This window comes from Aulostomus chinensis, chromosome 1, assembly GCF_037954235.1.
Source record: "Aulostomus chinensis isolate RoL2024-O1b breed Wild chromosome 1, RoL_Achi_v1.0, whole genome shotgun sequence".
Taxonomy (NCBI): domain Eukaryota; kingdom Metazoa; phylum Chordata; class Actinopteri; order Syngnathiformes; family Aulostomidae; genus Aulostomus; species Aulostomus chinensis.
The window spans coordinates 25942047-26086225 of record NC_141320.1 but is presented as its reverse complement, the minus strand read 5'-3'; the positions used below and the strand labels follow the sequence as shown (position 1 = coordinate 26086225).

The 144179-nt window shown below is 44.1% G+C and overlaps 4 protein-coding genes, 1 long non-coding RNA gene, 5 other non-coding genes and 1 pseudogene across 10 annotated transcripts; 6 read left to right on the top strand and 5 right to left on the bottom strand.

Moving 5' to 3' along the window:
• Window positions 1–10745: 10745 nt before the first annotated feature.
• On the top strand, window positions 10746–10817 carry trnah-gug (transfer RNA histidin (anticodon GUG)). The gene has a single exon. It is a non-coding gene; the product is annotated as a tRNA-His (tRNA).
• A 9253-nt stretch (window positions 10818–20070) lies between these two features.
• On the top strand, window positions 20071–20234 carry LOC147270946 (U1 spliceosomal RNA). Its single transcript, XR_015117013.1, has one exon. It is a non-coding gene; the product is annotated as a U1 spliceosomal RNA (small nuclear RNA).
• Window positions 20235–25868: 5634 nt separating this feature from the next.
• trnaa-cgc (transfer RNA alanine (anticodon CGC)) lies at window positions 25869–25940 on the bottom strand. The gene has a single exon. It is a non-coding gene; the product is annotated as a tRNA-Ala (tRNA).
• Window positions 25941–27535: 1595 nt separating this feature from the next.
• Window positions 27536–27607, top strand: trnae-cuc (transfer RNA glutamic acid (anticodon CUC)). The gene has a single exon. It is a non-coding gene; the product is annotated as a tRNA-Glu (tRNA).
• A 4564-nt stretch (window positions 27608–32171) lies between these two features.
• Window positions 32172–110325, bottom strand: LOC147270937 (uncharacterized; annotated as a pseudogene).
• On the bottom strand, window positions 44289–48094 carry LOC147270943 (uncharacterized). Its single transcript, XR_015115730.1, has 3 exons — window positions 47921–48094; window positions 44712–44874; window positions 44289–44458 (listed from the first exon to the last, which is right to left on the bottom strand). It is a non-coding gene; the product is annotated as an uncharacterized LOC147270943 (long non-coding RNA).
• Window positions 70255–78266, top strand: LOC147270942 (scavenger receptor cysteine-rich domain-containing group B protein-like). Its single transcript, XM_086203226.1, has 5 exons — window positions 70255–70344; window positions 70454–70531; window positions 71547–71852; window positions 76066–76404; window positions 77409–78266. The coding sequence occupies exons 1-5, from the start codon at window positions 70329–70331 to the stop codon at window positions 77414–77416; spliced, it is 747 nt and encodes a 248-aa protein (XP_086059352.1). The 5' UTR covers window positions 70255–70328; the 3' UTR covers window positions 77417–78266.
• On the bottom strand, window positions 81816–89599 carry LOC147270941 (carbonyl reductase [NADPH] 1-like). Its single transcript, XM_086202524.1, has 5 exons — window positions 89468–89599; window positions 88661–88782; window positions 88350–88519; window positions 87846–87953; window positions 81816–82185 (listed from the first exon to the last, which is right to left on the bottom strand). Exons 2-5 carry the CDS (start codon window positions 88771–88773, stop codon window positions 82037–82039), a joined length of 540 nt encoding a protein of 179 aa, XP_086058650.1. The 5' UTR covers window positions 88774–88782; window positions 89468–89599; the 3' UTR covers window positions 81816–82036.
• Window positions 90167–95118, top strand: LOC147270940 (SET domain-containing protein 4-like; the record flags this gene model as incomplete). The annotated part of the gene is made up of 8 exons (XM_086204792.1): window positions 90167–90435; window positions 90832–90891; window positions 91335–91464; window positions 91544–91718; window positions 91870–91948; window positions 92403–92483; window positions 92602–92725; window positions 92804–95118. Coding segments are annotated over 8 exons (1074 nt in total), but the record flags the coding sequence as incomplete, so codon positions are not given.
• On the bottom strand, window positions 93596–109685 carry LOC147270938 (ferry endosomal RAB5 effector complex subunit 4-like). Its single transcript, XM_086204791.1, has 7 exons — window positions 109664–109685; window positions 96007–96105; window positions 95607–95719; window positions 95336–95441; window positions 94848–94893; window positions 93809–93932; window positions 93596–93673 (listed from the first exon to the last, which is right to left on the bottom strand). The coding sequence occupies exons 1-7, from the start codon at window positions 109683–109685 to the stop codon at window positions 93596–93598; spliced, it is 588 nt and encodes a 195-aa protein (XP_086060917.1).
• Window positions 99950–100021, top strand: trnam-cau (transfer RNA methionine (anticodon CAU)). The gene has a single exon. It is a non-coding gene; the product is annotated as a tRNA-Met (tRNA).
• Window positions 110326–144179: the final 33854 nt, after the last annotated feature.

Sequence of the window (144179 nt, the reverse complement as noted above, 5' to 3'; positions counted from 1 at the left end):
TCAAACCATCACAGAAAAGAAAAAAAATTTACAAGAACCAGACCCTCCTCAAAATTGAAGGAACTCATAGGCAATATTTGAACCCATAATCACCTACACATGTGTACATTATATGGAACAATGCTAGCGACCAGCAAGAACTTTCTGGTGCATATTCTGAATAAGCCTAACGACTGGTCTAACAACTCTCCCATATCTTGTCCTCATTCTCTGCAAGTTATCACGGGAATGGTCCTGTCTGGCCTCTGTTGCAGGAGGCAGCAAGTCAGATGAGAGAGCAAGAGAAAGAGAAGGTTGAGAGTCAGGTAAGTCGACAGAGCAGTCAGCATTAACAGCAGAACCACAATGGTCAGACTGGTTCAGTTTGTCAGAACTGGTCTCATCTGAACTGTCAAGTCTCTTCTCAGTGCGACTGTCATGGTCAACTTGATCAGGTGTGTCGGATCCAGTCTGGTCGTGTCCATCCACATCGGTCATAGAGGTCGACTGATCTCTGGTGGAGCCTGGAAGCTGAGAGATCCAATAGACAGTCCTGTCCTCAGGTCCACATCCAGGAAGAACAGTTGAACAATCCTGTTCAGCACCCATCACAGACTCATCCACAGCCTCATCGGTCAGGTCACTGACAAATGAGCCACCATCTTCCGGATCAGCAGGGACAGGTAAGAAGTTCACTGGCATGATGAGGTTCCTGTGGACCACTTTCTCCTGGTTCGTCGCACAGTTCCTGAGTCTGAAGGTGTGAGTGTTATCCTGTTTCTCCACAACTGTGTACAGATGACCCTCCCAGCGATCAGCCAGCTTCCTCCGACCTCGCTCTCCTTTGTTAGCCAACAAGACTCTGTCTCCAACCTCCACTGGTGCACCCCTCACCTTGCGGTTGTACAGCTCAGTCTGCTTCTCTTGTTGTTTTGTGGTCGAAATCTGAGCAATCCTGATAGCTTCAGCCAAGTCACGCCGGAGACACTGCACATAGACATCGTAATCCACCACCTGCTCATCCATGAGTACAGACTGAAACATCATGTCCACAGGCAATCTGGGAACCCTGCCGAACATGAGCAGAAAGGGTGCGAACCCTGTGGTTTCATGGACTGTCGCATTGTAGGAGAAGGTGAGTGAACGCAGGAGCTGGGGCCATTTTTGCTTGGCTCTGGGTGGAAGAGCCCTGATCATGTTACCAAGGGTGCGATTGAACCTTTCGACCGCCCCATTGCCCATGGGGTGGTAAGGCGTCGTATGAGACTTTTCCACACCAGCGACTTGGAGCATCTCTGCAATCAGGCTGCTTTCGAAGTTCGCACCTTGGTCTGAATGCACTCGCTCTGGGAAGCCATACACACAGAAAAAGTTGTTCCAGAGTTGATGAGCGACAGCCTTGGCGGACTGGTTGGGACAGAGGTAGGCCTGAGCGAGCTTGGTAAAATGGTCAGTCACAACGAGCACATCTAGAGATTTGTTGGAAGAGTCCTCAGCTGACCAAAAATCAATGCAGACCAACTCGAGAGGTCTAGAGGTCTTAACACTCTCGAGTGGCGCCCTGGCCTCAGGTTCAGGAGACTTACTGACCAAACACCGCCGGCAGCACTGCACGTACTCCTTAACATCCTTCTCCATCCCGATCCAGTAAAACCGCTGTCTAGCCAAGTAGAACGTCCTCTTCTGCCCTTGATGCCCCGCCTCATCGTGGATACCTCTCAGGACCTTGTCTTTCAGGTAAGTGGGCACGACATATCTGAAAGTCTTTCTCCTTGTCACAACATCTTTTGATGTGCGATACAGAACACCTGCTTTGATGGTAAGTTGTTCCCAGTGCCGGAGAAGCCGCAAGGCTTCAGCTGGCTCATGTGGGCGTTCACGTCTCGACGGCCGTCTCTGACGTTCCACAAAGTGGAGCACCCGACCCAGGCATGGATCAGCACGTTGCAACGATGTCAGTTTGTCTATGGGCAGAGGGCGGAAATCAGACAGGTCGGCAGGCAGGAGTGACTGAGCGAGTTGCGGCAAGCAGAATGCATGAGGGGGCAAGCAGTCTTTCTCTAGGGAGTGTTCGAGGACAGCCGACACAGCTTTTGAGGAAATAGGCGGGTGTTGGGGCACCGCCACTGCACTGTTGGGGGCCACAGTCAAGGGACGACGCTGCAGGCGGCTGAGGGGATCACAAGACAGCCGGAAAGCATCCTGCACACAGTCAGGTTCCAAGGCAGCTGCTTCCTCCAGAAGAGCACCATAAGGGACTGTAGTGAGTCGATGGAGAACACTGGGGTGCACAAAGGGCTCACGGCTGAGGGCGTCTGCCACCACATTCTTAGGGCCAGGAATGTATCTGATGTCAAAGTTGTATGGGGCCAGTTTCGACACCCACCTCTGTTCACAGGCGTCTAGCTTTGGCTTACTGAGAATGTAAGTGAGCGGGTTATTGTCTGTCCATACAGTGAAGTGGTGGCCCCTCAGCCAGTGGCTGAACTTGTCGCACACAGCCCACTTAAGCGCGAGGAATTCCAGCCTGTGTGCTGGGTAGCGTGACTGGGCATAATTCAGTGACTTGCTGGCAAACGCGATGGGCCTCGCAACATCATCACCATCAGCCAGCTGGGAAAGCACAGCCCCGAGGCCATTGGAGGAGGCATCAACCGACAGGAGGAAAGGCTTACTGAAGTCGGGGTGAGCGAGAGTGACATTGCTCAACAAAGCCTGCTTCAGCTTCCTGAAAGCCTCACCGCATGCAGGAGTCCAATCAGCAGATGAGAGGGTCCGCGATGTAAGCCGGATCGGTTTACCCTTGGTACGCTGCAGCCTCTTCCCACCAGACGTCAGCGCAAACAAAGGCTTGCTGATACCAGAGTACCCCTCAAAAAACTGCTGATAAAAACCAACCATCCCAAGGAAGGACCTGATCTTCGTGGGAGATGGGATGTCGGTGCCCTCCACCATTAGGTCACTCTCCTGCAAGCCCACAATAGCCTTGACTTTCTCTGGATCAGTCGAAATGCCCTCCTTCGTCACAATATGCCCCAGAAACTTCACTGAAGGCCTCATGAAGTGACACTTTTTGGGAGAAAGTTTGAGGTTGTGCGCCTTTAACCTCTCAAAAACCATCTCCAACCTCTGCAATGCCAGCTGCTCATCAGGGGCAAAAACGAGGATGTCGTCAAGATAGCACAAGAGGCTCAGAAAGTTTTGATCACCGAAGATAGCCATCATCATCCTCATAAATGTTGCTGGGCTATTGCAAAGTCCCTGTGGGAGCCTGTTGTACTCATAGAGCCCAAATGGAGAAGTGAACGCGGTGAACTTCCTGTCCTCCTCATGTACCTCCACGTTGTAATAACCAGAGGTCAGGTCCATGGTTGAAAAGAACGCATTCCCCCCCAGGGCGGCCAAGGCGTCAGCCTGGTGAGGCAAGGGATGTGCGTCACGGACAGTGCGTGCGTTCAGCCACCGAAAATCAGTGCAGAGGCGCAGGTCGCCGTTCTTTTTCCAGACAAGAACAAGAGGTGATGCGTACTCACTTGTAGACTTCTGTATGATGTCACGCTCCTCCATCTCAGTTAAAGCCACTCTCAGCTTCTCATAGTGTGATGGGGACAGTCGGCGATAGGGAAGTCTGAAAGGCTTGCTGTCACTCAGTCGGATGCGGTGGACGAAGTCTTTGGCTTTACTACAGTCCAGCCTGTGGCGAGAGAAGATGGACTCATACTTAGCAAGCAGGTCAACAAGCTTCGTTTTCCAGAAGGGAGACAGGTGAGTAGCGTCAATGTCAATGTCCTGTAGACCAAGGTCAGAGAGCGTAGGGCTGAGGGTCGGTCGAGCAGTACAGTCAGAGTCGACCGTCAGGCTCTTCTCGCTGGCTGTGTCAGATTTGTCAGCTGTCTTTGTCACAGTACACTTCACTTCCTCAGGTGAGCCAGCTACATAAAGGTAGTCTGTGTCAAAGTCTTCCAGTGCCACACAGGGTGACACATCAGCTATCTTGCAGTTGCGTCTCAAAGTCACTGGTCTGGGGGAGGGGTTAATGACTCTCACTGGGACCCATCCGTCGCCCCACAGCGTTGTCACAACACGGCCCACCATCACTGAACGTGGCACTGTTCTTGACTCACTTGGCTCGACAACCACCGTGCTGCCAGCTGAGAGACATAGATGAGCAGGTAGGCGACCCCAAACTAAGTGTTCTGTCAAGGGCTCCAGGGTCACAGCATGCTTGAGTTTAACAGTACCAATCTTATCAGGACAGTCATCACCTCTCCATGTCTCCACAGTGGTCAACAGCTGCAGTAGGCTCCCTTCCTCCGCAGGAATCCGACCAGACGGAGGTGCACTCCCCCCAAGGTCTCCAGAATGCTTCAGCATCCGAATGAGGTGTTTTATGACATTGCTGCCAAGAATGAGATCATCACCTTGACCCTCCACGATGAGCGTTGGAACCGAGAAGCAACAGCCAAACACCTTCATCTGCAACTCACACACACCAACAGGGTTTGTTCTCGAACCCCCACATCCAATAAGGACAACTGAAGTGGGAGAAACAGAGTCAGGAGGAACAACATTGTTCTGCTTCAGGAGAGGGAGCACCTGAGAGCTCAAGGAACAGGCCATAGAGCCGCTGTCGAGCATAGCTCTAAGTTTTACAGTATCGTGGATCAGCACATCAGTGTGAAACAGGTTATCAGTTGCTGACAGTCTTTGTGTGTTTTGAATAACCACAGGGGGGTTATCACCTGCTAAGGAGCAGAACTGTGAGTATACTGACTCAAGATCAACATCATCAGAATCTTGTGGGGACATCTCACTTGGCCCTACACTACTCCCCTGCTCGTGTGGGCCAGCTAGTTTCCCTGCTGGTTGGAACCACCAGGCTGAGCAGCAGGTAAGTCGGAAGGAGGAGCTCTATTACAGGTCATGGCTTGATGTCCAGTAGCATAGCAGTGAAAACAAAGCCACTCTCTCCTGCAGTGAGACATGGTGTCATGGTCATCGCCCCCACAAACGGCACACGGACCCCGAGACCTGCTGCGGCCACCAGCACCTGACCTTGGCGATCTGGAAGGACGGGACGCCTCTCGCTGCAGTAGCCGCTCAAGGAGAGTGATAACATGTTCAAGCGACTGCCCCTCAGACTGTGATGTTCTGCCGGCTGTAACTGGTTGAGGGGCACGGTCAGGGGCAGGGGCCCCCCCAGCAGATTGGGCGTGGCACTGCAAAACATTTGCAACCTGGTTGGATTGCACGTTACCGGCTGGGTGTGAAGATTGACGTTGCTGGAGGCGCCTTTTCCGGTGGTGCTCGTCCAACCTCACCTGAACATCAGTAGCAGTCCACTCCTCCAATGGCTTGCAGGCGAAAACTAGAGACAGCTCAGTATCTGGACAGTGGGTGATAAACATGACTGTGACCTCACGGGGAGAATTGTCGAGAGTCTTCCCCTGTCTCTTCAGTCCATCTACAGCAGTGTCCATGGCTTTGTTAAGCCGAATCCAATAGTCAACAGCTGTCTCAGTGGGTTGAGGTTTTGTGTCATAAAAGTCAGCAAGGGGCATGAAGGAGGTCACACAGTCACCAAAGTGTTGCTTAAGTATGTCAAACACAGGCTGAGGGCCTGACTTTAAGTCTAAGGAGGGTCGACTACGAAGCCCAATGGTCACCACATCACGTGCCCTCCCCCTTAGCTTGCCCAAAACTTCATTCACCTGGTGACACAGTTCAATGCCCCTCCTACTCAGGTAAAGCCTCATAGCATCCTCCCACTCAGAGACTGAGACCCTATCAGTGTCATCCCCCCTGAAAGGCTGTGGTTCATAACTGTCATGTGTAACTGTCAAGTTAACTTTAGAAAGATCAGCTGTGGATGACTGAGTCATGTTGGCATCATTAGTTGGAATGGACTTAAGACATGAAACAATGTTCTCACCTATACTGGTGCCAATCTGTTTCACTAGGTCACTGAGAACATGGACATCCTGACTGGAAAGTGCAGATTCCCCATCCACCCCAACATCTGCAGTGGCACATGCACTATGTCTCCCCGGGCGACTGTGAGGAGTAGATGCAACATGTCTGCCTTCACTAAACCCATCCAGACTATGCAACTGACTGAACCACTGCTTAGAACCCCTACCAACACTTGATATGTTATGTTGATCCATTGTCATTGAAAAAGTGAAACAAAATCTCACAATCAAAAGCTAAGAGCCTGATACCCTTTTTTTTTTTTTTTAGCTTTAAGTAACTAATTTCCCCCTTTTTTCTCTTGACAGTTATCTCAAATGGAAAGAAAAAAACACCTTGGGGGATTTATATAGGCTATTCAATGAACCTCGCTTATGATGGCGAATGACAAAAAGAAAAATATATATCCCCACTAACACACATTAAAATACACCTTCATATCAAAAACAAGTTCATTACTGCAACCCACAAGGAAACTTTTTTTTTTTTTTTTTTTGGTTTGTTTGTTTGTTTTGGGGTTTTGTTTTTTTTTTTCCGTGGCACTAACAGGCCACCATACAACAAAAAAAACACAGTCCAAACCCTGGTTCAATGCAATAACCGGACTCAGGATACCGAGGGAATGAATGAAGAACAGGCGAAGCGGGCGCGTGGAGAGCCACCGGTCCCACGTCAAGCTCACGGCGTCACCATGGAGACGAACCGACCACTGCAGTCACGAACGGGTCACGGCACCATTGTAGCGGTTCTTGTACTTCACTTGCGTTGTGTATTTAAGGACGAGGTAGTCTGTTTCACCGTTGGCACACTCGCCGTTTATTTCTCGTCTGGACTGACCTGGCATGGAGATTTAACACACAGTCAACTTTTTATAAAAAAAGGACAGGCTCGACTGTACGGGAGCTTTATGATTCAAAATATAACTTAAACCACTCCTTCATATTAAAATAAAGTAATTAATATAAAACAAAGACAGAGCTCATAAGTCATACACCTGCCCCGGAGGCAGCGAGGTCCGACTGTTGCTACCCCCCCGGGGTGCACGACCCTAAACCACAGGGGGTGCTGCCTTTAATTGCAGTAGGAAACCCCAGTTCCCGTGTTTTGTGAATGTGTTTTAAATGGCAAGTGGGATCACAACTCTTAACTTCGTTACATCAGCATCACTTTGAGGTTGTTCGAAACTCTTACTACATTACTGTAAGCATCACTGAGTTTCTTAGCAACTATCACTACATTACTGTTAGCATCATCTTGAGTTCATTAGCAATTCTTCCGACATCACTGTCGCAATATTTTGAGGTTCGTAGCAACTTTTACTACATTACTGTCGCATTATTTTGAGGTTCGTATTAACTCTTACTACATGACTGTCAGCATCACTTTGAGGTTACTCGAAAGTTTCACTCCATTACTGTTAGCATCATTTTCAGTTCATTAGCAATTCTTCTGACATCACTGTCACATTATTTTGAGGTTCGTAGCAACTCTTACTACATCATTGTTGCATTATTTTAAGGTTCCTAGCAACTCTTACTACATTACTGTCAGCATCACTTTGAGTTTATTTGCAACTATCACTACATTACTGTTAGCATCATTTTGAGTTCATGAGCAATTCTCACGACATCACTGTAGCATTGAATTGAGTTCATTAGCAACTCTTACTAAATGACTCAGCATCACTTTGAGGTTGTTCGAAACTCTTACTACATTACTGTAAGCATCACTTTGAGGTTATTCGAAACGTTCACTCCATTGCTGTTAGCATCATTTTGAGTTCATTAGCAATTCTTACTAAATCACTGTCGCATCATTTTGAGATCTTTAGCAATTCTTTTGACATCACTGTCGCATTATTTTGAGGTTCGTAGCAACGCTTACTACATTATTGTTGCATTATTTTTAGGTTCCTAGCAACTCTTACTACATCACTGTCAGCATCACTGAGTTTATTAGCAACTTTCACTACATTACTTTTAGCATCATTTTGAGATCATTAGCAATTCTTCTGAAATCACTGTCGCATTATTTTGAGGTTCGTAGCAACTCTTAGTACATTACTGTCAGCATCACTTTGAGGTTGTTCGAAACATTCACTCCATTACTGTTAGCATCATTTTGAGTTTATTAGCAATTCTTGCTAAATCACTGTCGCATCATTTTGAGATCTTTAGCAATTCTTCTGACATCACTGTCGCATTATTTTGAGGTTCGTAGCAACTCTTACTACATTACTGTCAGCATCACTTTGAAGTTGTTCGAAACATTCACTCCATTACTGTTAGCATCATTTTGAGTTTATTAGCAATTCTTGCTAAATCACTGTCGCATCATTTTGAGATCATTAGCAATTCTTCTGACATCACTGTCGCATTATTTTGAGGTTCGTAGCAACTCTTACTACATTACTGTTGCATTATTTTAAGTATCGTACAAACTCTTCCTACATTTCTGTCAGCATCACTTTGAGTTTATTAGCAACTATCTCTACATTACTGTTAGCATCATTTTGAGTTCATTAGCAATTCTTACTAAATCACTGTCGCATCATTTTGAGATCATTAGCAATTCTTCTGACATCACTGTCACATTATTTTGAGGTTCGTAGCAACTCTTACCACATTACTGTGTCATTATTTTAAGGTTTGTAGCAACTCTTACTACATGACTGTCAGCATCACTTTGAGGTGATTCAAAACTTTCACTCCATTACTGTTAGCATCATTTTGAGTTTATTAGCAATTCTTCTGACATCACTGTCGCATCATTTTGAGGTTATTAGCAACTCTTACTACATGACTGTCAGCATCACTTTGAGGTTGTTCGAAACACTTACTACATTACTGTAAGCATCACTGAGTTTATTAGCAACTATCACTACATTACTTTTAGCATGATTTTGAGTTCATTACAATTATTACTACGTCACTGTCGCATCATTTTGAGATCATTAGCAATTCTTCCGACATCACTGTCGCATCATTTTGAGATCTTTAGCAATTCTTCTGACATCACTGTCGCATTATTTTGAGGTTCGTAGCAACTCTTACTACATGACTGTCAGCATCACTTTGAGGTGATTCGAAACTTTCACTCCATTACTGTTAGCATTATTTTGAGTTCATTAGCAATTTTACTACATTACTGTTGCATCATTTTGAGATCATTAGCAATTGTTACGACATCACTGTCGCATTATTTTGAGGTTATTAGCAACTCTTACTACATTACTGTAAGCATCATGTAGTTTATTAGCAACTCTCACTACATCACTGTGAGCATCATTTTGAGTTCATTAGCAATTCTTACTACATCACTGTAACAAAGTTGTTTCTATGGCAGTTCCCAAAGAGGTAGAAAATGATCCAACACTGTATTTAGTTCATCAATGTACTTCTTGAATGTTAGTGATTGATCCGGGATCTCCCTCTCATGCATCCCAGGCAGAATCAATGACTTAGCTGCAAGTCACCTTTTTTGAACTCTTGAACATCTGGAAGTTGTTAAAGGGGTTTTACAAGGGGGTCCCACAAATCTCCTGAGCACCAGGACTAGTTGGTACCGTTCCGACACCAGGAAGGAACTCATAAATAGTGGAGATAACACAGATAGACATTCCAAGAACAATTGTCTTTTAGATCTACATAAGCTTTTATCATGTATATGCTTGACTTGTAAGTATGCGTGAGTACAAAGTATTATGAAAAGATAATATATAAGACAACAGAAAAACACTTAATATCAGTCAATGAAGAGAGCTCTGAACCCAGGTGCTTCCATCTCGGACGAATGAACAGCTCCCTGCCCTCCAGATACCTGCTGCCATACAAGAGACACAGTGAGGGGAACGTCAACCCCCCCCCCCCCCCAGAAGAACAGGGTCCTGAAGGGCTTGAGATCCTTGAGATCCAGTAGAATTTGTTTGAAACAGTTTACAACACTGAGTGACAGGATTGAAGAGGGAAGATTTTTGTATTTTCAGTTTAATTCTAACTTAAAACTGGGCATGAACATTTTTAGTCGTTCATATTCTAACATACAGAGGAAGTCATGACATTCCCTTTTTTTTAACCTGTCCTGTTCAGGAAATGGAAATGGAAATTTAGCTGCTATGTTGAATCAGAAAAACCTTTTGAAGTCTACTTTTGCTTCAGTCAGAAAGTGGACTGTTGTTAACGCTCACAATGGTTGGTGATTCTGGTGGAAGAAAATATCCTTATGAACCTCTTTTTAACAGACACATATTTCTAAAGATGCAGGTTTATTTTATTTTTCTTCTTCTAGCATGGTTTCGATCCATCGACCTCTGGGTTATGGGCCAAGCACGCTTCCTCTGCGCCACTCTGCTCTACTGTTGACGGAACAGTCCTTGTTTTAGGAGAGCATTCTCTCTCTTTGTCTCTGCCCTGCTCTCCTGCTCTCTTTCCCCTCATTTAGTCCTTGACATGATCCATGCTCTACAGCTCTGCGGGTGGAATGAAGACCTGCGTCTGCTCTGCCCGTGCCGTCCTTCGTCTCTACCTAAATTGTTTGACCCACCTTTATAATGATAACTCGATCCCGCTGAGCGCGCCAGGTGCTGCAGACAACACAACCAAACTGGCCCCGATCAGGATTTGACAGGCCGAAACATGCCCTAAAATCACCAAGAATAATATCCACCACCTTCTGAACGGGGCCTGGCCCGTCTCCTGCATCAGGGGCCGCCGCAGTCGCCCATCAGCTGTTCAACAGCTGTTCGCCGCAACACTCAATGAGACAAAGACATCGAAGCTCAAACTGCTGTTGCGGAAGCCGTGATCGTATAGTGGTTAGTACTCTGTGTTGTGGCTGCAGCAACCCCGGTTCGAATCCGGGTCACGGCAGCATGAGATAAATTTCTTTGTGTGTATTGATGGACACAAGCCAAGCAGAAATTTCCCAGAATGCAATAGGGCAGTGTTTGGTCAGTGCTGAGCAGGCGTCAGTCTGAAAATGATGTCACATTATTGTGTCATCACTTGACCAGACCCAAAAGTAGGCTCAGGTATCAGTTTCTTCTCAATGCTAACGTCTGCTAGCTTAGTCTGCTACTTTGATGGCTCTGCCTGCTCAAAGGTCCAGACCCGTGGATGTGGTGGTTCCTACCTGAACGTAGATTCTGTCAGCTCATGTTGTTAAATCAACTCACCAGGAACACCAGTAGATTTCAATGGACTGACAATGAGTCTCATTGAATGGTAATCATGTCAAATATGAAGTCATCACCTGAGGAGGTCTGCTGCTGGAATGAAGCTAAAGATATTCACAAGATATTCTAGATCTTAAAATAAAGCATTTTTATATTTGATTTCTTATTCATTCAGGTCATCCAGTCATGTGACTGAAGTCATCCAGTCACGTGACTGAAGTCATCCAGTCATGTCAGTGATGTCACTTGGCAGGACTGTCATTGCCGTCTCATTCTAGAAAAGAATCCAGACTCCACATACAAGATGGTTGATGTTTTCTTGACTTGATGCTCTGACTGTCAGGGTGGATGACAGCTTCTTCTGCTGCTGCATCTGAGTGGCTATGATTGGAGGTTTTACCTCCCAAGGTTGTTTGGTTCCAGGGGAGACTTCAAAATTCCAGTCCCCAACCTGGGCTGTTCTGAAACTCTTCTCCTGAATCACTCCTGAGTTCTTGTTAAGAGCTGGAAATGAGCTGCAGCAAGAAAAAATACCAGTGCCAACCAGATCAACTTAATGGCTGTTTTTGTAGTGATTTGGTTCGAAACAAATAAAACTGACTTGACTTGATTTGGTGCCTCATGAGGAGAAAATTTGGGCACAAATGTTGGACAAGAGTGTTTGTGGAGGGTGTTTTTTGTTGTTGTTGCAGTGTTGTAAGTCGCTGTAACTGCAGCTAAAAGATTGAACTTTCTCCAAATGTCCTCAAGATGGTTTCCAATGACATCAGTTGTCACAAGAGGAAGTCTGCATGTAAACACACTCAGGTGTGCCCAGCTATTCTTATGAGAACATTGGATCAACTTCATTCTATGTGCAGCCTAACCTTAATCTTAATCTTAATCTTAACCAACTGAATCTTAATCTTTATTTGAAACTAAACTCAATCCAGACCTTCACTCTGAAAGAACTCACAAACTGCATTGCGCTGCATCAGGGCCGGTCTTTGGTCCCCATGAGGACGAGGACTCCTGATCAGTGTTGATGATGGAAATGGTCTCCAACACCATAAAACAAGAAATACACACACGTGTAAACACACACAGTGACCCCGCATGTCGTTTTTGCCCAACTTAAATTTTCATTCATTACCCAGAACCTCTCAAAAGCCCTGAAGAAAAATTGAATATTTGGAGTTTGAAAGCCATAAATCACATCCATATCATCTCGTCCATCTCAGTCTGACCTCATCTTTGTTTGTTGTTTTTTTAAAGAGGGACAAATTGGTACTTGGTCAAAAAAGCACTCTGGGAAAATGATCCTGCTTTCAGGGAGGTCTTTGGTGAGTTTGCTAACAATGCAGAGAACCATGACGGTACCAAGCACAAGGCTGCTGCCCTCTGCATCACAGCTACACTTTGGAGTCTGTTTGAACTGAATGGGAAGGGTCTGACATCATCACACCAGTACGACAACAAGTGACCATGAACCAAAAGAAAACCTTCACTGATGAGTCCATGGATCTCATTGATCTGTGCCATTTCCTGATCTTCAGGGTCTGTCTTTGATTTCTTTCTTTGATCTCTAAATTCTGAGCTTTGGTTTCCTTGGTCAGTCTTTGAATTCTGGTTCATAATAAAAAAGAACTCCCAGCATATTTCTGCAGACCATTGATAGGGATTTTACCAACTGCACCATAGCAACCCTCTTGCTGTCTGCTGTTGTGCCATTGAAAAGTAAGACAGCCTGGCAGTCAACAAACTGGGCTCAACAGAAAAATGTCAACTAAAGATGGATTAAAGACCAGGAGGAAATGTAACCAACCTACAAAGATGGAGGGGAATTGAGACCCACATGTTTGCCATCCTTGATGAACTGTCCACTGGTGCAGGGGATGAGGTCATGGCCATGATCTGGGAGCCAGTCCTGGATGTTAAATGCCCTGATGATGGACAGTGCAGTGGCAAAATGTCTGGTCCACTGACTGAACTCTGCCACAAGTGAGGAACAACAGTCAGCAAGGAGTAGAAACGAAGAGGAGAAATGGAGAGAACAGAAAGAATGAGAGATCATGGAGGAAAGAGGCTGATATTTGCAAGTGTCCTGACTACAACACAGCAATCTAGAGAAACCATGACCTGGATTACTGAGGACATCCACTGGCAGTTCATTTCTGTTGATCATAGGGCCATGCTGGGTGAAGCAGGAATGAATCCTGGGACTGAGGTTGTGGAGCAATGGTCACCTTTCCTGCTGAAACTGTCAATTCTTCTGCTTGGTTCTCTCCACAAAACCAGTCCCTTAACGGAGCTCAAACCCCAGTTACAGCTGTGAGAGCCCAGAATCGGACACACTGGACCATCAGGAACAGCTTTGTGCTTTCAAACAACAGAGACGACACTCAAGGACTCAGGGAACGCAGGAATCTCTGGCCTCAGCTGACATGTTGAATTTCAGCAACACTTCATGATGCTGGGTTTCGCCAACCAATGAGAAGATGAAGGAGGCCGTCAACTCCTTCAAGCTCAACATCTCCACTGCTTTACCCAGGAGGTCAGGAGGTCAAAGCAGAACCTGCACCCCCCACCTCTGATGTTTACTCCACACAGAGATGAGGGGTCTGTTCAGAAGAGTGAGCTGGAGTCTGGGCAAGTCTTTTCATTCAGTCCCCGGTTGAAACAATTGTCTCCACCAACTTCAGTATGGGTCTGGACCTGCACAGGTTACAATTCGTGTCTTTGTCCCAAGGGTTTGTTGAACCAGAGAAGCTTCAAGTGGTGACGCTCATTAAACCATGCATGAAGGTCAACCTGCATTATCTGCTGTGCTCATTAGCAGGGACTTAGCTCCAATGGTAGAGTGCTAGCTTAGCATGTGAGAGGTAGAGGGATCCATGCCTTCCTTCTCAGAATACTTCAGCTTGTTCTGTTGATCAGAGGAGCTGCTGGGTGATGAATGCTGATGTTTGTCCACTGCTGTGATAAAGTGTCCCCTGTTACTGAGATGTGGATGAACACCTGCTCAGGTCAAAGCTGCAATAAAACCAGGGACTCTGAACCACACAGTGAAGGAGTTTGTCATCAAGATTTATGGCAGCTTTGAAACTTCCCACCATCTCCTGAATGTGGAGCAACTTGTCCTGCCAAAACTGTCCCCTCTTCCATTCTTAATAACACCTGTCCTGACTGGCAATCATGCTGGGCTGCAGCGGTGAAAGCACTGAATGCAGCCAGGATACACAATGACTCAGGATACACAGGAATCTGTTGACTCAGCTGGAGAAGCAGAGGGTCCACCAAGACCAGCAGACACCTTCATTCTTGATTCTTGATTCAAGGGCAGCCCCTTGAGATGCACCATCTCATTTTGGAGGGGGTCCTGACAAATAATGACCAACAATACAACAATAATAAAAGTAGATTCTATTTTCAACACAAGGACACACACATCATACACCCAGGTACAGGCCAACAATGTTCCCCAAAGCCCCCCCCCCCCCCCCCACCACCACCACCATCCAGTATTATACAAAGTATGATCAGAGATCCCACTGCAGAATAAGAGTGGGCCTGTGTTCACATACTCATACATTTAAACACCCATCTAAATAAATACTGCTTCCATGCACCATTAAAGTACACAATGCATATTCATACACAAATATCCACATATTTACAGAGAAAAGGGGAGGTGCATCAGAAACGAGAGCAGATGTTTGAAAATGCTTGATGATTTGAAGATGAGAAAGGAAGAGAGAGACCAAAGTGAGGAGGAAAGGTTGTTCCAATCTGATGGAGCTTTAAATACAACCGGTCAAAGCAGGAGGCCGTCCCCACTGATCCTGGATCTGCTCGACCTTCCTGCCTGTTAAAAGGAAGGTTTTCCTCACCACTGTTGCAGGATGTGCTGCTGATGGAGAATTGTTGGGTGTAGATTCATTGAAGCAGTTTGGTGCTGGACCTGCTCTACTAGTAAAGAGTCATGAGAGAACTTTTGTTGTGATTTGGTTCTAACAAATAAAAATGACTTGACTTGATTTGGTGCCTCAGGAGGAGAAAATTTGGGCACAAAAGTTGGACAAGAGTGTTTGTGGAGGTTGTGGATCAAAGTTCTATTGATATACAACACAGAAAATAAAACAATGTGAAGCAGGCTAATGAACAATAAATCAAATATAAAAATGCTATATTTTAAGATCTAGAATATCTTGTGAATATCTGGAGCTTCATTCCAGCAGCAGACCTCCTCAGGTGATGACTTCATATTTGACATGTTTACCATTCAATGAGACTCATTGTCAGTCCATTGAAATCTACTGGTGTTCCTGGTGAGTTGATTTAACAACATGAGCTGACAGAATCTACGTTCAGGTAGGAACCACCACATCCAGGGTTCTGGACCTTTGAGCAGGCAGAGCCATCAAATTAGCAGACTAAGCTAGCAGACGTTAGCATTGAGAAGAAACTGATACCTGAGCGTACTTTTGGGTCTGGTCAAGTGATGACACAATAATATGACATCATTGTCAGACTGACGCCTGCTCAACAGTGACCAAACACTGCCCTATTGCATCGTGGGAAATTTCTGCTTGGCTTGTGTCCATCAACACACACAAAGAAATTTATCTCATGCTGCCGTGACGTGGATTAGAACCGGGGTTGCTGCGGCCACAACGCAGAGTACTAACCACTATACGATCAGGGCCTCAACAGCAGCTTGAGCTTCTATGTCTTTGTCTCATTGAGTGTTGCGGCGAACAGCTGTTGAACAGCTGATGGGCGACTGCGGCGGCCCCTGATGCAGGAGACGGGCCAGGACCCGTTCAGAAGGTGGTGAATATTATTCTTGGTGTTTTTAGGGCATGTTCCCACCCATCTTCACGTGGGTGACAAAAATGGATTTTTTGTAAAAATTTCGGTGCGAGTTCGGCCTGTCAAATCCTGATTGGGGCCAGTTTGGTTGTGTTGTCTGCAGCGAGAGCGCGCCTGGCACGCTCAGTGGGAGCGAGTCCGATCATTATAAAGGTGGGTCAAACAATTTAGGTAGAGACGAAGGACGGCACGGGCAGAGCAGACGCAGGTCTTCATTCCACCTGCAGAGCTGTAGAGCATGGATCATGTCAAGGACTAAATGAGGGGAAAGAGAGCAGGAGAGCAGGGCAGAGACAAACACAGAGAATGCTCTCCTAATACAAGGACTGTTCAGTCAACAGTAGAGCAGAGTGGCACAGAGGAAGCGTGCTGGGCCCATAACCCAGAGGTCGATGGATCGAAACCATTCTCTGCTAGAAGAAGAAAAATAAGATGAACCTGCATCTTTAGAAATGTGTGTCTGTTAAAAAGAGGTTCATAAGGATTTTTTCTTCCTCCACAATCACCAACCATTGTGAGAGTTAACAACAGTCCACTTTCTGACTGAAGCAAAAGTAGACTTCAAAAGGTTCTTCTGATTCAACATAGCAGCTAAATTTCCATTTCCTGAACAGGACAGGTTAAAAAAAAGGGAATGTCATGACTTCCTCTGTATGTTAGAATATGAACGACTAAAAATGTTCATGCCCAGTTTAAAGTTAGAATTAAACTGAAAATACAAAAACCTTCCCTCTTCAATCCTGTCACTCAGTGTTGTAAACTGTTTCAAACAAATTCTACTGTTCAACAGTTCAAGAGTTTCTAATGAAGCTGAATGTTCTCCTCTACTTTCCTCAGTTGTGCTTCTTTCATGTCCTCCTGAGATCAAAGACAGAATTCCAGGTACAAATAAAGACACTATCAAAGCCCCCCTGATGAAATCATCATCAATTCTGTCTTTGATCTGGAGGCTCTTGCTTTAATCTTGGCTTTGATCTGACGAATGTTTCCTGACAGGTTTCTGTTTCCACTCCAGAGCAACCAGTAGTTGATCCTATCAGACCAGTCTGATGAACGAAGCTTTTCACTGTCAGTGGAATCACTGGGAAAAGAAACTCCTCCTGTCAGATGAAGGCTTCACTGTGTTGAGGAGGGTTTGTTCAGATGATTCTGGAAGAATAAATCAAAACCTCATCATTGAACATGAACATTAATCACTGATGACTGTTTTAACTGAACCTACTGGATACTGTGGTGCCTGATGAGGAGACAACTTGGGTACAAAGTTGCAGAAGAGGGTTTTTGGAGAGGAGATTTAGATGAGATGGTTTCCAAATCAAATCGGTTGTCACAAGGGAAAGTCTGCATGGAAACACACACACACACACACAAACACACACACACACACACACACACACACACACACACACACACACACACACAGAGTCCTACTGACTAACCCATGTTTTTCTTCACTTAAACCACCACTGGAGTATTGAAAGAGATTGCATGAGACACCATCAACTTAGATTAAAAACCCCTGACTGCCTTTAATTCCCTCCTGGCTGCAGGAAATTAGACAGACTAGCCCATAGCGGGCCTGCACGGTGGTGCAGTGGTCAGCACTGTGCCCTCACAGCAAGAAGGTTCCGGGTTCGGATCCTGGCTCGGGCGTGGGATCTTTCTGTGTGGAGTTTGCATGTTCTCCCCGGGCCTGCGTGGGTTCTCTCCAGGTACTCCGGCTTCCTCCCACGGTCCAAAGACATGGACATTAGGGGACGAGGCTGATTGATACTCTAAATTGACCGTAGGCGTGAGCGTGAATGGTTGTTCGTCTGTGTGTTGGACCTGCGATGGACTGGCGACCTGTCCAGGGTGAACACCGCCTCTCGCCTGTAGATGCTGGGATAGGCTCCAGCCCCCCCCCCCCCCGTGACCCTTACTAGTAAGGAATAAGCAGAAGATGACGATGGATGGCCCATAGAGTGGAGGTGAGACCACAACCATGCTCTACAATCAATATTTACATCAAAACAGCAACAACTTAACCTGACTAAATATATACATGATTCCAGACTACTACACCAACTCAGTCATACATCCACATAATCAATCAATGAACCTTGTCTGTGATTGTACCCCCTCCCCCATCTGGGAGCAAAGGTTTGCACCTACAGCTCTTAAGGAGCTTCCTTGGGCCACTCTCCCCTTTTGGCTCCACCCCCTTTAAAGAAACCACCAGGAAGAGGTGAGGACTGACGTGACGACTGAAACTGCCACATTTACATGAGACAAACTTGATCAACACTAAATACCAGGCCTTGCACAGTGATTCCCACTGACTGACACTGGGGTCTTCATTTTCCACAGGCAGGATGGCCGGTTCCCCTGTGCTTCCCAGGTCCCTCCCTGGAACACATGGCATAGCAAATGTTTCACATATTTGCTGATTCAATAAACCTGACCATTAACATGTGTGTGTGCCTCTAATTTACATAAACTGTTAATACCAAGACAAATGCTACCTTCAATTCATCATTTATGTCATGGAACCCTTGGTCTCCATTACATTGGTCAACCAGAGAAGCTTCAACTGGTGACGCTCATTCAACCATGAAGGTCAAGGTGCATTATCTGCTGTGCTCCTTAACAGGGGAATTAGCTCAAATGGTAGAGTGCTCGCTTAGCATGTGAGAGGTAGAGGGATCGATGCCCTCATTCTCCAGAATACTTTAACTTGTTCTGTTGATCAGAGGAGCTGCTGGGTGTTGAATGCTGATGTTTGTCCACTGCTGTGATAAAGTGTCCCCTGTTACTGAGATGAGGATGAACACCTGCTCAGGTCAAAGCTGCAATGAAGTCAAGTCATCTCCCTGTAAAGTACCAAATAACAACAAAAGTTACACTTTACAAGTAGAACAGGTCCAGTTCCACACTCCTTAAATGAATTTACACCCAACAATTCTTCATGAGCAAGCACATCCTAGCTTAGGCCCAACTTTTCTTGGCGCTCTCCCAGATGCTTGGGAGCTTCTGGGGGAGCGCTAGTTGGGCCTAAGCTAGGAGCTAAGCTAAGGTGGTCTGCACCAGCTAATGAGGGCTGGCTAGCTCTTGCAGCTTTTGGTGCAGAGCCGCTGCAGGTCCAATTCAACATCGCTAAGCCTCACCTCCAACACAGCAAGAAAACTACATTTAACACACTTATCAGTATCACTAAAGGAGGCAGAGGAGGAACAAAACATGTGGCACTCTGAGCAGGAGAGAGGAGGACAAGAGGGAGAAGCCATCGTTAGCTTGGAGTGGAGAATTTACAAGGCAGAAAGACTTTTGCTACCAGAATGATGGTCTTTTAAACTTCAGCCAAATAAAGCAAGAAGGTATTAATTTTTGGTGGGTAATTAGTCAACGAAATAAGGAATTAGCAGGGAGGATCACACTTTAGCGAGCACAATGAAGCAAGGCTCTACGTTCAGCAACACAGAAAAAGGACTTGAGGTCACACGCTTCCTGCAACCAAGGTCAAAAATCCAGGACGGATGAAGGGGAGGACAACAAAGACAAAGACACAAGAAACAGAGATAATAACCATAAACTCCATAACAACCATAACAAATATAACCATACAGAACATATATAACAAATATAACAAGAAAAGCATTAAAAAATATGTCACCTCTGGTCAGATACCCTGATTTGCATTTGTGTCTCTCAGCATTTTCATTTTCATGTTAAAGCCTCCAGAATGAGGGGAGGGGTCAGGGGCAGTTTTCTGTGTTGTCTGCAAACTGAATTACAGGAAACCTGAACTTCCACTGTCAATGTATCCAACTGATTCATAATTTTTTGATCTATACATAGATAACTTGTAGTTATTGCCCACACACACACACACACACACACACACACACACACACACACATTTTGTGAAACAACTCAGGAGTCGAGCTTCCCGGGCTTGGGATATCCGACATCCGGCATCGTTGTGAGAAACAAAGGGGGCTGCGCACATGGCAGATTGGCACAAGGTAGGAAAGATCAGGCGCTGTGTCGGCCTCCCTGCCTGTCAGTCAGAAGGCTGTGTCCCTGGAGCTCATGTCTGTTCCTAAGCTCAGCGAGTCATACTTACCTGGCAGGGGAGATACCATGATCAGCAAGGTGGTTCTCCCCGGGTGAGGCTCAGCCATTGCACTGGGGCTTTGGATACCCTGGTGAATTCCCCAAATGTGGGAATCTCAACTGCATAATTTCTGACAGTGGGGGACTGCGTCCGCGCTCTCCCCTGTGATCGTGTGAAAAAAGGAAAGAAAGAAAGAAAGGCCGACCACGGCGGCAACAACAACAACGGTGACCGCCTGTCCCGGCCAGTTGGCGGTCTCCTCTTGTGCTGGCCAGCCTGAGGAGACCGCGGAGGACGTAGCCTCGATGAGCTCCCAGTATCTCTCACACCTTCCAGCCCTAAATGAAGAGGGCAGGGTTTCTGCCACATTTAGTTGAGGGTCATGGTATCTGACAAGCCCTGGGCTCAGGACAATACATCCACGGCTCGTCTTCGCAGTAAGTGGAAGGATACCAGAGAATTAATGCGTGGGAGGAGATCAACTTGGAAAACCCCGACTCTCAATTCTGACGACATCACTGTCGCATCATTTTGAGATCATTAGCAATTCTTCTTACATCACTGTCGCATTATTTTTAGTTTCATAGCAACTCTTACTACATTACTGTGTCATTATTTTAAGGTTTTTAGCAACTCTTAATAAATTACTGTCAGCATCACTTTGAGTTTATTAGCAACTATCACTACATTACTGTCAGCATCATTCTTGAATTAATTAACAATTCTTCCGGCATCACTGTCGCATCATTTTGAGATCATTAGCAATTCTTACTACATCACCGTAGCATTATTTTGAGGTTAGTAGCAACTCTTACTACATGACTGTCAGCTTCACTTTGAGGTTGTTCGAAACACTTACTACATTACTGTAAGCATCACTGAGTTTATTAGCAACTATCACTACATTACTGTTTGCATCGTTTTGAGTTTTTTTAGCAATTCTTACGACATCACTGTCGCATCATTTTGAGATCATTAGCAATTCTTCTGAAATCACTGTCGCATTATTTTGAGGTTCGTAGCAACTCTTACTACATGACTGTCAGCATCACTTTGAGTTTTTTAGCAACTATCACTACATTACTGTCGCATTATTTTGAGGTTCGAAGCAACTCTTACTACATGACTGTCAGCATCATTTTGAGTTCATTAGCAATTCTTCCGACATCACTGTCGCAATATTTTGAGGTTTGTAGCAACTCTTACTACATTACTGTCAGCATCACTTTGAGGTTAATCGAAACAAACACAGACTGTGTCTGAAATTCCACACCTGCACCCGACTCAGAATGAAAAACCAGTGTGGAATCAATTGTATCCACTGTCAATCCTGATTCTGGAGAAATTTCTTTGTGTGTTTTGATGGACGCGAGCCAAGCAGAAATTTCCCACAATGCAATAGGGCGGCGTTTGGTCAGTGTCGAGCAGGCGTCAGTCTGACAATGATGTCATATTATTGTGTCATCACCTGACCAGACCCAAAAGTAGGCTCAGGTATCAGTTTCTTCTAACCGGACGTCTGCTTTGACTGGTTGGTTGTTGAAAGAGAGCAGGACAGGACAGACAGCAGAAGACAAATATAGAGAAGGAAAGACAAAAGACAGAGAGAAAGGAGGGAGAGAATGACAAAAAGATGGGAACAAGATGAGGGTGAAAGACAAGCAGAGAGAAAGACAGAGGGACAGGGGGATGGAAGACAGACACACAACCAACAACAGCAGCAGCAATAATAGTAAACTAGCTGCCAATGATAACATCTCCTGGTCGCTGAAGCAATCAACTTCAGAATAGGAGGATTGAAGAGCCAGGAAATAAAATATTAGCACAATACTGATGTGAATGTTCGTGCAATACTGAGAACACTGATATGAAGACGACTAGTAGGGGCGGCACGGTGGTGCAAGAAGACAAACAAAAAAGGCTGGTGTGATCCAGACCTTCATCAAAAATGGTCCTGGAGAACTGTTCAATGTGTCAGGACTTCAGAAGCTCCAATCCTCTCTCAGGTCCAGTGAGAGTGGAAGAGATTATAAATGAGAGAAGCAGGGCCCTCCCTCAGAACTGAACCAGCTCAGTTGGGAGAGCCTTAGACTGAAGATCTAAAGGTCCCTGGTCCGATCCCAGGTTTCAGCAGAGGAGCAGCATTGACTTTACTTTCCAGTGGAGGAACTGCAGACATGAAGGAAACTAACATCTTGTCCTGTGCATTCTTGTGACATTCAGGACATTTTTGGAGCCTCTTGTTGGATTTTGCCACAGAGAATCAGAGCCAATCAAAAGCATGGAGGACTTTAACATGGAGGACTGAACAAGTCAAGAAAGCATCAGTTTGACCTTCACAGGTGTTTCTGTTCCTGTCTCAATGCTGTAGAAAGAGCCTGAGGAGCTCAGACGGTAGAGCATCAGACTTTTAATGTGAGGGTCCAGGGTTCAAGTCCCTGTTCAGGTGCTGTGGAGGTTCCAGTGTTTGACAACATGGTACTGGATGAAGTTTAGTGTTGAACAAACTGTCATCATCAAAAGTAGAAGTGTTCTTGTCTCGCCACTGTGAGACTGTTGCTAGAAAAGTGACCAATAATAATTTCATGTGGCATGCAATTAACAAAAGACCTACATTGATGGTCGAGGGGAGGTGGAGCCTTTCCCAGCATCTACAGGCCAGAGGCGGGGTTCACCCTGGACAGGTCACCAGTCCATCGCAGGGCCAACATACAGAGACGAACAACCATTCACACTCACATTCATACCTACGATCAATTTAGAGTATCAATCAGCCTCGTCCCAAATTACACATCTTTGGACGGTGGGAAGGAGCCGGAGTCCCCGGAGAGAACCCATGCATGAACGGGGAGAAGATGCAGATTCTGCACCTGAGCCTGGACTCAAACCCAGAACCTTCTTGCTGTGAGGCCACAGTGCTGACCACTGCACCATCATGCTGCCGTGGTCTCATATACTTTTCTCAATTGTGTTTCTTTCATGTCCTCCTGAGATCAAAGACAGAATTCTAGCTACTGTCAAAGCCCTGATGACATCATCAGGAATTCTGACTTTGATCTGGAGACTCTTGCTTTAATCTGAATTTGACCTGACTAATGTTTTAGTTTAGGTTGCATGATACCGTCCACCTTATTTCTCCTGATGGACTGGTGACCTGTCCAGGGTGAACCCTGCCTCTTGAACAATGTCACCTGGGATCGCCCCCCCCCCCCCATGACCCTTAAAGGATAAGAACAGAAAGTGGATGAAGGGATGGACTCAACACTGAAATCAGCTGATCTGATCCACATTCTAATGTTTCCTGTCCCTCTTTCGGAGTCAATGAGAATAGTAGTGTATATAATAATGTATATCCAACCTTGTAGTATCTTTCCAAAGCTTTTAGTATTTCTTCTTGTTTCTACTTGTAGTTTTAGTGTCTGGATCTTTTCTTTTGATGTCCTGCTGTCTGCTCTTTGCTTTTGGAGCTTCCTTCAACAACTACCAGGCCTCCTGGGTACTGTAGGAAACATGGTCAAGTTCTTCTGACTTCTCCAGGAACGTCCTGCTCTCATTGGTCTGTCTTCATTTTGACTCCTCCCACTGCCACAATGACCAGCCTTTATACTCTTGGTGACTGGGGTCCTGGTTGCTGCAGGCCTCAACACCAGCCTGTGGTTGTGAGCAGGGCAGAACAGAACTGACAGTATCTCCCTTGCAGGACCTGGGTCAGCGCCTGGTGCCAGCTGGGGCACTGCTTTAACCTGGACCCCTAGAAGATCTTCTCCAGGAACTGGCTTTTTTGGTTCCATCAAGGCCTGAGAGGATGGTGAAGAGTGATCCTCCACCAGGCAGCACAGTCAGCAGCAGCCATTTTGTTCCACTAGAATCAAGTATGATAGTGACAGACTGGTGAGTACTTGCTGACTAACACTTCCTGTTTTTACTGCTGTTCTTCCATGAATGTGCTCATGTTGGCTGGTCCCCAACCACAGTTTCAAAGCCATGATGACATCTTTCATCAACAATCAGACTTATTTTTTCTCTATTTGGACAAATAAGGTTTCAACTGACACGGCTGGCCAACGTCCTGGAGTTCATTCAGCCTGGAGAACCAGGTGCTGGTTCCTTCTTTTACCAGGCAGGAACGGTCAGCAGATCCAAGATCAGTAGGTGAAGATGTCTGCTTTGACTGGTAGGAGGAAAGAGAGCAGGAGAGCTGGTCAGAGACAAAGACAGATCATGAAGAAGGAGTGCTGTATTCTGCTAGCACATGCTAGTGACAGTCAGAGATCAGGAGTCTCAGCAGGGAAAGATTCATCTCTTATTTCAGAGGACAATTGGACGTTCACTGGAAGACTGTGACGTGCGGTGAGGTTCATGGCTGGTGAGGCACCGACAGACATCTGGTGAGGCACCGACTCCATCACAATCAGATCTGTCAACATATGAAAAAAACCCCTGCATTTAATAATAAATCAGTCAAAAAATGTTCTCCATGTTTTGGCTTCTGTCTGCCACAGCTTCTTCAGCGCTCTGGATACTTTAGCGTGAACCTCCTGCTTCCATTGAAAATCCAATTTAGAAAATTGTTTTAGCTTAGAAATGGAATCCTCCATTGTGACATTACGGCCACTCAGGAGAAAAACAATAACTGAATGACTGCACTTGACTTTCCTAACAGTAAATTGTAGCTCGCTGTCACTTCTTCTTCTGCAGCGGACCGGAGGAGGCGGAAGCAGAATCCCTGGGCTCACTAGTGCCTCCTCCATGAGGCAGGAGAACTGTGTGCCTCACCCGGCACCTTTTCGCAGCCGTTTTTATGATCGCTCAGCACAAGAAACACGTACACTCAGTGTATACAAAAACACTCTACATGATATTCACCAGCTAAACTATAGAAATGTAGTTTGTTTAGCAGAAGTATTTGGACATTTTAATAGCGCCATAGAAAGAGACAGCAATACGGGCTCCCTGCATAGCATGCAGCACAGTTAGCCGAGTCATTGAGCAATGCCTGGTGAGGCTCAGCTGCCTGGTGCCTCACCGCACGTCTCTTCTCAGTATTTCAACGATAAATATGAAAAATCTGTGATTTTGAATAAAAAAATAACTTAAAACTGGTTGAGTTAAAAGCAAAATAACTTTATCGTACAAATCAAAGGATAAATACAATAATTGCTTTTATTTTTTCCAATTTACATTTTTTTCTTTCCATGATGACGGGCGAGACACGGCCTCACTTGCCGCCCCTGACCGCACGTCACTGACACACACACACACACACACACACACACACTGAGACATGCAGCAGCTCACAGTAACTGCCTCAGTCACACAGCAGATAGACTCCTTTCTGTAACAAGATAAGCAGCAGAAAATGGATGGAAGTGATGATGAACTGATGAACAGGTGATTTGTCCAAAAGTCAACATCAGATTCATTTCCAATCTGTGGAAGCAGTTTCATCTTGAGGTTCCAGGTAAGAACAGCCAGCTGTGGGCTGACACACATCTCTTCAGGAGCACTTCTATGCTCCAAACTTGCCAGGTTGAATTGTGTCTGTATTCTGAGGGCAGCAGGAGGACGGAGGAGTGAGGACACACACATTTGGAACTGAGAGCAGCTGTGTGTGGGATTTCCCCTCCAAAGATAAAACCAGCTCCTTCATGCTGGCTATGAAGGCTCACAGTCACACTGACGCAGCTACAACTACTTTGATATGCAACAGACAGGTTTCTCTTCTGGGAGTTTGTTATCGACTGTTGTCACATTTAAGGATCAATTTAGCTGTTAAGATGAAGGCTCCAAAGGACCAGCTGGAGATGCCGGGGATTGAACCCGGGGCCTCATACATGCGAAGCATGCGCTCTACCACTGAGCTACATCCCCTCTGGTAGAGTCACTGTTTAACTGATCAAACACAAATTTTAGGGATAAAAAGGAAGTCAGCCTCTGATCTCAAAGGCTCTGTGATCTCAGGAGTTTCACTGTGATGTCAGCCCTCACAACCTTAGACCACAGAGGCAAGTCAGGCTCCAGGAAGCTGAGGCTGCTCCGTTCTCAGTCCAGTCCAGAGTGAAGGTTTCCCTCTCAGAAGCTTTCCAATCCAGCCCAGATCCTCTCTGACTAGCAGGAGTCTTTGACGAATAAAAAATCATTATATTGAACGTCTGCACATCCTCAGAATGAAGTAAAAGTATTTGTGTTCCTAAAATAATCTCCAGATGCTAAGATCAATTATTAACATTGATTGACAGCTCTAAACTGACCCACCATCACGATACAGTTGCAACTGAAATATTTAGAAATATTTCAAGGAAGCAGCAGGCCCTCATCCGCCCCGGTCCACTCGACTGTGTCCCCTGAGACAGATGACAGCTCACTTCCGGCAGAGGCAGTTAGGTTGAGGACCGTTGCTGATGTCATCAACTGATGTCTCCATCACCAAAGGTGACAGACAGGATGGTCATGGACATAAAACAGAGGTCGAAGAATGAGAAAGAATGGTTGTCCTGACTGAAGTTTAGCTTGAGCTTTTTAATTTGTTACTAAAGGAAGTACTGGTACAAGTAAAGGCAGGCGAACTTTCCACAAATATTCAGAATTAACTTTGACAACCAAAACATGAACCAAGACGACAAAATAGTGAACATGAAAAAGGAACCAGTCCCACCTTCTTGTGTGTTCCTGCTGAAGTAAATGTTTATGAAGATTTGTTGTGTTCTTTTTCCAAAGGTCCAGCCAGCATTGCAGGTGTCAGGAGGAGGAGCCACTTCAGCAGGATCTGTGGGACAAATCCCCCCATGGTGAGACCTGTCCAGCTCCCTGCAGCTCTGCAAGTGTTACCAACTCTTCATTCCAGCTGTTTGGTTGAATCCCATTTTTTCACCTTTGAACCTTTTGAACACTGATGAGGAGGTGAGGCTGGAGGCAAAACCACAACCTCACGTCATCTCACAGGATGAACCAAAATGCCAGACACTTCCTGTCACTGCTCCAGCACCACCTGTCTCCCCTCCATGTCTTTACCATCTGTGCAGCTTCCTGCTGTCCCTGGACCCTCACAGGTGATCGCTCCACCTGGAGCCTCACAGATGGGTTCTAACCTCCCAATACCTGCAGCCCAGCCTCGACCCACTCAGACACAGTCACCCGTTCAAGCTGGGCCTGGTACCACACTCCAGTACAGACAGAGAGAAAGAAGACACACGGGATCCTTTGAAGAAAATGCAGTAAAGACAGGAAGCCCCATCACATTGTCAGTGTTTCAGTGACTGGCATTGTGAAGAGACTGAGACAAAGTCAGTTATGAATGGAGGGCTGAGTTGGAGCAGAGGGGGGCAGGATCCTGGGGGTGGACTGTCTTTAGGGGGCTGAGGTGTCTGGTGGTCTTGGTGGACCCTCTGCATCTCAAGCTGAGACCACAGAGTCCTGTGTTCTTGAGTCATTGTCTATAGTCTCTGTTGTTGGAGAGCTCAGTGTGGTCCCTGATGGTCTAGTGGCTAGGATTCGGCGCTCTCACCGCCGCGGCCCGGGTTCGATTCCCGGTCAGGGAATGAGTTATTTAGAGGTTGAGGGAGAGGTGATCAGGTGGTCCACATGATGGTGGAGGTGATGAACTGTGAATCCATCATGGCTCCACTCTCACCCTCATTGTAGTGTTCTTGGTTCACTCTGCCATGGCCCCATGTTGAAGGGTGACTGTCTCATTCAGGTTCAACCCTTTGTTAGACTCTATTAAGTCACTGACTCCCAAACTCTGTAATCCTCCTTAGTAGCTTTGGATCCTTGCAGCACAGAAAGTCTGTTCACTGATGTAGGAACTGCAAAACTTAGAGCTCCGGTCCTTCGTTCCTTCCTCCACTGAGCAGAACAAACACAGAACAGAGAGCAGTTCCTCCTACAGTTCTCAGAAAGACTGAGGGCAACAAAGAAAGGAGGGAAATGCAATCAATGTTGAATTATTTTACATTTCTTATATTTGATCAAAGATAGAACTTAATAAGCGTCCATCAACCTGCAGGACAAACTCCTTCACTGTGTGGGAGGTTCAGAGTCCCTGGTTTGATTGCAGCTTTGACCTGAGCAGGTGTTCATCCTCATCTCAGTAACAGGGGACACTTTATCACAGCAGTGGACATCTCAGTAACAGGGGACACTTTATCACAGCAGTGGACAAACATCAGCATTCATCACCCAGCAGCTCCTCTGATCAACAGAACAAGTTAAAGTATTCTGGAGAAGGAGGGCATCCATCCCTCTACCTCTCACATGCTAAGCTAGCACTCTACCATTGGAGCTAAGTCCCTGCTAATGAGCAGCAGATGATGGAGGTTGACCTTCATGCAGGGTTGGATGACCTTCACCAGTTGGAGCTTCTCTGGTTGACCAACATGCGGAATCTCTTTCAATACTCCAGTGGTGTTTAAGTGATGAAAATATGGGTTAGTGACTGGGAGGGTGTGTGTGTGTGTGTGTGTGTGTGTTTGTGTGTGTGTATGTGTGCGCGTGTGTGTTTGTGTGTGTGTATGTGTGTGTGTTTGTTTTTGTGTTTGTATGCAGATTTTTGCCTGGAACAACGGATTTTATTTGAAGCAAGAGACTCCAGATCAAAGTCAGAATTGATGATGATGTCATCAGGGGGCTTTGATAGTGTATTTATTTGTACCTAGAATTCTCTCTTTGATCTCAGGAGGACATGAAAGAAACCCAACTGAGGAAAGTAGAGGAGAACGTTCAGCTTCATTAGAAACACTTGAACTGTGTTGAATTATATATATATATATATATATATATATATATATATATATATATATATATATGTATATATATATGTATATATATGTGTGTATATATATATGTATATATATATGTGTGTATATATATATATGTATATATATATATGTGTATATATATATGTGTGTATATATATATATATGTATATATATATGTATATATATGTGTGTATATATATATGTATATATATATATATATATATATATATATATATATATATATATATATATATATATATATATATATATATATATATATATATATATATATATATAAGGGCTGCACGGTGGTGCAGTGGTTAGCACTGTGGCCTCACAGCAAGAAGATGCCGGGTTCGAGTCCCGGCTCGGGCACAGGATCTTTCTGTGTGAGTCTCCATGTTCTCTCTGTTCCTGTGTGGGTTCTCTCTGGTACTCCAGCTTCCTCCCACAGTCCAAAAACATGCAATTGGGGACGAGGCTGGTTGGATTCTCTAAATTGACCGTAGGTATGAATGTGAGTGTGAATGGTTGTCTGTCTCTGTGTGTTGGCCCTGTGATGGACTGGTGACCTGTCCAGGGTGAACCCTGCCTCTCGCCCGTTGATGCTGGGATAGGCTCCACCCCCCCACGACCCTTAATGTGTAGGAATAAGTGGAAGATGACGATGGATGGATATATATATATATATATATATAAAAATCCTTCTGTAAATATCTTTTCTGTCTGTAAATCCTTATTTCTGTCCTCCACTCTTTATTATGCTATCTCTTGCTACCCCGGGACCAGAGTTCAATTTTCGTACCACCAACATGGAAATGTGAGTGGTTTGACAATCAAGATCCTTGAATCCTTGAATCCAAACGTCTATAGAAACATAAAAACTGCAGCATCAAAAACGATAAGGAGAGTGATTTTCATTTCAATGTTTTATTCAAACGTCCCACAAAAGAAAGGAGTTTACTGTTCAGTCCACAAACAAACTCCAACTCTGCTTTCAAGAACTCATCACCCTGTTGAAGCTCTGGTCTCCATGGCAACAAAGCACACGCCTTCATAAAAGCTGTGAACCACTCAGGAGCCAGCCTGCATTTGTGTGTGGAAAGAGATAGAAACCCCAAAAGATGGTGCACATTAGTCTCTCTCCTCAGCTTCAGTGTTCAGACACAGCAGTGTGTGTGTGTGTGTGTGTGTGTGTGTGTGTGTGTGTGTTTGTGTGTGTGTGAGCAACAACTTAACACAGGAGAGGAAACCATAACACTGATCATTGAATGTACAGCCACACTTCAACTCAATGAATGCTCTGCACAGAAGAATCCAGCTTCATTCCTGGATCAACAAGTCTTCTTCCAGCGAGTCAAACTCAATAAAAAAGCAAACAAATCCAAGCAAAGGACAAGGAACTCCAGCATTTTCCCTCCCTGATGACATCCACTCAGTTTTTAAAGGTGAATGTGGAGCAGACGGTGCAGTTTGGCTGCAGGTCTTGGACAAGGCTCTGAGATGCTGGCTGCTCAACAAGAGAGAAGGGCTGGAGACCAGGAACTAGAAAGCTGAGGACTGCACTGTCCACACTCCTGTGAGACCTGCTTCCTTTCTTCAAGCGTCATCAAGACGTCCCAGCCTCAGATTTTCTGATTGGAGACAATGATGACCACAAGTACAAGGAATAAAAGACAAGACAAAACAAACGCAAAATCCATCCAAATCCATTGATTGATTGATTGCTGCAGTTCTAATGTGGAGTTTCAAACTCAGAGAACAGCTGCCGTAAAACACAGAAGAGGAAGAAGAAGGATTTTTATCCATAACTGAGATAAAAATTGAAAAGTTCAAAATAACATGAAAAATGGCAAATAATGTGTTGTTGTTTGTTGCCTTCAATCATTGCAGGAACAACATGAGATGGAAAAACAAGTCTTTCATCTATTTAAAGTAGAAAGATGTCTGTAGACAACATCCACTCCAAATAGTCAAACACAAGGGTGGTGATCAAGTAGAGCCTCTACATGGAAACAAAAGCACTGACAACTTTAAAAGAGAACAGAAAGTTTATTAAAAGACAAGTTTATAAGGACATTTAAAGGTGTGTAGACGGCTGTTTACACTTTAATTCAGCTGTAGAAGAAGAAGACCTTCACTGTGAAAACTCATCCTGTGTTACAGCCGCCCCTCCAGGACGGTCAGGGACCAACTTCAGTCCTGGTCCTGATACACCGGAAATCCAACCAATCCCTCACATAGGAACCATGTATTTGTTAAAGCAGCACTCGCTGTGTCTGTGTAGGAGCCAGTACTGAGCGTATACTGCATGTGTACTACTACTAAAGGTACTTCACCAGAGGCTCCAGCTTATGTCACATATTTCTCCATCAGCTGGATGACATCAATGATATCAGAGACTCCGCCCACTCATTTATTTTCACACATCTCAAAGACAATTCAGTGTTTGATCAGGATCAATACATCAATATAAAGATCAGTACTTGGTGCCAAGTGGATCTTTGATGGTGACCTAAGAGAAATCAGATCAGCCCTCACACCCTCCTGTCCAATGGTGGCTCCATGATTTCAGCTTCATCCTGTCTCTTTCCTGCTGTGTTTTCTCCTCTCTTTGTCTCTGTTCCTGCAGTCACACTGGATAGTTCCTGTGTGAAGGGGACCAACAAAGTGGTGGTGGACGCGTTGTCTAGAGTTCCTTCAGTGTGGAAATTGATAGTGAACTGTTTTCCTCTCTCTGGTTCTCCTCTTGTCTTTTCCTAGCCTCCTACATCATTGCTTTCTGGGTGCACCGGTCAATGCGGTAGCTTGGGACAAGAAATGCTGGACCACCGGAGCAGCCACTGGTTCACCTCCTGATAGGTTTACCTCATCTGTACAGAACAATGGGTGATGTACATGGTTTGAGGGGGTTTGGTTCATTATCATTTTGGCTTTTAAAAAAAATGCATTTCAGGTACTTTGGTGTCGTGACTTGCTTCCGGACCCCTTTCTTGAGGGTGTGTGTGTGTGTGTGGGGGGGGGGTATAAAGGTCCCGTGGTTGGTGCCTTTCATGCTGTTCCTTGTGTTGCAGCAGGTATCTGGAGGGTGGGGAGCTGTTCGTTCCTCCTAGTTGAAGCTCCTGGGCCCGGTGCTCTCTACATACAGAACCCGCCTTGCTGGCCGGGAGCCTCTCTTCCTCCTCATCCATTGTCTCTTTTATTTTCAGCAGACAACATCTCTTCTTTCCACCTCCCTTACACACATGCACACATGAACCCACACCACCAACTGGACTGATGTTCACATCACATTGTTGTCTGAGTTCAATTTTGGTTCATCGTTGTGTTTTTTCATGAAATAAATTCATTTTTTGGCCGTCAACCTGCGTCTCCCACTCTTGTCATGCTTCAAAGCCACGTCTTGCAAAGGTGGTTTCTTCCCAGTGTGCATTCTCATGTGTCTTTTCAGATGTCCCTTTTCTGAGAATCTTTTACCACAAACTGAGCAGGGAAATGGTTTCTCCCCAGTATGAGTTCTCATGTCTTTTCAGATCTCCCTGAACTGAGAATCTTTTGCCACAAAGGATGCAGGGATATGGTTTCTCCCCAGTGTGAGTTCTCATGTGTCTTTTCAGATGCCCCTTTTCTGAAAATCTTGTGCCACAAACAGAGCAGGGAAATGGTTTCTCCCCAGTGTGTGTTCTCATGTGTCTATTCAGATATCCCTTTTCTGAAAACCTTCCGCCACAAACTGAGCAGGGAAATGGTTTCTCCCCAGTGTGTGTTCTCATGTGTACATCCAAACTCCTTCTGTTTCGAAAACCTTTACTGCATGTTGAGCACCTAAAGGGACGCTCATCCTCACTGACTTCAGGCTCAGCTTCAGAAGAGTCTGACATCTGGTCTTCAGTCTGGGGTTGTACAAGTGGATCTGGATCTACCTTGCTGGCTGGTTCTGGTTCTCCACTCTCTTCTCCATCAGCTTCTGTTTTCAGAGGATGAACTGGGCTGCTGCTCAGAGACTCTTCTTTCAAGTTCTCCTCAGTTAGACTCTGATGAAGCTGTGGGAACTGAGGTTTCTCTTCGTTCTCTTCACTCTTCACAGGGACCAGAGTGAAGGGGAACGTGGTGATATCAGCTTCCTCCTGCCCTTGAAGCTGCCCTCCCTCCTCACTGGTGCAGAGCTCCTCCCACGCCTCTTTAATGTGGGGGGGCTCTGGGTCCTGCAGCTCAGGGGGAACCTCTTCTTTAATCACCAGCAGCTGCTCCACATCTGCAGGACACAAACAGCAACATCAGAAATCTCTTCATTTGACTCTGAAACAGCGGAGCAACAGACAGAAACAGAAATCAACTCAATGAAAAGAGACGTCCTGCTACTGAGGACCAGTCAGCAAACTGGGAACAGAAACGCTGGCTTCAGATGCTTGGATCAACGTTGGGTCACCCAGGTCAAAGGTCATAGGTCCCCTCTGCTGAATGGTTTTGTCCATTCATGATCACATCTGCTAGTCAGAATGTTCATTTCTAGAATGAGACCCTGTAGGAGAATGAGAGTTCAGTCCCTAGAACCAGAGGGAACCTGTACCGATGCTAAACATGTCAGCCCACCTACACTCACAGCCAGGGAGGTGCTGGCCACTGGGAGAAGTGGAATGATTCCCTAATGGCCGGTCCAGCCCAGGCCAACCGGGCAGTGGAGAAAAAAAGGTTGTTTTTAATGGGCTGATATAATTTCCAGTCTACAGGATCATCTTTTAACAAGGTAGCACCGTAGCAGCCTACAGAAGAACGACACAAGGACACCAACATGCACAGCATGCTGGGCCAGCCTGTCACACACGACTCAGTTAGCAGGAGTTAGCAACACAGTGTGAATGTCCCCTCAGCTTGGTCTTGTCTTGGTTCAGTTCAATGGTAACATGCTTCTGATGCCTGTTAATGGGAGTGTTCTTAACATTGACCACTGACAGTGACTCACACCTCAAGTCTCCTAAAATGCTCTCGCTGGCGCGCGGCTGAGGGCCTCAGTAGTTGAACTTCCTGGACTGAATTAGGGGCCCAGCAGGTCCCTGCACACCCACGTACAGTCAGCCAAGGTCCAAGATAAGAACAATCTGGGAATGACCATCCCTTCCTGGTAGATCATCAAGCCAAACACACACACACACACACACACACACACACACACACACACACACACACACACACACACAGCCTGTCTTCAGTATAAAGCTGTGTTCTGTCTCGTTGGAAGACATCTCTGACTGTGTTGTTAGCAGGGCTGCTGTGAATCAAGAGGTTCTCCATCCATACCTGAGTCTCCATCACTGATTCCTCTCCTCCACCTCTTTCTGACACAACAATCCTGACAGTGACAGTCTGGGTTGGAGCTGAGCAAAGTTGGATCTGGTCTCTGGATCTGGACTGAAACTGCATTAAAATGATCAACAGAGCTTCACTGGTGTCTGCAGGAGTTCTACCTTTGTAGTTTGTCCCCTAAAGCTGCTGCAACTTTAGTGAATTCTGACGGGACTCATTTGCATATCATGTGACTTGCTGCAGGAGACAGAGAGACTGCTGACACGTGTGTGTGTGTGTGTGTGTGTGTGTGTGTGTGTGTGTGTGTGTGTGTGTGTGTGTGTGTGTGTTGCCTGAGTCCCACCAACATTGTGCTGCCTGCTCTTTGACTTTGTCTCAGGGGTTTTTCCAGCTGGTCTGGACCACTTGGTCTGATGAAGCTCCAGCTAGAATTCCTGGACTTTGTTTCCTGAGCTACTAAAACCTCCCTTTATGTTGGGAACAATGCAGCAGGTCCCTGCGGGGACTCACCTGCTCTGTCCAGCCTGACTCGGGGCTTCAGCACGGCATCGAGCAGCAACCTCTGCCGGCGGTTCTCCCGCTCGTACTCCGCCACGGTTTCCTCCAGCAGAGCCACGATCTGCTCCGCGGCCGCCGCCAGCCGCTCGGTGAGCAGCGCTCTCAGCACCGGGACTCCAGCCGCTGAGTCTCCTTCTCCCAGCTGCAGCAGGAAGTCTTCAGCGGCGGCGAGGATCCGCTCCTGGACCGACACCCGCAGCAGCTGCGCGGCGCACATGTTGAGGTTCTACCGGCGCCACTCAGCCTTCAGGAGACAAAGACCGAGGCCGGGGGTTCACGGACTTCTCCTTCTTTCCTTGTTGTGTTCAAAGCTTCCCGCGTCTTCTTCTCGTTTTGTGAAGCGCGTATTGATGACGTATGTGGTGACGTCCGAAGCCTCTTCAGCCGGCAGTGACCACGTGACTGATTCAGGACCTGCTTCTCCGGCTTGGCGTGAGATTCTAAATGTCAAGCAGTGAAACGCCGTGGTTTCCTCCCTCCTCGTCCAAAAGCGTTCGCTATTTGATCAAAGGAAGGAGAAACAAGTGACTCGATGTTGTGGAGGCTGAACTCCGAGTTGAGAGAACTTTCATTCTGATCTGAGAGCAGCAACAAAGCCACTGAGAAAAACTGAACCACTGTCAGAGTCGGCACAGCATCAGCAGTCAGGCTGTGTTCACACTGGGAGAAACCATCGGACAGAAACCTCCCTCAGTCACACTGAAGGAACCTGAACTGACTGCTGCAGCTGGGACACACACACACACACACACACACACACACGCACACACACACACACACACACACACACACACACACACAGCAGGAAACATGAACAGAGAGATAAAAGCACAGGATGCCTCCTCCTCCTCCTTCCAGAGATCAACTGATCTCCAGATTGACTTCAGTTCTTTGATCAGAATTCTTCTTCCTCCTTGATAGATTTATTGATACTTTGTCATAGACGGTCCATTCCTATTGGAGGATGTTAAAGAGCAGGAGAACCAGGTTCCCATGTATGGAACTAGAATATTTATATACTGTATTGCAGTCGTTTCCAACATCCATCCATCCATTGTCTTCCTCTTATTCCTGATAAGGGTCATGGGGGGTGGAGCCTATCCCAGTGTCTACAGGCGAGAGGCGGGGTTCACCCTGGACAGGTCACCAGTCCATCACAGGACCAACACATAGAGACAGACAACCATTCACTCTCACAGTCACACCTACGGTCAATTTAGAGTATCAATCAGCCTCGTCCCCTCTTGATGTCTTTGGACTGTGGAGGAAGCTGGAGTACCAGAGAGAACCCACACAGGAACAGGGAGAACATGCAGACTCACACAGAAAGACCCTGTGCTCCAGCCGGGACTGGAACCCTGAACCTTCTTGCTGTGAGGTATTTTTATCTCACAAGTGGAAAAATGTAGAATCTTCATGTCATTACATGTCGTTCTCCATTGGGTCACTAGGGGGCAGCACCTACCTGCATCACCAATATGAGCCTTCAGTCTGTCAGGGGGTAGAATTCAGTCACCACCAATGACATCAGAGTCAGAGTTCAGACATCAAAGACAGACATTAAAGCCTCTCTGATAAAACAAAAATATCCTTCAATATTTTTTCCAAAGTGAGACCCTCTTTATTCTCTAGTTTAATCTGCTGCAATAATAATGAGCATCTTTGTCAGTCTACTGATGAATGTCAGATATCTTTGATGACCAAACCTGGACGTTTGTCTCAGTTTGACTGGAAGTCTCATTCATTCATTTCTCCTCCATGATTTCCTGCAATGATTTCCTGGTTCTGCTCCATTCAGGTTCAGAGAGCTGAGATTAAAATCACTCAGGAATAAAAGAGGAGACACCAACAAGTCAGCATGGAAGAGGAGCAGCTTTTCAAACTGGTCACCCTGGCTGCTGGTCTGGGCCTCCCTTTGCCTCGGTGCTCCTTGAACCAGTGAAGGTCCTGGTCCAGTCTTCTCCACTGAGTCCTGGTCAACAGGGAGCACCTCCCCACCAGAGAGGTGCAGGGCAAAGGAAAGGAAAACTCCAACCAGAATGAACGCTGCACTAAAAACTGCCCTCCATTTCTTGAGGGGAACGTTGGGTCTTCCTCAGGCAAACGGCAGTCAGCAGTGGCTCAACATCTGAACTGAGCCCAGACCAGGTCAGCTGATCATTCACCAGCTCAGCCCCTCCCACTCATGACGAAGACAATGACAATGACAATGTTAAGGGTAATGGGGGGTGGAGCCTATCCCAGCATCTACAGGTGAGAGGCAGGGTTCACCCTGGACAGGTCCCCAGTCCATCACAGGACCAACACATAGAGACAGACAACCATTCACACTCACAGTCACACCTACAGTCAATTTAGAGTATCAATCAGCCTCGTCCTCTCTTGATGTCTTTGGACTGTGGAGGAAGCTGGAGTACCAGAGAGAAACCACACAGGAACAGGGAGAACATGCAGACTCCACACAAGAAGATACTGCACCCGAGCCGGGACTTGAGCCCAGAACCTTCTTGCTGTGAGGCCACAGTGCTGACCACTGCACCACTGCACCACCGTGCAGCCCCCTTGAAACATAATGATGTTATTATTTATGTCTTTAATGCACCCAAACCTTTATTTTTCTAGGGTTTTGAGAGGTTCTGGGTCATGAATCCAAATTTAAATTGGACAAAAATGTCCTGCAGGGTCACTGGGGCCGCACGTTTCATGTTCTCAACAGATTAGAACTGTAGAGTGTGTGTGGTGTGTTTGTCAGGAGCTTTCAAGACCAAAGTTGTTGACACACAAAAGAAAGAAACATGTCAAAGTTTGTTCATTCTTATGAGTTAAACTGAAAATTAGTTGCAGAGTGACGACAAAAATGGAGAAATCCTCCTCTTCACTACTCAGTCAAAACCACTGACACACACACACACACACACACACACACACACACACACACACAAATAGTTTGTGTTTGTGAGAAGATTAAAAAAATCTACTGTGCTTTGATAAAGGTAAATTGTTGAGTATCAATCCTCTACTAATGTGTGGGAGTGTAGTTGTTAAGGCCGAGAGGTGAAGGCGATGGACTAGAAATCCATTGGGGTCTCCCTGCTCAGGTTGGAGTCCTGCCAACAACGTTAAACTGCTGCTCCGGAGGAGACAACACCTGCTCCTACTTTAGGTCCATGTGTCAAAGGTTTTCTTTCAAGGGCTGCAGCAGCTGATGATGAGGGAGAGAGAGAGGATTGGTAGCATGTTGTCTGTCTCCACCATTCTGGTGTTGACCAGATACTCCAGTGGAGGTGAAGCTGATGGAAAGGTTCCAAGTGGGACGGTTCCATGTTCTACCAGTTTCATCTAGAACTGAGGTGGAGCTTCGGGTTAAGTAGGAATTGGTTTGGTTTAGACCCTGGGAGTGTCAGTTGGTGTGTGTGTGTGTGTGTGTGTGTGTGTGTGTGTGTGTGTGTGTGTGTTTACATGCAGACTTTCCCTTGTGACAGCTGATTTGGTTTGGAATCCATCTTAGTCAGGACATTTGGAGAAAATTCTATCATGTCGTTATTTTGATTTACAAGACTGCAAAAATAAGTAAAATCCCCTCCCCTCCAAAAACCCTCTTCTCCAACTTTGTACTCAAGTTGTCTCCTCATCAGGCACCACAGGATCCAGCAGGTTCAGTTAAAACAGTCATTAGAGATTGAAAAAATGGCCATCAAACACAAAATTATAGGTTTCTAATTTTATTTGATGTTGACCCATTTTGTCCATTTAACATCAGGACTGCTCCCAGATCAGCTCCATGACCTCATCCCTGCACCAGAGTACCGCCCAAGTTCATCAAGGATGGCCAACATGAGCAGGTCTGGATTCACCTCCATCTTTGGAGGCTGTTGAATTTCCTCCTGAGGACCGTCAGGCTGTTTCCTGACTTTGCTGTGACCCAACAGCAGACAGCAACAAGGACTGAGGTGCACTTGGTAATTGGATGCACTGAAGTCATGTGACTGAAGTCATCCATTCCTCCACCTGTGGCTCCATGATAACTGAGGGACCTCTGGTTGGAGGCTGGACGATGATATTTGGTCTGGGGGGGTTAAGATGGTGGGGCTGTTTCAGTTCTAGTGCTGAAGGCTTTCACCATGACAGTCAGACTCTCCTCTGTCCTTCATGGTCCCTCAAATGTGCAGTGTGGACCTCACACACTGAATTTAGCCTGAAAACTCTTCATGAACAGCAGGAGACTCAGAGTCTCTGTGGCGCTCGGCTGTTAACAGAGAGGCTGGTGGTTGGAGCCCCCCAGGGACCAGGACCAGGCTCTACTGGTGCTGAGGACTCTGTTGATCAGCGGCTGAGTTGCTACTTGATGTCCACATTGGTCTGTTTCATCCTGAGTAGTTTGATCCCAGCAGAGTCGCTGCATCAATGATCTGAATGTGGACGGACAGACTGACCCTCCACAGCAGACGCCTGTCACAGATCTCTGGATGAGACACTTTGAGGTAAAGCCAGGTTCTGCCAGTCCCACTCACATGTTTCAATCACATGTTCAGAGATGGGTTTGTTGTTCCTGAATCCATTTCTTATTTTCTGATCACCTTGTGGATTGTTCATCATTCTCCTCATCACCATACTTTAGGTTGCAGTACGAACACCTGAGTTAGTCTGGGGTTGCAGGAATCATACAGCATCCAAATAATAGCAGGTTGAAACATTTATTTAAAAGAGTTTAACATGGTTACACACACACACACACACACACACACACACACACACACACACACGTTTCCAGTCATGTCATTGTGGGTTCATTTCATCAAGGCTCACAAACGGGGGAGGGTAACTTCACACACTCGTACGTTTCAGGTCTGACCTGAGTGGGGTCCTTCCACGTGGTTCTGACTCAAGGTGTTTTTCTGACACTGTGGCAACACCTGGCATCAGCTCAACTTTGACTTTTACACTTCTAACTGTACGCTGTGTGAGCTGTTCCATGTTTTAAAGCCATATTTCCAGTGTGGCCCACTGCACATCTTTGGAATGGCTCATGCCAGTTGCTGACGCCTCAGAACGACTGTGCTGTGATCTCAGTTTGAAGTTCTGTGCCATTGGAGAACCTGTCTTACCACGAGGTCACCTTGTTAGCCTGTGAATGTCTCCACCTACAGCGATGACTTCTGTCAGCTCCAAGTGTCTTCTTGTCTGGCATCTGAATTTCAGGTGAGAGACCCTCTGACTCCTGCAGCAGCAGTAGAGACAGAGGAGCCCTGAAGCTCAGAGGTTCCATGAGGGATCAAAGCCAGACGAGACGGCCACAAAGGTAACAGGACATTGTGGACTCAGTCGTCACCACTAATCTGTGTTGACAGTATTTAATGACATTCTGCTGCCAAAAACAGATCATGATTCCATACATTTGAGAGGCCTCACAGTTCAGGTTTCAGGTCTGTATCCACTGTAGAGGCCAATGAGAGCAAAAGAGCAACAGGGTCAAAGGTCAACAGGCCTCGTGTCTCAGCCAGGCCTCAAAGGGTTAAGTGAGCCTTTTGGAGCTCCTTTGAAAAAAGGCCTGACACCAATCTTGTTCAGGACCAACATGAAGAAGGATCTTTGGAACATTTTCACATCTTTAAGACGGCCTTGACTCCTTTTTATAGCAGGAGTCACTGAACAGCACAAAGCTGCTATTGCAGCCATCAGGCCTCATTTCTGATCAGTTATTATTGTTGAAACAAAGCTGAATATCAATTATTGATTTTTATTGTCATCATTTTGAACACCTGATGAGAGAAACACAATAAAAACATTTGAAAAGGAAGGATCAGAGTGTTGTTGTACTGCAATACTACAGTACAGCATCAGAGACACTCAGTTATTGATTGCCTGAATGATTGATTTACCCAGAAGAGGAACAGCTTTGTTGGAGCAGTAAAAATACACACATCAGAACGACAAAGTTACATTGGAAAAGAAACTACATGACATTACCAGCACAACATCTGAAGAACAGTTAGGATCAATTTAACTGGCCAGATAGTTAGGATTTCTTTAATGATATCCTTGATGAACCCAGACATCAGAGTGGTTTGTTCCCCTCAATCATAAATCTGTAAATACAGCGTGAAGTGATGGAACTAAAAGGCCACCTCTGAGTGCAGGAGTGAGCCTCTGTGACGGATGTGACGTCAGCAGACCGCCATTAGTTTGAGTCATTGTTTATATTCTTAATGCTGATTGGTCGATCTATAATGGTGACAAATGGACTTCGTAGGTAGAATAAACATCCAGAAATTAAATGAATTTGTAGATTGTCTTATTAATCAAAAGATGAAGTATTAAAAATATTTGTTTTTTTTCCTCGAAGTGAGCGACAACTACCGGATTTTCTCACAGAAGACAAACCAAACAAACAAACAAACCAAAGATTATACACAAGAACTGAGCTAAGATTCTGAAAACAAAATGCACCCCGCCTCTCACCCGTAGATGCTGGTATAGCAGTTGAAGAGGCCAGAGACCACGAGGAAAGACAACCTGAGGCTGATGCAGCGCAGAAAAGACATCAGGCAGAACCCCTGAGAGCAGAGCTTGCTAGCATTGGTGAAGGCATGAGACTCAAGCAGGAACTCCAGAACCACTGAGAACAATTAAAGACCAACTTAAAAGAACCATGAGGTAAGAAGTTCCCCCTCAGATGTGATATTGAACACAAAGTCCCAGAAAGTAATAAAGAACTAGAGGAGCAACAATGATTTCCTGGATACAAGTCAACACAACTGCTAGAGAACAAACTGATGACATCAATGAGTCCCTAAATAAGAGGCCACTTTGATTCTTAAGCCATGATTCAGCGCTCAGACCCTGATAAACCCTCCTGATGAAGGTTGTTCCTGATTCTCTCATGTTTGTATTCCTGCTGACCCCTGACCCTGGTAACCCTCCTGATGAAGGTTGTTCCTGATTGTCTCATGTTTGTGTTCCTGCTGGCCCCTGACCCTGGTAACCCTCCTGATGAAGGTTGTTCCTGATTGTCTCATGTTTGTATTCCTGCTGACCCCTGACCCTGGTAACCCTCCTAATGAAGGTTGTTCCTGATTGTCTCATGTTTGTATTCCTGCTGACCCCTGACCCTGGTAACCCTCCTGATGAAGGTTGTTCCTGATTGTCTCTTGTTTGTATTCCTGCTGACCCCTGACCCTGGTAACCCTCCTGATGAAGGTTGTTCCTGATTGTCTCTTGTTTGTATTCCTGCTGATCCCTGACCCTGGTAACCCTCCTGATGAAGGTTGTTCCTGATTGTCTCATGTTTGTATTCCTGCTGACCCCTGACCCTGGTAACCCTCCTGATGAAGGTTGTTCCTGATTGTCTCTTGTTTGTATTCCTGCTGACCCCTGACCCTGGTAACCCTCCTGATGAAGGTTGTTCCTGATTCTCTCATGTTTGTATTCCTGCTGACCCCTGACCCTGGTAACCCTCCTGATGCAGGTTGTTCCTGATTGTCTCTTGTTTGTATTCCTGCTGACCCCTGACCCTGGTAACCCTCCTAATGAAGGTTGTTCCTGATTGTCTCATGTTTGTATTCCTGCTGACCCCTGACCCTGGTAACCCTCCTGATGAAGGTTGTTCCTGATTGTCTCTTGTTTGTATTCCTGCTGACCCCTGACCCTGGTAACCCTCCTGATGAAGGTTGTTCCTGATTCTCTCATGTTTTTATTCCTTCTGACCCCAGACCCTGGTAACCCTCCTGATGAAGGTTGTTCCTGATTGTCTCTTGTTTGTATTCCTGCTGACCCCTGACCCTGGTAACCCTCCTGATGAAGGTTGTTCCTGATTCTCTCATGTTTTTATTCCTGCTGGCCCCTGACCCTGGTAACCCTCCTGATGAAGGTTGTTCCTGATTGTCTCTTGTTTGTATTCCTGCTGACCCCTGACCCTGGTAACCCTCCTGATGAAGGTTGTTCCTGATTGTCTCATGTTTGTATTCCTTCTGACCCCAGACCCTGGTAACCCTCCTGATGAAGGTTGTTCCTGATTCTCTCATGTTTTTATTCCTGCTGGCCCCTGACCCTGGTAACCCTCCTGATGAAGGTTGTTCCTGATTGTCTCTTGTTTGTATTCCTGCTGACCCCTGACCCTGGTAACCCTCCTGATGAAGGTTGTTCCTGATTGTCTCATGTTTGTATTCCTTCTGACCCCAGACCCTGGTAACCCTCCTGATGAAGGTTGTTCCTGATTCTCTCATGTTTTTATTCCTGCTGGCCCCTGACCCTGGTAACCCTCCTGATGAAGGTTGTTCCTGATTGTCTCATGTTTGTATTCCTTCTGACCCCAGACCCTGATAAACCCTCCTGATGAAGGTTTCTGTTTGCTTTTGTAACCCAATCCTGGAATATCCATGTCTCTCTGGGTTCATATGGAGCAGGGGTTCGAGTGCCATCTCCACCTTAACACCAGATGTTACAGTTGATTGCAACTTTAGTTTTGGTTTGTAATTCTAAGATTGTCCCACATAAAACACAAAAATACATTCATTTGAACAATAATGAACTGGGCCCTTTAAGAAAATAAAGTGTCCTCATGTGAGTTTTCTCACTTTTGTTAACCTTTAAAGTTCGTGGGCTCCAGGTCAGAGTTCCTTCAGATCAAGTAGGGTTTGATCTGTGAGTTCCAAAGCTAATAATCCCTGAGATTGAAAGTAGCTATGAGTGCATTCTTTCTACCGTAAACTGGAGCTGGTGCCGATCCAGATGCCTGGCGTGATCCTACCACAGAGCAGATGGTTCACCTGCTATTCCAGAGCATGTAGACACTGGTGTCTGGAATCAAGCTGGGTGGCTCACCATCTCTGGAATCTACTGGAATCTTGTGGACCGTCCCCACTGATCTAAAGACACAGGCTTCCAGTCTCTGTTGTGATTCATTCAGGACTGATCTCTCTTCTGTTTCTCTGTTGTTGAACAACTTTAGACCTGATTAGCAAAGCACTCAGTCCTGCTGAACGCAAGTACTTGTATGAAGATTCTCTCTAGTGGTTCAATTTCTTGAATTCAATTCTTGAATGAATTCACAGTAAAATTATTTTACTCTCACACAAAAAAAAAATACGCTCAGCATATTTTGACACAATAAGAATACCATTACATATTAAACTGCTCCTGTTTAACCAACGTGTCAATAAAAATATCAACTATTTCACATGTTTAACATGCTTTAAATCAATAACCTCACCAGTTTTTGGTGAAATCAACTTTGTTAGTGTTTTAACTCAGAATAAAATAAATCACTATATGTGAATAAATACCCATTTTTCTCTCTTTGCATAAAATACACCACTTTGCATGAAGACTTGTTCTCTAAACAATAAAAACAAACATTTCACACATCAGCACAAAACAGCTGTGTGCTAAGACCAGTAGAAGAAATGTGCATTTTAGGGTGCTCCTACAAACTGAGGTGCTCTTATGGCTCCAATAAACCCTGACAGAAGAATGGAGATTCAACATAGCACCGCCCCCACAGCGTGAGTGAGCAGCAGCAGCAGCAGCAGCAGCAGCAGCAGCAGCAGCAGCAGCAGCAGCAGCAGCAGCAGCTCATCTACCAACAGTCAAAGGATATCTCTCTGATTTGCATGTGCTCCACTCCTGAAGACGTCAGGGTTCAGACTCCCAGCAGGGTGGAAAGAGTTGGCCGACGTGATGACCGATTATTCTGGTGTCAAACTGGCGTCAGGAGTCCTCCTGGCTCTGATTAATGTGGTCACTACCTGCGGCGCCACAGAATGGACAGCACATCTGAAATTAAAACAAGAGGACAGGCTTGGACGCCTGGGATAGAGGGTTGAATGTAGTATTTGAACGATAATCAGTCTCTAATCTCAGTTTATCTCATCGCTACCAGCAAGCAGGCTCACAATAGACAAGCAAAGGGGCAGCGTGAACATGTTAATAACATGAACGTCCCGTAATGTGAGGCGTTGTACCGTGATGTCTTTGAATTAGCATTTTAAGTTAATTTTATGTAAACAGTCAAATAAAATCACATTACCACGCTACGCCGTAACTTGATTTTCTTCCCGCTCTTCTTGGAAACCAAACGTCTGTCAGCCGTCTCGTCTCTTCTTGCTACTGCTCTGCGTTGTGTTGAGTGTTGAGTGGGAGAAGGAGACTCAGTGTTTGGTATTCGCTCAAACAGGTGGTGTAATTTATTTCTGCACAGAAATAAATTTGAAAAATGCAGCAGCATTCATCCACCGGACCAGGGGCGCCACCAGAAATTTTCAAATTTCATGAAAGGTTCAAATTTTGCCCCCCCCCATCATCACAACTGCGCTTTAGTCAGACTTTTCGTTGCCCGTTCATGGACCATGAGTTTGTGTGACTTTAAATAAACGTATAAACTTAATTACAAACTTATTTCATTCAATGACGTAATGCACAGCAATAAATCCACTATTGTGCTCTCTGTATTTACGCTTTCTTCTAGGCAGCAGTCACGTACAGGTTTTTCTGAGCTGCTTACACACAATTTTAAAACAATGTCCTACTCATGCTGTAACTTCTGTCTTGGCACAGTTTGGTTCGAACATATTCACTCTCTGCAAATGCGTACACACAGCTTTCTGTGCAACATACAAATACCTATAAATACCGATGGAAATCCTGTGGATTTGAGTGTTTAGGTAGAAAACTGTGCTGTGCAAAGCTCTGGCAAGACAGAAATGTGAGTGTGAGAGTAGAATATTGTGTGTCGTGTTAAAATGGTGTGTGTAAAAACCTGTCAGAGTTTGACTCTCGGTTGCCCGTTCATGGACCGTGAGTTTGTGACCTTGTATTGTCATCGATGCTGCTGTTACATTATTTGACCAGTAGATGTCAGTATGGGCCCAGACATCAGTCAACCTCCATAAAAATAAACATGAGCAACCTTGTCCAGCACACTGTTTTGGACTGTTCGTCATTCAAATGTGCAAAAGAGGGTTTGTATGGAGTTTATGTGTTCCAACCTCCATGCATCACTGCATGATAGTCTTTTATCTGCATGGATTGAAACAGATTTACATTTTGTACACTTCAGAGCCAGAGAGCCCCAGGAAACATGAGTCAGCACAATTTTCTGCCTTGAACAACGAGGCAACAGTTATTTCATCAGACATAACGCGCCGCAAGAGATCCACTGAGTTTCTGCTTACTTTTAGGCAACACAAATTTATGATGAAACAAATGTTTGAATGTTCATAAACAGATATGCCAAGTGCACTGGCACAAAAAGGGGTCAAGTCAGAAGAGCTACATTGTTACACTTCACATTTTGAAACCACACCCAGTGAGCTTTGAGATGGCTTTTTTACATCAGAGGCAAGAAGAACACATGGGATGCAGAACATTGCATGTTCACGTTCACTGCCAACGAGCGACTCTCTTTTTGTCTGTTCTCTTGACGGCTGTTTTAGCGGTCAAATTTCGATCTGCTTTTTCATGGCTGAATTACTTTTCTTGTCCATCATCTTTTTTTTTCTTGTGGTGAGCAGCGTACACATTTGAATTATTTGTTCCTTTTAACAAAGCCTGGAAAACTTTCTGAAGAGCTGAATGTTGTGTTGATTTGAACTAAGAATCTGACCAAAACTTGATCATAGACCTGCGACCTAGGGTGTCCTGGTGCCACGTGCACCGGTGGGCATCCTTATGTTCAAACATGGTGTTCGTTATGGACAAACTGCAACTTGCACAGACGTCCAATAACTGAACACCACTCTGGTTCAGGTCGGGCCTGCCGTCCCTCCCAATCACACCCCTCCAGGTCACGCTGTCGTTGCCCACGTGAGCGTTGAAGTCTCCCAGTAGGACAATGGAGTCCCCAGCCGGGGCACCATCCAGTACCCTTCCCAAGGACTCCAAAAAGGGTGGGTACTCTGAACTGGTGTTCGGTGCATACGCGCAGACCACCGTCAGGACACGTTCCCCGACCCGAAGGCGCAGGGAAGCAACCCTTTCGTCCACCGGGGTAAACCCCAACGTACAGGAAGAGGGTCGAGGGGCAAAAACATGTGAGACAAGCCCCCAGCACCAGCACCACCCCACCTCTCCCACCAGCTCGTTGAGGTTTCACCACGTTTCAAAATAATGCGTCTCAATGGGGTTCCAGCTTTCACTGAGCGGCTGCCTTTTTTTCTGCCCCAGTCTGTGCAGAGATAAAAGCAATTCCAATCCTTTTTTGTCTTTTCCCTGCCATTTGCTGCCTTTTTGTACTTCAAGTTCATCACCAAAATATTTCCACTACATACAAACAACATGAAGACATCTTCACTTACACTGCTCACACAGTAAAGACTTCAATGCCCAGGTCGAGGCGCCGAGTCTTCTTTGTAGCAAAGTCACAAATTCAATATTTGAAGTCCAGTGAGCGAGCCAATTCCCTTTCAGCTGAAAGTGTTGCAGGACCCTTCAGGCTCTCTTGCCCCATGGTCGACCTGAGGTGACTCAGGATCAGTCTGAGTTCACTGAATGCCCTTCCTCCACCAGCACCTGTAACGGGCAGAGGGCAAAAAAATCCAAAGTGCACACAAACCTCTCCAAAAATGCTCTGGAGTTGCATTTGATAGACTGCATAGAGCAGATCAGGACGAGTGCAGTCAGAAGGGAGAGTGGCAGAATGGACTGCACTGTTTCAGGGATGCAGGCCAGTGAGATGCATTGTAGTGAACTCACACTCAGCCTTCCATGAGTTCCCCTAACAGTCAATAATTTAACTGAACTGTGATAAAGGCTGGAAGTAACACAATAAAGAAATCAACTATAAAGAATGTGTGACAGATTAGACCCACATAGGGATACCCACACGCCCCCAACCCACAAGTTGGGTTTGTGGCAGAGCACTGATGGACCGGGGCCTTAAAAACTAGAATCCTACAGCCTTTATGTACTGCTTAGCTCCTTCTCCAAACCTGGTTCCAGTAGTTTGGGTGGGCGTGTCCTCCTGAAGCTGAATCTGTGCATATTTAGGGGACCCATTAGTCATGAGTTCAGCACCAGCAGAACGTAGTATTTTATCTTGTACTGAGTCCAGTTTATCTCGCAAGTTCACCCACTTCAGCTGTTTGTTCACCGTGACGACAAAGGCAGCGTTTTTAAATGAGAACTGGCACTGCACCGCTCGCTGTAAACTTGTTCTCCTGGTTGGCTCATCGGGCCGCGTTCATCAGAACCCTGTTCTCATTCACGAGCGTTTAGAACTCTCAAGGCCAGTGAGCCTACCTTCTTGGAGAAGAACTGAGGGACCAGTTGTCTGCCTCTTTTCTTCCTCTCTTCTTTCTCCCGTCTTCCTCTTCGTTTGAGCCAACCAGACTTCATTATTACCGCTCGTTTCTCACACCGTCCATCAGCGACTCAGCGGCTGTGAGCGCACACCTGCAGCAGCGGCAGAGTGACGGAGCTCAGAGCGGCATTCGCGGGTTTGAATTGGACTGCACCATTGTGCAAGAGGGGGGGGGCTTAAATGACAATGTGATGAAGAACTCAAGAAAAAAGTAATGGAAATAGACAACCATGTTTAATTAGCTCATTTTAAAGTATCTTTTTTTTTTTTTTTACTTTACAGCCCCACTGAGGGCCCCTGTCAGTGCTCGGGCCCTTAGAATCGTTCCCATGTACCCCCCCCCAGCAGCGCCCATGGTCATGCCATCCATTGGATCACCAGCCCTGTGAAAACCTCTTCATGTTCATGTGTACTTCATTTTACAGAGAATCCAAACGATCTGGTGGCATTTTCAGGGGACACAATGGTGCAGTGGTGAGCACTGCTGCCTCCCAGCAGGAAGGTTCCAGATTGGAGCCCCAGCTGTGTGAGTCTCCATGTTCTCTCTGTTCCTGTGTGGAGTCTCCATGTTCTCCCTGTTCCTGTGTGGGTTCTCTCTGGTACTCCAGCTTCCTCCCACAGTCCAAAGACATCAAGAGGGGACGAGGCTGATTGATACTCTAAATTGACCGTAGGTGTGACTGTGAGAGTGAATGGTTGTCTGTCTCTATGTGTTGGTCCTGTGATGGACTGGTGACCTGTCCAGGGTGAACCACCCTCATGTCCAATGTCAGCTGTGATAGGCTCCACCCCCCCACACAAACCTTGACATATAATCAGTGTAGAAAAGGAAATTTATTGACACTAATGACTGAATCTGTCAGAACTGAACTGGATGTAAACCCTGAGAATTCAGAGGAAAGACCAGGAGGGTGGAACACAATAATAGATAAGAGGAAATGTGGAGTCTGGATTCTTTTCTCGAAGGAGACGGCAATGACAGTCCTGCTGAGTGACATCACTGACATGACTGGATGACATCAGTCACATGACTGGATGACTTCAGTCACGTGACAGGATGACTTCAGTCACATGACTGGATGACTTCAGTCACGTGACTGGATGACAGTGCAGATTCCAATGTAGAGGTTGGGGAAATCGTCTCTGAGAATCCAGCTTGAAGCCACACCCTCCTTTTTCTTCAGAAACCCAAACAGCGACGATCAGTCTCCCTCCAATCCTGTACTTGGTTCAATGTTGCTGTTCCATTTTGCAGCAGTAGGTGTCGCTGTGATACCAGGTTCAGTTCAAGAGTCCCAACTCCAGCTCATGTTGGTGACCTCAGTGGCAGGTAAAATGGCGCTTCAGTGGATCATGTGATCAACTCGTGTGTCCTCACTGCTCCACAGGTCTGTCAAATGTTCTGTAAAATAGTTGGACCCAGCAGAGCTGCTAGATTAGGAGCTGATGGAGTCGTTGCAGATACCAGGGTCCAAAGTCCAGCTTGAACCTGGTTTGTGCAGTTCTTTGTCAAGCTAGCAGCCATTCTTGTCACTGCCAAGCTAAAGTGACTTCTGTCAACAAAGGTCAACATACAAAAGGATATTTCTACTGGCAGTTCAAGATTTTGATCAAACTCCTTTTTCAGAGCTGGAACCTTCCTCTTGTGTCAGCTTTCTGTTCCCATCTCTATGGTAACGGTCAGTTTTGACCCACGTCTTCAATCAGCTGTCAAATAAACTATGACAATTTTCTATCCTCCAAGTTGTTTCCATCTCTTGTTTCCTTGTCAGGCTTCCTTATCCATGGAAATATTGGTTTGAATATTTAGTTGTGGGCCTCTGGACCTTTTTTTAGTCACTAAATCTTCAATTTCAGTTAAAAAAATGACAAAATGAACCTCAAGAAAATCCTAGAAATAAACCAAAGGTTGTTGTGTTTCCTGACCGTTACTGAGGGTGTTAGAACACATCTCTGACATGGACTGGTTTGATTTATTATTCATTTTAATGTCATTAACTATTGGAACATCCATGGTGTTATGGGTCAGTTTAGACCCTCATATATTTACTTCAAGAAAAAGAGAAAAAAAGTCTCTTTTTAAGTAACAGAACTTTGATATAAACACAAAATGAAAAGCAGAACAAGCCAGAACCCAAAATATGGATTTGCAAGGTCAACAAACAACAACCAGTCAAGCAAATCAAACCAACAGAAACCAGTTACTGGTTCAAAACCAGTAAAAAACAAAAACAGAGTAAGAGTCGTTTAAATTTCAGATGCTTGTGTGTCACTTCTGTGTGTTCTTTCCAGAGATGTTCCTGCAGTTGAAGCACCATCCGTCCGTCCTGCTGTCCCGACTGCTTGGGCAGTCCTGACCCTCTTTCGTCTTGAACCAGGTCCTGAGGGGGTTGTGGCTGTGGCTGTTCTGGTTGGTGTTGAGGCAGGGCTGCTGAGGAGGACGCTGGTGTGGATGCTCTCTGTGTTGCTGATGGCATGGATGGAGTGCTGCTGAGCTCTGCAGGTGTCTGAGCAAGGCTGCAGCGTCTGGGTCTCGGGGCGTCCGTTCCCTTCCCTCAGTGTGTGGCTTGACCAGGGAACTTCCCAGCTCCTCCACAAACATTCTCCTCTTGCTCTTCTTGGTTGAGCTCCACTCCTGGTGGATGTTGGTCCACAACACCAATGTTTCTATGCAGACTCATCAAGGATGCTGCAAAACACAAGAATCCACCACAAGACTTTCTCTTCAACCATGTTGAGGTCTTCATGGCTGGGATGATGCAGGTTCTCTTTCTTATTTTCTTCTTTAAAAAGTCAGTCGTTTCATGTTAAATAATTAATGTAATATTAAAAAAGTTGATCACCTTTTATTAATTACTGTATTCTGATTTGTTCCAGTGTTGATGATCTAAACCTGATATTTAGAAAAGCAGACAGCACAAAAACAGAAAATGCCACCATATCATTGAAATTTTCTTTCATACAAATGTTGACTTTTTTGTTGAAGCCCCTCCCCTCTGTAGGGCTGGTGGGTCAATGGACAACGTGTCTCACTTCGGATCAGAGGATTCTAGGTTCAACTCCTGGCCAGCTCACTTTGAACTTTATACTGAGAAGATGAAGTGAGAACCACTGATCAAAGTCACTGAAGTCCTCCCAGGTTCCCTCCTTGTCTGCTGGAAACATGAACACATGAATGATCCTGCTGCCTCTCATGTTAAGCTGCACTTGACAGTGACAGCAGGAGAACAAAAATCCCAGTGTGTCATCAACATTTCCTGTCAATCAATGATAGAAGCTGTTGAGTTTCTGGATCAGAACAAGGAGAAAGGAGCCCCAATGAAAGAGAGATGGTTCTTGACTTTGATTTTGTTCTTCACTCCTACACCAGAGAGTGAAAGTGAGGGCTGGCTGGGAGCAACTGCCTGCTTCAGAGTGGGAGGAGCCTCAGGACTTTCCAGTGAGAGCTGCAAACTTCCACCAGCGCCCAGTGCCAGCAGGTCTTCATGATGGAGCTGAGAAGAACACAACAACACCAGAGCACTGGAGAGGAGCACAACACTTCTTTGCTTCCTGGCCTCTCTCATGTCTGTCTGTCCATCTGGAGTTGGGGGGAGGAGCTTCACATGTTTTTCTTTTTTAAAAAGGGAATGACATGACTTCCTCTGTATGTTAGAATATGAACGACTAAAAATGTTCATCTCCAGTTTAAAGTTAGAATTAAATTTAAAGTAGAAAAACCTTCCCTCTTCAATCCTGTCCCTCAGTGTTGTAAACTGTTTCAAACAAATTCTACTGTTCAACAGTTCAAGTGTTTCTAATGAAGCTGAATGTTCTCCTCTACTTTCCTCAATTGGGTTTCTTTCATGTCCTCCTGAGATCAAAGACAAAATTCTAGCTACTGTCAAAGCCCTGATGACATCATCAGGAATTCTGACCTGTCCAGGGTGAACTCTGAACCCACGCCTCCTCAAAGACTGGGGATCTGCTGACCCTGCCTCTTGCCCAATGTCACCTGCGATCGCCCCCCCCCCCCCCCCGTGACCCTTAAAGGATAAGAACAGAAAGTGGATGGAGGGATGGACTCAACACTGAAATCAGCTGATCTGATCCACATTCTAATGCTTCCTGTCCCTCTTTAGGAGTCAATGAGAATAGTAGTGTATATAATAATGTATATCCAACCTTGTAGTATCTTTCCAAAGCTTTTAGTATTTCTTCTTGTTTCTACTTGTAGTTTTAGTGTCTGGATCTTTTCTTTTGATGTCCTGCTGTCTGCTCTTTGCTTTTGGAGCTTCCTTCCCAACAACTACCAGGCCTCCTGGGTACTGTAGGAAACATGGTCAAGTTCTTCTGACTTCTCCAGGAACGTCCTGCTCTCATTGGTCTGTCTTCTTTTTGACTCCTCCCACTGCCACAATGACCAGCCTTTATACTCTTGGTGACTGGGGCCCTGGTTGCTGCAGGCCTCAACACCAGCCTGTGGTTGTGAGCAGGGCAGAACAGAACTGACAGTATCTCCCTTGCAGGACCTGGGTCAGCGCCTGGTGCCAGCTGGGGCACTGCTTTAACCTGGACCCCTAGAAGATCTTCTCCAGGAACTGGCCTTTTTCAGTCGAAACAGCGTGAAACTTCAAGTAAAGAATTAAAATTATTTAATTCACAATGAGGCCTCTGTCATAAAACAAAGGAACAACTGGCTACCTCCCCATTGACTTCACCTTGATAACCAGGAGGTAACCTGGTAGTCAGAGCAGCGATGCTCAGGTCTGTGGACTCAAAGGAGGGTTCTTCTTTTGGTCACAGGTTTGAAGTGGAAGTGAAAGGAGAGGCTTTGAGAGAACTGCCACACCTCTCCAGTGACATGATGGCAGTGGTGGGATTTGAACCCACGCCTCCTCAGAGACTGGAACCTTAAGCCAGCGCCTTAGACCACTCGGCCACACTACCTCACTGTGCTGCTCTCTGAGTTGGTCTGCTAAAGGCATGTTGAAGAGGAAGTAACATCATGATATCAAACTTATTCTGAAGGGGGACCCCTTTCCTCCCACGGTCACAGGAAGTGACAACAGCGCTGCTAGAAGCAGGAAAGAAATGGTAAAAGGACTCAGTTTGTACAGAGCCTTTCTACCTCAGCAGCACTCAAGGAGCTGAACAATGTCCTCTCATTCACACACACTCACACACTGATGCTGAAGGCTGCCATGCAAGGAGCCAACCTACTCATCAGAAGTATTTAGGGGTTCAGTATCTTACTCAAGGACACTTTGACATGGTCACTGGAGAAAGTGAGGATCAAACCAGCCACCCTTTGGTTGCCAGACGGCCACGCCACTCCTGAGTCATGTGACCTGGATAAGATGGTGAACTACAGCTGATCGCCATGCTAGCAAACCCTCTTTTGTTTGGTTTGGTTGTTGTTTAGTGACTGTGGATGAATACACAGGAGAAGTTGAGCATAAATTTGTGTTCCCTGTTCACTTGAATATATGCAGGAGTGTGAGGTGGAAATAATACTTGGAGGAGAATGAGAGTTCAGTCTCAGCGCTATGACCTGTGCTGACACTAAAACATGTCAGCCACAGAACAAAGATGGCAGTCCTCTGGGAGAGCAGGTACACCACACATACATGAAGAAACCCTACAGGAAACAAATATGTTGCCAGAGACTTTTACTCTGTTTTTGTTGTTTACCCAAGTACAGGATTGGAGGGAGACTGATGGTCGCTGTTTGGGTTTTTGGAAAACAAGGAGGCTGTGGGTTCAAGTTGGATTCTCAGAGACGATTTCCCCAACCTCTACATTGGCATCTACGCTGTCATCCAGTCACGTGACTGAAGTCATCCAGTCAGGTGACTGAAGTCATCCAGTCATGTGATTGAAGTCATCCAGTCACGTGACTGAAGTCATCCAGTCACGTGACTGAAGTCATCCAGTCACGTGACTGAAGTCATCCATTCATGTCAGTGATGTCACTTGGTAGGACTGTCATTGCCGTCTCATTCTAGAAAAGAATCCAGACTCCACCTGTGGCTCCATGATAACTGATGGACCTCTGGTTGGAGGCTGGACGATGATGTTTGGACTGGAAGGAAAACTCCTTGTCCAAATTCCATTGTGTTCAAGTTTAAAGTCCCACAATAAGAAGTAGCTGAATCTGACAGGTGGAGGTTTGGAACTACAAGATGGTGATGTTTCCTTGACTTGATGCTCTGACTGTCAGGGTGGATGACAGCTTCTTCTGCTGCTGCATCTGAGTGGCTATGATTGGAGCTTTTACCTCCCAAGGTTGTCTGGTTCCAGGGGAAATTTTAAAATTCCAGTCCCCAACCTTGGCTGTTCTGTCCTGGGTTTGAAGACATCAGCAGCCTTGTTGGAGTCAACTGGGATGTTCCTCTCAATAGACAGCAGCACTACATCAGAGAGCCTGTCTGCTCCATGGCTCCTCCTGAGCTGGTCCTGGATCAGCTTCAGTTTGGAGAGTCACCGTTACACTGAAGCAGAGGTCACTGGTAGTGCTGAATATTCTGGGAGGAGCCTGTGGCTCTGGGTACACTGTGCCCTTGTTGTTGGCTTGAAGGCAGCTCAGCGTGACTGCACATTGTTGTTTTGGAGTGCTCAAGATGAGGAGAACACCTCAAGTTCAGGACATTGTCTTCCCAGAGTGATAAAAGCAGCCAACACCTCCAGCACAGAGAGGCTGGGAGAGACCTGCCACACCTCTCCAGTGACCTGGGACATGATGGCAGTGGTGGGATTTGAACCTACACCTCCTCAGAGACTGGAGCCTTAATCCAGCACCTTAGACCACTCAGCCACACTACCTCACTGAGCTAGTCAGTGAGTTGGTCTGCTAAAGGCATGTTGAAGAGGAAGTAACAATGATATCAAACTTATTCTGAAGGGGGACCCCTTCCCTCCCGTGGTCACAGGAAGTGACGACAGCACCGCCAGAAGCAGCCAGGAAAGAAATGGTAAAAGGACTCAATTTGTACAGAGCCCTTCTAGCTCAGCAGCCACGCTAGCAAACCCCCTTTGTTTGGTTGTTGTTGTTTAGTGACTGTGGATGAACACACAGGAGAAGTTGAGCATGAATCTGTGTTCCTGTTCACTTGAATACATGCAGGAGTAGCAGGTGGAAATACTACTGTTTATTTTTGTTCTGATTTCAGAACTGTTGACACAACGGTGTCAGATTAAAGCATCTCCACCTTCCAGATGCTGGTCTCCTTCACTGACCTCCATCTTGTGTTCTGGATCCACCTGAACCCAGCAGCTCCAGATCCCTTCACTCCCTTACAGGGATAGAAAATGGCTGCTGGATGGAAGTCCCCCAACTGTGGCTGTTCTGAAACTTTTCTCCTCAGTCACTCCTGAGTTGACACTGAGATGGAAACTCTGAGTATCAGGTTCAGAACAGCTGATCTGAGTTGGTCCAATCAGCTGTGAGTACGTTCACCTTGAGTGTCACACGTGCACAACCAGGACAAAATGCCCTCATCAATGGAGCCCAGATACGACGAGTCACCATGACAACCATGAACAAAATAACAAGTTATTTCACTTCAATTCACTGAAACAAGACCTCCATATATTTATGATGACATCACCAATATGAACCTTCCCAGTCTGTCAGGTGGTAGAATTTAGTCACCACCAATGACATCAGAGTCAGAGTTCACAGATCAAAGACAGACATTAAAGCCTCTCTGATAAAACAAAAATATAGTGTAGTACACTGGAAAAGAATATTGCAGTATATTAAATATGATGTTTCCATGGAGGGGCAGTTTGACATTTTATTCTTGGATGCGTTTATATTTTAGAATCAGAAAGACAGTTACAATGACATCATCAAGACAAAATCTTGTCCTTACAAAGGTGATGGTCACATGATTTACCTTCCTCCTGTGTGACCTGTTGGAGGTTTTAAATGCAGCAAAGAAGCACATCAACTTGTTGACTGCATCAAGGCTTTCTGACTCTGGCAGGAACCTCTAGTTCAACCAAATCAAACCAACAAATGTTGTTCACTGAATTATAAAATAGTGAGGGTCTGTCTGGACCAGTGATCAAAATAAGATGATAAAGCAACAATCAGAGCCAAACCTGAAGTCAGAAGTGCACTGTCAGGAACACTGCCAGCAGCTCCTCTCCCAGTCATGGGAGCTTCAGGGACTCTCATCAGCCTCGTTCTCCCATCGACCTGCACAACAACACAACAAACAAAGACGGCAGGTCCAGTGTGGTCCTGATAAGACCACTGGACTGCAGGGTCCCAGTATCACTGGTGACAATGGTTTTACCAGCTGGGACCTTGGACAAGAACTTCTCAGAGGAAACTCATCATGGTGGCTCAGTGAAGAAAACTAGACCTGAGCTGCCTGTTGGAACCTAGCAGGTGAAGGACAGAGCTCCACCTCTTTAGAGACACCACCACTGTGGGCTCATGTTGGCAAAAGAAGTGGGTCAGTTTTTGACACACACATCTAAACACACACACACACACACACACACATGCATGTTCCTACACACAGAGACTTCTCCTCTGTTTTTGTTTTTTACTGGTTTTGAACCAGTAGCTGGTTTCTGTTGGTTTGATTTGCTCGACTGGTTGTTGTTTGTTTGACCATGCAAATCCATATTTGAAGGCTTCAAACTCCAGCCACTGTATAGAGACGTGTGAGAAAGCCTTGTGCTCGGTTTGGCAATTGTTTGGACAGAGTTTTGCAATGGTTTGGGGTTTTAGGAAACTGCTTTGGAAAACTGCGAGCATTGCTGATGCAAGTGTCGCGCTATCAAACAGGTCACAGCCAGTTGTCTTTATAAATTTATCGCAGAAGTTGATTGTGCCCTCAGCTAAGATTTGGACATCATTTTCACAATAAGCTACTAATTCCTGGTCATAGTTGAACTCCTGATCTTTTACTGAGTGATACCAGTTCAAAAAATCCTGTCTCTGTCTCGGTGCCACCTCATCTGCTCCATACATTCCAGGCAAGGGATGGGGACCTTTATACCCATTTCTTGAGACGGCTGTGAACTTGTGTGGAGAGGAACCTTTAAGCTCCGTTTTACACCCTGACGCTTTCAGGAATTCCTGGAGTGGGATGGGGATGAAGGAGAATGAGTGGATAAATTGAAGCTGATCGTCATGATCAGTGATCAGAAGTATTTTGCTCCCCTGGGCGATGACGAAAGGTGACACTCGTCGGGTCACATAAGCATTCAAAATGCTATCAAAGCCTTTCCCATCGCGGGAAATGAAAGTCGCGCGTTTGTGCCGTTTTTGCCAGCAATGGAGAAGGAAACTTACAGCACAGTGAGGACCTTCCCAGATCTCTCCCTCCCCATTCAGTGACTGAGCGTGATATGCCTTGAGGAGGGATTTGGTCAAAAATAATAATCAATAAAATTACGAATGAACATTAAATATCAATCGGGGCACCACCCTGATTAGTGCAGGGAAACTAAAGTGTTGAACAAATTTGGGAAATTGTCAGTCTCAAACAGAGTTTATCCACTAAACAGTCAATATTCAGTCTTAAACTTCTAGGAATAACTGATCTTGGAAGGGTGAGGTCAGAGCGCTGGCTATCACTTGGACACGTGACCACAGTTTTGTACACAAAAGGACACTGCGACCTCTCTTATAATAAAAAAACTTCATGAAACACACTGCATCAATCAGCAACACGTTGATGGAACGGTTCGGATCTACAATGGTGGTGCAGTGGTCTGCAGTGTTGCCTCACAGCAAGAAGGTTCTGGGTTTGAGCCCCGGCTCCAGCTTTGCTAGACACGACTGAGTCACTGACTCCTGCAAGGACAAAGTCTGTAATCCTCCTTGGTGAACCTCCAAGCCTCCACCCTTCATTGCAAACTGTGTATATATGGTGGTTTGTACACATGCAACTCTGTATACAATGGTCTTCTCCTGTCTTTTGAAATATTTAATTTTCTTTCTGTCTTGTAATTGAGCTGTGGTAACATCCAAATTTCCCTGTTGTGGGATCAATAAAGTTCCATCTATCTATCATCTATCTAGTAGCTTTGGTTCCATCTCAGCACAGAAAAATCTGTTCCCTTCACTGTGTGGGAGGTTCAGAGTCCCTGGTTTGATTGCAGCTTTGACCTGAGCAGGTGTTCATCCTCATCTCAGTAACAGGGGACACTTTATCACACCAGTGGACAAACATCAGCATTCATCACCCAGCAGCTCCTCTGATCAACAGAACAAGCTGAAGTATTCTGAGAAGGAGGGCATGGATCCCTCTACCTCTCACATGCTAAGCTAGCGCTAGCACAAAACCTTTATTTTTTCTGGGGTTTTGAGAGGTTCTGGGTCATGAATCCAAATTTAAATTGGACAGAAATGTCCTGCAGGGTCACTGGGGCCGCACGTTTCATGTTCTCAACAGATTAGAACTGTAGAGTGTGTGTGGTGTGTTTGTCAGGAGCTTTCAAGACCAAAGTTGTTGACACACAAAAGAAAGAAACATGTCAAAGTTTGTTCATTCTTATGAGTTAAACTGAAAATTAGTTGCAGAGTGACGACAAAAATGGAGAAATCCTCCTCTTCACTACTCAGTCAAAACCACTGACACACACACACACACACACACACACACACACACACACAAATAGTTTGTGTTTGTGAGAAGATTAAAAAAATCTACTGTGCTTTGATAAAGGTAAATTGTTGAGTATCAATCCTCTACTAATGTGTGGGAGTGTAGTTGTTAAGGCCGAGAGGTGAAGGCGATGGACTAGAAATCCATTGGGGTCTCCCTGCTCAGGTTGGAGTCCTGCCAACAACGTTAAACTGCTGCTCCGGAGGAGACAACACCTGCTCCTACTTTAGGTCCATGTGTCAAAGGTTTTCTTTCAAGGGCTGCAGCAGCTGATGATGAGGGAGAGAGAGAGGATTGGTAGCATGTTGTCTGTCTCCACCATTCTGGTGTTGACCAGATACTCCAGTGGAGGTGAAGCTGATGGAAAGGTTCCAAGTGGGACGGTTCCATGTTCCACCAGTTTCATCTAGAACTGAGGTGGAGCTTCGGGTTAAGTAGGAATTGGTTTGGTTTAGACCCTGGGAGTGTCAGTTGGTGTGTGTGTGTGTGTGTGTGTGTGTGTTTGTGTGTGTGTGTGTGTGTGTGTGTGTGTTTACATGCAGACTTTCCCTTGTGACAGCTGATTTGGTTTGGAATCCATCTTAGTCAGGACATTTGGAGAAAATTCTATCATGTAGTTGGAGTTATTTTGATTTACAAGACTGCAAAAAAAATCCCCTCCCCTCCAAAAAGCCTCCTCTCCAACTTTGTACTCAAGTTGTCTCCTCATCAGGCACCACAGGATCCAGCAGGTTCAGTTAAAACAGTCATTAGAGATTGAAAAAATGGCCATCAAACACAAAATAAGGCTTCAAATAGGTTTCCAAATTTATTTCATGTTGACACATTTAGTCCATTTAACATCAGGACTGCTCCCAGATCAGCTCCATGACCTCATCCCTGCACCAGAGTACCGCCCAAGTTCATCAAGGATGGCCAACATGAGCAGGTCTGGATTCACCTCCATCTTTGGAGGCTGTTGAATTTCCTCCTGAGGACCGTCAGGCTGTTTCCTGACTTTGCTGTGACCCAACAGCAGACAGCAACAAGGACTGAGGTGCACTTGGTAATTGGATGCACTGAAGTCATGTGACTGAAGTCACCCGGTCAGGTGACTGAAGTCATCCGGTCAGGTGACTGAAGTCATCCGGTCAGGTGACTGAAGTCATCCGGTCAGGTGACTGAAGTCATGTCAGTCATGTCACTCGGCAGGCCTCATTCCAGAAAAGAACCCAGACTCCACCTGTGGCTCCATGATCACTGATGGACCTCTGGTTGGAGGCTGGACGATGATGTTTGGTCTGGGGGGTTAAGATGGTGGGGCTGTTTCAGTTCTAGTGCTGAGGGCTTTCTCCATGACAACCAGACTCTCATCTGTCCTTCATGTTCCCTCAGTGTGGACCTCACACACTGAGTTCAGCCTGAAAACTCTTCATGAACCGCAGGAGACTCAGAGTCTCTGTGGTCCATCGGTCAGCGCGCTGGCCGTTAACAGAGAGGCTGGTGGTTGGAGCCCCCCAGGGGACCAGGACCAGGCTCTACTGGTGCTGAGGACTCTGTTGATCAGCGGCTGAGTTGCTACCTGATCTCCACATTGGTCTGTTTCATCCTGAGTAGTTTGATCCCAGCAGAGTTGCTGCATCGATGATCTGAATGTGGACGGACAGATTGATCCTCCACAGCAGACGCATGTGACAGATCTCTTGGTGGGACACTTTGTGGTAAAGCCAGGTTCTGCCAGTCCCACTCACATATTTCAGTCACAAATATTCAGAGATGGATTTGTTTTTCCTGGATCCATTTATTATTTTCTGATCACCTTGTGGATTTTTCATCATTGTCCTCATCACCATACTTTAGGTTGCAGTACGAACACCTGAGTTAGTCTGGGGTTTAGAAATCATGCAGCATCCAAATAATAGCAGGCTGAAACATCCATCCATCCATCGTCTTCTACCTCTTATTCCTACACATTAAGGGTCGCGGGGGGGCTGGAGCCTATCCCAGCATCTACAGGCGAGAGGCGGGGTTCACCCTGGACAGGTCGCCAGTCCATCGCAGGGCCAACATAGAGAGACGAACAACCATTCACACTCACATTCATACCTACGGTCAATTTAGAGAATTCAATCAGCCTCGTCCCCAATTGCATGTTTTTTGGATGGTGGGAGGAAGCCTGGAGTACCCGGAGAGAACCCACACAGTCACTTAAAATAGAGTGTAGGAAACACAAGGCAGATGGAATAAAGATGTTTCTGTGGCAGTTCCCAAAGAGGTAGGAAAGGTTCCAACACTGTATTTAGTTCATCAATGTACTTCTTTAATGTTAGTAGCGGTACCGGGATCTCCTGCTCATGCATCCCAGGCAGAATCAATGACTTAGCTGCAAGTCACCTTATTTGACCTCATGAACATCTGGAAGTAGTAAAAGGTGTTTTACAGAGGGGTCCCACAAATCTCCAAAGCACCAGGACTAGTTGGTGCCATTGCGACTCCAGGAAGGAACTTATAAATACTGGAGCCAACACAGATAGACGTTCCAAGATATAAGACAACAGAAGAACACTTACTATCAGCAGTGAAGCACAGACCAGACTGTTTAGAGTGGACAGGTGAAAAGGTCACAACAGGGAATAGCGGGAGTGTAGCTCATGCTAGCATCACTCCCTCAAGCCAATTAAGTCAGAACAGAGTCCACAAGAATTTCTATGGTGGGATGAGGCCGTGAAAGATAAGAGCATGGCCGTAAATCGGAAAGAGGTTTTAATCTTCACAGCTGCAACAACAAGGCCACGATGGACCAGAAGGGACTGGCATGGGGTCAGACAGAAGATCCTGCAACAGACACGAAGATCAAAAATACACACTTGCACGCAGAAGCGATCACATCAGCACCTCCCCTGTAACACATAAAACTGGAGAAGATAGTGAGATCGTGGGACTTCTTGCCCCAACGCCAGGGACGACGCATCTGCGTATGCTGACTCCAGCATAGGGGAAGACCATCTCCAGAGCTCTGGATTCTTTCCTGTTAATCTGAATAAATTCTTTTGAACCAACTGGAAGGTGTCCTCTCCGGATTTTGAACAGCGGAATACATAGACTCTGTGGGTCCTTCTGATTGATGATGACTTGTTGAAAAATTCCTACAGTTGTCACGCCCCTTTCCTTACTAATAAAGTGTTCTTGTGTAAAGTGTTCTCTGGACAATCTTGATATTTGCACTCCTGTTCTTTAAAGTACTTCAGTATATTGTTATACCTGTATACCTATTGCTAAAAAAATAATAATAATGGCCCAGTGTTGGCCAGTGCCAAAACAAAAGCCTGTTTCCAATAGACGCCTGGTCTCTTTTAAACGCCCGGGGTCCACATCGATGTTGCAAAACAAACGCCCGGGCTACTAATTGGTCATTTACAGTACATATGCATGCACACACACACACACACACACACACACACACACACACACACACACACACACACACACACACACACACACACAAATAGTTTGTCTTTGAGAGAGGACAAAAAATATTTGACTGTGCTGACATGAAGATGAATTGTTGAATTTCAGTCTCCTACAAATGTGTGTGAATGTGGTCGTTGTGGCCGAGTGGTGAAGGCGATGGACTAGAAATCCATTTCGGTCTCCCTGCTCAGGTTAGAGTCCTGCCAACAACGTTAAACTGTTGACAATTTAAATTTGACCCACTTTGCCACCACACTGTCCTTTATCACAGCATTTAACATCAGGACTGCTCCCAGATCAGCTCCATGACCTCATCCTGGCACCAGAGTACAGGGGATGAGCAAGAGCTCAATGCTTAGAACCCAGAGATCAAAGACAGAATTCAGAGATCAAAGACAAAGAAGCAGGAAGCCAATATCTCAGAGACAATGGGAAGAGCTTTGCTGTGCCATGACTGGAAGCATCTGAAGCCACTGAATAGAGTGGAGTGTGGGCTTTCCTTACTTGGGAGCTGAAGCACTGGTGTTTTGAACTCCCTCAGACAACAACATTCAACACTGGCACATCTTTGTTTGAGATCCTAGGACCCTCCTCTAACTTCTTTGACGACGATCATCTCAGCTAACCCAAAGCATCATGGGGGGGGGGGGGGGGGGTTCAGGTCACTCATGGAGTTGCCTTCCAGGCCAAGTAGTTCAAACTTTAATAATCCAGAGGGAGTCTGACTGATCAAACAGGGGGGCGTTCTGGAGCTCAGCGTGGCAATGAAGAATTGGCAGATCCTCCTGTGAGTCCCCAGCTGTGTTGAAATTCTCACCAAAAATTGGAGTTTCCAAACAAAGTTTACGACACACTAAAGGCTTTGTGTGACTTGGTAATATTGTTTGTAAAAATGACAGTCCTTTACTCTGCTTTTAACAAAAGACTTCCTCTTTGCTTGCAGTTCCTAACAAGCAAGCAGTGAATGAGGCTGTGGTCGACATGCAGCCACCGGCCACTGTTGAAAATGAGGCATTGAGGAGTTCCTGAAGCTCATTGCACCCTTGAATGTTCTAGCAAGCAGGAAGGGTGTTGAAGAAATGTGAGGTTTGGATGAATTCATGAGTCCTGTCATGATATATTATATTATATTATATTATATTATATTATATTATATTATTCATTGTCTTCTGCTTATTATTATCTATATTATCTTTCTATGAAAGGGTCACCACCTGGCTGAAAGCAACACCCCAGAACACAGGACCCATTACAATACTGGAAAAATAACCAGAGAACACATCCCCACCTTTATCAGCTCACTCTGATATCTTCCATTGTCATGCTCACATCTTCATCTGTACCCTGTGAAAGAGTTTTTCTAAGGCAGGGGAACCGGTGTCAGAAGAAATCGCCTTGCAGCAAAGACACTTCCAAAAATCGAGCGTTAGCGTTTGTTCTGTCAGGCCGTGGTAGTCGAGCGCAATTGGCTTTCCCGTCCATCAATCAAACTGATCAATCAGCTTATCTACAGCTGCTCCGCATCAGCTGATCAAATCCCTCGCTTCTGATTGGCCCCTCTCAACTTAAATGTCACCCGGCCTCAACTACCGCTCTGCTAGCTTCTGGCTATGCTGCTCTGCCTATTACTATCTGCTGCTGCTGCTGCTATTTGCTGTACAGTTGCTCCTGCTTGCAACTTGCTACCCTCCACCTCCCCAGCTCCACCTTGTCGTGTATACATGTCATAGTTCGTTCCATGTCATGTTGCTGCTCTGTTCATAGGGGTATGTTTGCTCTTCCAGTCTTAAACTGGGAGAACCTTCCCTCACGCTGCTGGTCCCCTGTTTCATGGTGCTCATGGAAAATTCTCAGGGGACTCCTCTGAACAGAGCCATACCGCCAGTTTGTGCTAGAACAAACAAATCAAGCTCATTATCATCTCTGTATTTCTTGACGTGAATGGACCTGACAGAACTTGTGTTCCTCAATAAAAATGCAGAAATGAATCCATTTTTAGTCTTTTATTTTATATGATTCAACACTTAAGTTCACAAAATTCCATAGAGAAGTTGAAAATTTCAGTTCTGAATTTTTTTATAGACGAATTTGCTCCATTTTACACAGCGACTCATTTCAGCATTTACACAAACAAATTGAACAAATGAAATTCTGCAATGATGAGATGATATTTGAAGGAAAGGATGAGCGATTAAATGTTATTTCACAGGCTGATGTTGGGTTAGCAGTATGGAAGCTTTTCCATCTTTTTTTCAGTTTGTTTACCTGCAATGATTTACAACTCCTGCAGGGGTCGCTATTGAGTGGCCAACACAGTGTCATCCAGTGCTGACACAGTTAGTGTAGTGTGTCAGTTCACTCCTTGAGGGATCATCATCCCATCACTACCTTGCAGTCCTCATCCATGCTGAGGAGGACAGACCTGAATCCTGTCTCCCTTTAACGTCACATGGAGTTTGGTGCTCTTTCAAGATGAACCTCACTTCTGACTTCCTTTGCTCAACGGTTCAAGGAGTTGGGAGTCCTCATCTATTTAATTCTAACATGGATAGAAAAGAGAACGTCTGCTGGCCCCAGGGATTCATTTCAGCTCAGCTTCAACAACCTTTGACAACCTGAGCTCTTGGGAATCAAACATCTGTTTCATTTTAACGTCGTTGTAAAGTCTATAAAAAAGTTCATGTCAAGAAGTTCTCTTTGAATGCACCAGAAACCTTCATCAGGAGGGTTACCAGGGTCAGGGGTCAGCAGGAATACAAACATGAGACAATCAGGAACAACCTTCATCAGGAGGGTTACCAGGGTCAGGGGTCAGCAGGAATACAAACATGAGACAATCAGGAACAACCTTCATCAGGAGGGTTACCAGGGTCAGGGGTCAGCAGGAATACAAACATGAGACAATCAGGAACAACCTTCATCAGGAGGGTTACCAGGGTCAGGGGTCAGCAGGAATACAAACAAGAGACAATCAGGAACAACCTTCATCAGGAGGGTTACCAGGGTCAGGGGTCAGCAGGAATAATAACATGAGACAATCAGGAACAACCTTCATCAGGAGGGTTACCAGGGTCAGGGGTCAGCAGGAACACAAACAAGAGACAATCAGGAACAACCTTCATCTGGAAAAGTTGAGAAAGCCTGAATCTTGAAGCTGTCTAGGGAACTGAGCCTCAGGGAATCAACCTCCACTGGTTGGGCTCAGGAGCTGCACAGGGAAACTCAACACTCCTTTTCTTGGCAGGGAGAGACCAGCAAGGACGCACTCAAGTCTATCACACATTCATACTTCAGGATGAACCACAGGAACAAGCTCCTCCTCCACTGTGTTACCATGGTGACGAGTCCCCACCCACATCAAAGAGAGACGGTGTTCAACCAGAAGCACTTGGAGCCGCTGCACGAAACAGGCAGACACCTCTGGGTGGCTGGAGCCTTTTTATGGAGGCGGCAGCAAACGCTGCTGCTGCCTGGAAACAACTGGAAATCCAGGCTGGAGGTCAGGAAAACAAGACATTGGACTCAGTTGAAGTTGACCATCACTTCTTGAGTGACGTCCCACTGCTACATGGTGACCACTGAGGGAGGTTTGGAAGGTGACCATTTATAAAGAACAGATTCACAGCAGTAGTTGACAGGCATTCCTGCTGTTGCCATAGCAACCAACCTGCCTCCGTGATGTGGCTCATCACTGTATAAGTGTCAGGTGACCTGAGGTTGGAGAAACGGCTGGTAGCTCTGCTTCCACTGTAGGAGATCACGACGACGCTGACCGACACTTCTGAGCGTTTGAAATTCCTCCAAATGTCAGACGGCCGGTTGCTCACTGATCAGGCTACGATCGACCCTCCAGAATAAAACTGACCTTCATGTGGCTTGAACATCGGCTCAAATCTCTTCACTTAAGAACATGTTTTGTTGTCACATGACCTTTGAACCCCAAAATCTAACCAGTTCATCATGAACGTTTGAGTCAAAGTAAAGAAATTGTGGGTGGAGTGGAGGCCTGCTAAGATGAGAGCTGGACTCTGACCTGAGAGTTTCCAGGTGACAGTGTGGATCCTCCAGTCCAGCACACAGCAGCTCCACTCCTGAATCCTGCAGCAGGTTCAGGCTCAGGTCCAGTTCTCTCAGACTGGAGGACTGAGAGCTGAGAACTGAAGACAGAACTGAACAACTTCTCTCTGAGAGCTCACACTCCTCCAGCCTGAAGAAGAAATGGAAACATGAGCAAACATGGCGTCAACACCAACTCATCAATGATGAAATCTGTTCTCATCTCTGGTTCAGGATCAGCTTTGATATGTGGACGTTTGGAGTTGATGCCTCATTTGCATATTTAAACAGGTTGATAGGAAACCTTCAAGAACTTTGATAGAACATTGAAATGTCATGGTGGGAAAATGAAGTCATCATTGATCCTGAAGATGTCACTAAGAGGCCTTCAGTGATGGATGATGATGTCACAGTCAAGTTGACCTTTGACCTTTAGGATCCGTGTCATCAGTCAGAACTGGGCAGTCCCAGTCCTGAGCAGAACCAGAAGCAGAGCCACATTTCATGGTTCTAAGTCTCTCCACTGGTTGTCTTCCAGTGTGCACATTGATGGTCCTGTTGTGGGCTTGTTGTTCAAGCACTTCCTGGTCTCCACCAGCATGTCTACTGGTCTTCGTTTAAGTCCAGGCTTAAGACCTTCCTCTATGACAGAGCCTTCAGTTAGGACTGGTTCAGGTAGCTCTGAACCATTGATAGCTATGCTGCTATAGGCTTAGACTGCTGGGGGACACATCAGGTTACATTGAGCCCTTCCCTCCTCTCCTCTCCTCTCCCCCTCTCTCCTCCTCTCCTCCCTGCACATTTTACTTGTTGCACTTTGTAGTTTGGCCTTGGTGTCTCGCAGTCTCTCTGTGTTTCCACAGATCCACCGGAGCCCCAACCGCCGCCTGCATCGCCCCCCCCCCCCCCCTTATTCCCTACTGTTACACCGGCCTGCGCTCCCCTTCCATGAACAAGTCTGCCATCCAGTCCCCCATCAAGCTGGCTTGCTCTCCCTGCCTCCCCTACCAGAAGCTTCCTTCTTCAGCTGTTATTAACATTTCCGTGTTTCCCACATTTTGTATTGTAAACTGTTTTCTTGTCTGTAACGACATCTACTGCACGTCTGTCCGTCCTGGGTGAGGGATCCCTCCTCTGTTGCTCACCCTGAGGTTTCTCAGATTTTTCCCTGTTAAAAGGGTTTTCTATGGAGTTTTTCCTCAGTCGATGTGAGGGTCTAAGGGCAGAGGATGTTGTTATGATGCCATGTGAAGCCCTTTGAGACAAACTGTTTGTGAAAACGGGCTATACAAATAAAATTGCCTTGCCTTGCCTTGCCTTGCCTTCAGTGGATGAACCAGTGCAGCCCCTCAGCTCCTCCTAGGAGTTGAGTCACTGCTCTAAAGTGCCGACTAAAACCTCTGGCAAGGCCCCTTGAGCTTTAGACTCCCAGCTGCTGGACCAGTCTGAGCCTGTCCATGTAAAGAGACACCAGTAAAGACACCAGTCACCACTGACAGGCTTTACTGGTTGGAAGTTGCTCCTTGAAGCATTTGACTCCAAATGGTTTCTACATTGTATAAATAAATAAATGAATATACATATATATATACTGTACATGTGAATACACACACACACACACTGATAATGTCATAATTATATAAGTATGTGGGCGGAGTCTCTGCTAACAGTTCTCCCCTGATGGAAAAATACGTGACATCAGCAGACAGTGGGAACCAGAAAAGTGTCTTCCTGACAATGTCCCATCATTAGTGAAGCATGTAGACAGAGGCGAAACCCATCTGACTTGGCAGGTTAATGATCTCTTACGCTGTCATCATGGAGACAAGACAAAGTAACATTCATTCTCCACAGCAGCAACATTAAAGAAGACACAAAAATGCAGCTCTTCTGGAACATTTTCATATCCGTCTACCTCAGTTGCCAGAGGCAGAGAAACTGTTCATAGCCCTGCCAGAAGCTGCCTTCCCTTGATGTTACGTGTTCTATTTGCTTCTGTCCAATGTTGTTCTTCAAGTTGAACTTTGTGTCTGAGCTTCGGCTTCTTCTGTCTCCTTATTCCATTGAATGTTATGGATCTTAAGCAGTGTCTGTTTGATTGTATTTACTGTATATCACACTGGAAATTCTTGTTTCCAAATGTAATCATATGTGTATAAATAACTGCATTTCATTTCCTGTGTGTTTGATGATGAAGAACATGTGCGCTCTGACAAAAGTCTGACGGACAAAAATGAAGTGAAACCTGCTAAGAAATGCAGAAGTCTTTTTCACTTCAGAGTTTTCCAGCACCTTGCAAAGACATGATTGGGCAGAGGTCATCCTGCACAGTCTGATTTTTGTAAAGAGGATTAATGCGCTGACAAACGCCTCCGCAAGATGCTGTTAACCTGAAGCATCCATCCATCCATCCACTGTTTTCTGCTTATTCCTATTAAGGGTCAGGGGGGTGGAGCCTATCCCAGTGGCCATGGCCAAGAGGCGGGGTTCACCCCGGACAGGTCGCCAGTCCATCGCAGGGCCAACATAGAGAGACAAACAACCATTCACACTCACATTCATACCTACGGTCAATTTAGAGAATCAATCAGCCTCATCCCCAATTGCATGTCTTTGGACGATGGGAAGAAGCCAGAGTTCCGGAGAGAACCCACGCAGGCACAGAGAGAACGTGCAGACTCACACAGAAAGACCCCGTGCCCTAACCGTGACTCGAACCTGAATCTTCTTGCTGTGAGGCCACAGTGCTGACCACTGCACCACCGTGCTGCTCCCTGAAGCATCCAGCTTGAATGAAAATGGTGTGCTTGACTCATTTCTTGAAATGTGCCAGGAATTTTGAGACTTCCAACAAAGACAATAAAAGACAACAGGAGAAATTCTTTTGGAATGTTCTGGTAACATTTCCACCTGCCTCAGCAGAACCAGCCACAACACACTTTTACTTGAATTTATCTTCTGTCCCACTTTTTTGATTTGTACATCATCCATCCATCCATCGGCTCTCCCAGCCACGCCTTTGGTCACCGTGGGCTCCACCCACAACCTTCTTGCTGGGGGGCCACGGTGAGGACCACTGCTCCATAGATGCAATATAGCAACTGCAGGACCAAATCAGATATTTGGGATTCTGTTCCCCTTCCATGTCACCCCAGTGAGCACATTACTCCTCTCCTTTTTTATGGATACAACCAAAGTGAAAAAGTAAGCAGCCGTCACCTGCATATAAACAGGAGTGCCAATGTCTACATTGTCCTGAGGAGAACCTGACCAAGCTCTCTGGGTGAACTGAAGCTTGAGCTGCACAGTTCCCTGAAACTGTTTCCCTGCACCTGAAGCAACACCAAGGAAGACACTCCAACATCCAAACATCTCAGTAGCACTGCAGCACCTGGGCAGTTTTAGAGGCGTTCTCATGCTGTCATTGTCGACCACAGTAAGTCTCTGCATGTTGCCTTTGTCTATGCAGCCGAGCGTAAGCAGGGAGCAGAATGCTCTCCCCACAGTTACCTTCACGTTAACAGCGTACATGCCAAATTGACAAGCTTGAATATTAGCTTGAGCATATATTTTATTGCAATAAGAGTTTTGCAGTGGGGAATGTACCCATCTTGTTTTTCTGCTCTGAGAGGCAGAAAGGATGTTGACTACCTGACAAAGCTGCTGATATCCATGAACAGAGAGGTGACTACAAACGCTGGCCCCCAACACCATGATTGATGATCAGAGAGAGTTGAAGACAGAAGCCTCAGGGTTTCCAGTGGTACTCAAAGTAAGTCTGGGCGTGACAGCTTCTTTCAAAGTGTTTTGATTTGATACACATTTTATTCTGACACTCCCACATGAGTTTGTGATGAGTCATCTAACAAGCTCATCAACATTTTTTAAAAATGTGGCAGTATATATTTGTGTTGCTGAGACATTTGCAGAAGCTAAGCTTGGCTATGCGAGTGATCTGATGCTGACAGCTCCAAAAAGCCTCCAAGAAACTCACCATCTCTCACCTGGTAAAGGTCAGTGACCAATGATGTCAAGGATGATGTGACAGGGTTTGCCATTAACATTAAGGTGTTTGATCATTTAAACCTGGTTGTTTTGGTATTACTTCCATAAGTAACTTGTAAATTCACATCATATGTTTGGTCACCAACAGGCTTCTGCGCTGCCGGTCTCATCGATTCTGTTCCTCAGAAAGCCACTGCAAGCCAAGTAGACAGACAGGAAAATAATGGTCTCATCTACCTGTAAGTAGTAGTACTTGACATTTATTGAATTTGTATTTCAACCTTAATCAACCCCAAAGAAAGTCTGAATGGATGAAGTTTGATGTAAAATCTCCTGTGTCGTTTCCAGCAACTTTGCATCCCATGATGAAGGTGCTTCAGGGGACGCTGGTGCTCCTGCTGATGCAGTCTGTCACAGGAAGCACAGGTAAAGTGTCGATCATATTTTCTCTCTTTGCAGCCAAAAGAGTCCCAGCCGTGTAGGGACGCCACGCCTGGGGTGGACACATGTGGTCGGTTGAAATGGTTGAATTGTGTGGTTCATTCATCCTTCAAACTGTCATCTGACCAAAACTGACAGCCTGCAATTATCTTTCTTTAAATGGTTTGAGTTATGTCCTGGTTCCCAATGAACAACTTCATGAAGTCAGGTTGGTTGGTGCTGGGACCCAGGGGGACTCAACAATGAAGGGAATGGCCTGAGCTGGTGTACTGAATGGTTTTCATGTTAGTGATTTCCGTAATTTCCGGACTATAAGGCGCACCTGACTGGAAGCCGCACCAGCAACATTTAGGTAAAAAACACAAGCCGCACTGGACTATAAGCCGCAGGTGTTTTAATGTTTCATCACCATATGTAAGGGTTCATGCACAAAGGGGATTGTCAGGAAAGAGACGGCTGTTTGGGGAAGCTTCCGATTTGTTAACATTTCCTACAAACAACAAGTTGCATATATGCATAACTTATAACAACAGTATGGAACATGTACCTACTGTGTAAACTGTACTGTATCACATCACACCACGTTTAAGACACACAAACTTTCACAGCATTCGAAACGTATTTACTGAGGAGAAATAAACGGTGCGCTCTCAGCGCACGTACCATAAACAAAGCTTACAGCGCTCGTCGAGGCAATGCTTAAATTAAGTGTTTTTTAAAAGTGCTAAATTAAAAGTGCCTGTAACAGAGCAGTAGGCCTAAAGGTGCAGTAACATCTGTTTGAAATATAACCAGCCTACCAGAAACCGCCAGCTGCACCGTTGTATAAGCCGCAGGGTTCAAAGCAGGGGGAAAAAGTAGCGGCTTATAGTCCGGAAATTACGGTTATTATATCCACCATCTGTACATTTTCTATGCCGCTTCACGGAAAAGCGGCATGGGGGCCACCCCTTTATTTATCAAATGACAATTATTATGATCCTTTTTTCATTTTCTCCAGTGAGGCTGGTCAACTCTGACAACAGCAAATGTATTGGACGAGTGGAGGTCTTGCACAACAACCAGTGGGGGACGGTGTGTGACGACCTCTGGGGACTGAAGGATGCCGAAGTGGTTTGTCAACAGCTGGGTTGTGGCCAAGCTGTGTCCGCACTACGTGAAGCAGTCTTTGGGGGCGGCAGTGGACCAATCTGGTTAGATAATGTGAAGTGTGCCGGAGACGAGTCATCACTATTTGACTGTCAACATAAAGGCTTGGGGAGGACCAACTGTGATCACGATGAAGATGCCAGCGTCGTCTGTGAAGGTACTTGTCTACATACACGTGAGCTTGATCTGATGATATCGGAGATCCTGTTTGACAACTAAATTCAAATGAACCAACAGGTGGTTCTTGGTCCCAGTGGGCTCCAAGTGGTTCGCTTTGTGTTTGTGCTGTGTTCAGCTTCATTTTTTTATATTCAGAGGGCATGTAATCAGTGCACAAACCATGGTGCAAAGAGGCAGGGCGGGACCTAATTATTCTTAGGTGTGGATCAGGCATGACATCACTCAAACCAACCAGAGTGCCTCGTATCGTTGCCTTTAGGGTATGCCAGGATTTTACATGTTGCCATATGAGAGACGCACCCATTTCAGCTCAGGAGGAGTAAGCGCTTCTTATCTGGAGAAAGTGACCTCCTTGTGTGCCGGATGAAGGCGGGCATTCAGGTCATGTTTAGAAACAGGAGCAGCAGGAATCCACTGAAGCCATCTGAGGTGCAGCAGGCCTGGGAGGAAGTGGCGGCCGCTATTCCAACTTTGTCCGGCATCAATAGAACTGCATTGCTATGTTGCACATCTGCTCATCTGATTGATGCGCCCTTTAAATAGCGCTTGAACCATAACAGGATTGACCAAAGACCAACCTCTTCTTGTTCTACGGTGCGAATTTATTCTGGTATTCTAAAATGTCAGTGCAGCATGGTTGCACCACACTACACCTCATTAACATACTTAAGCACCTGTTGGCACAGTCGGAGTGCAAGTTCGTTTGTTAGTTCAAGGGCGAGGGCTCTTGACACTAAGACATCATTTTAGCTGGCTCGAAACTATGATGATGCTGACACTTCACCGGGCGCCAGCTTTTAGATCACTTAAATAGGGCCCATAGACTGAAGAACCCTCAGGTACCGTTCTTTCTTTTTTGTAAAACAGCTTCTGCCACTGGATGCCAATATTTAGCCTCTGGTATGCCACAGCTGGCAGGATGAAGGAGTCCGGCGGGTTGGAGGGAGCTGCTGTTGTAAGCTACTCAGTACTCAGTTGATAGCCAGTGGATGTAGCTGATGTAAAAACAATGGATGAATCTCATGGAACTGGCCTTAATCAGGCTGCACTCATTGTTCCTGGTCTACTTGTGATGCTGCAGCAGCAGCTGCTCTCCTACTCCTTCTTGCTCCCCCTCCTCCCAGAACTGATCTCATGCCACCAGCGACTGTTCCCTGTCTCTGCAGATCTGGTCTAATTTCATTGTTCTCCTCGGTCTAAAAACAAATGAAAAATGTCACTGGGTAAGACCTCTAGTTTGCAAACTGACTTACTGCGGTCTGCCATCATTACTTCAATACAGACAAGTGTCTGGTCCTTTTCCTGACCACCATTCATAGGAAACTCAATATTCATTCAAACTTACCTTGTTGTATTCATAGTCCATTTCACTTGTGTCTCCCCCTCACCACCCAATGACAGCAGCCGTCTGTGTGCTGTGTTGTGTGGTGTAACACCCTCCTCCAAAGGCGTTCAGTGCAGGCCTTTGGTACATCACATAGCTTGTGCCTTGCATTTTTTGCCTCCAGTATTTTGCATCCTGAGGTAAAAACCCCCATGCTGCATATTGTTGTGTGCTGAAGAGCCAATTGGTCAAAAATAATGATAACTGATAATTATAAATATAATTAATAATATATATTAATAATTCGGGGCACCACCCTGGAAACTATAAGACAACCAAACTTGTAACAGTTACCAGTCTCTAACAGAGTTGATCCACCAACAGTCAATATCCTGTACCATTAACTACCTGGGGACAGCTCTGATGTTGGAGGAGGAGGTCCGAGCACTGCTGTTGCTGAGACACGTGACCACAAGTTGGTACACAAAAGATACTACGACTTCTCTCATGTAATAAAAATATATTTATTAACACAGTGCATCAATCAATCAGCAACACGTTGGTGTAACGGTTATCGAACCAAAAGATACAAGTGATAATATGTGTGTGTGTGTGTGTGTGTGTGTGTGTGTGTGTGTGTGTGTGTGTGTGTGTGTGCAGCTAGGCTAGTTAGCTGAGGCTAGCTAGGCTCAGCTAACTAGCCGCTTGTTAGCACCGTGGAGGTAGAACTTACGGAATGTTCATAACTAAGCAGAGCATTTCGTGATTCAACGAGACTGAGAGAGAGAGAGAGACAGACAGAGAGAGAGAGAGACAGACAGACAGAGAGAGAGAGACAGACAGACAGAGAGAGAGGACAAAGGTAAACCCAAAAATGTGTGTTAACACATAACCGGTAACGCCTTCTTGAGAGGTCACGGTTATTAATAACTAAAATCAATAAATAACGTATAATTCTATGTAATTTCTGCTAATTACAGGACTTCGTCACATCAACAGAGCATTCATAGACATTATAGAACACACTAAGCTATTTCTCTGCCCAGAAAATGCCTAGTTAAGGGAATCCTTACTTGACCCGGTGGAGCGGTAAGGGATTCAGTTTCCGTGTTCCGGAGCGCGGTTCGGCTCGACTCGGAAGGCAGCAGAGCGGCGGCGGGGCAGCCTGCAGGGTCTGCTGGAGTTACTGGTGGAAAGGATGAAGAAGCTGGGATGGGCTTTCTTTCTCCTGGGACCAGTTCACGCGGGTTGCGTGGCTCGACGGTGGCTTCTCTGGACGAGTGAACAGGAGGGAGAGAGTTGTCCTTGTGGGGGCTCTGTCGTTGCTGCACTGTACTCGAGGTCCGAGGTGGAGAACCGGAGGGTGGGATCTTCTGAAGACGTTGCAAACCACCCAAGGGAAGACAACCACTGAGAGAAGAAACACCGAGAGGCGAAAATCACAGAGAGAGAGAGAGAGTCTTCTTCACGCTGAAGTTTCTATGTGGAGGCCGATGATGTCACTTCCTGTGGGATGATACTGGCTCTCAGCCAATAGCATTTTGACAGGTTCTTGGATGTGGTCAGTGGCCAGGTTCTCAGAGGGGGGCCAGTGGCCAGAGTCATCACACCTCCTTTGTGACCCTTTGTCCAAGAACATGTGGTCACTTGAATTCAGGCTTTGAAAAGAGGTGTTAGGCCTCACAGGCCGAAAGCCTCTTCAGCTGGACTGATTGTCACATCTCTGAATTAATCTCTTGGTCTGGTTGAGTTGGCACAACAATATTCATCAAGGCAAATGTGCTGAGTCAGTGTTTGCTATCGTGCTCATTTGAGAGACAATCCTCAGTGTGCACCCTTAGCCCACCTGTTTGCAGGCGTTTGTGAGTGATGTCAATTCGTAGGTTTTACAAGTGAATGTTTTGCGAATCGGGTGCTTGTTGGTGGACCAAAACAGAGACTGCTGCTGACAGGTCAACGAAGACGGCTGCTAATGGTGAGAATGTAGCAGTGGGTTCAGTAATGACAAACCCCTTTAGAGATATCAGAGGATCAGGAAAAACAGAGAGATAGAAACCAAATTACAAGAGAGTCCAACACTCAAATGTTAAAGGTCAGACAATGTGTCACCACCAGGCTTGGACACAGGCGCAGGGTTCAGGTGTGTCAATGAAGTCTTTATTGAAGGTTTCCAGGTGACTCCAAGTTCTAGGAACAGAAAACAGGCTCCGAACCTGTCTTACAAGATCACCCCTCTCCTGTCGGGGAAGAGGCGTGGCTATGAGAAATATATGAAAGAACACTCCTCTGAAATGGAGGAATAAACGCAATAGGCTACGAAAAGTCAGCAAACAAAGGCTATAAAAATGTTAATTAAAAACTAGACTAAGGTTGACAAATTAACAAAATCTCTTCCTTGGTGGTAGGAAAACACAGAACACTGATTGAGGCTGTGGTCAAAGGACTGGGGTGAACCCACGGAGACGGAACACTGGCACAAGACAGAGGGAGACACTGACAACATAGAAACACAGGGTAACAGGGATCAGATGCCATAAGACCAAGCCACAAGAGGAAGGGCAAGTCAGCTGAAACAAGAGGACAGTTTCTTTTCAAAATAAAACAGAAAACGACAAGACAAAACATGGAGACGGGAGAAAAACCAGACTTGACCTCACAGGTGACACAAGGAGCTGTGACGAGATCATTTTAGTTATTCTACTCACCTGTAAGTTCTCAAGTCATGAAAAACACTGACTTCTTTTAATCCTAGATTTACTGTCTGGCTCACTGGAACCTTGAAGATTCATACGGTGCCTTTTTCCATAATTTCCAAAAATGTGGCAGTAAAACTGGTATTTACGGACTTTATTTTCCATTTTATCAGGCGCTGACAGCACTTCGGCACCAAATCCTCCAGTGAGGCTGGTCAGCCCTGACAACAGCAGATGTTCTGGACGAGTGGAGGTCTTTGTAGGCGACCGGTGGGGAACGGTGTGTGACGATCGCTGGTCAAAGAGGAATGCCAAAGTGGTTTGTCGACAGCTGGGTTGTGGCAAAGCTGTGTCCGCACCACGTGAGGCATACTTTGGGCAGGGCAGTGGACCAATCTGGATGGATAATGTGAAGTGTCAAGGAGACGAGTCGTCACTATTTGACTGTCAACATAAAGGCTTTGGGAGGGCCAACTGTGGTCACAATGAAGATGCCAGCGTCGTCTGTGAAGGTACTGGTTTAAATACACATTTCAGATTTCACCAACCGTACAATGAGAGTAGAAGTACATTTTCTCACCATAACATTGACAGTTGTAAATAAACCCAGCCTGCAGCACCAGTCAGTAAAATGTGATACTTGGGTCTGCTTAGGAGGGGAAGATATACAGGTTTGATTGACCAAGGATGGGACACCTTCCACAGTCGGTCCACCTCACCTGCAGCCCCCTTGACAAGCTTGATCCGATGATATTGGAGATCCTGTTTGACAACTAAATTCAAATGAACCAACAGATGGTTCTTGGTCCCAGTATTCCAGTCACTACCACTCAGCAACACAAATGGTGTAATTTGTGAGGGCTAGAAGAAATTTGGATTTTAAAAGTAGAAAAAGAACTCCCCCAACCAACAGTTGTCCTGAGGTAACAGCTTCAGTAGCGTTCCAAAGTCACTCATGTACTGCTGACTTTTACTCCTGAAATTGACTTTGCAGATCAGGAAATATCTGCTTTGTGCCTCTGGAAGTGAACGTCAACCATCTCAAAGCTGCACCCAAGCTTTTAGGTCTCCTAACATAATTTAACCAACAGGGACAGAAAGAGCTGAAGTGGAGCATCAAAGCCTTGAGACCAACCAAAGGAATCCTAGTTTTGTTCTCATTCAGCTGCACGTGACTGTTGGTAGCATATGGGTAATATAAGAGGGTGTGTTTAAAACGCCCTTGTTGACGTGGAGGTGCCTGACACCTGCAAGTCCTCAGAATGGTGACTCAGGAGCAGTGATTAAATCTGGTCAGTGGAACAACAAGGTGTCTGTGGGGTTGAATGTCACTGTGATGAGCGTCACTGGTGATGCAGAGTAGGAGCACCTTTATGATGGTAATTCAGTCCCTTCACAGATTTGGAACGGATTCATCAGCACTGTGTATTTTCACATCTACAGAAATGCTAGGTGGTATTTCAGGACCAGGAACAGCATTTATAACCATGCTTTCTTTTCATTCTTCTATTTTTAGGGCCTTAGTGACTTGGTGTTGGACCGGCCTGATAAACTCCCTGCAGCGACCCTCCTGATCCAGTCTAGTGTTTCCAATATCAAATGTGGTTGGTTTTTGGTGTCAAGGTACTTTGTGGGGTATCCTCAAGCTGGCTCTGTTAGGCTCACTTGTAATGGAACTCCTTCATCCTTTCCTGTTTTCACTGGGACAAATTTCTCTGTTCTGTTTTGGTGAAAGTTAAACAAATGGTGTAACTTGATCTCAAGGGTCGTGCTGTTGACATTAGTAGTTAATCAGAGGAGCCAACTAGGCAACATCTAATTTGGGTTCTTCAAATTGGGGGAAGTGTGACAGTCCTGTTCTGACTGCTGATTGTCAGTGAGTTCATTTTAAGAAATTCATCTGTAGTCATGTGGTTTGTTTCAAATTGTCAGCTTTCTTATGTTGTTCTCTGTCCTGGTTAATTCCTGTTTTATTTTGAAATCACAGGTGTCTGTTTTCCCTCCTTTTTTCTGGGGACTGTACCATGAAACAGAGTCAGCATATCCAGGTCATTTTCTCACTGTGGTTTGGCAAATAACATCAGTCAGGGATCAGCGGTAAAACTCAGTACATCAAGCCAGCATCTCGTCTCCTGTTTTTGTGTGTGTGTGTTCACAAGAAAGGGGCGGAGCCAGCACTAGGTGACCGTCCTTCAACATGGAAAGGTGGAGAGCGGTGTGTTTCACTCCAGAGGAACATATTATAATCCTTCAGGCAACATTTCTCCATGTACACATTTTCTGCAGCCAAAACAGGAAGGAGCTGATTAAAATGACCAACTGTGAGAATGATGAACCTGTAACTCTTAATTTCTCTCATTTAATAAATCACGTGGATGGCATTTTCATTTCAGCGTCAGTGTCATTCTTTCAGCTGCAGCTGGGTTTGGATTCGTCAATGCGCCAGTCATGCAGAAACATGGCGGGAGACCCGGTCGGACTTGGATCCATCCCACTGGCTGTAGAGACATGTTCCACAAGCTGCCAAATAAAAATAGGGGAAAATTCAGTTTGTTCAGAGAGACGTCTGTGACTGAGCTCAGCTGTTCAGGACACGGAAACTCTGAAGATGTGGGTTGAAGGCAACTGGATTGTTTCAGCTTGCTTGAAGAGGTTGGGCCTCTCACCCAGCAGGCTTCTCCAGGTCTAAGTCACAGGTGAGAAGTTGAAGCTTTAACGACTGTGAGGGCGTGACCCTCAGCATGTTACTACACTTTAGGAAGCAACCTGGGTGTAACGAAGAGCCCTTCGTTAAGATAGTAATGTATGAAGGTTGCACGGGGGTTGTTTTAACAGTACTTCACAATTAGCACAGCACTTTAATAATGGCACACGCACTTTAAGATCGGCACTTTATTGAGTGTTGCACAGTAAATTACAGAGCGGATTTGCACACGGCTCCCTATCCAGCTTGCGGCATCTTTATTTATTGATTATGTATATTTATTTATCTATATAACCGTGCCTTGGTGGCGGTGGTCCTCAGGCGGGGGTGTCTGCGCCGGTATCGCTCCACCTGTCGGCAGAGAGATGTAACGATGAGGACTGGAGGCGTCGAGCAGTGGAAGGAGGTTTCGGGGTGTCAAAGCTCCACAGGGTAGAGTGCAATAGGGTGCCAGTGTTGGATTGTGCCACTCACCTTTCTGTTGTGTCCGCGTTCAAAAGAGTCCGGGCGGGTACCGTCACCGGATAAATGTTCCGGGAGAGACCACGGTCGGAATGGAGAGGGGGGGGTGTTGCTGCTGGAACTATCTGGGCAAATCTAGTATATTGGGGAGTTTGGCCAATTTTTAAGGACCTATAACCATAAATCATGGGTGAATTTTAGACTGGTAATTTCTGTTTTTTTTGATGTGGTGTTGGGAGCTAAGAGATTCTGGGGATAGAGGGAGATCCCTGCTCTTGGTCGGGGCCAGGGGGGGAAATTCTTCAAGCGGGTATATAAGGCGCCAGTTTCCATCTGCCCGGGGAATGGTTGAACCTCTGTCACATCTGGTCGTACACCTGTTTGCCTGGGAATAAAAAGGTCTTCTTGGAAGGAATTGCTGTACCGGACTCTTTCTGTTCATTCCATGCCACCTCCACCGCAAGGAGGGTCAACTGTTCACACTGGGACTTTTCTGGCCTTTTCTTTTTTTAAAGCTTTGTTTTGATTTGTATTCTTATAGAAGACACATCAACAATATGCAACAGAAGGGAGACACCCATTTTAAAGAAGGAAAAACACTCAGTCACTTCTCCACCCATTCAGATGTTATACTGATGGATTTACACTTCCCATGATGGCTCAGTGAGCATCTCTTCTAGCCATCTATTAATCTATCCATCTATTTGTCCCAGTGCTGCTGATATTTATCAGTCCTTAGATTTAACCAGAAGGTCATCCTTTCCATAGTTTGGATACTGGTCACGATATCAATCCAGTCCCACTCTGTTGGAGGTGTGGCTTGCAACCATCTTGGAGTTCCAGTCTTCTTGCTGCTTGCTAATAATATTTAGAGAAGATCATATTTGTCTCGCCCCAGCATTTGAGGTGCAATGTTTCCCAGGTAAATTGTGGAAACAGAACTGTGAATTTCATGGTTAAATTTTGTTGTATTCCATGCATCATCTAAGCCAGTAGGGCTGAATAACTGAGCAGCTCCAGAATAAATGAAAATGGTCTGCTGGCTGCTCACCACAGCTCCTCCAACACAGCCCCTTGGCCTTCTCCCCTGTCTGCAAATGCTCCCATAGGTGGTCTTTCCTCACTAGGATCAGGGCCCTGCCGTGTTTGTACTGACAGTCAGTGTGTGGTTGTGTGTGTGTGTGTGTGTGTGTGTGTGTGTGGTCATGTGGGTTGGGAAGGCTGGGTTCTTAACATTTATTGTATTGCTTCATTGCTTTATATCGTATTTAATGTTGCCTGTTTTTCTTTCATTTCTGTGAAGCACTTTGTGTTGCAATTTCTGTATGAAAAGTGCTGTATAAATATAAATATAAGTAAAGTAAACATTTCAACTTAGGAGTTATGAAATATCTCACCAGAGTCCACCAACAAAAACCTCTCCAGAGACCAGAACTCCTGGAAGTTGACCGCACAGAGCAAATATTCCACCACCCTTCTTCTGTGACGACCATTCCAGATTCTTTCTCCCATTTGAATGGAACCTTATCTGTTGACCGTTTGTCATTCGATCCAATCCTGGAGTGCAGTTTAGTTTCTTACTGTCCTTATTTTTGCCCATGTCAAGAAATATGTCAGTCAGGCTGGCCTCACTTTCCATGAGTAGTTTGATCTGAAAATAAGACCCGGTTTGAAGATTTCTAAAACAAAAATCCTCTTGTTCCTAACACATATATGACAGACATTTTTGAAAATGATCAAATTCTCCGTTTGATGTAACTGACCAGTATGAGGTGATTCCCCTTCCTTAGCAATGATTGGACCTCCCGTCGGGCCGTGCAGGCTTGAAATCAGGCTCAAAGGCGATCCATCTCAGTAATTTGGACTGACTTTTGAGCAATGGAGACGACCGTTCCTTAAACCATACAAAGGCACAATGTAGACCATTGGTTCAGGCTTAGGGTTAGACAGATGCAAGAAAGATCAAATTGGCCCCAAAAAGTGTAGAAACATTTCTGTCCATTTAAAATGAGATTATTGTCAAAGAATCTGAAAATATGAAAACCTGACATTTTAAGCTTATGAGGACGGGGCGGGAGGAGGTGTTTCCTAGCACCACAGTGGATTCTGAGGACCCCCATTATTTATTGGGACATTTTCCATACACACACACAATCAGGCCAAAACCCTTAATTATGAGGACCACACTGGTTTAAGTGGTCAATACTAACACACACACACACACACACACACACACACACACACACACACACACACACACACACACACACACACACACAATCAGGCCAAAACTCTTACCTATGAGGACAGCACACTGCTCAAACTGTACACTACACACATACATTAGTGTTGTTTGGCAATGCATCAGTGAAAAAGTACCCCACTGGCCCATTACCTGGTATTATCAGAGAGTAATATTACTAAACTGTAAGACTAGTACTCTCTCCACAATACTCTGCTATCTAAATGCAATAAACACTGAAAATTTATTTTATACATCAAATTTGCACTGAATGCTATTTTTAACTAAATTTTGTTCCTTTTATGTACCCTCATGTCCTGAAATGACAATAAATGGTGTTTGAATCAGTTAATAAGTCATGAATAATGTATTAATGTGTTTTCACATCTTTCAATTCAAATCAACTGTTGATTTACGATTTAAATCGACATCAAAAATCTGAAGTGCAGAGTAATGTATCCCACCATAAAGTGCACAGCAACACTTGAGTAAGGAAATGACTTCATCACAAGTACTGCCCTGAGAGAACTGCAAAATATTGATTTCAAATTTAAACAACAGAAATTGAGCGGAACAGGAAGTCCACTGCACAAGAATCAAGGGGTAAAAACAACCCTCAACCACAGACCCAACACATTCACTGTAACAGCAAAGAGGTCTCTATCAGACCATATTTCTTCAAACATCAGGCCCCTGGTCCTCACAAAATCTCTGATGTTTTGAATGGTCCTGCTCATCAGAACAGGGTGCTCAGGAAGCCTGCACTGCCACACTCCAACTTTGTGTCAAGGTGTCCCTTTGAAATGGGAGTTTTGAAGTGTTTCATGACAGCACTCATTTCATCCTTGGTCCAGGGCCTTTCCACACATCTTCTTGATTTGAACTCTGTCAATCAAAAAAAAAATCTCAATTAAGATAGTGAGGACAGTAGCTGTTATAAATTCAGTTTAATATTTTTTAAATGACCTTTGAGCTGCTGAAATTAAGGTTCATTATGTTCAACACCAGGCTTGTCCAAAGTCCCGGCCAGGGGCCAATCATGGCATGAGGTCAGCTTCTATACGGCTATATAGTTTTGGCCCACCACCACTGTCAAACAGAACTAAGAACGCATGCAGACCCAGAACACAGTTTCTCTTTCCACTTCATGGTGACAGCAGCACTCTGGAACTTCCCCTGACTGTGTGCCCCATACAGGCCACTTTGTTCCATGGCAACTCTTGATGAAAAGAGGACGACTGATTTTGAGGGCTGATGCTTCCAGGGAAGGTGGAAATTACAATATCTGTTCACGTCAATTGCTTAACACAGCAAATATTTTGCCTTTCATGGTTACAGTACAAGTACATCAGCTCTTGGACATTTGCACATTTTAAAATCTGGCCCTCTTTGAAAAAAGCTTGGACACCCTTATGATATACAAAGGTCACACACAGTAGTATTTCTCTTAGTGATGTACACATGAGATGATGACACCATGTACTACATTGAACTGTGCTTGTAGTATTCTGTCAAGATTTATCTATTCACTTCCATGTGCTGATGTACTGATACCACACTCTGGGTCACACACAGTAGTATTTCTCTTAGTGATGTACACATGAGATGATGACACCATGTACTACATTGAACTGTGCTTGTAGTATTCTGTCAAGATTTATCTATTCACTTCCATGTGCTGATGTACTGATACCACACTCTGGGTCACACACAGTAGTATTTCTCTTAGTGATGTACACATGAGATGATGACACCATGTACTACATTGAACTGTGCTTGTAGTATTCTGTCAAGATTTATCTATTCACTTCCATGTGCTGATGTACTGATACCACACTCTGGGTCACACACAGTAGTATTTCTCTTAGTGATGTACACATGAGATGATGACACCATGTACTACATTGAACTGTGCTTGTAGTATTCTGTCAATATTTATCTATTCACTTCCATGTGCTGATGTACTGATACCACACTCTGGGTCACACACAGTTGTATTTCTCTTAGTGATGTACACATGAGATGATGACACCATGTACTACATTGAACTGTGCTTGTAGTATTCTGTCAATATTTATCTATTCACTTTCATGTGCTGATGTACTGATACCACACTCTGGGTCACACACAGTAGTATTTCTCTTAGTGATGTACACATGAGATGATGACACCATGTACTACATTGAACTGTGCTTGTAGTATTCTGTCAATATTTATCTATTCACTTCCATGTGCTGATGTACTGATACCACACTCTGGGTCACACACAGTAGTATTTCTCTTAGTGATGTACACATGAGATGATGACACCATGTACTACATTGAACTGTGCTTGTAGTATTCTGTCAAGATTTATCTATTCACTTCCATGTGCTGATGTACTGATACCACACTCTGGGTCACACACAGTAGTATTTCTCTTAGTGATGTACACATGAGATGATGACACCATGTACTACATTGAACTGTGCTTGTAGTATTCTGTCAAGATTTATCTATTCACTTCCATGTGCTGATGTACTGATACCACACTCTGGGTCACACACAGTAGTATTTCTCTTAGTGATGTACACATGAGATGATGACACCATGTACTACATTGAACTGTGCTTGTAGTATTCTGTCAAGATTTATCTATTCACTTCCATGTGCTGATGTACTGATACCACACTCTGGGTCACACACAGTAGTATTTCTCTTAGTGATGTACACATGAGATGATGACACCATGTACTACATTGAACTGTGCTTGTAGTATTCTGTCAAGATTTATCTATTCACTTCCATGTGCTGATGTACTGATACCACACTCTGGGTCACACACAGTAGTATTTCTCTTAGTGATGTACACATGAGATGATGACACCATGTACTACATTGAACTGTGCTTGTAGTATTCTGTCAATATTTATCTATTCACTTCCATGTGCTGATGTACTGATACCACACTCTGGGTCACACACAGTTTTGTTTGCCCTGGAGAAGCAAGAAATTATTTTGTTGAATAGCTAGTACAATATCCTATCCATCTATGGAGAAGTTCACTTTCTACACCAAACAATACTACTTACTGAATAGCAGCTTGAACTTCTGGGTTGAACCTTCATTTTTTTTCTCAGTGGGGTAAGTTGGTCAGAGATCTTACTGGCTTAAGTTATTTTTCACTTTCCCTTACCAGGGGTCTGCAGCCTTTTTAGGCAAGGCAAGGCAAGGCAAGGCAATTTTATTTGTAGAGCCCGTTTTCACAAACAGTTTGTCTCAAAGGGCTTCACATGGCATCATAACAACATCCTCTGCCCTCAGAGCCTCACATCGACTGAGGAAAAACTACATAGAAAACCTTTAACAGGGAAAAATCTGAGAAACCTCAGGGTGAGCAACAGAGGAGGATCCCTCACCCAGGACGGACAGACGTGCAGTAGATGTTGGTACAGAGAAGAAAACAGTTTACAATACAAAATGTGGGAAACACGGAAATGTTAATAACAGCTGAAGAAGGAAGCTTCTGGTAGGGGAGGCAGGGAGAGCAAGCCAGCTTGATGGGGGACTGGATGGCAGACTGGTTCATGGAAGGGGAGGCAGGGAGAGCAAGCCAGCTTGATGGGGGACTGGATGGTAGACTGGTTCATGGAAGGGGAGGCAGGGAGAGCAAGCCAGCTTGATGGGGGACTGGATGGCAGACTGGTTCATGGAAGGGGAGGCAGGGAGAGCAAGCCAGCTTGATGGGGGACTGGATGGTGGACTGGTTCATGGGAGGGGAGGCAGGGAGAGCAAGCCAGCTTGATGGGGGACTGGATGGTAGACTGGTTCATGGAAGGGGAGGCAGGGAGAGCAAGCCAGCTTGATGGGGGACTGGATGGTAGACTGGTTCATGGAAGGGGAGGCAGGGAGAGCAAGCCAGCTTGATGGGGGACTGGATGGTAGACTGGTTCATGGAAGGGGAGGCAGGGAGAGCAAGCCAGCTTGATGGGGGACTGGATGGTAGACTGGTTCATGGGAGGGGAGGCAGGGAGAGCAAGCCAGCTTGATGGGGGACTGGATGGCAGACTGGTTCATGGAAGGGGAGCGCAGGCCAGTATAACAGTGGGGAATAAGAGGGGAGGGGGGCGATGCAGGCGGCGGTTGGGGCTCTGGTGGATCTGTGGAAACACAGAGAGACTGCAAGACACCAAGGCCAAACTACAAAGTGCAACAAGTAATGGTAATGACAGTTCCAAAAATGTCCAGGGAGGAGAGGAGGAGAGAGGGGGAGAGGAGAGGAGAGGAGAGGAGGGCTCCATGTAACCTGATGTGTCCCCCAGCAGTCTAAGCCTGTAGCAGCATAGCTATCAATGGTTCAGAGCTACCTGAACCTGTCCTAACTGAAGGCTCTGTCATAGAGGAAGGTCTTAAGCCTGGACTTAAACGTAGTTAAAGTGTCTGCCTCTCTGACCCATGGAGAGATGCTGGTTCCACAGTAGAGGAACCGGTACCTGAAGGCTCTACCTCCCAGTCTGTTTTTATTGATACTGGGAATCACTAAAAGACCTGCATTCTGGGAGCGGAGTGCTCTGGTGGGACAGTAGGGACTAATGAGCTCTTTCAAATAGGATGGAGCTTTATCATTGAGAGCCTTATAAGTCAGCAGAAGGATTTTGAAGTGGATTCTAGATCCTACAGGAAGGAGAGAAGCTAAAGTGGGAGAGATGTGTTCTCTCTTCTAAACTCCCGTCAAAACCCTCGCTGCAGCGTTCTGGACCAGCTGGAGACTCTTTAGGGAGTATTTAGGACATCCTGACAAGAGAGAGTTGCAGTAGTCCAGCCAAGAAGTGATAAATGCATGCACCAGTTTTTCAGCACCACTCTGGGAAAGGATGTTCCTAATCTTAGCGATACTTCGCAGATGGAAGAAGGCGGTCCTGGTCACATGCTTTATGTGGGAGCTGAAGGAAAGGTCCTGGTCAAAAATGACCCCAAGGTTCCTTGCAGTTGTACTCGAAGTTAGGGTGATGCCATCTAGAGGAGTGATCCGATTCAAGAGTGTGTCCCTGTGGTGTTTAGGTCCAAACATGATGACCTCAGTTTTATCTGAATTGAGCAGTAAGAAGTTAGAAGACATCCAGGATTTAAAGTCTTTCAGGCAGTCTTGCAGATTAGTAAACTGGCTTGTGTCGTTTGGCTCCATCGACAAGTAAAGTTGTGTGTCGTCCTCATAACAGTGGAAGTTGATCGAGTGCTTCCGGATTATGTCACCTAATGGGAGCATGTAAAGAGTGAAGAGAATCGGTCCTAAAACTGAACCCTGTGGTACACCATATGTAACTCTGCTATACTCTGAATGGTCATTATTAACATTAACAAACTGAAACCTGTCAGATAAGTAGGACTTAAACCATTTTAGGGCAGTTCCTTTAATCCCAATGTCATGGTCTAGTCTCTGTAGCAGGATGCTGTGGTCGATGGTGTCAAATGCAGCACTGAGGTCCAAAAGGACAGAGACGAGACCTCTGTCTGAAGCTGTAAGAAGATCATTAGAGACTCTGACCAGTGCTGGTTCAGTGCTATGGTGTTCCCTGAATCCAGACTGGAAGGCTTCAAAGAGCTCGTTGCTGTGCAGATGTTCATGTAACTGCTCCAGGGCAACCTTCTCAAGGATCTTGGAGATGTAGGGGAGGTTGGATATTGGCCTATAGTTGGCTAACACATCTGGGTCAAGAGAAGGTTTTTAAGTAAAGGGTTGATGACAGCCACCTTAAAGGCCTGTGGCTCATAACCTGTGACTAAGGAAAGATTAATTTGGTTCAATATAGAAGTGTTGACTAGAGGGAAGGCATCCTTAAGGAGGCTTGTCGGGATGGGATCCAGCAGACAAGTGGCTGACTTGGAGGAACTGACTGCAGAAGTTAATTCTGACAGGTCGATGGGGGAGAAACTGTCCAAGTGAGCACCAAGTCTGGGAGGTGCTTCTATGGGGACTGTAGTCTGTCCTCCATTACTGGCAATCTTCGTTCTAATATTCACAATCTTTTCAGTAAAGAAAGATAGGAAGTCGTTACTGCTGAGAGTTGGGGGATGCATGGCTCAACAGCACTATGGTTCTTGGTGAGCCTGCCCACGGTGCTGAAGAGGAACCTGGGGTGGTTCTTATTCTTTTCTATCAGGGACAAGTAGTAAGCGCTTCTAGCATCACGGAGTTCTTTTTATATATTAATAAACTCTTCTTCCAGGCTTGGTGGACTTCCTCGTGCTGGCTGGAATGTGTCTTCCTTTCCAGTTGTCTGGTCTTCTGTTTCAAGGCACGCAACAGCTTTTGTCTCTTCAGACGTTTGATTTTCTCTGTCAAACTGGTTTTGGCACCTGAACAGACATGTGAGGACGGCTGTTACAACACGCTTGGTACAAGTCAAGAAGAAACAGCAGGACACCGAACACCAGAGCAAGAGGATCAAGCAGAACCGGGCAGAACAGAACTGCTCTCAAGAAGTCGCTTTCAACGCCGGCGTGCGGGAGCGATGCACGGAACATCCCAGCCGTGCTTTCATCACACCCGTGTCCAGTATCTTTACCTCCAGCTTTAACCAGCGGCAGGAAGTGAGTCAACATGTCTCTGGTGGCGAAGAAGTTCGTCTTGAGCGTGACCTCGGCCTGGACGGCGAATGGAGCCGTGTCCGCCACTGTGGGGGGAGGGGGGATTATTATAACATGTATATTCTATAATATATTATCAACTGATATTTACTGATGTTATTAGCATTAGTTATGATATTCAGACGTCCTACACACTGAAAGAACACAACATTGTGAATTTGAAAAAATATTCAAGAATCTGACTGAATGGAAGTAAATCGATTCAGATCTCAGTATTTAGCCTGAAGGAGCCACTCGTCAGTTCAGGACGTTAAACGCTGCGACTGATCCTCAATCCAGCATTCAAATATGAGATTAACAACAAAATCAGAACAAAACAAACACATTTATTGTAACTAGGAATCATTATGCTGGTTAATCATTCGTCATCTGTCTGAGGTAAAGTGTGAGTCATGCAGGTGAATCTATCCGCCTCCTTCCACCTTTGAAGGCGATCCCGGCGTTGTTGACCAGGACGTCCATGCCGCCATACTTCTCCTTGAAGAAGGCAGCGGCGGTGGCGATGCTGCTTAGGTCGTTGATGTCCAGCTGGTGGAACAGGGGTTTCAGTCCCTCCGAGGCCAGGGACTCCATCGCCTCCTGGCCGCGGCCGCTGCAACACAACCAGACGACACGTTCCTCTCCATTCACAGAACTCGAGCCAAGCACCAGAATCCCTCGTCGGGACAATAAATGATCCCTAACAGCGGCGAGCGTCCCCGTGCTCCCGCAGAGGCACCTGACTGTTACCTACACGTCTCTGGCTGTCAGGTAAACGTCTCCTTGGAACTGTTTGCAGAGCGCCCGGACGATGGCCAGGCCAATGCCCTTGTTACTGCCCGTTACCACGGCAACCTTGGAAGACATGGCTGTCCCCTGACGGACAAACAGAGATGTTTGAATACTGAGTGAACAGAAGAGGCTGTGACGTCACAAGTTACAAGACACAAACGGCTCCCCAGGCTGTTCTGTTCCTGAAATTTGCTGAGTCATGATGACAGGTTCTGAAGTAACAGCCTCAAACCCAAATCTAACTGTGCAGTTACTAACATGTATCAAGTGGAATCATGTCCAGGACCCGGTGTAAGGTGCTCTGAACACTGTTACACAAAGAAGCAGGACAAACGTTACTGCAGGTGTCACCTGGAAGCTGTTGTTCTTTCATTTTGTGCTCAACCTGACGCCCAAAATACATCAAAGGGCTCAATTTAGCTGTTTTGGCAGAACCATTTGCTCCCAACTGTAGGAAAAGTGCCAAGTCATAGCAGCAGCACTGGGATGACCTTTGACCTCCATGCAGCTTTTCATTTGTAATTTGATAGAGCACGGACACAGTTGCTGGCTGCTGCGAACAGCCGTGAAATTAGAGACAGAATCAGCAGTTAGTTCCCGTGTCATGAGGCATTTTGACATTTTAGCTCAAACGGCCACGAGGCCATGCGGGAATCGTCATCATACGGGAACTGAATCAGCTTTGACAAACGTGCCGGCTCGTTAACTTGCTAGCTAGCTAGCGCTCTTTAGCGGTGCTAACTATCAGCTGTGGGTGAGTCGATCTTACTGATGTGGTCTGGCGTCCCGGTGAGGAGCGACGGTCCCGAGCTGGTGACGCTACAGAGGAAAATTGGAGAAAACGAGCGAGTCGAATTGCGAGCTGTGCGCAGCTTGAGTGCGCGGAACCGGAAAAACAAGCTAACCACGTGGTGTTGGAGGCACCGCAGCGGCCGTGCAGCATGAAGACGCGGTATAACTGACGATTATTGAGGTGAAGTGTTGACTTGTTAACTTCATATGAACAATTAAACTCCCTCATTAGACATCTAATAATTTGCTTTTTACCTGCGTTTGTTCTGACGTTTTGGAGAAAATGTCGGTGACGATCTCGCTGAAGTTTATTAGATTCACTGGTACGCAGAAATGTTGGAGGATTCCACTTCATTCGAGCTTAAAACGTCGGTCACTGTGTTTGTAAGAGTTGTAAAGTTAATATACGTTTTTCTTGAGGTTGAAGTGTTTGATTTTATTGTAGTACATTATAAAAAAGCTGTTCTTAATATTTCACCCTTAATTTTTGTGAATGTGAAACGCTTCTGCTGTGGACTATGATTTTGTCAGGGCAAAATTTACGTCTAGATCAAACTAGTGGCGAGTGTTTGGTTTGAGTGGTCCAGTGACGATGGACAAAGTCATGAAAGTGCATGAACCCTGGTTCTGTTTGTCTGTGTGATGAGGTAGAAGTACTAGTAATAGTACATAACATTGTAAAACATTACTGCGTATTTGTCTGTGCAGCTGGAAGCCCCGCCTCTCTCCTTTGTTGGTGCTCTGCATCTTCCTGGTGTGTGAGCGTCACAGAGGAGAGGCTTCTGATTGGTCCGCCTACATAGACGTCCTGCCCACCACCTACACCTGCCCGGCTTACTTCACTGATGATGTCATAGCTCTCCTGCCTGCCAGTGTGCAGAGGCGGGCTCTCGAGCAGAGGGAGGCGTTGCGAGAGATTCACTCGTCCAATCGGGACTTTTTTAAGTGAGCTTACCAGAGACTGTTGCCTGGAAATAGCACAAGCTAACATGGCTAGCACGCTAACACCAATATTCTGTACGACCAGAAAAGAAAGTGGCGGTTTATATCAACAACTAGTTTATCATCGTGTGTCGTCATATTTATACTACTATTTATACGTTATATTTATACTTCATATTTCAGCAAAGACACATAAACCTGCTGTCTCAACCTAACTTTTCCTAAATCAAAAATATAACAGGAACTAAAAATACCTGACACAAAAGAGCCATTTCTGCAACTTTTTGCAGTACTTTTCAAAATCGAGGTTGCACAGTTGTGCGGTTGACAGCAGTTTATATTCATACTTAGGACATTCAAATGTACTGTTGATTATACAGTGACTCGCTGATCCTGTAGGTCCCTGCAGCCGATCCTGGATCAGCCGGTGGAGGACGTGTTGAGCTACGAGGCTCTGAGGTACGTTCAGGCGCTGACTCGGGACACAGAAGGGGTTTCATCCTGGTGTCATTCCCAGGACAGCAGGACCTTTCTCGTGTTTCTCTTTTTACCCCCAACAAGAACCTTGTGTTGGTTCTGGGCGGTTCCGGTCCGTCTCTGTGTCAGTGTGCTGACATCTGCCGCTGACGTCACCGTCTCCTGACGTGGCGCTCTGTGCAGCTGTTGTAAACGCTGGTAAAGTTCCTCCCTGGCTTTGTGTTTGTCTTGACTTCTACTTCCCGGGGCCTTCGCTGGGTCGGTGGTCGTGGTGCTGGTGTCTCTGAGCTTCTGTGTTCAGCCAAACATGAAACTGTTTTATTTTGTTGAATCACTGCAGTGACAGAGCACTTTCATTGTTTTACCCGTGAAAAAGCAGCCGACTCTGAGGGGTGATGACGCTGTTCCCCCTGTCCCTCCCCTAGGTGGGCGTGGTGTAGCGTCAACACTCGCTCGGTCTTCATGTCTCACCTGTCCAACAACTTCCTGTGTGGACAGGATGTTTATGCTTTAGCTCCCTTCCTGGATTTGCTCAACCACCGTCCTGATGTGCAGGTAAACGTCGCCCTCTTATCAACACAGAAACTGGCGTTGCCGAGGTCACAGCAAACTTTCTTACATCATTTCCTTTCAGGTGAAAGCAAGTTTCAATGACGCCACCAAATGTTACGAAATCAGGAGCGTCTCCGGGACTCGGCGCTTCCAGCAGACGTTCATCAACTACGGTTCCCATGACAACCAGCGCTTGCTTTTGGAGTATGGCTTTGTTGCCCCCGGCAACCCTCACAGCGTGGTCTATGTGGACACAGGTGAGCTGAAGCTGAGCACTGGTGTAGTTCTGAATGTTTCAACTCAACATTTATGTGAAAACATCACATCTTTATGACGGCTGGGATGAACTCGTGCTGGTAAGAAACGAAACGACCATCAAGCTTCGCCGTCTCCGTCTCTCTGCCGCAGATTTGCTGTGTGAGGTTCTGAGAGGCGATGAGAGTTTGGAGCAGAAGAGAAAGTTTCTCAGAGAGAACAACTTCCACCAGTAGGATTCACCAGCTTGTCATGTCTGAAGACAAAATATAGAAGTACTATTACTCTTTTTGCTCCTGTTGGTAACATGAACGACTGGCACGTCACTGCTGTGGCTTGAGTGTGGTTACGGTGCGATAAAGTCGACGCTCCAATAAAACATCACAGGATTTCGTAGGTCAGAATGGAACCCTGAACACTCCTCAACAGTTTTTACGGCACAAATTGCCACTCACCTTCACCAGTTAGCGACCTGTGTAACTTCAAGCTTGTTAGCATTTGGGTTTTTTGCAAATCCTTTGGCTGACGAGGGAAAACGCATCACAGCACATTCAGTCTGATAAAAACATCTCATCCGTCTTCCCACACTTTTATTTCACATTGTCATGTAACCCTAAATCAACCTCAGGCTTTAAACAGATGAAAGTACAATGAAAACAGCGCCGCCTGTCTCTCCCTGGCGGTAGTAATCTGACGGTGAGCAGCGACGGTCCTGGCTGGAGGCTGATGACGGCGCTCCGACTGTTGTCTCTGCCACAGACGCTGTAGTAAGACGTAGTAACACACACACTCACACGCAGTCGCACGCTATCTTAAAAGAACCCATCAATCAGTTTGTGTGTCTCGTTAAGTTACAGTCTGGGATGTGTGTGTCTGTTCTTTTAGTCCCCAGTGGAGGGCAGTGTTGCTCGGCCAGATGGGGAGTGAGGAGAGAGAGCGCTGGAGTGTTCAGACAGCAGAGTGTGTGTGTCAACGACTGCTACAAGATACACACCAAGCTCTGGACGAGGTTCGAAAATATACACACACACACACACAACAGCAACTACCAGACCATTTTCAAATGAGTGTGTGTGTGTGTGTGTAGATTTCTCGAAGTCTCCTGGGGTGTGACCTGTCAATCAAGGAGCAGCTAGATGTGGTGATGTCACTGCGACAGGAGGAGAGGTGCATCCTGGGAAGTAGTCTGGAGACATTGCAGGACTCCCTGAGACAATCAAATGTCGCCATGGCAACCCGATGATGCTGCAAACAGACATGTGATAGGTGCTCTGGCCATTAGGCTCTAGAGTGAACCAGTTCATCGGCTGGCCTCATCTCTGTCCCGCCTGCTGATGAGGACGTGTGGACATCAGGTACCCAGGAGATCAGGGGTTTGATTCCAGGTGTGCAGTTGGAGCACGTTTGGAAAAGCACCGGCCATGTTAACAGCTGCAGCGTCCTTCAGGCAACACTGAGCTGCTGTAGCGGCTCAAATCAATCTCGTTGGGCCTCGTCGTCAACATGGCGTGCTGGGTGGGAAACATCCGGCTGTGTGTTTAAGAGGGAAACTCATTCATCAGAAAGGAGTGATGATTCTGGAAGAGAGGAGTTCTGATCCATCCGTCATGGCGTGTGATTCATGCTACTCTGAAACGCATAATACTGTTTTGTAGCTTTCACTCTGACGTGTGCATGTCACAGTGGCGTCTGAGCACCAGACTCCTCGGTTCCTCCCCTCCAATTACATCACAAGCCAGCTGAGTAAGACTTCGCCAGAAGAAGAAGAAAGAAAGAATCTTCCTTTTAATTACATGAGTTTTACAGTCGTGCAAAGAAAGATGTGTGGATTCACAAAGGGGGGAAAAAAGAAACAAACTAAACCTGAAGGCTGCAGACCTCAGAGGACTTTGTTGGAGCCGACGCCCCAGAAGGAGCTCAAATCAAATGCGTGACCCGCATCAAACCTGTTTAGGAGCTAAATGTGACATTTGAGAAAACAACACAGTCAAAAAAATGTCCGCATTTGAGCAAGAGACAGTTGAAGAGGTTCCTTAGTAATGAAAGTGCTCTTTAAAGTTTTGAGTTTTAAAGGATCAGGTCCAGGTCTCACCGCCTCAGACATCCAGCAGCAGCAGCATCTCAGCTGAACTACGGCCTTTTTCTTTTTGCGACGCTGCACGCTCTCCATGGCGACCATAGCTTCATAGAGAGGGACCGCCTCCTCAGGCTGGGGTCTGGAGACGGAGGATCACTTTTGATTATGACAGAACAGGACTTCCTGTAAAAGCCACAATCATGTTTTTGAAGTCAACCTCTTTTCTGGTCAAGTGAAACAGAGCTGGGATAGGATGGGTGGACTTGTGGTTGAGTTTGGGTGACGGGGTTGATCTGTGGCGTGCGGACGCTCCTCGTTCTGTGGATCAGGAGCTACGGGCTGGTTACAAACCACACTCAGATACCAGCTGGAACCACATGGAGCCCGAGGTGGATGTTGCTGGCCTCCTTGTGTGTTCCTCTGGATAGAAGCCACACAGATTTTTGACCCTCAAAACAACGCTGAACAGATCCCCTTTGTACTCCTGAGTTAACCTTGAGCCACACCCCGGTCAGATCAAACCAGTTACCCAAGTAGTGTTTTCTTGTTTGAAAATTCAAAGAAGACAATAATATGGAGTGAAATGGAAAAGAAATTTGGCAAAAAGTCTAAAGACACCAACTCCAGTGCTGCTTTTCCCGCATCGACCAGGCACATTCCAGGGAACCAAGAAGGGGAATGCGCGTTTAGAACGCTCTTCTCCTTTCTGTCCCTGCTTGTCTCGGGATGTGTCGATGACAGGAATCTAAATCCTGAGGTATTCCTTTGTCTCCCTGATCTTCCTGCTTTATTGAATTCAACAGCATCTTAAAACGTAGACCTTCTAAACCTTTTGGCAAAATATGAGGTGAATATGAGTTGTTCTCAATGATAAATTCTCAAATAAGTGTTTCCCTTAAGAAAAATCTGGAAGTGACTTCAACTTGAAGCTTAAATGTGTTGCGTTAGCATGAATGTTCATTAAATCTGCCATCAAAACGAAGTCAAAACCGGGGAATTCTTTTGATTTGTGGATTTGAGGACAGAGAAGCGAGTCTGCCGAGGTTGGACGTACTTGAGTATCCCAGCTGACATCTTCTCCACGATGTCCTTCAGAATGTCTGACACACGACTGTTAAAGACGTCATACAACAGATGCAATGATGTCACACCTTCCTCGTTTGATCTGATCGAACCACACTTTGGTGTCTTTTCCTCCATCCGGCTCTTTGTTTATTTGCAGGGGTGAAACCTCAGAGGAGGTGGTCTTCTGAGTCCTTTACAAACTGACTCTGGTACAGTTTGTGGCTCAAAGGTGATCTGAGGTGGCTGTGCACCAGCTGACTGGGTCCTGTGAGAGAAACAAACTGGAGCAACTCGCGCAGTTGATTGCTGCGAGTAGAAACATTAACTTGTCCAACACAGCAGACGCGGCACTACCTGATCTCACCGCACCTGCAGTGGCTGATAGAAAGTGAACCAAGGTTGAACTGATAGGGACCAGAAGCCACGAGCCGTTGCTAAGGAGACGGCCTCAGGTTGCAGTCTGCTGGTGAAGGATACGGAGGTACCGCCCCTGCTGGGCCAACGAAGCTGTCCAGACGTCAGCGTTGAGGAACGAGACCGTGGCTGCTTTTAAATACATTGAACTGCAATCTGGAGGATCCAGCTGGGGAAGCCAGTTGAGGAGCGTCAGTGACAAACTCAGGTAGGACACCAGAGGACACGTTACTGTTTAGTTCATGTGTTTAGTTCATGTTGGGATAAAAATGCTGGAACAGTTGGACAGGACCCTGCTATGAAGCTGCTATCAGGCTGGACATGCACAACTCACCTGCAGGTCCTGGTGGGATGTGACCCAGTGCCCCCCCACTCCCAAAACACTGATGATGTCATGCTTGTGTGGGAGGAGCTTCATGTCCTCTGGCTCTTGTTCTTGAAGACGCACTTAACATGACAAGAAACACAGAGTAAACATTGTAAATAAGAATTCCTGTTGCTGGGAAAGGAACGGCACTCGTGCGCAGCTAAAAGAGCAAACATGATGTGTGGAGGCAGCAAGGCTTCACGTCATTCCTCCATTCGATCATTTCATGGCCACAGTGTACAACTCTCGCGAAAAATATTCACTAACTGAAGTAAGGGAGCAGGCTAATCTGGATGGTCCCTCCAGGGCTCTGAACACGGTCCCGCTTGCACCAGCATTAACGAGGTCGTAGAGGAGGTGTGTTTACCTCCAGAGTCGATGACGATGTCCACTCCCAGTCCTCCGGTCTCCTCCGGGACCGCCGACAGCAGGTCTGACGAGTCTTCGTAGACCGCAATGACTCGGGCTTCGTAACAAAGACACTGTCAGTCATTCTGCTGCGTCATGTCAGTGCTTTGTTCAAAATTCTAGTCTGAAGCTGGCAGCAGTTGCACTTCAGATTGCATCCACAAGGTGTCGCGTGTGTCAGGTCAAAACTTGATTATTTGAAGGAGTCAGACTGGGTGTTCGGAGGTTACATGAGCAAACTTCTGCTTCTCACTCAGAAGAAGCTTCTCACTGACATAGCAGGTCCGATTTTTGTGTACTGGTACGGCTTCAGTGAGATGCTGACCCCAGTCCAGCTGGGTTGTGTAGGACGGAGAAGGAAGGAATATGAGAGAAAGATAGAACAGGTCTCACCAACAAGAGGATCCTGAACACCTGAGGAAAACATGGCAGGAAGAAAGAGAAAAGAAAGGGAAGTGCACATGAAAAGGTTGAAGCGACGCAAAGCTACCAGCAAAAGTCTGTTCTTAAAATAAACCCTGTGATTCAGCAGATTCAGGTTTCAGCTGCTTATTCTTGGCCTGCCACAAATTAAATCAAATATACCAGCAAGAAAACCGCAGTCATGCGTCAGACTGACAGCAGATGATTGAAATGTTCAAAGTCGCGAGTGGCGTGGGCGCGTCTGTACTAGTAAATGTATGGCGTGACTGTTGGAGCTTTACTGTGTCCACAGAAAAGGTTCACAGTCCAAAAATGATGACAGAAAACTATCAAGACGGCAGTCACAGATGTTTTATTGAAAGTAAAATAAATGTGTCGTATTGAGTTTGTGATCCTTGATTTGTGAAAATCCTATTTTGCCTTTCAAATACTCACGAATAACAGACATTTAGTGACTCCAGAACGCAGGAAGAGCCAACCACGTACACTTAGCTCAAAGCCGTCTGAACCCACGCAGGCACAGGGAGAACAACAAACTCCACACAGAAAGATCCCGCGCCTGAGCCAGGACTCGAAACCTGAACCTTTTTGTTGTGAGGCCACAGTGCTGACCACTGCACCACCGTGGAGCCCACGCATGGATTGATAGTAAGTTAAAAAAAATTGCAAAATCTTACATGAAACCAAGTTAAGATCAAATTGATCTCAAATAACGGCCCCCAGGCGTTTAAATGAACCTGGCGGCACTTTGACACCAGGCTGTTAATTGGTGATTTACAGTATTTATTTTACTGACTACTTCATTGACAGGTGGTAAAAATGTCTGGTGTTTCCTGAACTTAACTGAGTGCTGCTCAGTAAAGTTGCCATGACTTGAGATTCTCTTCCTGCTGGGTCCATTTCAACATTCTTATCCTTCCTATCACTGGAGATAAAGTATCAGTCAGGGCTGTACTTGATTAGTACTGCATATAGTACACATCAGTCACTGCCATTACACAGTGGAATGGTAGTTGAAGTACTGTTTAGCAGCAAGCTGAAAACTGTTGTGGTCGTGTTGACGTTGACGTGTTATCACCTTGTAGATCTGCTATTTTGGCCTCATGAGACTGTCGTGGAAGTGGAAGGATACGGGCCTCAAGTTGTCACGCCCCTTTCCTTACTAATAAAGTGTTCTTGTGTAAAGTGTTCTCTGGACAATCTTGATATTTGCACTACTGTTCTTTAAAGTACTTCAGTATATTGTTATACCTTGTATAATAATAAAAATGGCCCAGTGCTGGCCAGTGCCAAAATAAAAGCCTGTTACCAAGAGACACCTGGTCTCTTTTCAACACCCGGGGTCCACATCGACTTTGGAAAAATAAACGCCTACCAACTACGAACTGGTCATTTACGGTACGACACTAAACAGTGGTTGAGGGAGAGCAAAGCTGGAAATAAGACATTACTGCAAGGGCAATAAATCTAAAACAAAAAAAAGTTTTTTTTGTTTTTAAAGTTTTCTGTCATTTTCTGTCTCAAATACTTGACAAGTTCCAACTTTGTCCAAAACCTGCTCACCTCTCTGGGGTCAAGTGTGTCTGCACCGTCTGACCAAACTGCATCAGTGGCGCTCCCTCCATGACAGTCGAATGTGTGAGTCTGATTTCCTCAAATCAACTCCGGGCAGTGTTGATTGGAAGAAGTAAAAAAAGTCAATAAAAAAGTTGACCAAAGTCTGGTGCTTTTCAAGTTTCAGTCAGTGAGTAATGTTCTCTTCATTTATGTCACTCTATCTCACATTGATACAGGGATTGACATTTGGAGAAAGTTCAATCATTCAGCTGCAGGTACAGTGACTTACAACACTGCAACAACAACAAAAAACACCCTCCACAAACACTCTTGTCCAACATTTGTGCCCAAATTTTCTCCTCATGAGGCATCAAATCACTACAAAAACTGCCATTAAGTTGATCTGGTTGGCACTGGTATTTGTTCTTGCTGCAGCTCAGGAGTGATTCAGGAGAAGAGTTTCAGAACAGCCCAGGTTGGGGACTGGAATTCTAAAATGTCCCCTGGAACCAGACAACCTTGGAGGGTAAAACCTCCAATCCTAGCCACTCAGATGCAGCAGCAGAGGAAGCTGTCATCCACCCTGACAGTCAGAGCATCAAGTCAAGGAAACATCACCATCTTGTAGTTCCAAACCTCCACCTGTCAGATTCAGGTACTCCTTATTGTGGGACTTTAAACTTGAACACAATGGAATTTGGACAAGGAGTTTTCCTTCCAGTCCAAACATCATCGTCCAGCCTCCAACCAGAGGTCCATCAGTTATCATGGAGCCACAGGTGGAGTCTGGATTCTTTTCTAGAATGAGACGGCAATGACAGTCCTGCCAAGTGACATCACTGACATGACAGGATGACTTCAGTCATGTGACTGGATGACTTCAGTCACGTGACAGGATGACTTCAGTCACGTGACTGGATGACCTGAATGAATAAGAAATCAAATCTAAAAATGCTTTATTTCAAGATCTAGAATATCTTGTGAATATCTGGAGCTTCATTCCAGCAGCAGACCTCCTCAGGTGATGACTTCATATTTGACATGTTTACCATTCAATGAGACTCATTGTCAGTCCATTGAAATCTACTGGTGTTCCTGGTGAGTTGATTTAACAACATGAGCTGACAGAATCTACGTTCAGGTAGGAACCACCACATCCAGGGGTCTGGACCGTTGAGCAGGCAGAGCCATCAAAGTAGCAGACTAAGCTAGCAGACATTAGCATTGAGAAGAAACTGATACCTGAGCCTACTTTTGGGTCTGGTCAGGTGATGACATTATATTATGACATCATTGTCAGACTGACGCCTGCTCAACACTGACCAAACACTGCCCTATTGCATTGTGGGAAATTTCTGCTTGGCTTGTGTCCATCAACACACACAAAGAAATTTGTCTCATGCTGCCGTGACCCGGATTCCAACCTGGGTTGCTGCAGCCACAACGCAGAGTACTGACCACTATACGATCACGGCCTCCTCAACAGCAGCTTGAGCTTCTATGTCTTTGTCTCATTGAGTGTTAGGGCAAACAGCTGTTGAACAGCTGAGGCGCGACTGCGGCGGCCCCTGATGCAGGAGACGGGCCAGGCCCCGTTCAGAAGGTGGTGGATATTATCCTTGGTGTTTTTAGGCTATGTTTCGGCCTGTCAAATCCTGATCGGGGCCAGTTTGGTTGTGTTGTCTGCAGCGCCTGGCGCGCTCAGCGGGAGCGAGTCCGATCATTATAAAGGTGGGTCAAACAATTTAGGTTGAGACGAAGGACGGCACGGGCAGAGCAGACGCAGGTCTTCATTCCACCCGCAGAGCTGTAGAGCATGGATCATGTCAAGGACTAAATGAGGGGAAAGAGAGCAGGGGAGCAGGGCAGAGACAAAGACAGATAATGCTCTCCTAAAACAAGACCTGTTCAGTCAATGGTAGAGCAGAGTGGCGCAGAGGAAGCGTGCTGGGCCCATAACCCAGAGGTCGATGGATCGAAACCATCCTCTGCTAGAAGAAGAAAAATAAAATGAACCAGTGTCTTTAGAAATGTGTGTCTGTTAAAAAGAGGTTCATAAGGATTTTGTCTTCCTCCACAATCACCAACCATTGTGAGAGTTAACAACAGTCCACTTTCTGACTGAAGCAAAAGTAGACTTCAAAAGGTTTTTCTGATTCAACATAGCAGCTAAATTTCCATTTCCATTTCCTGAACAGGACAGGTTAAAAAAAGGGAATGTCATGACTTCCTCTGTATGTTAGAATATGAACGACTAAAAATGTTCATGCCCAGTTTAAAGTTAGAATTAAACTGAAAATACAAAAATCTTCCCTCTTCAATCCTGTCACTCAGTGTTGTAAACTGTTTCAAACAAATTCTACTGTTCAACAGTTCAAGTGTTTCTAATGAGATGGTTTCCAAATCAAATCGGTTGTCACAAGGGAAAATCTGCATGGGAACACACACACACACACACACACACACACACACACACACACACACACACACACACACACACACACACACACACACACACACACACACACACACACAGTCCTACTGACTAACCCATGTTTTTCTTCACTTAAACCACCACTGGAGTATTGAAAGAGATTGCATGAGACACCATCAACTGACATTAAAAACCCCTGACTGCCTTTAATTCCCTCCTGGCTGCAGGAAATTAGACAGACCAGCCCCTAGAGCGGGGCTGCACGGTGGTGCAGTGGTCAGCACTGTGCCCTCACAGCAAGAAGGTCCCGGGTTCGAGTCCCAGCTCGGGCATGGGATCTTTCTGTGTGGAGTTTGCATGTTCTCCCCAGGCCTGCGTGTGTTCTCTTCAGGTACTCCGGCTTCCTCCCACTGTCCAAAGACATGGACATTAGGGGACTAGGCTGATTGATTCTCTAAATTGACCGTAGGTATGAGTGTGTGGGTGAATGGTTGTTCGTCTCTGTGTGTTGGCCCTGTGATGGACTGGCGACCTGTCCAGGGTGAACCCCGCCTCTCGCCCGTAGATGCTGGGATAGGCTCCAGTTTATTTGACAGCTGATTGGAACAGCAACATTGAACCAAGTACAGGATTGGAGGGAGACTGATGGTCACTGTTCGGGTTTTGGGTGTGGCTTCAAGGTGGATTCTCAGAGACTATTTCCCCAACCTCTACATTGGCATCTACACTGTCATCCAGTCATGTGACTGAAGTCATCCAGTCATGTCAGTGATGTCACTCTGCAGGACTGTCACTGCCGTCACATTCTAGAAAAGAATCCAGACTCCACATTTCTGGGGCAGTTTTGCTCTTTAAACACTTGACAGTTCCAGGAAATTTAGTCTGGCTCAAGATCTTCAGATCAACCCAGGACAGAAGGCTATGACTCCATTGGATTGTATCGTTGGAGCATTCAGAGATCTGGTGGATCTCAGTAGGAGCTGTATTTATCCACTGAATGATCCTGGTCAATGTGATCCTGCTCCTCCATCTCTCAGGCTGACAGAGCAGGAGGACCTGACTGAGAAGAAAGCTCCCCTTGAGCAGCTTCAGTCTCTGTGTGACAACACACAGGCAGAAAACCAGAATTTGAGGGAACAAGTTTGTACTCTTGAACGTGAGAATAAAAGAGCAATCCAGGAGCTCCAGAACCTCACTGCTGTGGTGGCCAACCTCCAAACGGTCCAGGACAAGAACCAGACTCAGATAGAAGATCTGAACGCAACAGTCCACAGTCTTCAGTGTGAGGGGAGGAAGGTTGATGGAGAGAACAATGAGCTCAGAAAAGAGCTGACCCAGGTTCAGTCTCTGAGGGAGAGTGAACAGGTGGAGATGAAATGTCTTGAGGAAGACCTGACTGAGAAGAAAAGTGCGCTTGATCAGCTTCAGTCTCTGTGTGACAAGAGATGGACAGAAAACCAGAATTTGTGGGGACAGGTTTCTAGTCTTGGACAAGAGAAGATCATTGCATATCAGCTGGTAGAGAACATGTCTGCCATGGTGGGCAACCTTGAATCTGTGAGGGAGGAGAACCAGACTCAGATCAGAGACCTGAACACACAAGTCCACAATCTTCAGCTTGAGGTGAAGATGGTTTACAAGGAGAAGTGTGACCTCAAGTGTGAGCTCAACTCCATCCAGGCAGAGAAGAACAAAATGAGAGAAGAACTCACTGAGAAGAAGACGACTCTTGAACAGCTGAGGTCCCAGAGTGAGGAGCTAGAGGCAGAAAATGGATGTTTGAGGAGACGAGTTTCTACTGCATCTCAGGAGACAGAGACCTTCACTGCTGAGTTGGCCCACCTTGAATCAAGGAAGGACCAGGACCCCACAAAGACTGGCAGTCTGAAAGGTGAAGTTCAGAGTCTTCTATGTGCAGTGACAGCACAAAAGAAGAAAAGGAGCAGTGCTCAGTGGGAAATCCTGGGAAATCTTCATGATTTAAAAAGCTTTTTGAAAGAGGAAAATCATGACCTTCAAGTGAAGGTCCAGCAAACTTCTGAAGAGCAAACAGACTCTCCCCTACGTCCAGCCAGAGAAGAGCAAGCAGACTCTCCCCTACGTCCAGCCAGAGAAGAGCAAGCAGACTCTCCCCTACGTCCAGCCAGAGAAGAGCAAACAGACTCTCCCCTACGTCCAGCCAGAGAAGAGCAAACAGACTCTCCCCTACGTCCAGCCAGAGGAGAGCAAGCAGACTCTCCCCTACGTCCAGCCAGAGAAGAGCAAGCAGACGCTCTCACATGTTCTTCTGCAGAGGAGCGACGGGATTCTGCTGCATGTCCTGCAACTGAAAAGCAGAATGATGGGGGCACCCTGGAGACTGGACCTGCTGCGGGTCAAACCAGAGGTCTACTGAGCCGTGTGACATCTGGTGTAGAACATGCTCTGTTCATGTTCATAGTTTCTTCTTTGTGTGCTTTTCCTCAACTTTGTTTTCTTTGTTTGTTATATATGATGATACCTTGATCACCACAGCAGTTGATCCCAGCTTGATTAGCTGAGTGCTTTGCAGTCTAAAGCACTTTAGTGACACCTGTGGGGTCCCTTATCCTCCCTGACCACAGGGATTCAGCCTCACTGAAGGAGAGTGAACCTTCCAGGTTGCAGCTCCTAGACTCTGGAACGCTCTCCCACTGGACATGAGGACACTGAGGACGCCTTCAGAAAGAAGCTAAGGACCCATTTGTTTAGTAATATTATTGTTCATGATGGAATCGTCCCTCTGTACCTGCCCACACAGGTCAAGAGGTCAAATGATTCCCTGTTTAAAACAGCTCTTCCATCACATGGATGTGCATCCCAACAGTCAGAGCTCACCGATGCTCCTATTCCCTCCAGTGGGAGGCACTAGGAGTGACTGATGAGGGTCAGGGGGGTCAGGCTAGTCCAGATAGTGGGTCTGTATGAGGTTGTTAGGGAGGGATAAGGTAGTGGCAGAGTTCAGGCTGTAGTTGTGCTCCAACAGTTGAGACAGGGCAGGACAAAAAATGACATCCTGATGGCGTTAGGAGTGACTCTTACAAGAACCAATCAATAAAAGTGGGTGGTGACCTGCTCATGTGACGCTTGTGTTGATGATTACTGGGTCTCCTCCATGCTCATTTATCATGAATGAATCCCTCTGAGTAAAACACCTGATGACTCCTGAGTTGTTTCACAAAATGTGTGTGTGTGTGTGTGTGTGTGTGTGTGTGTGTGTGTGTGTGTGTGCAATAACTACAAGTTATCTATGTATAAATCAAACAATTATTCATCAGTTGGATACATTGACAGTGGAAGTTCAGGTTTCCTGTAATTCAGTTTGCAGATAACACAGAAAACTGCCCCTGACCCCTCCCCTCATTCTGGAGGCTTTAACATGAAAATGAAAATGCTGAGAGACACAAATGCAAATCAGGGTATTTGACCAGAGGTGACATATTTTTTAATGCTTTTCTTGTTATATTTGTTCTATCTGTTCTGTATGGTTATATTTGTTATGGTTGTTATGGAGTTTATGGTTATTATCTCTGTTTCTTGTGTCTTTGTCTTTGTTGTCCTCCCCTTCGTCCGTCCTGGATTTTTGACCTTGGCTGCAGGAAGCCTGTGACCTCAACTCCTTTTTCTGTGTTGCTGAACGTAGAGCCTTGCTTCATTGTGCTCGCTAAAGTGTGATCCTCCCTGCTGATTCCTTATTTCGTTGACTAATTACCCACCAAAAATTAATTCCTAATTGCTTTATTTGGCTGAAGTTTAAAAGACCATCATTGTGGTAGCAACAGTCTTTCTGCCTTGTAAACACGCTAAGCTAACGATGGCTTCTCCCTCTTGTTCTCCTCTCTCCTGCTCAGAGTGCCACATGTTTTGTTCCTCCTCTGCCTCCTTTAGTGATACTGATAAGTGTGTTAAATGTAGTTTTTTGTTGTGTTGGAGGTGAGGCTTAGCGAGGTTGAATTGGACCTGCAGCGGCTCTGCATCAAAAGCTGCGAGAGCTAGCCAGCCCTCATTAGCTGGTGCAGACCACCTTAGCTTAGCTCCTAGCTTAAGCCCAACTAGCGCTCCCCCAGCAGCTCCCAAGCATCTGGGAGAGCGCCAAGAAAAGTTGGGCCTAAGCTAGGATGTGCTTGCTCATGAAGAATTGTTGGGTGTAAATTCATTTAAGGAGTGTGGAACTGGACCTGTTCTACTTGTAAAGTGTTACTTTTGTTATTTGGTGCTTTACAGGGTGATGACTTGACTTCATTGCAGCTTTGACCTGAGCAGGTGTTCATCCTCATCTCAGTAACAGGGGGACACTTTATCACACCAGTGGACAAACATCAGCATTCATCACCCAGCAGCTCCTCTGATCAACAGAACAAGTTAAAGTGTTCTGGAGAATGAGGGCATTGATCCCTCTACCTCTCACATGCTAAGCGAGCGCTCTACCATTTGAGTTAATTCCCCTGTTAAGGAGCATAGCAGATAATGCAGGTTGACCTTCATGGTTGAATGAGCATCACCAGTTGAAGCTTCTCTGGTTGACCAATGTAATGGAGACCAAGGGTTCCATGACATAAATGATTAATTGAAGGTAGCATTTGTCTTGGTATTAACAGTTTATGTAAATTAGAGGCACACACACATGTTAATGGTCAGGTTTATTGAATCAGCAAACATGTGAAACATTTTCTATGCCATGTGTTCCAGGGAGGGACCTGGGAAGCACAGGGGGACCGGCCATCCTGCCTGTGGAAAATGAAGACCCCAGTGTCAGTCAGTGGGAATCACTGTGCAAGGCCTGGTATTTAGTGTCGATCAAGTTTGTCTCATGTAAATGTGGCAGTTTCAGTCGTCACGGTCAGTCCTCACCTCTTCCTGGTGGTTTCCTTAAAGGGGGTGGAGCCAAAAGGGGAGAGTGGCCCAAGGAAGCTCCTTAAGAGCTGTAGGTGCAAACCTTTGCTCCCAGATTGGGGAGGGGGTACAATCACAGGCGAGGTTCATTGATTGATTATGCATGTGGATGTATGATTGAGTTGGTGTAGAAGTCTGGAATCATGTATATATTTAGTCAAGTTAAGTTGTTGAGATGGTGCTGGTTTGATGTAAATATTGATTGTAGAGCATGGTTGTGGTCTCACCTCCACTCTATGGGCTGGTCTGTCTAATTTCCTGCAGCCAGGAGGGAATTAAAGGCAGTCAGGGGTTTTTAATGTAAGTTGATGGTGTCTCATGCAATCTCATTCAATACTCCAGTGGTGGTTTAAGTGAAGAAAAACATGGGTTAGTCAGTAGGACTCTGTGTGTGTGTGTGTGTGTGTGTGTGTGTGTGTTTCCATGCAGACTTTCCCTTGTGACAACCGATTTGATTTGGAAACCATCTCATCTAAATCTCCTCTCCAAAAACCCTCTTCTGCAAGTTTGTACCCAAGTTGTCTCCTCATCAGGCACCACAGTATCCAGTAGGTTCAGTTAAAACAGTCATCAGTGATTAATGTTCATGTTCAATGATGAGGTTTTGATTTATTCTTCCAGAATCATCTGAACAAACCCTCCTCAACACAGTGAAGCCTTCATCTGACAGGAGGAGTTTCTTTTCCCAGTGATTCCACTGACAGTGAAAAGCTTCGTTCATCAGACTGGTCTGATGGGATCAACTACTGGTTGCTCTGGAGTGGAAACAGCAACCTGTCAGGAAACATTAGTCAGATCAAAGCCAAGATTAAAGCAAGAGCCTCCAGATCAAAGTCAGAATTGATGATGATGTCATCAGGGGGCTTTGATAGTGTATTTATTTGTACCGAGAATTCTGTCTTTGATCTCAGGAGGACATGAAAGAAACACAATTGAGGAAAGTAGAGGAGAACATTCAGCTTCATTAGAAACTCTTGAACTGTTGAACAGTAGAATTTGTTTGAAACAGTTTACAACACTGAGTGACAGGACTGAAGAGGGGAGATTTTTGTATTTTCAGTTTAATTCTAACTTAAAACTGGGCATGAACATTTTTAGTCGTTCATATTCTAACATACAGAGGAAGTCATGACATTCCCTTTTTTTAACCTGTCCTGTTCAGGAAATGGAAATGGAAATTTAGCTGCTATGTTGAATCAGAAGAACCTTTTGAAGTCTACTTTTGCTTCAGTCAGAAAGTGGACTGTTGTTAACTCTCACAATGGTTGGTGATTGTGGAGGAAGACAAAATCCTTATGAACCTCTTTTTAACAGACACACATTTCTAAAGACACTGGTTCATTTTAGTTTTCTTCTTCTAGCAGAGGATGGTTTTGATCCATTGACCTCTGGGTTCTGGGCCCAGCACGCTGCCTCTGCGCCACTCTGCTCTACCATTGACTGAACAGTCGTTGTTTTAGGAGAGCATTTTCTGTCTTTGTCTCTGCCCTGCTCTCCTGCTCTCTTTCCCCCCAATCGGTCAAAGCAGAAGGCCGTCCCCACTGATCCTGGATCTGCTCGACGTTCCTGCCTGTTAAAAGGAAGGTTTTCATCACCACTGTTGCAGGATGTGCTTGCTGATGGAGAATTGTTGGTGTAGATTCATTGAAGCAGTTTGGTGCTGGACCTGCTCTACTCGTAAAGAGTCATGAGAGAACTTTGTTGTGACTTGACTTGACTTGACACACACACACACACACACACACACACACACACACACACACAATCCTAAACAGGATAAGAGGAAGAAAATGGATGGATGGATGTTTCCCAGTTTGGCTCTGCAGCAGGAGGTCTTGTAGAAACAGGGACTGACCTGACACCAGCTCCCTCTGGAACAATGGTTCATTCATTCATCGGTGCCAGGAGGCCTAAAAACACAAAACACCAATTCAATCCAGGACCTTGGAGCCTGAACTGAAACTCCATCACACAGTGGCTCTGCTGGGGCTCCCACAGGTGAGTGAGGCTGAGCTCCAGTCTGCTCTGAGGAGTCAGCAGAAATCTGCACCACTCAGAGGTTTGGTTGGTGTCTTTGACAAAATCCCAACAAACTAAAATCCTGTTGAATCAGGAAGTTCTAGTTGAACTCTCATCCACGTCACATGACCAAGAAAACCTCCTCTTTCATTCAGACCAGAACAGACAAACATAGAAACACTGACACCACAGGTGGGCACCGTCAACTTAAAGCACATTAAAATGGCAAAAATATTAGGCCATGCATGCATTTATTATGCAAAATATTGAATATTTTATTGATAATAAGGATTCCAAGAAACTTTCTAAAACCAGGCCGACCTGTGCCGTGTGCTAGCTTATGGAAACAAACAGACCCAGAATCAGATATAGAGGTTCAGGTTCTGGATGGTTCCTGCAGTAAAAGGCATATATATCCAAGTGTGTGTGTGTGTGTGTGTGTGTGCATGCATATGTACCGTAAATGAGCAATTCGTAGCAAAGTCGATGTGGACCCCGGGCGTTTAAAAGAGACCAGGTGTCGATTGGTAACAGGCTTTTATTTTGGCACTGGCCAGCGCTGGGCCACTATTATTTTTTTTTTAGCAATAGGTATACAAGGTATAACAATATACTGAAGTACTTTAAAGAACAGTAGTGCAAATATCAAGATTGTCCAGAGAACACTTTACACAAGAACACTTTATTAGTAAGAAAAGGGGCGTGACAACTTGAGGCCCGTATCCTTCCACTTCCACGACAGTCTCATGCGGCCAAAATAGCAGATCTACACATTCACAACGACGCGTTACCACCTTGTAGATCTTTTTTTTTGCATGGAACTGAGAGCTTGAAGATTTGCTGTCTGCGGTGCACTGACATCATGAGACATAAATTACTGGGAAGTTAAAATAAATTGCAAAATCTTACATGAAACCAAGTTAAGATCAAATTAATCTCAAATAATGGCCCCCAGGCGTTTGAACGAACCTGGCGTTTATTTGAGACAGGCGTCTACTTTACAAAATGAGGTCGGACCCTCGGCCATCAAATGAGACCCGGCGGCACTTTGACACCAGGCTGTTCAGTGGTAATTTAGGGTTGATGAAGGTTGATAACATCCACTCCAAATAGTCAAACACAGGGGTGAGGATACAAGCAGAGCCTCTACATGGAAACAAAAGCACTGACAACTTTCAAACTGTACAGCGAGTTAAGAAAAATACTCTCTTTCAACCTTTTGATTAACTGTCCTCATAAACCTGTCTATTAATAAACTTTCCATTCTTCTGTTAACTTTAAGTTCACTGTTCAGTAACTGGATGGATGACAACAACAGAGATGCCTGTTCTGAGTTGAGTCATTTGGAGGTTGATCTCATGGGAGATAAAACTGCAGGCTCACTGCTGCAGAAGCTTGCTTTTTCCTTTGTTTGGTGACGCATTTCCTTTGTTTGTCAGGAGGCAGGGTGAAGGGAAGTAGACCCAAATGAAGAGGAGGGTAAGGAGGGTGAACAAAAGAGGTTTGTTAAAGAGACTGGAGACTGGAGAGACTGGAGACTGGAGACGAGAGACTGGAGAATTGAGACTGGAGAGACTAGAGGCTTAAGACGAGAGACTGGAGGTGAGAGACCAGGGAAACCTGCAGGCTTGAGACGAGCAGCTCGTGACTGGAGACTTGTGGCTTGTGATTGGCGGCTGTCACAATGCTTGACGTAGACTTCGACATCACAACACAGCAGTACAATAAACACCACCACACTAACGACTCCATCGGTCCTTCAAAAAGAAGATCATTAAACAACAGAGAACAGCTCTGTGGTAGAATTCCATCACCAGGCAACTAAACAAGAGGCAGAATCATCTTAAAATACATAAGAAGGTCCTCAGTAGAGCCAGAGCCGCCTCAGTAAACACAAGAACTGCTGTTGAACCAGATATTTCTTTAGACCACTTTCATCAAATTAACAGTCCAGAACTTCATTCAATGATGACCTCATCAAAACCTTCGTCCTGTCTCTTAGATTGTTTCCTACTAGGCTGCCTAAGGAAGTCTTCCCTCAGTGAGCACCTCTTTATTCAATCTGATTCCTCTGTCTGTAGTAACAGGATATGAACCACAGTCCTTGAAGGCAGCTGTCATTAAACCACTGCTTCAGAAGCCTCCTCTAGACCATGAGGTTCCAGCCAACTATGGACTGACAGCTAACCTCCCCTCCTCTCTAAAATCCTGGAGAAAGCAGTTGTGTTGCAGCAGGTATCTGGAGGGTGGGGGGCAGTTCATTCAGCCCTACCTGCACCTCGCTCTTTTGTCATGCTTCACAGCCACAGCATGGCAAAGTGTTTTCCCCCCAGTATGGGTTCTCATGTGTCTTTCAAGACTTGCCTTAACTGAGAATTTTTTGCCACAAACTGAGCAGGGCAATGGTTTCTCCCCAGTGTGTGTTCTCATGTGTGATTCTAGATTTGCCTTATTTGACAATCTTGTGCCACAAACTGAGCAGGGGAATGGTTTCTCCCCAGTGTGTGTTCTCATGTGTTTTTTCAGACACCCCTTTTCTGAAAACTTTTTGCCACAAACTGAGCAGGGGAATGGTTTCTCCCCAGTGTGTGTTCTCATGTGTTTTTTCAGACTTCCCTTTACTGAAAAACTTTTGCCACAAACTGAGCAGGGAAATGGTTTCTCCCCAGTGTGTGTTCTCATGTGATTTTTCAGACTTCCCTTTACTGAAAAACTTTTGCCACAAACTGAGCAGGGAAATGGTTTCTCCCCAGTGTGTGTTCTCATGTGATTTTTCAGACTTCCCTTTACTGAAAAACTTTTGCCACAAACTGAGCAGGGGAACGGTTTCTCTCCAGTGTGTGTTCTCATGTGTCTTTTCATACATACCTTTTCTGAAAACCTTTTGCCACAAATTGAGCAGGGGAACGGTTTCTCCCCAGTGTGTGTTCTCATGTGTGTACCTAAACCACTTCTATATCTAAAACCTTTACTGCATGTTGAGCACCTAAAAGGACGCTCATCCTCACTGACTTCTGTCTCAGATTCAGAAGGACCAAAATTCACGTTCCTGGTGATCTCTGATTCTCTTTCAGTCTTTACTTTTTGCTCTTTTGAGCTGCAATGAGTCACTTCTTGTCCTGGGCTCAGTTTCTGAAGCAAATTCCTCCTTGAGCCCAGGGGTTCCTTGTGCTCAGAGGAGGCCGTGTTATCAGGTCTGACCCAATCATCCTCACTGACTTCAGTTTCAGCTTTAGAAGAGTCTGACATCTGGTCTTCAGTGTGGGGTTGTACAAGTGGATCTGGATCTACCTTGCTGGCAGGTTCTGGTTCTGGTCCTCCACTCTCTTCTTCATCAGCTTCTGTTTTCAGAGGATGAACTGGGATGCTGCTCAGAGACTCTTCTTTCAAGTTCTCCTCAGTTAGACTCTGATGAAGCTGTGGGAACTGAGGTTTCTCTTCGTCCCCTTCACTCTTCACAGGGATCAGAGTGAAGGGGAACGTGGTGATATCAGCCTCCTCCTGCCCTTGAAGCTGTGCTCCCTCCACACTGGTCCAGAGCTCCTCCCTCTCCTCTTTAATGTGGGGGGGCTCTGGGTCCTGCAGCTCAGGGGGGACCTCTTCTTTAATCACCAGCAGCTGCTCCACATCTGCAGGACACAAACAGCAACATCAGAAATCTCTTCATGTGACTCTGAAACAGCGGAGCAACAGACAGAAACAGAAATCAACTCAATGAAAAGAGACGTCCTGCTACTGACGACCAGTCAGCAAACTGGGAACAGAAACGCTGGCTTCAGATGCTTGGATCAACGTTGGGTCACCCAGGTCAAAGGTCATAGGTCCCCTCTGCTGAATGGTTTTGTCCATTCATGATCACATCTGCTAGTCAGAATGTTCATTTCTAGAATGAGACCCTGTAGGAGAATGAGAGTTCAGTCCCTAGAACCAGAGTTCTCAAAAGATGATCAAACCAGAAACTGGACTCTCCTCTTGTAAGTGAAGACGCCTCTCATCCAAGAAGCTGCTTCAGTTCTAAAATTCAGTGGGAAGTCTCAGGTAGAGAACCACCCCAGGGGCATGGAAAAAGGGTCGTTCAGGTCACCTGAATGAAGGCGTGAAAGCTCAGTGGATCTAGAGATGGCATTGTGGGGGGGTCATAAATGGTGTCTGAGCCCCCCCCCCCCCCCCCATGACCATATGTGGCAGGAGTTTCAGAGAAACTCAGAAGGATCTTTAACACACATCAGATCCCTGTGCACTTTAAGCCCAACAACACCACGAGACAGAAAACCTCAGCCTCAGACACCACCTGGCACCCACCTACAATGCCGTCCTCAGACCCTCCCCAGGAGGTGCAGCCAGCCTTCACGCCTTCATTCAGGTGACCTGAACGACCCCCCAAGAGGGCTGGGAGGGTAACGACCCAGAACTGAGGCCAAGGACTCACATCTCCACCTGATGAGCCTCTCGTTCTGGCCTGACCACCACTTGTTTTTGCCTCCACCCCCTGGGGTGGTTCTGTTCCTGATACTTCCACTGAATTTTAGAACTGAAGGAGCTTCTTGGATGAGAGGTCAAACGTCTTCACTTACAAGAGGAGAGTCCAGCTGCCTGGCTTGAGAATTAGGATGACCTGGAAAACTGAGAATATTCACAAATACTAGAACCAGAGGTGACCTGTACTGATGCTCAACATGTCAACCACCAGATAAAAAGAGGAGACACACACACACACACACACACACACAGCCTGTCTTCAGTGTAAAGCTGTGTTCTGTCTCGTTGGAAGACATCTCTGACTGTGTTGTTAGCAGGGCTGCTGTGAATCAAGAGGTTCTCCATCCATACCTGAGTCTCCATCACTGATTCCTCTCCTCCACCTCTTTCTGACACAACAATCCTGACAGTGACAGTTTGGGTTGGAGCTGAACCAAGTTCGAACTGACCCCAGGAAACCAAACAGCGCCACCTACTTGTTGGGCGGGACGCAGCCAAGATGGCGCCCAGCGCGTCCCGGGCCTTTGGAGGTTTAACGGCTCCACCAACACCGAATAGCCGTCAACTATGAAACACTTCTACGTTGTTCCACTCCGGCTCAGACGGTCTGAACACAATGACCCGGATTACGGACACAACCAGACCAGAGACACTTGCTGGCAGGAGTGCGGTCTCTCAGTTCTCCTGGTCAGTGTGGGGGGACTCACCTGCTCTGTCCAGCCTGACTCGGGGCTTCAGCACGGCATCGAGCAGCAACCTCTGCCGGCGGTTCTCCCGCTCGTACTCCGCCACGGTTTCCTCCAGCAGAGCCACGATCTGCTCCGCGGCCGCCGCCAGCCGCTCGGTGAGCAGCGCTCTCAGCACCGGGACTCCAGCCGCTGAGTCTCCTTCTCCCAGCTGCAGCAGGAAGTCTTCAGCGGCGGCGAGGATCCGCTCCTGGACCGACACCCGCAGCAGCTGCGCGGCGCACATGTTGAGGTTCTACCGGCGCCACTCAGCCTTCAGGAGACAAAGACCGAGGCCGGGGGTTCACGGACTTCTCCTTCTTTCCTGGTTGTTTGAAAACGAAAACCTCCCGCTTCTTCTTCTTGAGAAGCGCGTGTTGATGACGTAAGTGGTGACGTCCGAAGCCTCGCCAGCCGTCAGTGACCACGTGACTGATTCAGGACCTTTTTTTTTTTTCTTTTCTTTTTTATTATTTTATAGAGAAACAAATGCAGCCAGGGGGTTATGGACATACAGAGGCAAATTATACACAGAGCATTTGTTAAACAAAAACATTGAAAAGAGTACACAGATTTAGGGTTTTCACAGCTTTGGTATTGTTCGATTTTTGGATGGATTTAATGTATTGCTTGGTTTCATTTTTAAAAATGAGGAAAAGTGGTTTTTTGTTTGTATAACGACATTTGTGGATGTGCCATTTTGCTAAGAGAATTATAAGATTAATAACATAAAATTTAGATCCATTAGTAGATTGAAAGTTGGTGAAACCAAACAATATATGTTCAAAACAAAGGGAAAGATGAGGCTCAATAGAAAAAAATAACAGGTTACAAATATCTTTCCAAAATTCTGAAGAGAAAGGGCAGGACCAGAATAAATGAAAAACATCTTCTGGGTGATCTACACAGAAAGAACAATTAGTATCAATATCTTTTTTAAAACGTTGTGAGAGAAAGACTTTAGAAGGGTAAATTTGATGGATTATTTTGAAAGATACTTCCTTTATCTTGTTATTAATTACATATTTAGCAGGTAAGTTCCAAATTTTTTTCCAGTCAAGGTTATTAACAAAGTTGTTCCAATAGGATATTACACAAGGGATAGATACAACTTCTTTTTGGAATAATGAGCAAATATTACGATGACTACTGCGAGAGGGAGAGAAACAAATTTGACCAACTTCCAGTTTGGTAGGATCAAGGGGTAAAAGAGATTGATTTTGAAATATTGTATTTTTAAATAACATGATGACTCCGGCAGGGATTGATTTTATAACTATGTTGAATTCATTAACAGGGATTGAGATATTATATTTTTGGGTAAATTCTTGATAACTAAGTAATGAACCATGTGAATGAAAAAACTGATGTACCATAAGTATATTGTGAGAAAACCAATGTGAATAAAATAGGGATTTGTTTCCATATAAGATGTCTTTATTATTCCATATATAGTATCTATGGGGGGGAAAATTATGTTTGTAAATTAGTGACCAGGAAAGAAGCATCCGTCTATGAAAGTAGGATAGTTTTAAGGGGATTTTTTCAATGTTATAGTTACACAATAAAAGGAAATTAAGGCCTCCTATTTCAGAAAAAATAAAGTTAGGCATGAAGTTCCAGATAGAGGAAGGTTTCTTGAAGAATTGTTTTAGCCAATTTATTTTGAACGTATTATTTAAAGTGTGAAAGTCAAAGAAATTGAGGCCACCTTTTTCATATGAGTTCATTATTACTGATTTTTTTATGTAATGAGTTTGGTTTTTCCATACAAAGTTAAATAACATTTTGTCAATCTCTCCTGAGACCTTTTTATTGACATCAAGACATAAAGCTGCGTATGTGAGGCGGGATATTCCCTCGGCTTTGGTTCATAAGATTCTGCCCCTCAGTGACAAATCTCTCTGCAGCCACTGATTCAGTTTTTTCTGGGTTTTGTCAATAATTGAATTATAGTTTAAAATGCATCTGGCTCTCCTATCCTTAGTAATGACAATTCCTAAGTAAGTAATAGAGTCTTTTATAGGTATACTGCATATAGAATGGACATTACAGGGTTTAAGAGCAAGCAATTCACATTTTTTTAAGTTCAAGCGAAGGCCAGATGCAAGAGAGAAAGTATTTATTAAATCAATAGCTAAGGCTATCTGAGAGCTATCTTTTAGAAAGAAGGTCGTATCATCAGCCAGCTGGCTGATGATAATTTCGTTGTTCGCTATTGAGATACCCTTTATTGGACTAAGCTTTAAGGAGTCAGTGAGTAGATGCGTACAAAGCAAAAATAGATAAGGTGATGTAGGGCATCCCTGCCTGACACCACCTTTGAGGAAGAAACGAGGAGAAGTACCAGCATGTACTATGTACTATGTATTGAGCAGTTTCCTTTTGTATACATTGTTTTAATGGCCCTACTGAAATATGTCCCAAAACCAAATTTTTCTAGAGCGTGGAACATGAATTTGTGTTCGATTGTATCGAAAGCCTTGTAAAAGTCTAAAAAAAGAATGAAACTTTCATCAAGGATGAAATCAGAATAATCTATTAAATCAAGTACTAATCTGACATTGTTGGCAATATGTCTATTTCTCATGAAGCCGGATTGTGTCTCATCTATTATGTAGTCTAAAACAGATTTAATTCTTTCAGCAAAAATCAGTGCAAATATTTTGTAATCGTTATTAGGTAGACAAATTGGGCGCCAGTTGTCGATCAGGAGTATATCTTTCTTTGGTTTTGGTATTAGAGTTATAAGGCCTTGGGTTAAAGTAGGAGGAAAGGATTCATTGTCTATACATTCTGAGAAGAGGCCAAGGAGGAAAGGGCGCAAGCTGTTTGGAAAATGCTTTATAAAATTCAGAAGTAATGCCATCTGTGCCTGGAGCTTTGTTAAGCTTGAGATGATCAACAGCAGATGTAACTTCCAGTAGTGTTAGCGGTTTGTCACAGGATTCCTTTAAATCAAAGTCAATTGACTTTGTTTCTGTGAGAGACCCCAGAAATGGACAGGTAGAATCTTCACAATATTTTGAGTCGTGTAATTTAGAATAAAAATCTGAACAATATTTAGCGATTGTTGTAGGGTCACCTGTAATGCTCCCACCGACGTTTAGTTTTTGTATTGAGTTATTTTTGGCATGAAATTTCTCAAGACGAAAGAAATAAGCAGTATTCTGCTCCCCTTCCTCGAGCCATCTTCTTCTACTTCTCACAAAAGCCCCCTCAGCCTTCAGTCTGTAGATATCATCTAGTTTGTTTTGCAAGCTGATTAAATGTTGAGAATCACTCTCAGTTAAGTTTCCATGAGTTTTTTGTGTTATTGGCCAACAATTGTTGTTTGTGACCGGAAGAAAACCAAGGAATCCGACAAGAGCCCCGTAAACAATACAAAGACAAAGCCACACCCCCTAGCGGCTTGGCGGTGTATTGCAGAGCAACGCGTTCCCTCGACGCAGAATAAACCAGGCTTTCCAGTCGCACCTGTTTTACGCCCCCGTGCCAGATAAGGACCCCCATCGGGCTGTGCCACCCTGGAGGGAGCGCGTCTCCCAGTCAGTCAGCGGAACCATGCGGATCCGGGCCGGAGCTGTGGGAAGGAGCGCCAATTGTATCGGGTTGTTGTTTTCTGGACTGCAGCAGAACAGGAGCAGCCGGGACTGGAATGTAGAAGTAGGTTATCTTGAAGTTGACTCAGTTATGGTGAACGATATTGTGGTTCAACACTTTAATGAGCTTTAAGGCAAACATATTTCATGAGGAAACAACGCCGGAATTGGACGGATTTCAGCGGCACACAACAACGTATCCGATACACCTCATTGGAAACCTGGTGGTCTCAGACTAAGAAACACCAGTCACCATGAAGAAAGGAACTTTTAGCTGAGCACTCATGTTCTTTTCTGCAGGTTGAATGTCGCATTTGTTGGACAGAAGCGTCTCATCTCAACAAAAGCACCTCTTCAGTGTTGAGCCATGATGGGGCCAGGCATGAGAATGAAGTCCCAGATCCACCAGGATGAACTCAGGTATACAGCCACTCTCCAACTGACTCACAGTTGCTTCATTGATCATTAATTCCTATTCATTTCTTCTCTCCTTCATCTTTAACCATCCAGCTTCCAGGAAGCAGATGCTGGATGAGGCTCTGCTGAATTTCATCCTGAAGGACTGCCAGCCCCTCAGCACTGTTGAGAGGGAAGGGTTCAGGAAACTGGTTCAGGTCCTTGAGCCTCATATGTTTGCCAACCAGAAAGGTTTGTGTGGAAATGATCTAAAGCAGTAGTTGATATCTCCAGTTTATTTCTTCTTTAATTTCAATGTATTGATTTACTCTGGGTGTCATTTTCAGACCATCAAACAAACGGTGGCCAAAAAGTACCAGGAGGAACGGGAAGGAGTGAAAAAGGAAGTCCAGCTGCCGTGTGGACATCTGTGGACATGGAGGCTCCCTTGGCTCTGACCTGTCACTGCATTCGTGAGAATGAATGTGTTGGGAGTGCAAGACTTTCCACAAAGTCACCCTGCTGACAGTTTGGCCCCAGTCCAAAGAGGCCTGATGGAGGACTGGGCCATCACCAACAAAGTCAAGTGTCTTGTGAGCGATGCAGCACCAAACATGACAGCATCCACTAGACAGCTCCAAATTCACCACTCAGTCTGCACTGCACATCGTCTGAATCTAGGAGTCAGAAAATCCTGTGATCAGATCCCCACTTCCATCATCAGACACAAAGCCAGGAACACTGTCACATCCTTCAGATCAGCACTACAGCCAAGGAGAAGCTGGCTCAGGTGCAGCAACAGATGGGAGGGCCAACCCTGAAACTCATCAGTGAGGTGCCAACACGCTGGAACAGCACACACAGCTGTCAGGGCTGCATGATGAGAGGGAACCAGTGTGGGAACCTCTGGCCTCTCTAAGACAGATTTGACTCCACTGACAGCTGAGGAGTTCACCACCATAGGAGAAGCACTTCTAGTAAACAGAGGTCATTCTAGTAGCCTGGTCCCTCTGTGGTTGAGCTATAATTGTAGGAAATATGGTCATTATTCAATGGTGACATCTCTCTGCTGAATAATGTAGAACTGAACGGATCCACTGGACCTTCTTTTTACAAACAGCAGCATGCAGCAGCTGTCCTGAGTGGAAAACTGCACATTTCTGTTGGTGAGAGTTAATCAAGCGATGGACTTTGTCTCTCAACAGAAGCTGTGTGGAAAAACCCTGCAGCTACGAGCGCTTCAGATTCTGAGAGTGATTCTTACGCCATTGGCTGGTTTAACCTGGCGTCTGACCGTGGAGGTGGCCGAGAGGAGCGTGACATGGCTGCACAGGTAAATCAACTAAAGCAGAGTTAGTCTTTGGCAGCAGGCCAGGCTGACAAATGCTAATGTCTCTGACTGACTGACTGATGAAGTTGGACCATTGGTCAGCAACAATGATGCATGACCCCAAATAGTGGCCTGGGTCTTGATGAAGCTCACAAGACTGTTAGCATCATTTTGAGATGAGTAACAACTCTCATTACATCACTTTGGCATCATTTTGAAATTAGTAGCAACTCTCACTACATTACTGTCAGCATCATTTTGAGCATAGTAGCAACTGTCACCACATCACTGGAGCCGTATTTATTATGCTAATAGCAACTCTCATTTCATCACTTTAGAATACTTTTGAGATGAGAGTAGCAACTCTCATTTCATCACTTTCGCATCATTTTGAAATTAGTAGCAACTCTCACCACATCACTGAAAGCATCATTTTGAGGATAGTAGCAACTCTCACTACATGACTGTCAGCATCATTTTGAGGTTTGTAGAAACTCTCATTACATCACTTTAGCATCATTTTGAGGTTAGTAGAAACTCTCATTACATGATTTTCAGCATCATTTTGAGGTTCGTAGCAACTCTCACCACATCACTGTAGCATCATTTCTTTGGTTAGTAGAAACTCTCATTACATCACTTTCGCATCATTTTGAAATTATAAGCAACTCTCACTACATCACTGTAGCATTATTTCTTAGGTTAGTAGCAACTCTCATTACATCACTTTCGCATCATTTTGAAATTAGTAGCAACTCTCACTACATTACTGTCAGCATTATTTTGAGCATAGTAGCAACTCTCACCACATCACTGTAGCATTATTTGTTAGGTTAGTAGCAACTGTCATTATATCACTTTAGCATCATTTTGAGATGAGTCGTTGCTCTCACCACATCACTGTAAGCATCATTTTGAGTTTAGTAGCAACTCTCACTACATTACTGTGGCATCATTTCTTAGGTTTGTAGCAACTCTCACCACATCACTTTCGCATCATTTTGAAATTAGTAGCAACTCTGACGACATCAATGTAAGCATCATTTTGAGGTTAGTAGCAATTCTCACTACATGACTGTCAGCATCATTTTGAGGTTTGTAGCAATTCTCACTTCATGACTGTAGCATCATTTTGAGATGAGTAGCAACTCTCATTACATCACTTTAGCATCATTTTGAAATTAGTAGCAACTCTCACTACATTACTGTCAACATCATTTTAAAGTACTGGTAGGAGCAAGTCTCACTATATGACTTTAGCATCATTTTGAGGTTTGAAGCAACTCTCACGACATGACTGTAGCATCATTTTGAGCATCGTAGCAACTCTCACCACATCACTGTAGCATCATTTTTTTGGTTAGTAGCAACTCTCATTACATCACTTTCGCATCATTTTGAAATTATTAGCAACTCTCACTACATTACTGTAGCATTATTTCTTAGGTTAGTAGCAACTCTCATTTCATCACTTTAACATCATTTTGAAATTAGTAGCAACTCTCACTACATGACTGTAGCATCATTTTGAGCATAGTAGCAACTGTCACCACATCACTGTAGCCTTATTTCTTATGTTTTTCGCAACTCTCATTACATCACTTTAGAATAATTTTGAGATGAGTCGCAACTCTCACCACATCACTGTGGCATCATTTTGAGTATAGTAGCAACTGTCATTACATCACTTTCTCATCATTTTGAGATGAGTAGCAACTCTCCCAACATCACTGTAGCATCATTTCTTAGGTTAATAGCAACTCACATTACATCACTTTCGCATCATTTTGAAATTAGTAGCAACTCTCACGACATTACTGTAGCATTATTTCTTGGGTTAGTAGCAACTCTCCCTCCATCACTGTAGCGTCATTTCGTAGATTCGTAGCAACTCTCATTACATCACCTTAGCATCATATTGAAATTAGTAGCAACTCTCACTACATTACTGTCAGCATCATTTTGAGCATAGTAGCAACTCTCACCACATCACTGTAGCATCATTTCTTAGGTTAGTAGCAACTCTCATTACATCACTTTCTTGTCATTTTGAGATGAGTAGCAACTCTCCATACATCACTGTAGCGTCATTTCTTAGGTTCGTAGCAACTCTCATTACATTACTTTGGCATCATTTTGAAGTTCGTAGCAACTCTGACGACATTAATGTGAGCATCATTTTGAGGTTTTTAGCAACTCTCACTACATGACTGCCAGCATCATTTTGAGGTTAGTAGCAACTCTCACTACATGACTGTAGCATCATTTTGAGCATAGTAGCAACCCTCACCACATCACTGTCAGCATCATTTTGAGCTTAGTAGAAACTTTCACCACATCACTGTCAGCATCATTTTAAAGTACTGGTAGGAGCAAGTCTCACTATATGACTTTAGCATCATTTTGAGGTTTGAAGCAACTCTCACTACATTACAGTAGCATCATTTCTTAGGTAAGAAGAAACTGTCATTACATCACGTACGCATCATTTTGAGGTTCGTAGCAACTCTCACTACATTACTGTCAGCATCATTTTGAGCATACTAGCAACTCTCACCACATCCCTGTAGCATCATTTCTTAGGTTAGTAGCAACTCTCACTCCATGACTGTCAGCGTCATTTTGAGGTTTGTAGCAACTCTCACTACATGACTGTAGCATCATTTTGAGCATAGTAGGAACTCTCACCACATCACTGTAGCATCATTACTTAGGTTAGGTACAACTCTCATGACATCACTTTCGCATCATTTTGAAATTAGTAGCAACTCTCACTACATTACTGTCAGCATCATTTTGAAATTAGTAGCAACTCTCACTACATTACTGTCAGCATCATTTTGAGCATAGTAGCAACTCTCACTACATGACTGTAGCATCATTTCTTAGGTTAGTAGCAACTCTCACCACATGACTGTAGCATCATTTCTTAGGTTAGTAGCAACTCTCATAACATCACTTTCGCATCATTTTGAGATGAGTAGCAACTCTCCCTACATCACTGTAGCGTCATTTCTTACGTTCGTAGCAACTCTCATTACATCACCTTAGCATCATTTTGAAGTTCGTAGCAACTCTGACGAAATCAACGTAAGCATCATTTTGAGGTTTGGAGCAACTCTCACTACATGACTGTAGCATCATTTTGAGGTTTGTAGCAACTCTCACCACATCACTGTAGCATCATTTCTTAGGTTAGTTGCAACTCTCACTACATGACTGTGTCATCATTTTGAGCATCGTAGCAACTCTCATCACATCACTGTAGCATTATTTCTTAGGTTAGCAGCAACTCTCATTACATCACCTTTACATCATTTTGAGATGAGTCGCAACTCTCACCACATCACTGTAAGCATCATTTTGAGTTTCGTCGCAACTCTCACTACATTACTGTGGCATCATTTCTTTGGTTTTTCGCAACTCTCATTACATCACTTTAGCATCATTTTGAGGAAAGTAGCAACTCTCACTACATTACTGTCAGCATCATTTTTAGGTTTTTAGCAACTCGCACCACATCACTTTCAGCATCATTTTGAGGTTAGTAGCAACTCTAACTACATGACTGTAGCATCATTTTGAGCATCGTAGCAACTCTCACCACATCACTGTAGCATCATTTCTTAGGTTAGTAGCAACTCTCATTACATCACTTTCGCATCATTTTGAAATTAGTAGCAACTCTCACTACATTACTGTAGCATTATTTCTTAGGTTAGTAGCAACTCTCCCTCCATCACTGTAGCGTCATTTCGTAGGTTCGTAGCAACTCTCATTACATCACCTTAGCATCATATTGAAATTAGTAGCAACTCTCACTACATTACTGTCAGCATCATTTTGAGCTTAGTAGAAACTTTCACCACATCACTGTCAGCATCATTTTAAAGTACTGGTAGGAGCAAGTCTCACTATATGACTTTAGCATCATTTTGAGGTTTGAAGCAACTCTCACTACATTACAGTATCATCATTTCTTAGGTTAGAAGAAACTCTCATTACATCACTGTAGCATAATTTGTTTGGTTAGAAGCAACTCTCATGACATCGCTTTAGCATGATTTTGAAATTACTATCAACTCTCACCACAACACTGTCAGCATAATTTCTTAGGTTAGTGGCAACTGTCATAACATCACTGTAGAATCATTTTGAGGATCGTAGCAACTCTCACTACATCATTGTCGCATCATTTTGAGGATAGTCGCAACTCTCACGATATTACTGTCGCATCATTTTGAGATTCGTAGCAACTCTCACAACATCACTGTAGCATCATTTCTTAGGTAAGTAGCAACTCTCATTACTTCACTGTAGCATCATTTTTAAGTTCGTAGCAACTCTCACCACATCACTGTAGCATCATTTCTTTGGTAAATAGCAACTCTCACGACATCACTGTCGCATCACTTCTTAGGTTTGTCGCAACTCTCATTACATCACTTTAGCATCATTTTGAGGATCGTAGCAACTCTCACGACATTACTGTAGCATCATTTTGAGGTTCGTAGCAACTCTCACCACATCACTGTAGCATCATTTATTAGGTAAGTAGCAACTCTCACCACATAACTTTAGCATCATTTCTTAGGTATGTAGCAACTCTCATTACATCACTTTAGCGTGATTTTGAAATTACTATCAACTCTCACCACATCACTGTAGCATTAAATTGAGGTTAGTAGCAACTCTTACTACATGACTGTCAGCATCACTTTGAGGTTATTCGAAACTTTCACTCCTTTGTTGTTAGCATCATTTTGAGTTCATTAGCAATTCTTAATACATCACTGTCGCATCATTTTGAGATCATTAGCAATTCTTCCGACATCACTTTCGCATTATTTTGATGTTCGTAGCAACTCTTACTACATTATTTTTGCATTATTAAAAGGTTCGTAGCAACTCACTGCATTACTGTTAGCATCATTTTGAGTTTATTAGCAATTCTTCCGTCATCACTGTCGCAATATTTTGAGGTTCGTTGCAACTTTTAATGCATTACTGTCGCATTATTTTGAGGTTCGTAGCAACTCTTAGTACATGACTTTCAGCATCACTTTGAGGTTATTGGAAACGTTCACTCCATTACTGTTAGCATCATTTTGAGTTCATGAGCAATTCTTACTAAATCACTGTCGCATCATTTTGAGATCTTTAGCAATTCTTCTGACATCACTGTCTCAATATTTTTAGGTTCGTAGCAACTTTTACTACATTACTCTCGCATTATTTTGAGGTTCATAGCAACTCTTACTACATTATTGTTGCATTATTTAAAGGTTCGTAGCAACTCTTACTACATTACTGTCAGCATCACTTTGAGTTTATTAGCAACTATCACTACATTACCGTTAGCATCATTTTGAGTTTTTTAGCAATTCTTACGACATCACTGTCGCATTATTTTGAGGTTAGTAGGAACTCTTACTACATGACTGTCAGCATCACTTTGAGGTTGTTCAAAACACTTACTACGTTACTGTAAGCATCACTGAGTTTATTTGTACCTATCATTACGTTACTGTTAGCATCGTTTTGAGGTCAATAGCAATTCTTACGACATCACTGTCAGGATCATTTTTAATTTACTCGCCACTCAAACCACATGACTGTCAGCATCACTTTTAGGTTTTTCGAAACTTTCACTCCATTACTGTTAGCATCATTATGAGTTAATTAGCAATTCTTCCTACATCACTGTCACATCATTTTGAGATCATTAGCATTTCTTCTGACATCACTGTCGCATTATTTTGATGTTCGTAGCAACTTTTACTACATTACTGTCGGCATCACTTCGAGTTTATTAGCAACTATCACTACATTACTGTTAGCATCATTTTGAGTTGATTTGCAATTCATAGACATCACTGTAGCATTGAATTGAGGTTAGTAGCAACTCTTACTACATTACTGTCAGCATCACTTTGAGGTTGTTCGAAACACTTACTACATTACTGTAAGCATCACTGAGTTGATTAGCAACTATCACTACATTACTGTTAGCACCATTTTGAGTTCATTAGCAATTCTTACGACATCACTGTAGCATTAAATTGAGGCTAGTAGCAACTCTTACTACATGACTGTCAGCATCACTTTGAGGTTGTTCGAAACTCTGACTATATTACTGTTAGCATCACTGAGTTTAAAGCAAATATCACTACATTACTGTTAGCATCATTTTGAGTTCATTAGCAATTCTTACGACATCACTGTCCCATCAGTTTGAGATCATTAACAATTCTTTTGACATCACTGTCGCATTATTTTTAGGTTCAAAGCAACTCTTACTACTTTACTGTTGCATTATTTTAAGGTTCGTAGCAACCCTTACTACATGACTGTCATAATCACTTTGAGGTGGTTTGAAACACTTACTACATTACTGTCAGCATTATTTTGACTTCATTAGCAACTATCACTACATGACTGTTAGCATCATTTTGAGGTTAATAGCAACTCTTACTACATGACTGTCAGCATCACTTTGAGGTTGTTCGAAACACTTACTACATTACTGTAAGCATCACTGAGTTTATTAGCAACTATCACTACGTTACTGTAAGCATCGTTTTGAGTTCAATAGCAATTCTTCCGACATGACTGTCGCATTATTTTGAGGTTCGTAACAACTCTTAGTACATGACTGTCAGCATCACTTTTAATGTTATTCGAAACGTTCACTCCATTAATTTTAGCATCATTTTGAGATCATTATCAATTCTTCCGACATCACTGTCGCAATATTTTGAGGTTTGTGGCAACACTTACTACATGACTGTCAGCATCACTTTGAGGTTATTCGAAACTTTCACTCCATTACTGTTAGCATCATTTTGAGTTCATTAGCAATTCTTACTAAATCACTGTCGCATCATTTTGAGATCATTAGCAATTCTTCCGACATCACTGTCGCAATATTTTGAGGTTCGTAGCAAATCTTACTACATGACTGTCAGCATCACTTTGAGGTTATTCAAAACGTTCACTCCATTACTATTAGCATCATTTTGAGTTCATTAGCAATTCTTACTAAATCACTGTCGCATCATTTTGAGATCTTTAGCAATTCTTCTGACATCACTGTAGCATTATTTTGAGGTTCGTAGCAACTTTTACTACATCACTGTCGCATTATTTTGAGGTTCGTAGCAAATCTTACTACATGACTGTCAGCATCACTTTGAGGTTATTCAAAACGTTCACTCCATTACTATTAGCATCATTTTGAGTTCATTAGCAATTCTTACTAAATCACTGTCGCATCATTTTGAGATCTTCAGCAATTCTTCTGACATCACTGTAGCATTATTTTGAGGTTCGTAGCAACTTTTACTACATTACTGTCGCATTATTTTGAGATTCGTAGCAACTCTTACTACATGACTGAAAGCATCACTGAGTTGATATGCAACTATCACTACATTACTTTTAGCATAATTTTGAGTTCCTTAGCAATTCTTACGACATCACTGTCGCAATATTTTGAGGTTCGTAGCAACTCTTACGACATGACTGTCAGCATCACTTTGAGGTTATTCGAACTTTTCACTCCATTACTGTTAGAATCATTTTATGTTCATTAGCAATTCTTACTACATCACTGTCGCATCATTTTGAGATCATTAGCAATTCTTCCGACATCACTGTCGCATTATTTTGAGGTTCGTAGCAAATCTTACTACATGACTGTCAGCATCACTTTGAGGTTATTCGAAACTTTCACTCCATTACTGTTAGCATCATTTTGAGTTCATTGGCAATTCTTACGACATCACTGTCCCCTCAGTTTGAGATCATTACCAATTCTTCTGACATCACTGTCGCATTATTTTGAGGTTCGAAGCAACTCTCACTTTTTTACTTTTGCATTATTTCAAGGTTCGTAGCAACTCTTACTACATTACTGTCAGCATCACTTTGAATTTATTAGCAACTATCACTACATTACTGTTAGCATCATTTTGAGTTAATTAGCAATTCTTACGACATAACTGTAGCATTAAATTGAGTTCATTAGCAACTCTTACTACTTTACTATTTCATTTTTTAAGGTTTAGAGCAACCATTACGACATGACTGTCAGCATCACTTTGAGGTTGTTCGAAACTCTTACTACATTACTGTAAGCATCACTGAGTTTATTAGCAACTATCACTACATTACTGTTAGCATCATTTTGAGGTTAGAAGCAACTGTGACTACATGACTGTCAGCATCACTTTGAGGTTGTTCGAAAAACTTACGACATTACTGGAAGCATCACTGAGTTAATTAGCAACTATCACTACATTACTGTTTGCATCATTTTGAATTCATTAGCAATTCTTACGACATCATTGTCCCATCAGTTTGAGATCATTAGCAATTCTTCTGAAATCACTGTCGCATTATTTTGAGGTTCGAAGCAACTTTTACTACATTACCGTCGCATTATTTTGAGATTCGTAGCAACTCTTAGTACATGACTGTCAGCATCACTTTGAGGTTATTCGAAATGTTCACTCCATTACTGTTAGCATCATTTTGAGTTCATTAGCAATTCTTACGACATCACTGTCCCATCATTTTGAGATCTTCAGCAATTCTTCTGACATCACTGTCGCATTATTTTTAGGTTCGTAGCAACTGTTACTACATGACTGTCAGCATCACGTTGAGGTTGTTCGAAACACTTACGACATTACTGTAAGCATCACTGAGTTAATTAGCAACTATCACTACATTACTGTTAGCATCATTTTGAGTTCATTTGCAATTCTTCCGACATCACTGTCGCAATATTTTGAGGTTAGTAGCAACTCTTACTACATGACTGTCAGCATCACTTTGAGGTTGTTCGAAACACTTACGACATTACTGGAAGCATCACTGAGTTAATTAGCAACTATCACTACATTACTGTTTGCATCATTTTGAATTCATTAGCAATTCTTACGACATCATTGTCCCATCAGTTTGAGATCATTAGCAATTCTTCTGAAATCACTGTCGCATTATTTTGAGGTTCGAAGCAACTTTTACTACATTACCGTCGCATTATTTTGAGATTCGTAGCAACTCTTAGTACATGACTGTCAGCATCACTTTGAGGTTATTCGAAATGTTCACTCCATTACTGTTAGCATCATTTTGAGTTCATTAGCAATTCTTACGACATCACTGTCCCATCATTTTGAGATCTTTAGCAATTCTTCTGACATCACTGTCGCATTATTTTTAGGTTCGTAGCAACTGTTACTACATGACTGTCAGCATCACGTTGAGGTTGTTCGAAACACTTACTACATTACTGTAAGCATCAATGAGTTAATTAGCAACTATCACTACATTATTGTTAGCATCATTTTGAGTTCATCAGCAATTCTTCTGACATCACTGTCGCAATATTTTGAGGTTCGTAGCAACTCTTACTACCTGACTGTCAGCATCACTTTGAGGTTGTTCGAAACTCTTACTGCATGACTGAAAGCATCACTGAGTTTATTAGCAACTATCACGACATGACTGTTAGCATCATTTTGAGTTCATTTGCAATTCTTATGACATCACTGTCGCAATACTTTGAGGTTCGTAGCAACTTTTACGACATTACTGTCGCATTATTTTTAGGTTCGTATTAACTCTTTCTACATGACTGTCAGCATCACTTTGAGGTTGTTCGAAACTCTTACTGCATGACTGAAAGCATCACTGAGTTTATTAGCAACTATCACAACATGACTGTTAGCATCATTTTGAGTTCATTAGCAATTCTTACGACATCACTGTCGCATCATTTTGAGATCATTAGCAATTCTTCTGACATCACTGTCACATTTTTTTTAGTTTCGTAGCAACTCTTACTACATTAGTGTTGTTTTATTTAAAAGTTCGTAGCAACTCTTACTACATTACTGTCAGCATCACTTTGAATTTATTAGCAACTATCACTACATTACTGTTAGCATCATTTTGAGTTTATTAGCAATTCTTACGACATCACTGTAGCATTAAATTGAGTTCATTAGCAACTCTTACTACTTTACTATTTCATTTTTTAAGGTTCGTAGCAACCATTACTACATGACTGTTCAGCATCACTTTGAGGTTGTTCGAAACTCTTACTACATTACTGTAAGCATCACTGAGTTTATTAGCAACTATCACTACATTACTGTTAGCATCATTTTGAGGTTAGAAGCAACTGTTACTACATGACTGTCAGCATCACTTTGAGGTTATTCGAAACTCTTACTACATTACTGTAAGCATCAATGAGTTAATTAGCAACTATCACTACATTATTGTTAGCATCATTTTGAGTTCATCAGCAATTCTTCTGACATCACTGTCGCAATATTTTGAGGTTCGTAGCAACTCTTACTACCTGACTGTCAGCATCACTTTGAGGTTGTTCGAAACACTTACTACATTACTGTAAGCATCACTGAGTTTATGAGCAACTATCACGACATGACTGTTAGCATCATTTTGAGTTCATTTGCAATTCTTACTACATCACTGTCGCAATACTTTGAGGTTCGTAGCAACTCTTACTACATGACTGTCAGAATCACTTTGAGGTTATTCGAAATGTTCACTCCATTACTGTAAGCATCAATGAGTTGATTAGCAACTATAACTACATTACTGTTAGCATCAGTTTGAGTTCATCAGCAATTCTTCCAACATCACTGTCGCAATATTTTGAGGTTCGTAGCAACTTTTACTACATCACTGTCGCAATATTTTGTGGTTCGTAGCAACTTTTTCAACATTACTGTCGCAATACTTTGAGGTTCGTAGCAACTCTTACTACATTACTGTTGCATTATTTAAAGGTTCATAGAAACTCTTACTAAATTACCTTCAGCATCACTGTGAGTTTATTAGCAACTATCAATACATTACTGTGAGCATCATTTTGAGTTCATTGGCAATTCTTACGACATCACTGTCCCATCAGTTTGAGATCATTCCCAATTCTTCTGACATCACTGTCGCATTATTTTGAGGTTCGTAGCAACTCTTACTACATTACTGTCAGCATCACTTTGAATTTATTAGCAACTATCACTACATTACTGTTACCATCATTTTGAGTTAATTAGCAATTCGTACGACATTACTGTAGCATTAAATTGAGTTCATTAGCAACTCTTACTACTTTACTATTTCATTTTTTAAGGTTCGCAGCAACCATTACTACATGACTGTCAGCATCACTTTGAGGTTGTTCGAAGCTCTTACTACATTACTGTAAGCATCACTGAGTTTATTAGCAACTATCACTACATTACGGTTAGCATCATTTTGAATTCATTAGCAATTCTTACGACAAAATTGTCCCATCAGTTTGAGATCATTAGCAATTCTTCTGACATCACTGTCGCATTATTTTGAGGTTCGAAGCAACTTTTACTACATTACCGTCGCATTATTTTGAGGTTTGTAGCAACTCTTAGTACATGACTGTCAGCATCACTTTGAGGTTATTCAAAACTTTCACTCCATTACTGTTAGCATCATTTTGAGTTCATTAGCAATTCTTACTAAATCACTGTCGCATCATTTTGAGATAATAGCAATTCTTCCGACATCACTGTCGCATTATTTTGAGGTTCGTAGCAAATTTTACTACATGACTGTCAGCATCACTTTGAGGTTATTCGAAACACTTACTACATGACTGTAAGCATCACTGAGTTGATTAGCAATTATCACTACATTACTGTTCGCATCATTTTGAGTTCATTAGCAATTCTTCCAACATCACTGTCGCAATATTTTGAGGTTCGTAGCAACTTTTACTACATTACTGTCGCATCATTTTGAGATCTTTTGCAATTCTTCTGACATCACTGTCGCATTATTTTGAGGTTCGTAGCAACTCTTACTACATTAGTGTTGCATTATTTAAAGGTTCATAGCAACTCTAACTAAATTACCTTCAGCATCACTGTGAGTTTATTAGCAACTATCACTACATTACTGTTAGCATCATTTTGAGTTCATGAGCAATTCTTACGACATCACTGTAGCATTAAATTGAAGTTAGTAGCAACACTTACGACCTGACTGTCAGCATCACTTCGAGGTTGTTTGAAACTCTTACTGCATGACTGAAAGCATCACTGAGTTTATTAGCAACTATCACGACATGACTGTCAGCATCATTTTGAGTTCATTAGCAATTCTTACTAAATCACTGTCGCATCATTTCGAGATCATTAGCAATTCTTCCGACATCACTGTCGCATTATTTTGAGGTTCGTAGCAAATCTTACTACATGACTGTCAGCATCACTTTGAGGTTATTCGAAACCTTCACTCCATTACTGTTAGCATCATTTTGAGTTCATTAGCAATTCTTACTACATCACTGTCGCATCATTTTGAGATCATTAGCAATTCTTCTGACATCAACGTCACATTTTTTTTAGTTTCGTAGCAACTCTTACTATATTATTGTTGTTTTATTTAAAGGTTCGTAGCAACTCTTACTACATTACTGTCAGCATCACTTTGAATTTATTAGCAACTATCACTACATTACTGTTAGCATCATTTTGAGTTCATTCGCAATTCTTACGACATCACTGTAGCATTAAATTGAGATCATTAGCAACTCTTACTACTTTACTATTTCATTTTTTAAGGTTCGTAGCAACCATTACTACATGACTGTCAGCATCACTTTGAGGTTGTTCGAAACTCTTACTACATTACTGTAAGCATCACTGAGTTTATTAGCAACTATCACTACATTACTGTTAGCATCATTTTGAGGTTAGAAGAAACTGTTACTACATGACTGTCAGCATCACTTTGAGGTTGTTCGAAACACTTACTACATTACTGTAAGCATCACTGAGTTAATTAGCAACTATCACTACATTACTGTTAGCATCATTTTGAGTTCATGAGCAATTCTTACGACATCATTGTCCCATCAGTTTGAGATCATTACCAATTCTTCTGACATCACTGTCTCATTATTTTGAGGTTCGAAGCAACTCTTACTACTTTACTGTTGCATTTTTTAAGGTTCGTAGCAACCATTACTACATGACTGTCATCATCACTTTGAGGTTGTTCGAAACTCTTACTACATTACTGTAAGCATCACTGAGTTGATTAGCAACTATCACTACATTACTGTTCGCATCATTTTGAGTTCATTAGCAATTTTTCCGACATCACTGTCGCAATATTTTGAGGTTCGTAGCAACTTTTACTACATTACTGTCGCATTATTTTGAGATTCGTAGCAACTCTTAGTACATGACGGTCAGCATCACTTTGAGGTTATTCGAAATGTTCACTCCATTACTGTTAGCATCATTTTGAGTTCATTAGCAATTCTTACTGAATCACTGTCGCATCAATTTGAGATCTTTAGCAATTCTTACTACATCACTGTCGCAATACTTTGAGGTTTGTAGCAACTTTTACTACATTACTGTCGCATTATTTTTAGGTTCGTATTAACTCTTTCTACATGACTGTCAGCATCACTTTGAGGTTATTCGAAACCTTCACTCCATTACTGTTAGCATCATTTTGAGTTCATTAGCAATTCTTACTAAATCACTGTCGCATCATTTTGAGATTATTAGCAATTCTTACGACGTCTCTGTAGCATTAAATTGAAGTTAGTAGCAACTTTTACTACCTGACAGTCAGCATCACTTTGAGGTTGTTCGAAACTCTTACTGCATGACTGAAAGCATCACTGAGTTTATTAGCAACTATCACGACATGACATTTAGCATCATTTTGAGTTCATTAGCAATTCTTACGACATCACTGTCGCATCATTTTGAGATCATTAGCAATTCTTCTGACATCACTGTCACATTTTGTTTAGTTTCGTAGCAACTCTTACTACATTAATGTTGTTTTATTTAAAGGTTCGTAGCAACTCTTACTACATTACTGTCAGCTTCACTTTGAATTTATTAGCAACTATCACTACATTACTGTTAGCATCATTTTGAGTTTATTAGCAATTCTTACGACATCACTGTAGCATTAAATTGAGTTCATTAGCAACTCTTACTACTTTACTATTTCATTTTTTAAGGTTCGTAGCAACCATTACTACATGACTGTTCAGCATCACTTTGAGGTTGTTCGAAACTCTTACTACATTACTGTAAGCATCAATGTGTTAATTAGCAACTATCACTACATTACTGTTAGCATCATTTTGAGTTCATCAGCAATTCTTCTGACATCACTGTCGCAATATTTTGAGGTTCGTAGCAACTCTTACTACCTGACTGTCAGCATCACTTTGAGGTTATTCGAAACCTTCACTCCATTACTGTTAGCATCATTTTGAGTTCATTAGCAATTCTTACTACATCACTGTCGCATCATTTTGAGATCATTAGCAATTCTTCTGACATCAACGTCACATTTTTTTTAGTTTCGTAGCAATTCTTACTATATTATTGTTGTTTTATTTAAAGGTTCGTAGCAACTCTTACTACATTACTGTCAGCATCACTTTGAATTTATTCGCAACTATCACTACATTACTGTTAGCATCATTTTGAGTTCATTCGCAATTCTTACGACATCACTGTAGCATTATTTTGAGGTTCGTAGCAAATCTTACTACATGACTGTCAGCATAATTTTGAGGTTATTCGAAACACTTACTACATTACTGTCAGCATCACTGAGTTGATTAGCAACGATCACTACATTGCTGTTCGCATTATTTTGAGTTCATTCGCAATTCTTCCGACATCACTGTCGCAATATTTTTAGGTTCGTAGCAACTTTTACTATATTACTGTCGCATTATTTTTAGATTCGTAGCAACTCTTAGTACATGACTGTCAGCATCACTTTGAGGTTATTCGAAATGTTCACTCCATTACTGTTAGCATCATTTTGAGTTCATTAGCAATTCTTACTGAATCACTGTCGCATAATTTTGAGATCTTTAGCAATTCTTCTGACATCACTGTCGCAATATTTTGAGGTTCGTAGCAACTCTTACTACCTGACTGTCAGCATCACTTTGAGGTTGTTCGAAACACTTACTACATTACTGTAAGCATCACTGAGTTTATTAGCAACTATCAAGACATGACTTATAGCATCATTTTGAGTTCATTAGCAATTCTTACGACATCACTGTCGCATCATTTTGAGATCATTAGCAATTCTTCTGACATCACTGTCACATTTTTTTTAGTTTCGTAGCAACTCTTACTACATTATTGTTGTTTTATTTAAAGGTTTGTAGCAACTCTTACTACATTACTGTCAGCATGACTTTGAGGTTGTTCGAAACACTTACTCCATTACTGTAAGCATCAATGAGTTAATTAGCAACTATCACTACATTATTGTTAGCATCATTTTGAGTTCATCAGCAATTCTTCCGACATCACTGTCGCAATAATTTGAGGTTCGTAGCAACACTTACTACATGATTGTAAGCATCACTTTGAGGTTATTCGAAACTTTCACTCCATTGCTGTTAGAATAATTTTGAGTTCATTAGCAATTCTTCCTAAATCACTGTCGCATCATTTTGAGATCATTCGCAATTCTTCCGACAACACTGTCGCATTATTTGTATGTTAGTAGCAACTATCACTACATTACTGTTCGCATCATTTTGAGTTCATTCGCAATTCTTACGACATCACTGTTGCATTAAATTGAGGTTAGTAGCAACTCTTACTACATTACTGTAAGCATCACTGAGTTTATTAGCAACTATCACTACATTACTGTTAGCATCATTTTGAGTTCATTAGCAATTCTTCCGACATCACTGTTGCAATATTTTGAGGTTCATAGCAACTTTTACTACATTACTGTCGCATCATTTCGAGATCATAAGCAATTCTTCTGACATCACTGTCACATTATTTTGAGGTTCGTAGCAACTCTTACTACATGACTGTCAGCATCACTTTGAGGTTGTTCCAAACTCTGACTACATTACTGTCAGCATCACTGAGTTTACTAGCAACTATCACTACATTACTGTTAGCATCATTTTGAGGTTAGAAGCAACTGTTACTACATGACTGTCAGCATCACTTTGAGGTTGTTTGAAAAACTTACTACATTACTGTAAGCATCACTGAGTTAATTAGCAATTATCACTACATTACTGTTAGCATCATTTTGAGTTCATTAGCAATTTTTCCGACATCACTGTCGCAATATTTTGAGGTTCGTAGCAACACTTACTACATGATTGTCAGCATCACTTTGAGGTTATTGGAAACTTTCACTCCATTGCTGTTAGCATCATTTTGAGTTCATTAGCAATTCTTACTAAATCACTGTCGCATCATTTTGAGATCATTAGCAATTCTTCCGACATCACTGTCGCATTATTTTGAGGTTCGTAGCAAATCTTACTACATGACTGTCAGCATCACTTTGAGGTTATTCGAAACCTTCACTCCATTACTGTTAGCATCATTTTGAGTTCATTAGCAATTCTTACTACATCACTGTTGCATCATTTTGAGATCATTAGCAATTCTTCTGACATCAACGTCACATTTTTTTTAGTTTCGTAGCAACTCTTACTATATTATTGTTGTTTTATTTAAAGGTTCGTAGCAACTCTTACTACATTACTGTCAGCATCACTTTGAATTTATTAGCAACTATCACTACATTACTGTTAGCATCATTTTGAGTTCATTCGCAATTCTTACGACATCACTGTAGCATTAAATTGAGATCATTAGCAACTCTTACTACTTTACTATTTCATTTTTTAAGGTTCGTAGCAACCATTACTACATGACTGTCAGAATCACTTTGAGGTTGTTCGAAACTCTTACTACATTACTGTAAGCATCACTGAGTTTATTAGCAACTATCACTACATTACTGTTAGCATCATTTTGAGGTTAGAAGAAACTGTTACTACATGACTGTCAGCATCACTTTGAGGTTGTTCGAAACACTTACTACATTACTGTAAGCATCACTGAGTTAATTAGCAACTATCACTACATTACTGTTAGCATCATTTTGAGTTCATGAGCAATTCTTACGACATCATTGTCCCATCAGTTTGAGATCATTACCAATTCTTCTGACATCACTGTCGCATTATTTTGAGGTTCGAAGCAACTCTTACTACTTTACTGTTGCATTTTTTAAGGTTCGTAGCAACCATTACTACATGACTGTCATCATCACTTTGAGGTTGTTCGAAACTCTTACTACATTACTGTAAGCATCACTGAGTTGATTAGCAACTATCACTACATTACTGTTAGCATCATTTTGAGTTCATTAGCAATTCTTCCGACATCACTGTCGCAATATTTTGAGGTTCGTAGCAACTTTTACTACATTACTGTCGCATTATTTTGAGATTCGTAGCAACTCTTAGTACATGACGGTCAGCATCACTTTGAGGTTATTCGAAATGTTCACTCCATTACTGTTAGCATCATTTTGAGTTCATTAGCAATTCTTACTAAATCACTGTTGCATCATTTTTAGATCTTTTGCAATTCTTCAGACATCACTGTCGCATTATTTTTAGGTTCGTAGCAACTCTTACTAAATTACTGTCAGAATCACTGTGAGTTTCTTAGCAACTATCACTACATTACTATTAGCATCATTTTGAGTTCATTCGCAATTCTTACGACATCACTGTAGCATTAAATTGAGGTTAGTAGCAACTCTTACTAAATGACTGTCAGCATAACTTTAAGTTATTCGAAACACTTACTACATTACTGTAAACATCACTGAGCTGATTAGCAACTATCACTACATTACTGTTAGCATCATTTTGAGTTCATTAGCAATTCTTCCGACATCACTGTCGCAATATTTTGAGGTTCGTAGCAACTCTTACTAAATTACTGTCAGCATCACTGTGAGTTTATTAGCAACTATCACTACATTACTATTAGCATCATTTGGAGTTCATTCGCAATTCTTACAACATCACTGTAGCATTAAATTGAGGTTAGTAGCAACTCTTACTACATTACTGTCAGCATCACTTTGAGTTCATTAGCAACTATCACTACATTACTGTTAGCATCATTTTGAGTTTAGTAGCAACTCTTACTACATGACTGTCAGCATCACTTTGAGGTTATTCGAAACGTTCACTCCATTACTGTTCGCATCATTTTGAGTTCATGAGCAATTCTTCCGACATCACTGTCGCAATATTTTGAGGTTCGTAGCAACTTTTACTACATAACTGTCGAATTATTTTGAGATTCGTAGCAACTCTTAGTACATGACTGTCAGCATCACTTTGAGGTTATTCGAAATGTTCACTCCATTACTGTTAGCATCATTTTGAGTTCATTAGCAATTCTTACTGAATCACTGTCGCATCATTTTGAGATCTTAAGCAATTCTTCTGACATCACTGTAGCATTATTTTGAGGTTCGTATCAACTCTTACTACATGACTGTCAGCAACACTTTGAGGTTGTTCGAAACACTTACTACATTACTGTAAGTATCACTGAGTTTATTAGCAACTATCACTACATTACTATTAGCATCATTTTGAGTTCATTCGCAATTCTTACGACATCACTGTAGCATTAAATTGAGGTTAGTAGCAACTCTTACTACATGACTGTCAGCATCACTTTGAGGTTATTCGAAACTTTCACTCCATTACTGTTAGCATCATTTTGAGTTCATGAGCAATTCTTACTACATCACTGTCGCATCATTTTGAGATCATTAGCAATTCTTACTACATCACTGTCGCATCATTTTGAGATCATTAGCAATTCTTCTGACATCACTGTCACATTATTTTGAGGTTCGTAGCAACTCTTACTACATGACTGTCAGCATCACTTTGAGGTTGTTCCAAACTCTGACTACATTACTGTCAGCATCACTGAGTTTATTAGCAACTATCACTACATTACTGTTAGCATCATTTTTAGGTTAGAAGCAACTGTTACTACATGACTGTCAGCATCACTTTGAGGTTGTTTGAAACACTTACTACATTACTGTAAGCATCACTGAGTTAATTAGCAATTATCACTACATTACTTTTAGCATCATTTTGAGTTCATTAGCAATTCTTCCGACATCACTGTCGCAATAATTTGAGGTTCGTAGCAACACTTACTACATGATTGTAAGCATCACTTTGAGGTTATTCGAAACTTTCACTCCATTGCTGTTAGAATCATTTTGAGTTCATTAGCAATTCTTCCTAAATCACTGTCGCATCATTTTGAGATCATTCGCAATTCTTCCGACAACACTGTCGCATTATTTGTATGTTAGTAGCAACTATCACTACATTACTGTTCGAATCATTTTGAGTTCATTCGCAATTCTTACGACATCACTGTTGCATTAAATTGAGGTTAGTAGCAACTCTTACTACATTACTGTAAGCATCACTGAGTTTATTAGCAACTATCACTACATTACTGTTAGCATCATTTTGAGTTCATTAGCAATTCTTCCGACATCACTGTTGCAATATTTTGAGGTTCATAGCAACTTTTACTACATTACTGTCGCATCATTTCGAGATCATAAGCAATTCTTCTGACATCACTGTCACATTATTTTGAGGTTCGTAGCAACTCTTACTACATTGTTGTTGCATTTTTTAAGGTTCGTAGCAACCATTACTACATGACTGTCAGCATCACTTTGAGGTTGTTCCAAACTCTGACTACATTACTGTCAGCATCACTGAGTTTACTAGCAACTATCACTACATTACTGTTAGCATCATTTTGAGGTTAGAAGCAACTGTTACTACATGACTGTCAGCATCACTTTGAGGTTGTTTGAAAAACTTACTACATTACTGTAAGCATCACTGAGTTAATTAGCAATTATCACTACATTACTGTTTGCATCATTTCGAGTTCATTAGCAATTTTTCCGACATCACTGTCGCAATATTTTGAGGTTCGTAGCAACACTTACTACATGATTGTCAGCATCACTTTGAGGTTATTGGAAACTTTCACTCCATTGCTGTTAGCATCATTTTGAGTTCATTAGCAATTCTTACTAAATCACTGTCGCATCATTTTGAGATCATTAGCAATTCTTCCGACATCACTGTCGCAATATTTTGAGGTTTGTAGCAACTTTTACTACATTACTGTCGCATTATTTTGAGGTTCGTAGCAACTCTCACTACATGACTGTCAGCATCACTTTGAGGTTATTCGAAACTTTCACTCCATTACTGTTGGCATCATTTTGAGTTCATTAGCAATTCTTCTGACATCACTGTCACATTATTTTGAGGTTCGTAGCAACTCTTATTACATTACTGTCAGCATCATTTTGAGTTCATTAGCAATTGTTACTACATCACTGTCGCATCATTTTGAGATCATTAGCAATTCTTACTACATCACTGTCGCATTATTTTGAGGTTCGTAGCAACTCTTACTACATGACTGTCAGCATCACTTTGAGGTTGTTCGAAACTCTTACTACATTACTGTAAGCATCACTGAGTTAATTAGCAACTATCACTACATTACTGTTCGCATCATTTTGAGTTCATTAGCAATTCTTCCGACATCACTGTCGCAATATTTTGAGGTTCGTAGCAACTTTTACTACATAACTGTCGAATTATTTTGAGATTCGTAGCAACTCTTAGTACATGACTGTCAGCATCACTTTGAGGTTATTCGAAATGTTCACTCCATTACTGTTAGCATCATTTTGAGTTCATTAGCAATTCTTACTGAATCACTGTCGCATCATTTTGAGGTCTTAAGCAATTCTTCTGACATCACTGTAGCATTATTTTGAGGTTCGTATCAACTCTTACTACATGACTGTCAGCAACACTTTGAGGTTGTTCGAAACACTTACTACATTACTGTAAGTATCACTGAGTTTATTAGCAACTATCACTACATTACTATTAGCATCATTTTGAGTTCATTCGCAATTCTTACGACATCACTGTAGCATTAAATTGAGGTTAGTAGCAACTCTTACTACATGACTGTCAGCATCACTTTGAGGTTATTCGAAACTTTCACTCCATTACTGTTAGCATCATTTTGAGTTCATTAACACTTCTTGCTCCATCACTGTCGCATCGTTTAGAGATCATTAGGAATTCTTACTACATCACTGTCTCTTTATTTTGAGGTTATTAGCAACTCTTACTACATGACTTTCAGCATCACTTTGAGTTTATTAGCAATTCTTACGACATCACTGTAGCATTATTTGGACGTTCGTAGCAACTCTTACTACATGATTTTCAGCATCACTTTGAGGTTGTTCGAAACTTTCACTACATCACTGTCAGCATCATTTTGATTTCATTACCAATTCTTCTGACATCACTGTCGCATTATTTTGAGATCATTAGCAATTCTTCTGACATCACTTTCGCATTATTTTGAGGTTCGTAGCAACTCTTATTACATTACTGTCAGCATCATTTTGAGTTCATTAGCAATTGTTACTACATCACTGTCGCATCATTTTGAGATCATTAGCAATTCTTACTACATCACTGTTGCATTATTTTGAGGTTCGTAGCAACTCTTACTACATGACTTTCAGCATCACTTTGAGGTTGTTCGAAACACTTACTACATTACTGTAAGCATTACTGTGTTTTTTAGAAACTATCACTACATTACACTTAGCATCATTTTGAGTTCATTACAATTCTTACTACATCACTGTCGCATCATTTTGAGTTCATTAGCAATTCTGCTGACATCACTGTCGCATTATTTTGGGGTTCGTAGCAACTCTTACTACATTACTGGTACATTATTTTAAGGTTCCTAGCAACTCTTATTACATGACTGTAAACATCTCTTTGAGGTTATTCAAAACTTTCACTCCATTACTGTTAGCATCATTTTGAGATCATTAGCAATTCTTCCGACATCACTGTCGCATTATTTTGAGGTTTGTAGCAACTCTTTTCTACATGACTGTCAGCATCATTTTGAGGTTATTTTAAACTTTCACTCCATTACAGTTAGCCTCATTTTTAATTCATTACAATTCTTCCGACATCACTGTCGCATTATTTTGAGGTTCGTTGCAACACTTACTACATGACTGTCAGCATCACTTTGAGGTTGTTCGAAACACTTACTACATTACTGTAAGAATCACTGAGTTTATTAGAGACTATCACTACATTACAGATAGCATCATTTTGAGTTCATTACATTTCTTACGACGTCACTGTTGCATCATTTCGAGATCATCAACAATTGTTACGACATCACTGTCGCAATATTTTGAGGTTATTAGCAATTCTTCTGACATCACTGCTCATTATTTTGAGGTTTGTACCAAGTCTTACTAAATTGCTTTTGCATTCTTTTAAGGTTTCTGGGAACTCTTATTACATGACTATCAACATAACTTTGAGGTTATTCGAAACTTTCACTCCATTATTGTTAGCATCATTTTGAGTTCATTAGCAGTTCTTGCTCCATTACTGTCAGCATCATTTTTGAGTTCATTAACAATTCTTCCTACGTCACTGTTTCAGTATTTTGAGGTTATTAGCAACTCTTACTACATTACTGTCAGCATCACTTTGAGTTTATTAGCAAGTATCACTACATCACTGTTAGTATCATTTTGAGTTTATTAGCAATTCATAGACATCACTGTAGCATTAAATTTAGGTTAGAAGCAACTCTTACTACATGACATTCAGCATCACTTTGAGGTTGTTCGAAACACTTACTACATTACTGTAAGCATCACTTTAGTTTATAGCAACTGTCACTACATTACTGTTAGCATCATTTTGAATTCATTAGCAATTCTTACGACATCACTGTCCCATCAGTTTGAGATCATGAACAATTGTTTTGACATCACTGTCGTTTTATTTTGAGGTTCGAAGCAACTCTTCCTACTTTACTGTTGCATTATTTAAAGGTTTGTAGCAACTCTTACTACATGACTCTCAGAATCATTTTGAGTTCATTAGCAATTCTTCTTTCATCACTGTCCCATTATTTTTAGTTTCGTAGCAACTCTTACTACATTACTGTGTCATTAGTTTAAGGTTTGTGGCAACTATCACTACATTACTTTTAGCAACATTTTGACTTCATTAGCAATTCTTACGACATCACTGTAGCATTATTTTGAGGTTGGTAGCAACTCTTACTACATGACTGTCAGCATCACTTTGAGATTGTTCGAAACTCTTACTACATTACTGTAAGCATCACTGTGTTTATTAGCAACTATCACTACGTTACTGTTAGCATCATTTTGAGTTCATTAGCAATTCTTACGACATCACTTTCGCAATATTTTGAGGTTATTAGCAACTCTTACTACATTACTGTCCGCATCATTTTTAGGTTACTCGAAACTCTAACCACTTCACAGTCAGCATCACTTTGAGGTTATTCGAAACGTTCACTACATTTCTGTTAGCATCATTTTGAGAACATTAGCAATTCTTAATCCATTACTGTCGCATCATTTTGAGATCATTAGCAATTCTTCCGACATCACAGTCGCATTATTTTGAGTTCATGAGCAACTCTTTCTACATGACTGTCAGCATCATTTTTAGGGAGTTCGAAACTTTCACTACATTACTGTAAGCATAAACATTTCCTACCGGAGAGCAGAATCGTGGCGTCAGACGAGGCAGGAGGAGGAAGCCTGCAGCCCAGATTACACAAACGATAGTCGGGAGAGGATAATCAGAACACCACAGACCATCGGCAGCTTGGCATGAAAGGCAGACAACTACGCGTCTTACCCACAGAAAGCACACCACGCACACACCGGCCCCAGGGAGACAGCCCAGTTCCCGGTAACACCACACCGCTGGACGGAGCAAAACCGGAGTAAACAGGGGGCCCATGACACTGAATAATGGAGCAGAGCAAGCATGCATACCTTTGTTTGTAACCGATCTGCTGACCAGCGAGACGCCACCACGCACGGCTGTCGGCTCCGTAAAGGAGGGAGAGGAAGTGGAAAGGACGGAGAAGGGTCGGACCAGGTCTACTGCTAGGTGACCACTCACTATCGTCTGCCACACTGCCCCTCACGGTGGGGAGTGTAGCGCCATCCTGCCACAGTACATTTGTTTCATTCTTTTGCTCTTGCACTTTAATTAAAATGGACTTGACTTGAGAATGTTTTGTTTCAAAATATAGAAGAATTCCCAGATTTATAGGTAGCATGAGTATGAAGTTGCACTTGCACCCGGTGGGAAAATGTCCTCTGCATTTGACTCTAACTATGTAGGAGCAGTGGTAGCAGTGTCAGCCTGGGGGCTTGGTCAAGATCAATGACAGGAGTAGCAGACAGGTAATATCCATAGCATGCATGTTGTTTGAGAGGAGTAAGGGTACACTGTTGGTCTCTCACCTGATGCGCTGTCATCAGCACAAATGATCTGTTCCTAAACATCAAAATCTACCATCCCCCCTGATTGTTTTTTACAACTGGAGTACTGGTTAACACTTTAGAAAGCCTTCATTCAGAGCTGTGAAGAACCTTGAACCTGATATCCGAGACAAAGTGGGCCACTAACTGGCCAGATGAAGCTATGCTAGGCTGCTGTATTCTGAAGAGCTAAAGTAGCAGCTTCTGAGAGGGATGCTAACCTGGATGTGTTCATCTCCTACTTTAATATCAGCGGCCCAACTTGGAGCTCTGACAGCCTCCAGCTTTTTATTCCTGTTTCTGCTTCAGTCAACAGGGAACTCCAACCTGCAGTAGAATCTTCAACAACAATGGAATAGAAAAGTGAGGACGAAAAACTAGAATAAACTTACAAAGCTGAGAAATGTTCATGAAGAAGAAAGGCACACGTTATGATTGAGGCCAGAAACTAAAACTCCACACCAAATGTACTTTGACTTGTAGGATAATGAACTTGAATGTGTTGAAACAGAAGATCAATGAATCCACTACCACACAACAAGATGATGACCCCCTACCACAAGATGGCGTCACAGATCCTGACGCTCTGAGCAGGAAACACCGAGCAAAACATTACAACAAAGCTCCTGTTGTTCCCTCCAGGAAAAACTGTGGCTCTGATGAGAAGAAGGATCCCAGCCTCCTCTGAGGATCCATGGCCGCACCATTGGGTAGCAGGATGATGGGGTCGGCACCAGGAGGAACCCTGGTGTCTCCGATGCAGGGAAGATGGAGCAGTGAAGAGGCCACATTGTGGCGTCCTAAAGAGGACATTTGGTGGAGCCTGAGACAGCAAACATCACGCCCCCTTCATCAGAAGAACCACAGCACCAGAAGAAAGAATCCTGGCAGTGACGACAGGGAGGATCAGGGTGACCTCCTCACCTCCACCTTTGAACCTTCAAATGAACTTTAAAAAGCTTTAGAGTGGAGAAGGATTTTCAAACCTTTCATTGTTTTTTCCTTTCATTCTCATTTGTGCGATTGTCTGATTTATTAGAAATAAACACTGTCTGCTGGGTTTACATTGACTGTGATTCTCTTTTTGCATGCAAGTTGAAAGTTCTGCCAATAAAAACCACGAGTATTTGAAGACCAAAGGAAGAACCCCCAAAGACAGGACCCTGAGATCAAAGTGAACGCTTTGATCTCAGAGGTCTGGAATATTTCCCATCCCATGGCCCTTCAAATAAGAGCCCTGTGTCACTGTCTCAAAGTTTTCAACCGTATTTGTTTGTTAAATTAAAACCAGACGACCACTGTGGTCCTTTTTACACGGTAAGTAAAGGTGCCCTGGTGGACCTGTTGGCACCCTGGACTTTGAATCCAGTGACCTGAGTCCAAGTCTCAGTTCCAGCAGGTTTCCTGCAGCCTTCAGCAGAGCTGCCATGTTTCTCTGTAGAGAACTAAGTGATGCTCTCAGCAGGTTGAGGGCACCACCAACAAGTGAGGGAACCTCTGACTTCCTTCTTGTCAAACAGGAAACTCCTAATACCTCATTTGAGTAAAGTACCTCATATTCCTGACATCCAAGTAGTAGTGAAGTGGAGGAAGAAGGTAGGAGATCTCCAACAGGATCCTTCTTCCCTCTGTCCTCCTTGATCTCATGGATCACCACAGTCAAGGGGAGACCCAAGCTCCCGGATGGATCTGGCACTCAGGAACTGCTGAGTTTTCCAGTGGACTTTGTTCCATCCATGGTTCAGGAACAGGACTCCTCCTGGTTAACCTGGTATCTTTCCACCCAACTGTGGGTTCTTGGAGAATTTTTCATGTCATGTCAAGAAATCCGGCTGGTGGGTTTTTCAATGAGAGAAATTC

What these genes read in the sequence shown, in the direction of transcription:
- LOC147270942 (XM_086203226.1), top strand. An exon ending in GTCTGTCACAGGAAGCACAG is followed by an intron (nt 70,532 to 71,546) that starts GTAAAGTGTCGA and finishes CATTTTCTCCAG; the next exon opens with TGAGGCTGGTCAACTCTGAC. An exon ending in TGCCAGCGTCGTCTGTGAAG is followed by an intron (nt 71,853 to 76,065) that starts GTACTTGTCTAC and finishes CCATTTTATCAG; the next exon opens with GCGCTGACAGCACTTCGGCA.
- LOC147270941 (XM_086202524.1), bottom strand. Translation starts at nt 88,773, where the DNA reads ATGTCTTCCAAGGTTGCCGTGGTAACGGGCAGTAACAAGGGCATTGGC. An exon ending in TACCTGACAGCCAGAGACGT is followed by an intron (nt 88,520 to 88,660) that starts GTAGGTAACAGT and finishes GTTGTGTTGCAG; the next exon opens with CGGCCGCGGCCAGGAGGCGA. An exon ending in GCCGCTGGTTAAAGCTGGAG is followed by an intron (nt 82,186 to 87,845) that starts GTAAAGATACTG and finishes TTTGATTGACAG; the next exon opens with AGTTCAAATCAAGAAGATGT.
- LOC147270938 (XM_086204791.1), bottom strand. Translation starts at nt 109,685, where the DNA reads ATGACAAAAGAGCGAGGTGCAG. An exon ending in CATCCCACCAGGACCTGCAG is followed by an intron (nt 95,442 to 95,606) that starts GTGAGTTGTGCA and finishes TGGCTTCCCCAG; the next exon opens with CTGGATCCTCCAGATTGCAG. An exon ending in ATGTCAGCTGGGATACTCAA is followed by an intron (nt 93,933 to 94,847) that starts GTACGTCCAACC and finishes CTCCGTCTCCAG; the next exon opens with ACCCCAGCCTGAGGAGGCGG.